The 115,116-nt window shown below is 45.0% G+C and overlaps 3 protein-coding genes and 1 long non-coding RNA gene across 10 annotated transcripts; 2 read left to right on the top strand and 2 right to left on the bottom strand.

Annotated features, from left to right (window-relative positions):
- The first annotated feature begins 13,931 nt into the window (after positions 1-13,931).
- KDELR3 (KDEL endoplasmic reticulum protein retention receptor 3) lies at positions 13,932-29,432 on the top strand. Its single transcript, XM_006118956.4, has 5 exons — positions 13,932-14,518; positions 16,376-16,476; positions 17,155-17,313; positions 18,276-18,528; positions 28,672-29,432. Exons 1-5 carry the CDS (start codon positions 14,428-14,430, stop codon positions 28,710-28,712), a joined length of 645 nt encoding a protein of 214 aa, XP_006119018.1. The 5' UTR covers positions 13,932-14,427; the 3' UTR covers positions 28,713-29,432.
- A 103-nt stretch (positions 29,433-29,535) lies between these two features.
- Positions 29,536-58,724, bottom strand: DDX17 (DEAD-box helicase 17). 2 transcript variants are annotated; one of them, XM_075936807.1, is made up of 13 exons: positions 58,418-58,724; positions 53,080-53,218; positions 48,467-48,566; positions 47,999-48,132; positions 47,408-47,473; positions 46,357-46,498; positions 40,157-40,317; positions 39,233-39,405; positions 38,804-38,914; positions 38,253-38,314; positions 37,825-37,884; positions 33,440-33,679; positions 29,536-32,639 (listed from the first exon to the last, which is right to left on the bottom strand). In XM_075936807.1, the coding sequence occupies exons 1-13, from the start codon at positions 58,459-58,461 to the stop codon at positions 32,134-32,136; spliced, it is 1,938 nt and encodes a 645-aa protein (XP_075792922.1). In that variant the 5' UTR covers positions 58,462-58,724; the 3' UTR covers positions 29,536-32,133. The 2 variants fall into 2 exon arrangements, with proteins under 2 accessions (XP_075792922.1, XP_025038363.1); XM_025182578.2 differs by lacking the exon at positions 58,418-58,724 and adding an exon at positions 56,760-56,777.
- On the top strand, positions 57,996-100,085 carry LOC102446917 (uncharacterized). Of its 3 annotated transcripts, none has more exons than XR_012906048.1 (5): positions 57,996-58,146; positions 72,104-72,276; positions 85,063-85,261; positions 94,274-94,316; positions 97,141-100,085. It is a non-coding gene; the product is annotated as an uncharacterized LOC102446917 (long non-coding RNA). The 3 variants fall into 3 exon arrangements; XR_012906047.1 differs by lacking the exon at positions 97,141-100,085 and adding an exon at positions 94,946-97,126; XR_012906049.1 differs by lacking the exon at positions 97,141-100,085 and adding an exon at positions 94,946-97,126 and having other exon boundaries at positions 58,129-58,325.
- Positions 71,660-114,391, bottom strand: DMC1 (DNA meiotic recombinase 1). 4 transcript variants are annotated; one of them, XM_025182579.2, is made up of 14 exons: positions 113,846-114,389; positions 111,009-111,095; positions 108,918-108,962; positions 106,849-106,995; positions 106,491-106,573; positions 104,763-104,815; positions 103,733-103,774; positions 99,898-99,970; positions 99,105-99,196; positions 85,298-85,371; positions 85,074-85,188; positions 84,205-84,265; positions 76,857-76,973; positions 71,660-71,854 (listed from the first exon to the last, which is right to left on the bottom strand). In XM_025182579.2, the coding sequence occupies exons 2-14, from the start codon at positions 111,063-111,065 to the stop codon at positions 71,785-71,787; spliced, it is 1,029 nt and encodes a 342-aa protein (XP_025038364.2). In that variant the 5' UTR covers positions 111,066-111,095; positions 113,846-114,389; the 3' UTR covers positions 71,660-71,784. The 4 variants fall into 4 exon arrangements, with proteins under 4 accessions (XP_025038364.2, XP_006119020.2, XP_025038365.2 ...); XM_006118958.3 differs by having other exon boundaries at positions 114,079-114,388; XM_025182580.2 differs by lacking the exon at positions 113,846-114,389 and adding an exon at positions 112,993-113,198.
- Between the last annotated feature and the right edge of the window lie 725 nt (positions 114,392-115,116).

The raw sequence follows: 115,116 nt of genomic DNA, 5'->3' as shown, positions 1-115,116 counted from the left end.
CTTCAGCATTGTTCCTCCCCAGTGTATTCCTACCTGAACTCTCAGAGGCACGGACCTTCTGGACTGTGGCTGCTTTCCTAGTGTGGTGCATCTCTTCTCTGGTAGTCTGAGAAAGCTCCCTGGCCATTAAGCATCTCTCTGGATCACCCCAGGATTACAGTTTTCAAACGAGCATAGTTATCAGTTTGCACTGCCATATTGTGGTAGACCTCCTGGGCCTCTCCACAGAGGAAGGAAGTGAGAATACTTTCACCCACTGGTCTGAGGGCCAGCCCTTACTTATGGCTGTTCTTTCAAATGCAGGGAGATGAAACCTCAACATGTACTCTGTTGTCATCATTTGTAGGTAACTGCTGGCCTTTAAGGATCACGTTTCATTGTGGCCACCTCTCAGAGCAATCAGCTTTCAAAGGTTCTCACCAGGGCCAGATTAAGCTCGTTGTAGGCCCTAGGCACTCTCATAATTGTAGGCCCTTAAATTAGACTATATAGAAATATATACAGGAGAAATGCCCTTACACCTTATACATCTAATATCACTCACTTTAATTTTCGTTCTTGGAAGTGGCACACCATGTAAGAAATTCATGGTACTTCATTCTAAAATAATAGCCATTTTGTGTATACTACAATGATACTTAGGATTCACCTGATAGTTAATTGGCTGATAAGAAGAAAAGTAAGGTGATGTTGCTGCTGCTACAACTGTAAAATCCCCAGAGCAATGCATTGCACTGCAGAGTTGATAACTTGGCAACATTGTGTCCCAAAATTGTTCAAAGTCATTTAAGAATTAACAGTACATTGGCTGATGCTGGCCATACATTTCCACCAGAAACAGCCTAGGGTTTCTGAAACACAAGTGTGAAATGCAAACACTTGTAGTAATAAGCAATCACTCCATATTTCATAAAATATTTTGCAGAAAATAAACCTTCCCAGAATTTGGATTCTGATTTCTCATTGCAGGGTAGACAATTTGGTAAAAAAGAAAATCTATGCATGCAAAGAATATTTTTTTCAGGCGACTGGCAAATGAAGAAACTATCCCAACAGAATGGCTTATTTATTCTCCCTCAACTGGTAAAGTGTATTTCTACATATTCAAACTATTCTGTGTCTGTGACTACTCCAATCAATTTATAACAGGTTTTGGTGACTGGAAAAATGAAATCACTAGAATTACTTCTCACGAGTAGAGGATCATCTTGGCGCACTGTCAACGATGCTCCAGCATCAGAAATCCACCAGAATTAACACAGAACTGGAGACGATGAAGGGAAGATCATGTAAATACTGGACTGGAGTCCTAAAGAGAATAGTTGCTGTAATAAGATTCCTTGCTGAACAAGGACTAGCCTTTCATGGGGACACTGAAGTGCATGGCTGCTCTAACAATGGAAACTACTTTGGCTGCATTGAATTTTATTCATTTCTCTCAGAACACATGCAACAACATGACAATTCAGGCAGAGGGAATACGTGTTTTATCTCGCGTCAACTATATGCAATGAATTTATTGATATATTGGGATCCAAAGTTATGGTGCAGATAATATCTGAAATCAAGAAGGCAAAGTATTATGGAATCAATATCAATTCATCCCAATATTAGTCACACCGGTCATCTTAAAGTAGTGTTCATTATATATTTAGTGATGGAAATGTCGTTGAGCGATTTCTTCTGTTCATTCCCATTGAACATGATGTAAAATTCTTATTCAATCTTTTGCAGGATATTCTAAAATTTCATGGCATTGATATTGCAAGCTGCAAGTCATAGTCATATGATACCGCCAGCAATATGAGTAAAATGCAGGACAATGTAGCACTTTAAAGACTAACAAGATGGTTTATTAGATGATGAGCTTTCGTGGGCCAGACCCACTTCCTCAGATCAAAAACCAATATGAGTGGCATTTATTCAGGGGTTCAAGCTAGGTTTCATGAAGTTAACAGTTTGACTGAATGGGTTTCATGTGCTGCCCATAGTCTGATTGTGGTTGGATCAGCTCCTGTTGAGTGTTGCCCTGCAGCAGTCAGAGTTTTGGGGGATTTTGCAGTCACTCTTTACGTTCTTCTCAGCTTCACCCCAGAGAGGGTCTAAATTAGTAAATAAAATGAAACAAAATATCTATGTTGTACAAAGCATATCAGAAAAAAGATGGTCAGCATGGAGCGATACCACCAGAGCACCTTATATTAACTATTCTGAAATTTGCCGGACTTTGATAGACAGAGCTTAAAGTGATCAACAACCACCAGCAGCTGTCCATGAGGCAAAATCACTAAGAAGCTGGATCAGTTTGAAACAGCTCCGGTGTGCGTCATTTGAAATGATATACTACAAAAGACTAATCTTGTGAATAAAGCTCTACAGGAGGCTGGCATTGAGTTGTGCACTGTTATGAATTTATATGATGGTCTTCTAGCGCACTTTCATGATACCTGTGATAAATTTCATGTGGTTGGGGCAGCTGCAAAAAATTTCACGTCATGTGATCACAATGAGACCACACAGTGCAAATGACTGAGAAAGCAATTTTTTGATGAAGTTTGTATGGATAACACAGTCTCAGATTTGAGTGCCAGGGACAAATTTCATACCCCGTGCTTCTAACCGATCATGGATAACTTATTGTTGAGTTGGTCAGACGAGGGGCAGCATATGCCACATTGATTGAAAGCTTCCGTTGATAGATCAATGTCCAGTGCTGAAGTCGCCTCTAGGGCAAGGGCATTAGTAGATATCTACCCATCAGATCTCAAACATGCATTTACAGATGAATTTGTATTGTTCTCACATACGTTTGCAGAGAAGAAATCTGTGGCAGCAATGAACAGTGCAGAAATAGCAGACAAGTTGGTGACAAGTTTTCCAAATGTCAGCATTGCTTTCAGAGTGTCTATCGCCGTCTTGGGAACAAACTCTGAACGGGAGCATTCTTTTTCAAAGTTAAAGGACTTTCTTTGGTCTACCATGGGACAGAAAGGACTATCTTCCCTTGCACTTCTTTCAGTTGAGAGTGAGCTTTTGAGAAAAATGACATTTGATGACGTAATCTGTGATTTTCCTAACAAGAAGAGTCGCAATGTAAATATTTAATTGTATGTTATACCTGCATGTTGTTTGTTGACTAACGATTTAATACAGCTGCATTTGATTGATCTTCAACATTTGGACATGTATTCTAATAAAAAATAGCAAATTATTAAGTGTGATTTAGCAGTTTTATTTTCTTATTTTGAGTCAATTATCAATTTTTTTAGGCCCTAAAGTTTTCATAGGCTCTAGGCCAGGCATGTCAAACTCAAAGCCTTCTGAGGGCCACACAAACGAAAACTGAGAGCTTTCAGGGCCACCAAAGAAAATTTACTTCTATCGGAAAGTTGTAATTATTTATTATTATAGATTATGTTTTAGGTATATTTTATCATATTATAGATTAAGTTTTAGGTATATTTTATCATATTTTATCATATTCAGGTCTTGTTTGACTATAATACAATCATCCGATGTGTAAAATTGTTATTTACATCCATGAAGACTTTGAGTTTAAGGTGCTTCAGTCCCCCCTGCTCTAACCCAATATCCCTCCCCCTCCTGCAGAGCCAGGCACCCCCAACCCCCCCACTCTAACCCTCCTCTCCCCCAGAGCCAGGCACCCCATGCCCCTGTTCTAACCCAATCCCTCTCTGCTCCCCCAGAGTCAGGCACTCTTGGCACCCCCAACCCCCCGCTCTAACCCAATCCCCTTCCCCTCCCCCAGAGTCAGGCACCCCCCACTCTAACCCAATCTCCCTCCTCCCCAAGAGCCAGGCACTCCCAGTTCCTCCCCCCTCCCCCGCTCTAACCCAATTCCCCTCCCCTTTCCCAGAGCCAGGTACCCCCAGTTCCCTCCCACACACACTCTAACCTAATGCTTGGGTCCTGAAGCTGCTGCTGCTGCCGCTGCCACCACACACTTCTCCCTCCAGGCACTGGGGCTCATGCATAGAGCAGCTGGAAGGTGAGCAGGCCTGGCATGTAGCTCAGCACCAGCAGGAGCTGCGTTTCCTTAATCCAGCGTTTCCCAATTTTATTTGGCCACGGAACCCTTTTATACTCAAAAGAATTTTGCGGAACCCCTAATAACAGTCTAATATATGGAGCTGAAAAAGTAGACCACAAATAAGTAAGGATAATAATAAACAAATGCTAAACAAGGTCATGAGATCAACATTTAGTTTAATTGCACGTATTTAAAAACAAAAATCACATTTAATGTGTACAAAAAATAAAACTCAAAAACTAATATGCATTAAATATTTTTTTTTTAAATCATAAAATGTTACTGTGATGGAATTTTCTCGCAGAACCCTTATTTTCACTTTGCGGAACCCCGGGGTTCTGTGGAACACCATTTGGGACACACTGCCTTAATCAAAGAGCTGCATGCGACTCGAGAGCCGCCGGTTGGCCACTTCTGTTATAAACAATGTAACTGGGCGGGCCGCACTAAGACAATTTATAAAGATGTAGTTGTGGGCCACAAAAAAATGTGATTGGGCTACATGTTTGACATAACTGCCCTAGGCACCGGGCCTACTGTGCATAATGGATAATGGATAATGCACTGTTGTAGGGTGGCACAATACTGTGTCGGTGGATTCATCAGCAGTTGATTTGTCACTTGTGTTTGTTCAGACTCCTGCTAAGTGGCCGTCTGGTTTCTGGTGACCTTTTATTATGCCACAGCGTCCTGCGACAGTGCCCTAACCACATGGCTCTTGCTCAGGAATGATCTACCTTGTCCCCAGGGTTCTCTGCTCTATTAAATCCCTCCTTTAACATTGTGTATGGTAGGTATCTCTTTTGCCCTATAAGCCTCAATTCCCCCCACTCCACCCCAACAAGTGGGGTTGGAATGAATCAGTCCTACTCTGGAGGCTTTCTATTTTTAACTTGGGTTTATTTACAGTTTTTAAAGGTGGGCCTCGAGGTAAGCCTGAGTCATTCTTTTTAGAAAAATTCATACATCTCCTTGTTCCACTAGAGCATTGACTTATTAATGCTGGCTTCTGCTCAGCCCTTCCCCAAACAGAAATAAACTCTGTTTCTTCTATAGGAAGGAGCATAGCCCCCCCCCCCCAGCTAGCAAAAGCCTTTTTCATGCAGCAACTTGTTTCTTCTTCCTCCTCTTCTCTGTCTCTCATTGGAAGAGAGATTTTTAAAAGGTCCCAGCAGCCCTTAATTGTATTAGGGTGTCTCTAATTTGTTTTTATAGCATATGTTTATTTTACAGGATGGGGTTGCTAGTCCCATGCCCAACCCTCCTTAGTCACCTTTTACAACATGCTTGGAAGGGTACAAAAGTCCTATTCTTACTTCCCCGTAGGGCCCCAGGAACCTTCCAAGGTAAAACAGGCAAAAGCTGGAGAGAATTAGAAAAGGTGGCACAAGACAGAGAGGCTTGGAAAGAAATTGTTGATGGCCTATGCTCTCATAGGAGCTATGGGCAAAGAAGAGGAGGAACCTCTTTTCAGATCATAAGAAAAAGGATCTTCAGCCTCCTAGAGTGGATACACCTGCCTTTCTTAGGGCTGACTTTGTCACAGTGCCCAAACTTAACACCCGGCCATCCTGATTTACATGACAGCTGAAGTCAATGGGAGCTGCATGTGCTCATCATCCCTGAGAAAAATCAGGCCTTACATGTTTTAAGTTGAGCACCCATCTTTTTGGTCTAGTCAACAGTAACCCAAGACACTCCACTGTCACACTCTGTGTTAGGAAGAAGACTCAAATCGCTGGCATTTCTCTCCCTTTGTTATTGTGCTTTCCTGCCTTGCCCTGTTCCCTACATGAAGCGGGTGTGCTCTTCCCTAACAGGGTGATGGTATTAGCCATACAAGATGAGTGAGGTAATATCTTTTACTGGACCAGCTTCTGTGAAACTTCTGTGCTTACTCAGAGCTCTTCCTCAGGTCTCTCTAATATACTGAGGCCAACAAGGCTACAACACTGCAAGCAACAAGGGGGGGTTACAGTATTGCATTCCTTGGCATATGGGTGACACGTGAGCTGACAGTTGAGGAAAGTGAGCCCATAGCCCCACCCCATCTGCCCACGGGCACCCATCCCAACTGGAACCCTGAACCATCACCTGCACACACACCGCTGCAGCCTCCGTCCTACCTGAGTGCCCCCAGCCCTGAAGCACCAGGCAAGCGTCCCAAGCACTCATTCCAACCACTTTGAGTCCTGGGCCACAGGCTGGCAGCCCAAACCCCCGGGCCATCCCCAGCCCTCCCCCCCCCCCAGCTTCAGGGAAGAGGAGCAGCCTGGGTTTGGACCATGGAGGAAGAGCATGAAACAGGAGAGGGCCTTATGCAAAGCATGGCCAGGGTCGCATTTCGCTATTTGGGGAGGCAGAGCCTGCCCTGGCCTGCAATACTTGCCACTTATACCCTGGAGAAAGAGCACCTTGCAAAGGGGGAATACCGTGTGTGGTGGGAGTGGGTAAGGAGAGAAGCTACTAGTTGCTAAAAGTGTCAACCAATCTTAGCTTTTTCCCCGGATGGGAAGGTCACATTGTCTCTGCCCAACACCCAGTCGTACCAGCTCCGTATCAGGCTGTGACAACTGGAGGATTTGTCTACACAGCTTATGACTTCTAGTTGACATTATGAAGTTATCATGACGTGCTACTAGCAAAACTGCTTTATCTTGAATGTTTTTTCCCAGCTTTGCAGAGTTCCATGGAGCAACAGCAGTTGATCCAATAAGAGAGATTACTTCACCTGCCTTGTCTCTCTGTACATGCATCCACCATATCTTCCCAGCCTGAAAAGCATGTTTCCCCCAGACTGAGAACAATAGGAAGGTACTTAACTTGGAACAATGTACTTTACAACAATAGGTATGCTAAAAAGTAGCTTCTTTCTTGGAAAAGCAGTTTTATATTATCCCTGTTGGAGGGGGGAGTGGAAAGTTACCCAAAAGAGTGTAAAAGGAATCCAGAACTTGGAAGGTGGGGGTTAAATAGAAAGTCACACAGGAACAGAAGTGAAGGAAGAGGTCAGATTAGTCCATGACAAAGAACGCAACATGGGGGAAGTATGCTTCACATTCCAGCCCAAAAGCCAGGCTCTGAACTAGGAGGCTCTAACCGTCGAGTGGGGCCTGGAGTTCTGCAAGAGGATGTGCTTAAATACAGAGTTGTCTAGGGGTATGGCTACCTGCACTGTAAGTCCAGGGTTTGAACTCAGGTTCAAGCCTCGCCCCCACATTTGTCTGTACACAAATCATGCTTACCCAGGGCTTGGACCCAGGGTCTTAGAAGTTGAGGATCTGAGCCAAGACGGGACCCAGGATTCAACCCCTATTACTTTGCAGTGTAGACACAGCCCCACACATCTGCCAATATCAGTAATAACGCCAGCATGAGATGTGGTGATCTGCTCATGAGGCTGAATCCAGACAAGGCCAAAACTACCTTAACTCGTCCACCTTCTGGCATCAGACTGTCAGCACGTACATCCCAGAGATGGGAAAGGGTGGGCAAGGGGGATAGGCCAGCATATTGGGACAGGCTCATTTCACTGGGGCAGAGGCACCCCCTAGAGTTAGCCTCTTGGCTGGATGAGGTGCCAGCCATGGAGATCAAGAGGAAAAGCGGCAGCTCCCATTTTTCACTGTTGCAAGGATTAAAAATCTCTCCCCTCTCCTTTCAGCCCTTGGGGGTTCTGGTGGTGGCTAGCTAAGGAGAACTTACCAGGGCTTTGCATCAGCTCTGCCAGCATGATGGGATTGGCTTTCAGCACAGGTGCAGCCCAAAAGAAAATGGAAGTGAATGAGCAGGGTTAAGAGAAGCCCAGCAGCCTTGCTCTGGTGGGTGTGGCAGGAAGGAGCCACACAGAGGGGACGTTTATACTGCAACAAAGGTGTGCTCTCAACTCACATTAATAACTTGGCTTAAAACGGTGGCGTAGATGTGGCTTTCAACTCCCGCCTCCACGGTGGGCTTTAATTCGAGCCGCTAACCTGAATTAAGAACACCCTTTTTTTCCCCCCAGTGTGGACATGCACTTAAAAAAAAGATAATTCTTCCCCTTCCCTCATTGCCAAATCATAGAACTGCTGAGATAAGGAAAGAGCCTGTGATGAAAAACTTCTCCAAAAAGTGACTGCCCTCACCCCTGGAGGAGGAGAAAACAAGGTCCCCAAACTAGCAAATGGGGAGAAAATAAAAGAGAATACAAAAACTCCTCAGGTTTTCATTGCCAAATCCCAGCTTCCTCTCCTCCTTGTCACCCTGGCGACATGGCTTGCAGTCACCATGGAAACGCAAGGCATGGAGAGGGAGCATCACAGTGAAAGACAGTGGCAATGTCTTGGATTATTTTGGGAGCCAGGGAGACACCTGGTGTGAGGCTTTCAAGCTTATTTAGTGGCAGGGAAGGAGGTGGGGGGAGAGGAGGTTTATTTTTAAGTGTTCCCACTTCATGTGCCAATTTTCTTTTTTAAGAGTTCCAAGTTTGGATGCCTCTTCCCCCTCCTCCAGGCCCCTCCTCCCTCACCTCCTCCCTCAGCTGTCTTGGTGGCACAGGGATCCCACAGCTGACAGTCAGAGCTCCCTTGCTCTCTTCCCAGCCTGCTCCTTTGCAGCAAGGCCCAATCAGTGACATGAACAGATGGAGAGTGGATGTGGTGTCACCTTCTAGGCATCTCCTCACTGGCTTCTGGGTGTTCTTGTTGCAACTCCAGAGGCCACGACGCCCAGTCATTGCCACATCCATGGAGTCCCTCTGACTCCATGCTGGCCCCACCTCCACAGCAGAGTCTCAGCGCCCATGATAGACAGAATTCATCATTTGGGTGAGGTACCATCACAAGCTACCACCAGATCTTGTGAAGTGAGAAGTTAACTATGCCACAGACAATCATGTTATCATTTCCCTGCTGCTTACTACAACAACACCTGGTAGGAGGAAGAGCTGTATTCAAGGAGCATCAAAGGGGGCGGACGGGAACACCCACTGCTCTTAAAAACAGCAAGACTGAGTTGGTATCAGAGAGCCAGATAAGGATAGAGGAGGGCTGGGATGAAAAATGGCATGTCTTGAGTCAGGGACAATTTATTCCTCTTGGCTTGGGTAATTTATTTATAGGCTGTACTCATCTCACTGTTGTATGAGAGTTCCCTACAAGATTCAGAGCTAGAAAATGTGCCTCTGAAGGAAGAGCTCTCCTATTAAGCTGATCTCCACTCTGAGACGGTGGAGGTAGTTGACTCCCTCTGTCTAAGGTGTCTTGGCTTTTGGAGGCAACGCAAACTTTGAACGGGTATGTGGATGTGATCAGGAGTGGTCGTAGATGAGCTGCAGGCAACTAGCGCCCTAGGCGAAAAGTGCGATTAGTGTACGATCGGCGCCCCCGCCTCCAAAGCCCTCAACGGCCGTTTATCTTGGCGTCCTAGGCAACCGCCTAGTTCGCTTGTATTGACGGGCTGCCACTGAATGTGATAGGATCGAAAGGTAGAGATATTCAAGCTCACTACGATGCCCTATAGAAGTGAGTCTCATAAATGTAGGCCTTCCTCGGAGAATGCCCTATTCCCACTGTAACACATTCAAATGTGGTTTCTGTCAGCCACAATGAACCTACAGAATATAGCAGAAGTATTGGAGAGTAGGTGGAGCGGCAGTCATTGAAAAAAAATAAACCAGGGTCTAAGGACCAGGATCTTGAACTGGGCCCAGAATCTGAAGGTCCGGTTGGGAGGAAGGCCTGTCAGCCCAAGATGGAGTACATTACATTGGGGAAACACATGCATGAATCACTGTTGTTAGTCTGCGTTGGACTGGAATAGGCAGAACGATACAGCTAGTCAGAAGCAATACAGGGCACTTTTGGCCACTACTGAGCATCTGGGAGAGGCGTGAATAGGAACAGGACCGTGAAAGCTTGAGGGGGTAGCCAAGTTAGTCTGTACAGGATAAACTTAAAACACAACAAATAGTCTGGTAGCACTTTAAAGACTAACAAAACATGTAGATGGTATCATGACCCTGAAACTGCATAATTTTTTCACCAACAGAGGTCAGCCACTTTCCATGCAGGAATCAGCTCGCCTATTCAGCCAGACCCACTGTGTTTTCCCCTTCTCACTGATATCACTTCCATCTTGCCTGAGTCAGCATGTAGCCAATTGCTTTTCACCCAGCTCCTCACAGGCACTGCCTCTGGAGGGAAGCCAGGGAGGCCAGATTGTTCATGAGGCAGAGAGCTGAGCCCTGATGGCATCTCAGTTTGTAGTGTGTTCCCACAGTTTCCCCTTGTGGCTTTGTGTTCAATGAAGAGAGATTAGCTGCTACGATTATTTATTAGTAGTAGCAGTACTATTGTTGGAACATGATTCACTGGGGTCTGTCTAAGGAGCAACCTACACTCTCCTTGTCCTGCAGATGGGGGGGCATTTAATTTTCTATGAGGGCTGCCACAGACTGTCTTAATCTCCAGCTGCGCATGGTTCTCTAACCATTGCCATCACTAGACTAGATGGTCCATCAGTTCAGAGTGTAGCCGACATGGCATATTCAGACCTAAAATCTAGCAGGAAAAGATCCATAATATCTGAAGCAGGCAGATAAAGACAGAGTCTAAAATCTCCAGAATTCTCAATGACTTTTCCTAGGAGCCAAAGGCCCAAGCCCAGATAGTAGCACGTGAGTTCACTGCTGCTGTTGGTTCCTTCTGCACAAAACAGACTGGTGTGTTTGAAGTTGCAATGCTGAGGCTGGAGCACATGGTGATGCATCATCAGAGACTGTTGCTTTGCTGGATGAAGGGAAATCTGGGCATGCTCCCTGGTGACGAGGTATATGAGTCAAAGGAGCCACACAGACACAATATAAAAGGAGAGGAAGCACATGTGAGACTCTCTCTTTCTTCCCCTGATTCTGAGACGCAAGTCTACAGCAAGTCTCTTTCCTGCCCAGCTGCCCAGCCATGACCAGCAGACAGACACTCCAGGATCTACATGCCTTGGCTCCTTCTACAACCCATATGCCTGTGTAAGTGTGTAAGTGCCTGAGGGCAGGAATGAATGTGTGTGAATGAGTGAATGAATGGAGGGGTGGGTGTGCTTGTTGGTGTGTGTGAGAGATAGATAGCTGGTTCCTGTTTAGTTTAAACCTTTGGTGGCAGCTCTATTTTTGTAGTGCATACAGTGGAGTGCTAATTCCTCAAACAATAAACCCATGCTAGTGTAACCCTGGGTGGTCTCCAGTGGGAATATTTTGGGGTAACAGCTCCATGCTCCCAGAAGGAGCATGGCCTCAGGTGGAAGGGGCTCCACCTAGCCGGTCCTCAGAGCCAGCCAGTGCAAGTGCACTGCCCAGCACTCTGGTGGCGATTCTAAAGGGGCCAGTCATCACCACCACAGTAGCAATGGCCAGGAGTCTGTGCCCCTTTATATCACTGGGCCCAGGGCCTGCTGTCTGATGACCTTCTGCCAGGCATTTAAGAGAAGCAGCATCCATGTCACCCCTGGGCACAGGTTGTGTGTGTGTGTGTGTGTGTGTGTGTGTGTGTGTGTGTGTGTGTATAAGAGATCCTCCGGAAAAGGGCTTTATTCCGGAGGATCGCGCCAGTCTAGACGCTTTTTTCCGGCTTTTCCCCAAGCCGGAAAAAAAGTGGCGGCCATGTTTATTTAAATCCCATGGGGGATATTAAAATCCCCCACGGATTTCCCTATTCCAAAGTTTGAAATTAGCATGCCTCTTCCAGAGACGGGGCCAGTGTATACGTAGCCATGGAGTGTGGAGTGCTTTATGGTTTTAAATGTCTGAATGAAAGCCCTCCTGGGTGTTACCCTCAACGTCTTGATGACCAACTATTAAACAATCACTTTTGTTTTTTAAGTTTTAGCAGTGGTTGGTCAGAGGATGTCACATGACCACTCCAACAGACCAGGTGACTTCCTATGCAAAAAGAGAATCTTTAAAAAGAATAGGAAAGTAGGAATGTAGGTCTTTTTTGGCTGGCTGGTGTGGCACACCCAAAGGCCGGAACCAGATACCCCAAGGAAAAGGAGATTTCCCTGGTTTGGAAGACTTAGCCGGGAAAGAACAGTTTTATGCTGAGTTTGTAATAAGTTTGTACTGAAGATTTAGTGTAAAAGTAGCCAAGCATTGTGTGTTATTTTGAGTTTGTAATCTACTTTGCTCTGCCTGTTCTCACTTATTACCACTTAAATCCTACTGCTTGTACTTAATAAAATCATTTTTATTTTCTTGCAAACCCAGTGTAAATAATTATCATGGCAGGTGGGGGGGATCAGTGTGTACCTCTTCCTTTCATTATTAAAGGGGGCTTACCCAAATAATTCATTTGGGGTTTTGATCCTATTTGGGGAGTGGTATCCCAGGAAGCTGGGCCCCAAACTGCATTTTCTTTGGCCTTGAAGAGATTCAGAGTCTGCATTGCTTCTGGCGGTGGTGGGGGGAGAAGGCGTGATTCTCAGCCCTGTGCCTCTACTGGGGGAGATCAGGGAGCTGGCCCAGCAAGACAGGGCAGTGAAAAGCCCCAGAGAGCAAAAAGAAGGGTGGCAGTGACCTTGTTAGCATCCCAGGAACCACCCTCAACGGGTTGTCTGTGACCTCACTCCATCACAGAAGGAACCCTCCCCCCCAAAGTAAGCCTAGCTAACTAAGAACTACAACTCTAAGAACTATTGACAACTAACTACAAGGAGAACCACTGTGAATGCCAGGGACTACGCTGCTCCAACAACCATCACAGGTGATAAGGAGGAACTGAGCAGGCAGTGGATTGGCAGGAACTTATATACACTGGCATGAAGGTGCCACTCCAGGGGGCTCCTCAACTGACTTGATAGGGACCACTAGAGGAAACACCTTCCAATGACTGTGAACACAGCATGCACAGCTCTTGGGATGGACATGAGCAAGCGCTCGAAAAAGAACAGTAGGACAGTGGAACAGATGCCCAGAGAGGCTGTGGAGGCGCCATCACTGGCCGTTTTCATTAGGAGGCTGGATCGGTCTCTGTCTTGGATGGTTCAGACACAAGTAGTCCTGCCTCTCTGCACAGCATTAGACTAGGACTATGTCTGGACAGCGGGGCTGTTTCAGGATACCAGAAGTATCTCGAAATAGCAATTCCACGTCTTTAAATGTGCCCATTATTTATTTCAAAATAACAGGCAAGTTATTCCAGTGTCCCTGTAACCCTCGTTCCACGAGGATTAAGGGACTCGTCGGAATAGCGCTTTATTTTGAAATAATCTCAAAATAAGGTACGCAATTTGCACAACGCAAATTGTATCGCTTTTTTTTAGGTCAGGGTGCAGTGCAGACACAGCCGAGGAGACCCTTGCGGTCCCTTCTAAACTCTGTGATTCGTGAGGGGAAGCAGCACCAGGGCAAGAGGGGGAATGAATCAGGAAGTTACAATGAGAAGCAACAGACAATAATCACCACACTACTAGCACCGCAGGCACGTAACACTCCACTTGCCACATTCTAAACACTCTGCCCACAGGTGACTAAAGAGACAAAACTGAGCAAAGGGGGATTCTGCATGAATGGCAAGACACTTTTCCCACCAGTGACCTCTGTCAGAGGGGGAAATAACCTGCTAATGGCACTCAGGCAAAACCCACTTCTGCAGGCCTTTAAAATTAGACAGAACAAAGCCTCAGAAACTGTACTGCAAGAAACAACTTGCCCTGTTCAGACCAGGGTAAGAACATGATGCAACCTAATGGATCTCTTCCATCTCTAAAGGTTCTAGGCCTCTGACAAGGGCTGATCATTTCCATCTGCCTTTTCCCCTTTAAGGAATTTTCGGCTTGTAACTTGAGAAGACGAAGTGGTGAAAGAGAAAGAAAAGAGCTCAGCTGAGTTTCTCCCGCCTCTTCCTCCGCCCTTCCCATGCAGACAGGAGCCACGTCACCCCATGCCTGCACTAGGACAGCTAAGCAGACTTGGGCAGGGTGGGACATTCTGGGGAACAATCCCCTACTTTGCACTGGCACACGGGAGGAAGAGGGCTGCAGGGAGATCAGAGAGTAGGTAGAAACTGTGTCTCATAGAACTGAGATTAAGTACACTAGGAGAAGGAGTGAGGGGTCCAATTCATTCTGGAGACAAAAATATTACTGGAGAAAGTTTTTATGCTAGGAAAGCAAGAGTTAACTCAGCTGCCAGGAGACAAGAACAGGGGACTTCATACTGCCAGAGAAAGAAAGTTTAATTGGGAGAGTTTAACTGATCCAGGAAAGAAAAAGGAAAAGATTCACTGTAGAGTTTTACCAGGTAGCAGAGAGACTCTCTTGGGAGAAACCAAGCGAACAACCCAACCTTCCCTGCTATTCAAAACCACACTGATTAGTTTGCCCCTGGGAAATTCTTTGGAGCAATGAATATATTCCGGATCCTGGGAGATGTCTCCCATTTGCTGGCAATGATCATATTACTGGTCAAGATCTGGAGATCCAAGTCCTGTGCTGGTGAGTTTTCTCCCCCACAATTGTGTGCATGTGTGCGGGTGCATGTTTGGGAAGGAAGGAGCCAAGTGGCTTTGGCTGTTGAACGGAAGACAATGGGGAGATGAGGTAAGGGCAGTGAGTGGGGAGACTCAAAAGCTCCCGAATTAGAAGCAGTCTCTGTGCCCTGCATAATTGGGTTCCTAGGAAGAATTAAATCTCCCTCTCTCCATCTCTTCCATGCTGCCATCTTACTACTTCTTCCCTATCTTCCTCCTTCCCCCCCTTATGTGGGTCCCAGATTAGGCCCCTTACACACATACACAGGGGCCAGCAAAGCCATCCCAGCTCGGTATTATTTCCGTTGGAAGGCGGGACAGAGATGTGGATTGAGGGGAGGATGCTGTGATGTGGCAGTGAGCGGCAAAATGCATTCGTTCCGAGCACAAGTGCTGCTTATCTTAGGGTGGCAATAACTAAGAGTTGTTGTCTCTGGGTACGGAGAACGGCAAGGAGGGGTTAGCACGCGTGCAGCTGTAAAAACCTTTCTAGGCAAAAGAAACAAAGAGAGGCTATGAGACATACCCTGCTAAAGGGCAACCGAATTGCAGGGGTGTAACATTCCAGGCAATAAAAGATTGGCCCTCCCTCCTACTCCCGGAGCTGCATCTGCAGGCCAGATGATACAGAGTAACTGTAATAATACCCTGTACCTTCTCAGCATTTCAAAGCACTTTACAAACCTTCCTGTAGCCTCAAAACCCTGCAAGGGGGGGTTAGCTTCATTTTACAAATGAGGAAACCCAGGCAGAAAGGGGTGAAGCCACTTGGCCGAGGTCACCAAGCAAGTGCATGACGGAGCTGGGAACAGAACTGAGCTGTAATGTCCTTTCCCCTGCAATAAGTGCTAGGCCATGGAAGCTAACAGGGAGCCTCCCCTTCTCCCAGCTGAGCTGCTCTCTGCAAGAAGATGACCCTGGGTACTAGGAAAGGGAACAGTTTTAGCATTAACAAGTTCTGGGCTGCTGAAAGAGGCGGAACGTAGAGTTCTAATTCCTGGAGTCTTCATTATCCTTTCACCTCCATAGCCCAGCCCCTTCATTAGTGTTCCTCAGCTTTGCCCCAAAGTTCACTGGCGGCTGAAAGCTATTATCATCTGGGTGCTGACCTCGGAGCCCACTCGCTATGGTGGCCCTGCAAGGAAACGTGCCCTATTAGAGGTGGCTTCAGGGGAATCCTGACCTGCCACTGCCCACATAAGACCTGTTCTGTCAATCTGGCAAGTTTCACCCGTGCCAAGCTCAATTAACACAACACAAGATAAATGTTTTTAAACACATTGGCTCTGTCTCTCCTCCGTAGTAATTCAGCCCCATTCTCCACTTGCACTGCTTTGATCTCACACAGGGTGGTTAGTGATGCTCTGTGTACTCCCTAGTAGGTCGGGACCAAGTGATCAGTTACTGGGCCATGCATGGCTCTGTTGAGCTCCTGCCCACTAGTTTTAGCATGACTTTAAGCAGAGAGGGAAAACATGGGTCTAGTCAAATATTAATGGCAACAGCTATTTTCTCTTTCCGTCAATTTTCATTTTAGTTCAGTGAACTCATTTGACTGTACACGTAGCTGCTTTCTTGGGTATCAGGTGGGGATCTCTCTGTCTTGTAGGATTGCCTGTCTGTCCACTTCATATAACCATTATTGTCCTACAAACACAACAACAGAACCAGATAATGAGGCTGAAGGATTTTTTTTTGTTGTGAACTGTTACTCACAAGAGAAGAGGGGGCATGTGCACATGGAGTTTTCAACAACAGTTCGCATCTCCAAACTTTTCCTCTCTCACCCATCTTATCTCCCATTCCTTCCTTTGATGTGTAGGTATCTCCGGGAAGAGCCAGATCCTTTTCGCTCTTGTCTTCACGACCCGTTATCTTGACCTGTTCACCATCTTCATCTCAGTCTATAACACCGTGATGAAGGTAACAGCAGGGAGCCATTGCAGAAGCCCTACTTCAAGCAACCCCATAGTCTCCTCATTGTAGTTAGTTGGAGGAGGTGATGGTAGACATTCACCAATTTTGGATTTTAAATGTTGGGGAGAACTTTCTACAAGGCCCCCCAAAATTACTGTTAATTTCCCTTTGGCAGGGAAGGGATAAAACTGTCCTTTATAGACACCATTCCTCCACTGACCAGAGACAAATGACAACAGTCCACTCACCATGGACACCAGCTCCAACAAGCTGATTCCATTGCCTTGTTAGTGCCTACCAAATCCAGAAGCAGGAGACTGGGTTTCAGACCTGGGTCTCCTGCACAGCAGGAGCATTAATACCAAGACCTCCTCTCAGGCCTAAAGTAGCCAGAAGACAGACCTGGTCTTCTGCATGGTAATACAGGAGCTAGAACTCCTAAGGTCATGCAGCGCAGTCACTAGAGCATCCCCAGGAGGAATAGTGACAGAGATGGGAATCAATCCTAGGTCTTCCAAGGGGCAGCCCAGAATTCTAACTTCCACCCCACCAGCGGCTTAAAAGCAGCACTTAAGCTAGGCAAGCAAGTAAGCCAGTCCCTTTTAAGTGGAGAAGACAATAGGAGGTAAAGTAAATGTCTTTCAAAAGAACTTTTTTGCTATTTCACTCTTCCCACCTCCACAGGTCATTTTCTTGGTGTGTGCCTACATCACAGTGTATATGATCTACATGAAGTTCCACAAAACATTTGACAGAGAGCATGACTCCTTTCGTCTGGAATTCCTCTTGGTCCCTGTCACGGGCTTGTCCTTTCTGGAGAACCACAGCTTTACCCCCTTAGAGGTAAGGAAATATGAAACCTGACGGGACAGGAGGAGGAAAAAGGTTGATACCCACTTAGTGGAAACCAATTGGGAGTTAGCATGATCAACAGAGCATGGAAGTAAATTTTGTGAAGATAGGGGGCCAGATTGGAATTCTTCAGAGACAGACATTTTTAAAAGCCGGCTAGTGCGAACCCCGTGCCGCGCGGCTACACGCGGCACGGGCTAGATAGTTCGAACTACGTAGCCATTCCACGAGGAGTACAGATAGTTCGGAATGGCTACGTAGTTCGAACTATCTAGCCCGTGCCGTGTGTAGCTGCGCGGCACGGGGTTCGCACTAGCCGGCTTTTTAAAATGGCGGCGCCGGCTTTATGCTAATGAAGCCCGGGAAATTCAAATCCCGGGCTTCATTAGCAAGTTCGGTATGCATACATTACCCCCCTAGTTCGAACTAGCGGGGTAGTGTAGACATACCCTGTGAGTGGTCTAAAGGTTCATTCTCCATAACTCAATTCAATTTTTGGCCTTTCAGCTAATATTACTAACAAGGAAACCAGCCCAAACCAGTGAGGATAGTGGTTTTCAGAACTGAGCCTCCCCCTTCACAGGGAAATGAAATGAGACTGGCACCTGTATTCAACAGGGCATGTCTGAATAAGCAAAGGGCCAGTGGGAACAGCTGAGTTATGTATTTAAATATCCTTCTCCCACCTGATGATCTAATGATTCAGAACCATAAAACTGGGCATTTTCAGCCTAGGCAAAGAGGGTAGCACTGTTACCCTCATCCTCCTTTCCTCATTATTTGCTATGCTTACTTGTTACTACTTATACTAAAATAAGCGATTTGGGGGCACTGACAGTTCATGCCATGCAAACAGCACAACAAGCTCTGATTCCAGAGTGAAGCCTTTGAGGGCTACTGAAATTAAGTGGCCAGTAAAGATTCTCTTCTGAATTATTTCTCACTTCCCACAGATCCTCTGGACCTTCTCCATCTACCTGGAATCAGTGGCCATCCTTCCTCAGCTCTTCATGATCAGTAAGACAGGAGAGGCAGAGACCATCACGACCCACTACCTCTTCTTCCTGGGTCTCTATCGTGCACTCTACCTTGCGAACTGGATCTGGCGCTACCACACTGAGAACTTCTATGACCAGATAGCTGTGGTTTCTGGGGTGGTACAGACCATCTTCTACTGTGATTTCTTCTATCTCTATGTCACCAAAGGTAGGTAGGGAGTTGAACTGAGGGTGAAAGCAGGAAGGGGTAAATGCTGCTTAACTCTACAAACAGGCTAGGATGGAGATGGAAGCTAGCCATGTGATCATCTGCATAAAAACATTACTCACCTAGTAACTTTAGTCCTTTGAGATGTTGCATTCATGTCCATTCCAGTTCAGGTGTGAGCATGTGCGCACGCAGTAGCTGGAAGATTTTTCTCCTAGCAGTATCCGGTCAGTTGGTCCTGGTGCCCCCAAGAATGGTGGTCAAAATAGGGCTTGCCAGTTTGTCATCCCCTCAGTTCCTTCTTGCCGGCTACTCCAACAAAGGGGTAGGTGGGTGGGTATTAGAATGGACACAAACAACATCTCAAAAGAACAACAATGATGGAAGGGTGAGTAACCGTTTTTTCCTCTTCGAGAGTTTGTGTGTGTCAATTCCAGTCAGGTGACTCCCAAGCCTAAGTCTCAGAGGTGGGGTCCGAGTTCAGGTGTTCACTTCCTGGAGCAAGGCACTACCACAGGCTGCATCATCTCTGGCCTACTGGGTAACTGCATAACATGCAGTGAAAGTATGCATGGAGGACCAGCTCATCACTCTGCCTATTTCCTGGGTGGAAACCTGCACCAGGCACACTGTTGAAGAACTTGTGCCCTAGTGGAATGTGCTGGGGGTGGGGCAGAGCAGACATCTCTGGCAGGTTATGGCACTCAGTGATCCAGGATGAAATTTTTTGAGAGAAGACTGGAAGACCTTTCATCTTGTTTGCCACAGCCACAAACCATTGACTGGACTTCCAGAAGGACTTTGTTCTTTCAGTGTACAAGGCGAATGCTCTGCAAATGTCTGAGGAGCAGAGCCTTCGCTCCCTTGCCACTTAGGAGAGAGCACCAGGATGAAGATGTTCTGGCTAATATGAAATTGGGAGACAACCTTGCAGAGGAAAGCTGGGAGTGGCCTGAGCTGAACAGTCTCCTAATCAAGCACTGTGTCTGGAGGCTCTGCTGTTAGGGCCTTGAGCTCAGGCACCTTCCTGGCTGTAGTTATCACTTCCAAAAATGCCACTTGGTACCAGACCTAGAGCAGGAAGCAAATTGCCAGAGGCTCAAAAGGCAGCCCCTTTAGTCTGCAAAAGACCAGATTGAAGTCTCAGGCCGGGAACTGGCTGTCAGATATGCAAGTATAGCCTGTCGAGACCTTTCAGGAAACGGCAGAGCACAGGGCTGGCAAAGACTCTGCACCTAGATAGGAGGTCAAAATGGTGGCTACCTGGACCCCTATGGATAACATGGACAGCCCCTGCTGCTGAAGATGGAGAAGGTGTTCCAATCTAAGCTCAATACACACAAATGGAGACAGACAGTCTTATGCCAGATTGAAAATCCCTTCCATTTGGCCAGGTAGGAAGGAGGGGAGCTCCAACAGATTCAGCCACGGAGCTTCCACAGTGTGAGGTGCAGCGATTCGAGGTTCAGGTGCTGGAGTCATCAGGTCTAGGAAGAGCGGCAAGGTGCTTGGGGCTTCACTGACATTTCCAGGAGAGATGTGTACCACTGTCGGTGGGGCCAGGCTTGAGCTCTCAATATCACCAATGCTCATACCGTCCATGTCTTTAGGGGCATCTTGTGAATGAGAGGGAGGGGTGGAAATATGTATTGGAGACGGCCTCTCCATGGGAGGAGGAATGAGTCTGCATTGGAGCCCAGGCTGTGATTCAGGAAGGAGCAGAACTGTTTGCACCTCCTGTTGCAATGTACTGTGAGCAAGTCTATTTGGGAAAAGCCCTACTGGTGGAAGATGGAGTCTGTGTGTAAGGACCACCTATGGCCATGGAACAACCTACTGAGATAGTCTGCTGACTCATTCTGTACTCCCAGGAGGTACGATGCTTGAAGGGATAGAGAATGCTCTAAAGTCCCAGCTTGAGGCACAGGGTAGAGGAGCATGTACCCTGGTTTCCTGATACAGCACATAGCTGTTAGTGTTGTCTGTCATAACTGGTACCCCTCTGCCTGCCAAGCAGGCTCAGAAAGTCTGGCATGCTAGGCAAACCGCTCTCAGGTCTGACACTGAGGTGGAGAGCGCGTTCTGCCTGAGACCAGAGGTCTGGTGTCCTGAGGTCTGTCACATGTGCTCTCCAGCCCAAGGTTGATACATCTGTCACTATCAAGATGGATGGCTGAGGAATGGTGAAGGGTATCCTTGCACACAGTACCTGCGGGCGAAACAGAGTCACACTCCTGTCCAAATTGTCCTGGGCTGGCTGATACACTGAGGCCAGCCACAGCTGGAGTGGATGGAGTCTAAGCATGACATGTTGCACTACATACATAAAAGTGGCCAAGGAGTTCCAGGCAATTCCTTGTTGCGGGAGTAGGGAACTGCTCAAGGTTCGAATAACATTGCCCAGGGCATAGAACCTTGATTCTGGGAGGTATACATACCCTGGCCTATGTCAAGTCCACTACTGCTCCAATAAATTCTATGCACTGAACCAAGGACAGTGTAGATTCCCACCCTGTTCAGGAGAAGACCCAGTTCGTCAAATCTTGTTCTTATGAAGCTGCCTTGTGCCTCCACTTGAGCTCTGGAATTGCCCCTCATCAGCCAGTCATTGAGTTACAGGAACATCCTACACAAGCAGCAGGTACCGAACACAACCATGACTGCCCCACTAGGTAAACGCTCGAGGTGCTGCTGACAGGACAAATGGGAGGACTGTGAACTGGCTGTCATGGTTGTTCACCACAAACCTGAGGTATCTGCTTTAAGACAGTGTAATGGCTGTGTAAAAAGAAGAATCCTTTAAATAGAGGGCAACATACCAGTTCCCTTGATCCAAGGAGGGATGGAGGAGGCCAAAGAAACCATCAAAACTTCAGTTTCTTCAGGAACCTGCTGAGTTTGCACAGGTCTAGGATGGGCATTTGCCTTTTGGTGTTAGAAGATACTGGGAATAGAAACCCTTACACCCTTCAGCTCCTGAGGAATCTCTTCCACTGCTCCCAGCAAGAGAAGTGAGTGCATCTCCTGTACATGGACTTCTTGTGAGAACAGTCCCAGAAGAGGGACCAGGATGGAGGGTGGAAGGGTAAGAGGGCTGAAAACTGGAGGAGGTATCTCCTTTCTATGGTGTGGCGCACCCACCAGTGGTTTGATGTGATATGGGAAAAGGCAGGGTAAAAGGGGGATAGCTGGGATGAGAAAGTAAGACGGGGTCCAAACCCTGCTGTCTCCCTGCCCTATTACTGCCCCCCACAGTTATGGGGCTGCTCCCTTGGCCTGGCTCTGCAAGCCCTTAAATATGGCCCCCTTTTGTGGAGAGCCCCTCTCTCTCCCCCTGTGGAGCAGTCATCCCTCCTTGCAAGGGGGTGCATGTGTTCAGACTGCACACAGCACTAGAACTACTAGGGAGAGCCCTGCCTGGTAGCCCTGGTGCTCACATTGGTTAGCTGCGCCTACCACCAGGGAATCCAGAAGTTGCTCATATACAAATGCTCATACCCATTTGAAGGCACAAAGCAGGGTCTTTTGTTTTGATTGGCTGTCTGTGGCAATGGAGCTGGGGTCTGCCACAACATCCTTGTAGTGTCAGAAACTGTTTTAATTAAAGGGCAAGCGGATGCGAAGTAAGAGTGCGAGAACGCCCACCACTGGCTCTGCATCCTCCACCACTGCCTCAGCATGGGGACAAATGCTACAGCAACTGCTGGAAGACTCTGCTGTCCTCTGGTGTTGGAGCCACCAAGCTGCCTTGTCACCATCTCACCTGCAGATGAGGACAATAAAGGGCAGGCGAAAAGTTCCCTTCCCTCCGCACCCAGGGGATTTTGCGGCATCCCGAGCTGCTGGGGCACTGTGATTACCACTGCGGGAGCCAGAACCACTGGAGCCAGTGTAGACAGCGCTGGTGCTAGAGGCTGTGCTCCAGATGTTGGAATCTTGGCATTGGCTATTCAATAGATTCCCCCCGCCCAACCCTCAAAGCTGGTGCGGAGGGAATATGAAGGTAGCCAACACTATCAATGTAGCTCTGGGGTGGGACCCCTGGCTCCACTCTTGACCCTGAAGAAAGGTCCAAGGGCATCCAAAAGGGCCACTGTGCCAGGGGCTGCCATTGTGCAAGCCCTGGTGCTGGATATGGCTGATAGTCCCTTCTCAACCATGACCTTCCCCTTTTACTGCTGCGGGGCGAGTAGGGACCCATCTCTGACTCCAGGAAGGATGACCACAGAGGAACAGAGCTTCATGGTACCAACAGTTTGCGTTGTAGACTAGGGGAGCAACGTAGAGCCTGGACCTGCACCCAAGCCAGGAATGGTGCTCCAGGGATGGGGACCATTGTGGCCGGTTTCTCCCTTGAGGGTGCCTTGGAAGCAGTCAGTACCAGCAACTTCTCTCATCTAGGCAGGAAGAATGGCACCATGGGATGTAGCAAGTCCTGCGCCTCCTCAAAAGTCACTGGCATAGATGGGAGGTGTGGCTCTCGACTTGTGGTCAGAGTGTGAAGCAGGTCATGACTCAAACAGCCCCCCTCACCCCAACCAGGGCAGGAGTCAATGCAACCTGTTTAAGTGGTGAGGCCAAGGAGGTCAGGCTGGCTCCTTAGACTGGGGAATTGGCCCTCTCTGGTCTCTTCTTTTGCTGCACTGGAGATTGCAACTGGTGCCTGCCTGAGGCATGGGAGCCACTCCCATGGAGTCATGGCAGTGCCAGGAGTCCTTAGTCGAATTCTTCCTTAACATCAATTCCTGTACCCATAGGGACAAGCGCTCCATACTAAGGTGGTGGTGCTCAGCCCAGGGTTTGCTGGCCCAGGGGCAGAATGCAAGAGTAAATTCTTCAGGCAGTGCTCTTTCAACATTCTGGGGTAGAACCCCTGACAGCTCCTACAACAATCTTTTTCGTGCTTCTCCTCTAAACACTTCAAACACAGTGTGTGGATCACTTCTGGGCATACACTTGTCACAACGGGTTTTGAAACCTGGAGACCACGGCATGCCATGAGAGCAATGGAGGGGGAACTTCAGCCCAAAGAAAAGTTAACTGATTAAACTAACAGTAAGCTAATTACTTGCAAGAACTCTGCCAAAGTACTTGTCAAGACAAGAGCAAGGGATGTTCCAGCTAACCATCACTGAGAAGGAACTGAGGGGGCCCTGTAGTTAGAGTCAGAAAGATGCTATTCCAAAGGACAAACAGACTGACTGATAGATACTGCTAGGGGGAAAATCTGGCTGCTGTACACACTTGCGCGCACACACCTGATTGGAATTGATATGAACAAACGCTTGAAGAACTGAGTTTAAAACAAGTAGTATTGTAGCAGACTGCATTTGTTTTCAGCCTTCTTCAGACTTTCAAGTCTTTCAATGCAACAGTTACACACAAAACTATATTTAAAACAGTGATAGAAATGTAGCCGTGTTAGTCTGGTGTAGCTGAAACAAAATACAGGACTATGTAGCACTTTAAAGACTAACAAGATGGTTTATTAGATGATTGTATCCTTTGGTATATATGGTTGTGCCAATTTTCTTCCACTATTTGATCTGAGGAAGTGGGTCTGGCCCACGAAAGCTCATCACCTAATAAACCATCTTGTTAGTCTTTAAAGTGCTACATAGTCCTGTTTTTTATATTTAAAACATTAAGTTTGCAAAGTACTGAAAAATTCAGAAATGCCAGAAGAAAGATTGCTTGTGCAACCAAATTTGACCCTTGTGCAACTGCATTGTGACAATCTTTATTACATGATTATGTGCTTTCTCTCTCCCCTCCCCTCCTCTAGACGACTTTTCCCTCAGTCCGTGCAAAACAAGACATAATGCTCATTGAAAGAGCAGCTAGTCTCTATTTTGTTTGCTTCTCTTCATACGGTGTGTGGCTCTAAGCATTATTTATTGTACATTGTCCCAATCCTGCTTGGCATACAGAATTAATGTCCTTAGGGACTTTCCAGTGGCATTCATTGCTGCAATATTTAAATGCTTCACAATTTATCTTCAGCTTTCCTGTGAGGGAGGCAAATATTATCTCCATTTCAAACATGAGGAAAATGAGGCACATCCAGGTTTAAGGTCAAAATTGTAACATGTCCACTAAAGATGGGTTCCAACAATGCTTCTGGCCTGACTTTTCAAAGGACTCTGCATTTTTACAGCATGCTGTGTTCAGAGCAAAGCTCACACTGGCTTCAGATGGAGTTTTGAATGATGCGTACATTTGCAAATTGGAACTAAAGGTCTCAAGCTGGGCTGACAATGAGAAACACAAGTGGTGGCCACCTGAAATGCCCCATAGTGACCTTCCTGCCTGATACAGGAATTCAGGCAGAAGCAGCAATAGAATCCAACTATCCAGGGTATCCAGGCCAGTGGGCAGCCTACATGGGCCCCTGGACAAGGGGAGGAGGGGGCAGCTGCAGACTCCTGGCAGAAGTGGGGATGGGGCAGCCAGCCCTTCACACTGCCTGGAGCATGGGGTGTCTCTCCCCAAGCTCTCAGCACCACACAGAGCATGTGGTGCAGCACTCCGGCAGCAATTTAAAGGGCCCCACCCTTCATTGAATCTCCAGGCCCTGGGGTAACTGCCCCCTTTGCCCTCCCTGTTGGCAGGACTAAAGGTATCACTTAACCACTTGAACCACAAAGCCGCTCTCTCTTGCTCAAGTTTCATGCCTCATTCAACATATACCTTCCACATATTGCAGCCAGCGAGGGAGGGGTCCTGCAGGCAACAGCCTTCTTCACAACCCTGGTTCCTTCTCAGAGTAGTTCCATCCTGTGCAGTGAATGAAGCAAGGGTTCTGTGGAAAAAGAGCCCCTGGATGTGATCACATAATTAAAAAAACTGTCATCTAATGCATATACACAAGGTGGTCAAATTAAAAGTTGCGGAGAGAGCTTTAATTCGGGCATTTCCTAACTTTTGAGAGCTTGACTTTGCAACCTCAGTGTGGTTTCCTAGGCTTGTGGGAGGGCAACTTCATATGGAACCTTGCTGACCCTGTCAGGGCATCAGCAAGGGAGAGACATTTAAATCCACAGCAAATTCTGCCTCATCATTTTATGAGGACAAGCCACTAGAGGGGGATGAAACACTGTCAGTGAGTTTCACAGCTAGTTGTTAAAATAGCATAGGAATGTGGAGACTCTGGAACTGTGAGTTTCACAGTCTCCTCTCCTTCCACTCCTTTTCTATTGGAGCCTCTCTGTTCCCTACTGCAGTCAGTTATGCCCTCAACTTGATTACTCCACCCTCTACATTTCAGTCTGGCTGTTTCTTCCTCTCCTCACGACTCAGGTATCTGCAGAGGAAACAAGATCACAAGGCAAGGTCTATATAAACTTCCATGTGTGTATATTATAGAATCATAGAAACCAAGGGCCGGAAGAGAGCTCAGAAGGTTTTGTGCAAGATCCTTATGTCTCTCTGGGAATGGGGTTTATGCGCAAAAAGGAAATGTCCACACGGCTTCTTTTTACACAAAAATCCCTTGCGCAAAAAAGAAATGGTAGAAAATATGGAAATGAGTCCCTCATTAGCATATTTTCTGCCAGAAAAAACTTGTAGATGTAGCCTCTTATTGCTAACATGCCCGTAGAAACCTTTCTTGTTACCCTTCACTTCCCTTGCTAGCTGCAATTCCAATTGTGCTTTCGCCTTCCTGATTACTCCACTGCATGCTCGAGCAATATATTTATACTTCTCTCTAGTCATCTGTCCAAGTTTCCACTTCTTATAAGATTCCTTTTTGTGTTTAAGCTCACCAAGGATTTTCCCGGTAAGCCAATCTGGTTGCCTACCATATTTGCTTTTCTTACTGTGCATTGGGATTACGTTGTTCCTGGGTGTGAAAAACCCACAACTTTGAGCATCACCATGATACCAACCTAACCTCAGGTGGTGATAGGGAGGCCTTCTGTTAGCACACACCTCTTCATTGAAGCACCATAGCAGCACAGCTGCATTGCTACCATGTTTTAAGAGTAACCCTGCCCTTATAAGAGAATCTCCCATGTCTCTGTGAAACAACTTCCCACAACTTCTAATTGCAAGGAAGGTCCTGCTCAACTCCTGAGGAATACCCAGTAGTCGGATCTGTAGAGAGCTTAACTGTAAAACTGTTACGAAGTCTCTACAGAGTATATGCAAACAGATTTTCAAACACCCAAAGGCAGTAAAATGTGGGTGGATTTTCATGGAAATAGCAAAAGAAAAACCATTCCTTATACAAAGACAATCAATGCTTTTGCCAATTTTCAAGTCCCTGAACCAAAGTATGGAGATGGTATAGACAATTAAACAGCTGCAATAATTTATTTTAAACATGGGCAAAACAATGCATTTTCTCTAGATCTCATTTTCAGAAATATTTTAACTGTTTTTACTGAAGCTTTCCAAAAGTCAGCAAAATGCACGGGAACCTCCAGCTTGAATGATTTGTTTTGTAAACTTCTGAAAACAGGATGCTACAGTGTCAGACATTAACCAAATGTCAGCACAAGTTCCATCTTTAATATTTGCTATCAACATACTTGTACCTTGAGTGGAGGACAGCCTCACTAGTCCAATTTCATTGACCAACTAGAGAATATGGTGGCAAACCAAAATACAAACTGATGCTGCACATTTAGAAGTAAATTGTGAAATATTTGGTCCTGTTAGCAGACACTTTTTGTAGAAGCTTCAGGGGGTAACCAAGTTAGCCTTTTTGTAGAGTTCAGGCTACAATCCCAGTAAAGCCAGTCAGTGATCCAATTTGACCCCTGACCATGTGTTGTATGGTTTTACACTAATTGAAATTAAGGATTTCAGAAATTAAGAGTGTAAGTTCACATATGATCCAGTAACTAGGAGATTAATTCATAATTAATAAGGTTAATTCAGAAACACTCATTTTCACCAAGGGTATTCCACTATTTCTAGAGCAGGGACGAGCAATAATTTGTAACGGGGGCTACTCCAAGATTCTGGAAAGTGGTCAAGGGCTGCATTTCTATGGAGGGGGTCTGGGTTGGGTGCAGAAGGGAGCTTGTGGTAGGAGACTGGGGTGCAAGAGAATGTGGAGGGATCTGGAGTTTAGATGGAGGGGGTTGTGATCTGGGGCAGGGGAACAGGGTGCAGATGATTCCGGCCTGGGGAGGGATGTAGGAGGGGGAGTGCAGGACCTGGGAGGGAGTTGTGACCTAGAAGAGGTGGAGAAAAGGATTGCAGAGGGTTTTGGTGGCGACATGGGGCAGGTAGTTGGGAGACAAGAGGGGCAGGGTGCCAGAAGCAGGCTGTGGCTAGTAGGCACTTACCTAGGCAGCTCCCAGCCAGCAACCCTGCAGGAAACTGAGGCAGGCTCCCTGCCTGTCTACAACAGTTCCAGGCTGCTCCATGTAGCTCTACTCAGGGCAGAGGAGGAAGGGTAAAGGTTTTACATGCTGCCCCTAGCAAAATTTCTCAGCTCCTATTGACCAGAAACTGGCCAATGGGAGCAGAGAAATTTTATAGGGCACCAGGGTAGCACACAAAGCCTCCTCCCTCCCTCCCATCCAGAGTTGAGAGCAGCCAGCCTTTAAAGTGGCTATAGCTGCTCTGTGCATCAAGGGTCCTGGCAGCAGGCCAGATCCAGTGGCTTGGTGGGCCTAACTGCATCTTGCCCACCTATTTTAGAGCACCCTGCCATCCCTTAAAGGCCACATTGCAGCAGCTGTTTTCAGTCCAAAGTTAAATATGAATTATTCCCTTTCAAAAGCTTACTAGTTTTGCATATATTATCCCATTAAGCCTGCACAGCTCTCCAGGACCCTTAGCGAGGATATCCAAGAATTTGGCAATAGATTGTATACTCTGGTGCTGTTCGCATATGGCACTTGGCCCAGGACCAGGCATTTGGCTTGAAGATAAGCACTCTACTGCAGTCCTAATGTATAAGAAACAAAGCCATGTTAAGAATTCTATTTGCATTTATGTGAGGCATAAAAGTGACTGACATTTCTGCCACCAATCCCCTGGACACCCCCATTCAATTAGTTGTGAGATGCCCTTTATGAGGATAATGATTTTTTAAAAAACAGGCACAAGGACTTTATTGGGGGAAGTGAAATAATGATTTCCTCAAGTTTCATTCACTGTGCTTTCTTCCTCTTTCTTGTACAGTCCTGAAGGGAAAGAAGCTAAGTCTCCCAATGCCAGTCTGAAAACAGTACCACAGAAGTTTCTGCAGATGCAGTTCGAAGATCACAGCTTTCTGCTGCTCCACATTGACAAAAATGGCTCTGCTAAGAATCTCAACTCAGCACCAGGAAGATAGTGAGACTTGAATGGCTAATAAGCTCTTGATCTGCATGGGACTTTTCCCTTAAATATCTGCTAGTGTTTCTGTTTAAGTGAATTTTGTACTGGTGAATGGTTCTGGCTAGTGACTGAAATCCTATTCTGATAGATACAGATGTCAAAGCTTTTATTCTCCCTTGTTTCCTCATTTCCAAAACTGCCTCAAGCTGGACCCCTTAAGGGATCAATCACCTCAAGGAGTGAAGTTTTGTTTCCATGGTTTATTCTACTTTTTTCCAAAAAATACAACCAGTTGTAAAACAGTTAAGGGTTTAAACAGGAACCCCAAACCACCAGTCCATTTCATACTAGGGAAACAGTGGCAGATCACTTGCTATTACTGCCATTTGTTTGCAGTGCCCTTGCAGCCATGTAATTATTCTAACATAAGCCAATATAAACTAGTAATTAAGAGGTGCAATTCCCAATATCCCAGTCTATCCCAGGTTTAAAACTGCAAAGGTTACATTGAAGTTCCTTCAGTATTGTAAATACTCAAGCATTCTGCTCTACTCAATCCCTCAGTTTCTGATGTTCTACTAAATAGCGAGCATTTTTATTAAAATGTTATTTGGTTGCTGACAGATGTGACTATTTCCTGAACTATTCTGCATTATAAAAAGGGGGGAGAGCAGGGGATTGGGGGTAAAACCATTTACATTCTAGAAACAAAAACAAATGTTCACATTTTATTGACAACAGTGTTTTTATTTATACCTACAAAAGAAAACAAGATGGTATCAAAAGGACAATTTACAAACTAAGAATAGTAACATAGCTCTTAGCATCCTGCATCTGAACATCACAATTTTATGAACTCTCTCAATTCAAGTCTTCATTAACACAACAGGAATGTGTCCAGAGACCAGCAAAGGTGTGAAACAGCACTGATCCCCCACAAAAGCCACTAACCCTTCAGTTGTTGAGAGAAATCTACATAGTAAGTTGTTTCAGGAAGTGGGACAGGAAGAGATGCCAGACTCATTTGACACTCCCACAAATGTATACAGATTGAGAACAATGCAAACATTAATAGATGTTAACGCTGTATCAACAAGGGCCCTTCAGCTGGTATATGGAACAGAACAGCAAGCACCAGGTGAGCCAGGGCAGCACATGCTACTGTGCATTCAACAATCAAGTTAACATTCAAGATAGGACATGAGAGAGACTGGACTGCAGCTGACATCAAGTTACAATAAAGCATTTCAAGACCTCAGCGTAACTGTTTTACATCTGCCCAAGTCTCTGAAGGAAGAAGTGAAAATTACAGCAGACAGCAAGGTAGTTTTGGCTTTCTAGAGATGCTTTTTAAAGCCAGCTACGCAGTATGTCCTACTCCATGCCCTTCCATGCCCACAGAAACTTACAGATGAAGAACAGCTCCACGCTTGCTTGTGGGGGAGATAAAAGACAGTCAGTCAGTGCTGGGACAGTAAAAGTTCGTTTGTGGCCATCATTTAAACACACAAGCACAAAAATTTCTTGCCAAAGTACTAGTTAATTTTTAAAATAGCCTCAACTTAAGAAAGATGGGGTATTAAGGGGACTTAGGTTTTCTCTCTGAATTGTACTGAACCTACCTGTATGCTGTGCACAAATCATATATTCATCCCACCCCTCGCTATTGCTTAAGGGGAAGATGTCTAAAGCAAGCCCTCTCTCCTGGGGCTATCAAATGTTCTTCTCTCCTACAGAAGGGTTGGGCTGCCTTTCAGGATTGAGATGCCTTTTTTGGGGACTACTACTGACTTCCCCGATATTATTTTCTATCACAATGAACTCTTGTAATGCAAGGATTTTGCCTTGCAACCCACTGAATAGCTTTGATTTCCTGCAAAGTTATCCAAACGTAAGAGCAGCCAACTTTCACTATGACTATCCCTGTATCATCTGCTCGTGGCAGTTACAAAGTAGACACACTTTACTACTTAAAGAGAAACTCCCCACACCTACCTTAGGTCTGTAGAACAAACAAGATTTAATTAAAATGTTTACTAAATTTGCATTTTTCCTAACATTTCCTAGAATGCTACCTACCTGCAACAGCTGAGCTCAAAGGGGACTGCTGGGGAAATGCCAGGGAAAGCACTAGGTAGTACAGGGTATGAAGGAAACGCAACTTTAGAATCAGGATACACTAACCAGATCTCTCTCCTCACCTCATAAAGAGGGGTTTCTATTTGCATCTACCCCCATCTCAATAAGTGTAAGTGGAAAAACTTTGCTACATTTCACTCAGCACAGTGGCATTCTGAATGTGCCCTATGACAAGAGGTGCTTTGCTTATTAAGAATATACAAACTGTAATAATAATCCTGGTCAGTGTTTCTGAGCCTTTTACTGCATAGTTTTCTCAGTGACCCCAGCAACGGGAATTTGAGGGCAGAAGTTGATATAGGTTAGTGAACCAGATTCCACCTATTCCTGCAATTTAAGCATCATAGGGAAAGAACTTCATTGGTAAATATTTCAAATAGATGTTATGTGTCAACAAAGTTCTTACACGGATTAGATCTGGGGTTTGGCACACCAAATGGAAACAGGTTTCTGGTCTCTGACACTGGGGCTTTATTCCCCTATTCCTTACCACACACCACAGAAGTTACATCAGAAGGAAGGAAACTGCAACCAGCAGCTGCAAAAGTGCCAACCAGAACAGTTTTACACTATCTTTGGAGCAACATTCAGAATGCCTCCAAACTGAGCCAAACGAGCCGAGTTTTCCTTACTAGTTTTGTTATGCCAAGTACAAGCATCAATATTCAGTTATTGAAAAAAAAAATCTCAAATCTAGAAAACAAATGAGCACTGCTCCCTTGTATTTATTACATTAAGGAAGAATGCCTCAGTTGCCCAGAATTCCCCAACCCTCAATACTTCCTGAAATTAAGTTTGCATATTATAGCACATTGCTTCCCCACCTCCCGCAGTAAATTTTCACACACAAACCTCAGACACCAAAAAGATTGGGCTGGGACCTATCTGCCTTATACCTATTTTCTTTTAAGAGAAAATTAAAAAAAAAATTGTCCCAATTTCCTCAACATGCAAGAAAAAAAATTAAAAAATTCCAGTCAATTATATATATATATATAATATATAGTTAAAAACCCACAAGATAAGCAATTGTGGACTTAGGGCCATTTTTGGTGGGCAGGAGGAATTGGGATGGTGAATTCTAAATCTAACCTGCATGAGAAAGGCATCACAGAGGGGAAAAAAGAAAGAAAAGGTTCCTTTAAATGCAAGAGGTCTAGACTGGTCACCAGCAGCCAAGTGGTCTCATTTGCGTGAAGGAGGAGGGGGTGGAGGTGGAGGTGGGTACTGATATGTAGCAGTCTGTCCCATATAGCCTATCACGTTAGTGCCTGGAGGCTGAGGAAATTGTTGTGACATTAGAGGCTGTGGCTGCTGGCCTGCCCGGCCTATGCCTGCATACTGCTGTTGGGTGGCAGTTTGAGCGGTTCTCCCAGCAGTGGCAGTGCTAGTGGCAGCATAGCCAGCAGCACTGTATTCTGCAGCAGTAGTGCCATAAGCAGCTGTGCCATAGGCAGCTGCTCCATAGCTCCCTTGGGCATAGGCATATTGGCTCTGCTGCACCCCAAAGGCGGAATTCGGACTTCCATAAGCACTGCCGTAGGTTTTGGCGGCTCCATTGGCAAAACTGTCACCACGGTCGCGGTCTCTCCGGCCATCTTTTACTCCCCGAAGCCTCCGTTCACACTCATCTTGGTACATTAGGTTAGGGTTGTTGGCTGAACTGACAGTACGGTAACGAGAACGACCTCCTGGTGGTAAATACAGCAGGGTTTAATACTGTGGAGAACTCAAATAAGAAAGGCACTGAATTCTAACAATGGTTTTAATTATTCCCTCCCTCCATAAACAGCATTTTCAATTCACAAATATTCCATTACCCCATGGCCTCTCTTTATCCAAATTGTGGATACCAAATTCAAAACCTGTATCTTGATCTACCCCAAGTTGAGAGTGTGCACAGAAACAGAAAAATACACTGAAAGAAATATAGCACTAACTTAAAAATGACTGGATCAAGTTTCATGTTTCTTTGTGGGCTGGGAGGCAGCACACCTCATGTCAGAAGGGAGAGTATATCAGACTATAGACTATGTTCAATTATGTGGGAAGCAGGACATGCCAGAAGGAACTACAACTGTTTCACTAATTTACAGAGGGCAGTTTTATGCAGAACACTGTTAATGAAGAAAGAAATCCTATGACTATGATTAAAACACTGAAGTCCCTCCTTCAGCTAGCCAGAAGGACTTGTAGTTGGGTATGTATAGAATCACAGAACACTAGAACTAGAGGTCATTGAGTCCAGTCCCCTGCCCTCATGGCAGGACAAAGCACAGTCTAGACCATACCTGATAGATATCTTATCTAATCTGCTCTTAAATATCTCCAGAGATGGAAATATTAATTATTTGGGGCATACATAGGTAGCAATAGTCTGATGTTGAGATGGTTTAATTATGAAGGTATTTTATTCTGTCTCTTTACACCTATCCTCCTTCAAGAGGGAGTATCTATCCCATCTTTTTACCCTCTTCCAGCTTTCCTTTACCTCCACCACCACCACCTCCTCCTCTGTGGTCCACAAGCTGCATCAATTTCGGATTGATGGCCTGGTTGGCTTCCTCCAACACTTTGATCAGTTCCCTGGCCTGTTTCAGGTTCCCCGGTGTGAAGAACGTGTAGGCAGTGCCCTTGTTGGTGCTACGAGCAGTGCGGCCGATGCGATGCACATAATCCTCAGAGCTGTTCGGGTAGTCGTAGTTTATCACAAACTTAACATCTTCCACATCTTGCGAAGTGCCCAGGTAGCGAAGCACAGTGAAGGGGTAGGTGGAGGGAAGGGAAGAGGAAGAGAAGGACGTGCCAACGAAAGGTGGGGAGCACGAATGCAGGTGATAGTAATAAGAGAAAAAAACAAGTTAGTAACTGAATGGAATAAAAACAAGACAGACTCATCCCAAAAGAGTAAAAGGTTTAATTTTGAGCCATGCATGGGGTCAAAGGTGAATGACCTGAAAAATAGTAAGTCTTAAAGCAGTGGTTCTCTCCGTTCAGATTCACCCTTCCCTTGTTGCATCTTTGTGCAGGGTGATAGGTTCTTTGCACAATGCCATCTGAATTTGTTAAATGACTAGTTTCTCCAAAGGAGAGGGAGACAGGATTTGGCCCAAATAAAAATGCCACCTTTGTTGTGGACACAGCAAGCTGGGGTGGAAGACGGAGAGATCTGCTGCAGGAAGGCTTTTACTCTGTTGGGAGAAGTCTATTAAAGACTAACTAATGAGATCACTTACCTTCCAATCAAGCACATGAAAATTAAAAATGAAAGGCTTTTACTTCACTATGAGTTTTAAGGGCTATAAAATATAAGCAATGACTTTCCCCTATCCTAGAATTTAAGCATCCCAGTTACACCATGGTAGTAAAATTCTGCCAACTTACTATTTAAAATATATATATGTAGCATACCACAGCTAAGACATTTTACCTCTCTTCTTAGTTATCATGAGAATGCGTTGCACTAACATTTCACCATGCTACTAAAGCCCAGTGTTAGCAATCTTGATTTTTAGTAATAGAATTTAAGACTGTCCAAGTCAAAACATCAAATGTTAGACTGAACTGGGTAGCTGAGTGCTCAAAAAGACAAAAAGCTGTACCAAATGCACAAATGCCATTAAACCTTAGGAGAAACATCAGAATAGTTTGTTCTCTTGTTGAGATATCAGATTTTGTAAATTTATGGAGTAGTAAGTAAGTAAATGTTAGTGTAACGTTTCAGTAAAAACACCTACAGTTGCAAAAATATCTATTTGCTATCATAAGCAATGTTAAAAAAAAGAATGGAATTACAATAAAAAAATGTCCTTACAGTTCATGAAAAAAAAATCTGCATTTTAAGAAGAATATTCAGAAAATATCCAAGATAAAACACAGATTTTGGTTTTTTGTTTTTTTTTAAAATAGAGAAACATTCTCTGTTTGTTACCAGACCGATGCACACTCCCTCCTCCTGTGGGAAACCGCTGCAGCCGATCCCGTCTCTTTGCCTTTTATTTTTGGCGGCCTCCTTTCGAAAACTCCGCCCTCTGACACGGGACCACTGGAGCGCGGGGAGCATGCATCAAGGGTCCATGGCAGCGAGAAGTCCCCACACACGCTCGCTCTGTGAACTGGCTTAGATGCTTCTCTGTAGCCCCATTTGGTTGTGAAGTGCCGGAGAACCTGGGTTCAGGTAAAAATTTCAGGTCCTCCAACGCTTTTTGGCCCCACCCGGGGTTAATAGGGGTGAATATCAAAAAAATGAAGATAAAAAAATTATATCCAAAGGGTCAGACTGCATCTATTGCCCAGACTTCATCAATTTCAAAGAGGGGAGATGGAGAAAATAAAAACAAGGGGTGTGTAGTGGCAAGAGGGAACTTTATGTCTGTTTCTTATTACAGCAAAGGGGTCTCCTTAGTCTTTGCTGACTCCAAAGTCCTGAATCACACCAATAAGGGGAGTGAGAAGGCAGATTTCACAGGGGGCTGCGCGAGTCTCCAACTAGGGTGCTTAATGAAAAAGTGTAAGGTAAGGGAGGGGCAAATATGATAGGTACAATCACATCTTCACAGCCAGAGTTTAACTAGAGTCTGACAAGCAGGCGGCTACATGATCCTTAGCCAATCTCATTCCGTACATCCATGAGCAGCAAAGAGTTGAATTAAGTGGATACAGGGAATCGCTTTCCTGGAAGAAAGCACCCAGAATTGTAGCTAATATCACAGACACTACTGACTTGAGTTTTTTGAGGGGAGGATGGGAGGGCCAGAAAAGGCAGGGAATGTTCTCCAGACTAAGAAGGCGGTCCTTTATGTGCACATATCTGGCTGAAGATCAGAGCAAGAACAGGATTTGGTTTCTCCAGTCTAGAATGCTCCAATGTATTTGTGCACAGTCACAATCTTCCTGCGCTTTTAGAAGATACTGTAGCTGCCTGGGACACATACCCTTTGTCAGATAACCAAAATACCCTATGGCACAGATTCTGACTGTTAACCAGGAGTGATATAAATTAGCAGACATGCTCGTCTAGAGAGCTGCTTCGATCACCAGTGTAGATATGCCCCCGACCCTGCACTGAGAATGATCTGCAGCTGTTATCAAAGCTTCTGTTAAAGAAAACAAAACAAAAGAAATTCAATGTTTTTAGTTTAACAGAGTGAAGAGTAACAAAAAAAATCAGTGCAGAGGGAGGACCTCTCTCCTGAAGATTAGCATAAAGTAGTCATTATGGGACTCAGAACTTACCTGGAAGGAGATTTTTGGAAACCAATATTCCATTGGGATGAGGGAAAGCCCTGGTGACTCAGCCAAAAAGCGCGCACCCCTGTTTAAAGTTATTACGTAGTAGCCTTCACTTCCCAGGATCTTGGAGGAAGTCGTCTAGAAGTTTGCCAGTTAAGTGACTTTATTTTAAAAAGCAGCAAACTCAGGGCCCCAAAACAAGCAGAGATGTTTAGTAACAAGAAACAGACTCTGGCACCTTTCCCCCACAGCTTGGATGAAGTGGGGGAGGAAGGGAACAGGGAGAGTGTTTTCTTAAGAGGTATCCAATTGAGTTGTTTGGGGGAACCACTTTTAGGGGGTGGGGCTATTTTAAATGTCTAGGCAAGATGCACAAAGAAGCTACCAGCACATAGCAAGCCTGTTTAAAAAAAAAAAACTGCTACTGAGAGCAGCTCTCTTTCATACAAACTAATTTCAGGCCTCAGTCCCTTCTCCCAACAGGCCCAAGTTCTAACTGCACAGGTCCAGACATGACCCTAGAGGGCAGAGACTGAAGTCCATATGATCACCCCTTAGAGGAAGTGTTGGACAATTTTTGGGGGTGGGAAAGGGTGACGGTTGTGTGAATGAAGGATGCCCAGTCTAACACTAGTTTGACAACATTTAAATGACCTTGAGATGCATAATATAGCCACCCTTTCAGAATATACAAAACGTTTCAAATAACTAAAAATCTTCTGTAAATCACAGAATTCCCTTCTAGCTTCTTCATGGATTACTTAGTTTTACATAAAATTTTACACAATGGGTCAGACCACTGAGGTACTTACTATGAAATGGCCCTCGGTTGTGGTCTGTGTCAAGTCTGAAAAGTGTAAGGTAGAAGAAAGGCCAAAATTGCTTTACAATATTTCTAAACTTACACACTGGCCCAGTGTAAGAGAAAAAGGTTAATATTTAAACAAAAAATGTTTCATAGCACACACAACTTATTTTTAAAAGGGGGTGTTTTAACTTATGCATCCAAAAAGATCATTTTCACATCAGTGAAATACACTACATAGTTCTGATCCTACATACTTCTAATCCAACACCACACTTGGACAGTATATGTTGATGGCATGTAACAGAACCTGCCTACAGCCAACAGAGCTGGAAAGACTATTTGTGAAAAAAATCTGGAGCAATGTTTTCCCAGATGTGAGCACATTTGATGGGTGAACTGTGTGTATTGTAGGGATTTTTGTATGAATCATCAATGTATTGTTAAATATTTTATGCTGAACTACTCTCCCAGATGACTTATTTCAACTTTTATATCTAATCCCCTCAGTAAATTGGGAGCAATCCAGCCCTAGCCATCCAGCCGCAAAAAGCTGGAACTGGGGAGGAAGTGGGTACAGTGGAAGGATTGGGTTGCATAATTGGACGTCTCTTCTCCCTCTTGGCGATCGATTAGTCATGCCTAGGCCTTGCTGCAGACCAAAGCCTGTTCGTTAGGAGCAGGAAGAGACTTTGAATATGAAAGAAAAAAAAGAGTAATGTTAAAAAAGGTATTTCACATGTGGGGGAAAATCACGCTTTGAATTTAAGAAAATATTTTTTTGAGTTCAAAGAAGAAAAATATGGAGCAGCAGGCAAGAGTAGCCTGTATGTACAAACCTAGCCCACGAGATGCAACATCCGTAGCGATGAGTATAGGAGCCTTTCCAGAACGGAATTCTGCAAGACAAGAATCCACTATGAAAACAGACCAGGAGTCACAAACTATGCTAAAGGCAGTGAATTTAACTTAAAGTATCTTTGCAGAATCCAAACAAGATGGGAAATGTATTGAGAGAGATTTGGGATGCACACAGACTCCATGAAATTGTGAAATCCTCTTAGCTTTGGCACAGCAGAGGGCAACCACCTCAGTATTGAAATCAACAAGTCAAAGGCTAAACAGAAAACATAGTAAGACTACAGGTAAAGCAACTAATACTGACTGATACTATGCATCTGAGACACAGAGGGAAATGTGTTTGCCTAAACCAAGCTGATGATTTTCAAAACTCCAAGTAATCAACTCTCCAAGACACTGCACTCACCATTAAGTACCCAGTCTCTTTCTGGCTGACTCTTGTCTCCATGGATACACATAGCTGGCCAGCTGCCAAATGGAAACACATGATTTGAGAGAGGTAACAAGAAGCTTCATTAATGTTGAGAAAACAGGAAAGGATTAAAATAATTAAGAAATATTCATGCACTCTTTCCCTCCTTTGTCGGTTTCCCTATTTAAAATATAAACTATTTGGGAGGGATCTGTTTCTGTACAGGCTGAAAGCACCTATTATTCTTTCAGGTACTAACTATTACTGTTTAATCCAATAAGGCCTACTATAGTGATTGCCTTTGTCCTGGCAATCTCATACACAATGCAGCATTCATTATGTCCCAAGTAGGCCAGTATGCTGTCCCTCTTACATAATGCTTCAGTGTGATGGAATCTTCCAGTAGCCCTCATATTGTACCTAGCTAAGAGGCTGAAGGGAAAGACCATTTCTAAGACTAGCAACATAAGCATTTCCTCCTCCTCTCCCACTTCTTACAGTTTAGGGATTCCTAATGGGAAACAAACTGGAAACAAGCTACTCACCCATCTCTGCGCATTCTTCGGGTGAGGTCATCACATCGTCTTTTCGTCTCAACAAAAATAATAGTTTTGTTCTCTTTCTCTGCCATGATTTCTTCCATCAGTTGAATTAGTCTAAAACAAAAGGAAGAATTAGGATATATTTACAAGAACACAGAAGAGACTTTCAACTTATCTTTTTGAAAGAATGCCTGTAACAAGCAACCACTTAGAGAAAGTTGGTTCAGAACTATTTATGAAGAGTTAAATTATCTTACCATGTAATAAAATTAGTGAATGCCTATAAGCAACTAGATAACTATAAGGGATTAAATTGGTTCATAAATTTCAGTAGCGAAAAATTATGTAGACTGATCACTTAAAAATACTTCTTTGCAATGAAGATTTTTAGCACTCCTCCCCCAAATCAGAACAGCAGGACAACGACCGTACTTATGGTCCTTCTCACTCTCCATGCATACGTCCACTATTTGCAGGATGTTGTGGTTTGCACTCAGTTCCAGGTTGCCAACATTGATTTGAACATAATCACGCAGAAAATCCTCAGCAAGCTGGCGCACTTCTTTTGGCCAAGTGGCACTCCACATCAGGGTTTGCCGATCAGGCTAAGAAAAAAGGGCGGAAAAAATGTTATTTAGATGATATATTTGAGTGAGAATTTAAAGGAAACCATGGATGTTAGACTACAACTGATTAGCTGATAAGCTAATGCTTATCAGTTAATGGTATTGATCATACTCAGCCAGCTCCTGAGGAGAAAACTTCACTGCTGCAGGGCAGCAAAGCCACCTCACCAGAAGGGCACGGGCTACCCACTCTGCTCTCAGGGAGCAAAGCCTCCTTCCTGGGAGCCAGGCCAGCAGTGGCTGGCAACTCCACTCCCAAGGAAGCTTCGGTAGGGATGTTAAAATGTGTGTATTTTTGTAAACATCTAACAGCTGAATTTTTCAGTGGTTAGACATTTACACACGAGGGGAATAGGTGGGAGCCAGTGCTTGCAAGGAGTTGGCTTTTAAGCCGGAGCCCCATGCACACCAGCTGCCACCTGCCCCTTTCCCCTTATCTGTGATATGGGAGGGAGGTCCCTACATGTAAACATGAGGGTTAAGTGATGAGCCCAGGCTCATCGATTAACTGTGTACTCAGGTACATGTTCTTATCCCTATGCTTCGATGCAGGCTCTGCAGTACAAAGCTTTATACTAAGTTTTCTACTACTGAGCCCGCAGTGTGCGTAACCAGTTAACCACTAAGAAGGTTTTTTTTTTTTTTTTTTTTTTTTAAGTGGTTACACTGTTACTCTATTACACAATTTTTAACATCCCTAAAGGAAACTATAAATCAGAGTTTCACATACCCTAATCTGGTCAACAATTTTACGAATTTGTGGTTCAAAGCCCATATCCAACATCCTATCTGCTTCATCCAGCACAAGGTATGTACATCGACGAAGGTTGGTCTTTCCTGCCTCCAAAAAGTCAATCAAGCGGCCTGGGGTGGCAATGCAGATCTCAACACCTTCAACACACAAGAGGGAGGGACATAGTTCTAGTCATAATAAACCAGATATGACAGTAAATTTGTTATAATACTTCCCTTATATATGTATACACACCTGAGACCAAGTTACTACTATTTTATTAGGAACACTAGGCATTTTTAATTTTATTAACCATTCTGAAGTTACTTTATAGTATCATTAGAACCTTGAATACAATCCAGGAGCAGATAGCCTCTCCTCAGAAATTACATGGAAGAGAAAAATAAAGACTCAGCAGCAGCAGCAAAGGTAAAATTAACCTCCACTTCCAGTTGAGCTGAATCCCCTGCATCCAAGGCTATTAATTCGAGAGCTCAGTTTGTAGAGGAATAAATGTTTAAATCCCAGCTAAATTTTCAACACTATCTAATCAGCCTTTTGGTAGTAAAGGAACCATATCCATTCAACAGCTAAAAGACAGCTCAAACCTTTCATTTTCTCAGATAGTTTTGTATAATATTGTTTAAATTAGGCAATTATTGTGGAAGAAGGGCATCTGTTTTCCTCTGCAGCATCTGCTACTAGAAATATAAGCCTAAACTGACTAATGATCAAGTATGACAAATTCCTACGTTCCTAAAAAGGAGATGACATTTCCACTTCAAAAGCTTCAGAGGGGTAGCCAAGTTAGTCTGTAACAAGAAAAACTTAAACAACAAATAGTCTAGTAGCACCTTAAAGACTAACAAAACTTGTAGATGGTGGTATGAACTTTCGTGGGCATAACCCACTTCTTCAGATGACAGAAGTATTGAAAGTCCAAATCCAAGAATAAGTAGGAAAGGGGGAGGAGGGGAAAGAAGGAAAAAAGTGGAGGAGAGAAAGAGAAAGGGAGCAGATAAGCTTCAGAAGGACAGTCGAGTTAGTTTGTAACAGGAAAAACTTAAAAAAAAATAGTCTTAAAAAAATTAATGGAGATTGCCTATTTCCTAGGACTGGAAGGGACCTTGAAAGGTCATCAAGTCCAGTCCCCTGCCTTCAGAGCAGGACCAAGTACCACCCCTGACAAATTTTTGCCCCAATCCCTAAATGGCCTTCGTGAGGATTGAACTCACAACCCTGGGTTTAGCAGGCCAATGCTCAAACCACTGAGCTATCCCTCCCCCCTAGTAGCACCTTAAAGACTAAATAGTTACAAGAAGCTGATAAGAACCATTTCCTTGGACAATTCTCGCTTAGACAACCACCTAACCTGAAAAATTCTTTTCAGTAACCACACAACATACCTCCATCATAACCACCCAGGAACCCACCCCTGCAATCAGCCCTGGTGCCAACTCTGCCCACATACCTACACAAGCAATTTCATCACTAGACCCAACCACATCAGCTACCAAATAAGAGGCTCATTTAACTGCACATCCACTAAGATCTATGCCATCAATGCCCCACTGCAATGTATATTGGTCAAACTGGACAGTTTCTACAGGAAAGAATTAACGGACACAAATCAGATAACCAAAAAGGCAACACACAAACCTGTTGGAGAACACTTTAACCTTCCTGGACACTCATTAATGGATCTCTAAGTCCCTGTTTTGTTTCAGACCAATTCCACAAACCAAATACACAGAGAAGGGTTGGAACATAATTAAAACTTGTGAATGAAGTTGTTATGCAAATGGTTTGTATCGGGATATCGGTTTGGCTCGCACATTATCAACCAAACAAACAATGGAGGTGCTAATGGTACTTGATGTCTGTGTAGCATCTGTGTTGGTTATCTTCCTTTCCAAGTGCAAACTACTGGTTCTTATCAGCCTCTTGTAACTAGTCTTTAAGGTGCTACTAGATTATTTGTTGTTTAAGTATTTCTACTTCAGTCTCACAGTTAAGTCCTTTCAACTCATAGATCTGTCCAGTAAACATTTTAGAGATGGAGGAAGGGTGTATTTTCCTCTGAGAAACTCCATATCTAGCTATCTTCCTAGCTGCCAGAGGCAGACCAAATCTTAATTCTAGACCAGGACATCAGAACATATTCCGAGAAGAACAGCTTCCAAAGCTGCAGAAAAAATACTAATATGCTTAAGGTCAGCATTCAGAATAAACATTTGTAACAGAGCCTTGAGTCTGAAGGTCAAAGCAAAGACTTAAAAGACTCACTCCTCTTAGATCCACCATATAAGAACACAGACTGATGTTAATTCATTACTCTATAGCAGTGTAAACAGCTGGCCACAAAAGAATCCCAAAAAGAGAACATAGAGCTAAAAACAAGTTTTTTCCCTTCTCTGTACTATTTGAAAATTTGTACAGTGATGAGAATCTACTTTTCAACTATTTACATAAAAAGGAGGGCAATTTGAAAGACTGAGCACCACATTCTACAGCACCTACCAATCAAATGCTATGCTCCCAGAGAAGATAATGTCTACTTTGTAGCACCTAGAAAAAATGTGACAAGGGACCACACTGTGGTTAAGAATATGGCTTTTCTGTAGCCATAGTGGAAGTCCTGTAGCCATATTGGAAGGCCTAAAGCAGCGGTGGGGAACCCTTTTTGGGTAGGGGGCTGCTAACCCACAGAAAAGTGAATCGGGGCCACACACAAGTGAGAAGCAAAAACACAAGAAAACAAACCCTCACTGACATGGCCTGACTGAGAAGGAGAAAGACAATTCCCACATTTCCCTGACACAGAGCCTAGGGCAGTGGTCTCCAAACCTTTTTACACCCAAGATCACTTTTTAAATCTCAGAACAGGAGAAGATCTACCGCCCCCCGCCCCTTCCTTGAAGCCCTGCCCTCTCTATACTCCTGTCCATCACTTGCTATCCCCAGCCCTTATACACTCTGTTAAACAGTTTATTTTTAAATTATGCAATATATAAAATTAAAATCACATGTTTATAGTTATGAAATAAATGGTCTGTTTTTAATTCATGCTATTTAAATGTCAAATGAAGCATTTACAATTATACATTTTGTTCTCTGCTATTTTGTAAATCTAAAAATCAAGTATTGATAATTGTATATTTTTTTCTTCCAATAACAAAGTCTCCGTGTGACACCTGTAACTGAACAGTATCTGCCAGTGTCTTGAAGTCTGGGTTGTAGTCTGAGATTGCTAGTCGTACACAGTCCATCAGATGGGCATCTGTGATCCTGCGCTCAGCCTGGGAAGCTTGCGCCAGCACAGCTGGAGCTAGATGCAGCCTCCCTGGGCTGAGCGCAGGGAAGCCGGGCTGGAGGGAAGAGAAGTAGCTGCCCGGCCAGCTGGCCATGGCGCTCAGCCAGGGTGCCCCCAAGCTCCACGTGGGCAGGTGCAGAGGAGAAGCCACTGATCAGCTGGAGCGAGGGACAGCCTCTTTCAGCTGAAAGCCACAGTCAGCTGGCTGGGGTGTTTCAGCCCTCCCGACCCCCCAGCTCTCACTATTCCTCACAGCTACTCACCTGTGTTGTTGCTCAGTGAGTAGCTGCTCCTCAAATGAGGAAATCTAATGTAAATGTACTGCACAGGCGCGCAGTTCAGAGGGCTCAAGAGCTACTCTTAGAGCCCCTGAGATCTACCGGTAAATCACAATCTACTGGTTGGTGACCCCGGGCCTAGGGGAACCTAAGCTAGTAAGTGTTGAGTGCTCCAGTCCAGTGCAGGAGGGCAGGAAGAGTGGGGGCTGGAACACCTCCACAAGCTCCCCAATTCGGGGGGTGGGAGGGAGGGCCCTAGGTTCCCCACCCCGGCCTAAAGCCTTCCTCTGCATCCACACTGAAGAGCGGCAGCCATTAGCGCTATAGCTTGGAGTCACTCACATTCCATCTAAAGTGCATTAAAATAGTGTCATACCAGGCTGTTAAGATTTCATCCTAATGGCAACCAATATCACCAGTTAAAGAAACACATCTTAAGATGAGTAAAGAAAACAGTTTGACGGCATTTTGTCTGGCAAGAAACTGTTTATTAATAATTGAGGTTGTGGAATTCTATGATTATGGTGCTCACATTCCTATTGTTTGTCTGTATGATCTCTGTCTGTTGTATAATTAATTTTGCTAGGTGTACATCTATTAAGGTGTTGAGGCATGATTGGTTAGGTAACTGTTACAACATGTTATGATTGGTTAGTAAAATGTTACTAAAATAATCGGTTACAGCATAGCTAAGCAGGATTCAGGTTTCACTATATAAATCTGGGCCCAAAAGGAAGTTCTTCGGGCACAACTCCAGGACACAGCTCTAACATCAGAGTTGCCAGACCTCAACCCTGTACCAACGACACGGTGCTAAAACTGGAGTCCCCCAGATGGACCATATCCTGACTGGCCATCAAGACAAGTTCATCTGTCTCATTGGGGAGTGGTGAGCACAGTATGCCTGGAGTGTGTATACTGATTTTGATAATTAATAAATAGAGATTAAGTAGAAAATTACTGTGTAAGGCTCTTTCACTGGTAAAAGATCCCACAAACCCACAGTATATGGTTATGCTTGAATCCTAGGAATGAGTGAAGGTGAGTGCCTATATTGGTAAGGTTACACCTGAGCCCTGGGAATGGGTAAGGGTGGGTGGTCCTGGAGTGAGAATTTTGTGCAGGTAACATGGAAAAAGTGTGACATGGGACCAAGCTGTGGTTCCAAGATCTCTTTACAACTTCAGATCTTTCTACCCAGGAAGTCACTGCTTCTCTAGTAGACTGCATGAAGAGTCTCATTGGTGGGACTACACCTTTGTCTTTTAGACTTCTGCTATGCATGCCTTTATCCACAGGAATACTGAAGCTTTGGAACAGGTTTTTCTCTTGACTGCAGGGTTGTGTACGAGCAATGTGGATTTCCTGAAGAAGTCTGTGCAGTTTAGATATACCTTGGCAGCCCTCCACCCATCTTGCACTCATGCCATTCTTCCACACTATGATTCTTTGGTTTGGGGCAGAATGAAATTAACCCTATACTCTTGAATCAATGAATTTGGCCTTTGGAAGACAGGATGACTGAGGTACTATTTTATCTTGGTTACCCACACAGAAGTGTTGTTTTCTGGGGAGCATGCTTAGCTCTGAACCCTCCTTGTGGAAATGATGACAATTAGAAAGGATATGTTGACCAGGCACAGGAAGAAAAGCTTCCTGGTTGCTGTGGAGGGGATTCAGCCTTCCTAAATGCTTCAAAGGACACCTTTCAGAGGCCCATGCAGACTGGCCCATCCAGAGACCCAAGGATGGCTTCAGAAGGACGAGAAACAGTAGGGCATTTATTCCCCTTGGTGTAACTATTTTTGAGGAAAAATAGGGTAGAGAAGTTAAATGCCCTAAGTTATGTCCACATTTAACATGGAACAAAAGCACAGCTGTGCCAGTATAATGTTTCAGTGTAGACAAAATGTACACCAACATCAAGAGTTCTCCCACTGGCTTAAGTAATACACCTCCCTGAGAGGCAGTAGCTTGGCTGATGGAAGAATTCTTTTGTCGACCTAACACTGCCTACACAGGAACTTAGGTCAGTTTAACTACACCATTCAGGGGGTGTAAATTTTTCCTGCACCCGAACAACAGTTTTGCAAACCTAATTTTCTAGTGTAGAGCACCTTCCAGAAATTAGGCTAATTATCTTCCACTCCTTGTTCCAATGGAAGATACCATTTAGGAAGGCAAACCTCTGAGAACAAAAACATTTGAAGGAAACTTGTATTTTAAAAAAAAGTTCCGCTACATACTAAGAAACTGAGGTTCAATCTGAGGGACAGCAGATCCTAAACACTGACGAACAGTCAATAAATCTGGTTTCTTGCCAATACACAGAGAGAAAGGAATGCCTCACTGTGAAGATTGTAGTATGGGGAGAGTGCACAGAGAAAAGGGAGGAGGGAAAAAAACAGCCATCTGAATAAGTTGTAAGACAAATATGTATAACTGGTAACTCTTGTAACGCTTATACACACACACAATCACTATGACTGGAAGTAAAATTGGAATGAATTATAGCAGAAGATGGAGGTGTGATCCTGCTTAGCACCTACCCAAAATAGGCTTAAAAATACTGTGTGAATTTTTAAACACACAAGTATACCATTTACCTCTCTCCAAGTCTCGGATCTGGGGGCCTTTAGGTGCGCCTCCATATATGCAGGTACTCTTAAGTCTGGAGCATTTTCCATAATCATCAGCCACCTGCTGGACTTGCTGGGCCAGCTCTCGAGTAGGAGCTAGTACCAAACACTAGGGAAGAAAAAAAAAATCCATCCAGGATAGCTGAGTGGCGAACACTATCTCAAGCTAAAATTGACACCTGAGCAGAGATAACTAAGGCAGAGCTGACTAAATTGCCAGCACTATTTTCCTAAACACAGCTACATGTTGGACCTTCCGGGTCCATCCCTCTCGGGTCTTACTGGTCTTGGACAAGGAAGTGTGCCAGCATCTCCACCAGAGCTTCGTGGCAGCCCCGCCATCCTACAACAGCCTCACTGCAGGTTCTGCAGCCCAGAGAGCTCTGGAACCCCACCCTCTGCTTGCCTGGCTCGCCAGCTGTGGACTCTGGTGCCCCATGGGATCCACTGCCCTGTTGGACCCACTGGCAGGCTCCGCTCCAAGCTGCTGGCAACCTTTGTCTCTGGGGCTCTCTAGTCCTGCAACATCCATGATCCTTGCCAGACCAGAGAGTCCAGGATTATAGAGGTTCAACCTGTAACATCAACCCTAGACCATACTGATAATTATCAATGAGCTTTTATTACATGGAATAGGCTACCCACACGGTTAAAATGAACAGTTCTCTATTTCCTCTCTATGGCATTGTGGTACAAAAGTTGCCTACACATTAGGGAAGTAAAATCCCATTTAATCAGTTAGCTGGTTAAAAGCAGTGTTTAATTGGTTAACCAATGGTGGTGGGGGGGGGGGGGAGAGAGCTCTGGGCACGAGCCACTCCAGTCTGTTCCAGCTGGGCTGGAGTGATACCCTGGCCTGTGATGAGCCCCGCAGGACTGGAGCGGCCATACTCCAGCCCCCCAACGGTTAACCAGAACTGGTAAACGTCATCCTTATTAATTATTCACATCCTTACTATACGATTCTGTTAATTACATATTATACATGTAAAAAGAAAGAAAACTGAGCAGCACTCACAATTGGACCATCTCCCCTCTCCAAATAAGGCTGGTGGTTAATATGAACAATTGCAGGCAACAAGTACTGAAACAGAAGAAAGTTAATGAAAATTGACAGTTTTCCATATTAGACCATGCTAATAACTATCATACTGAATCCTGGTAAGGGCGAATTTAGCTTAATGTCCTTCCTCAAGTAGCAGCAAGTACCACATGCTCTAGTGGCTGCAAAATAAAGCTTACAAACTTGGATGTCTACATTTAAATAGATTTTTTTAAAAAGAGCCTGATTTTCTGAATAAATAAGCACCTATAACCGCAACCTATGTCAGTTGGAAGTATGTGCCTATACTATCCTTTGATTTTAACTTAAGTCAACTAGTACGTGCTGTCAACGTTAAACAAAAAACATGCTTCCCTCTAAATACAGAAATACAAGGGCAGGACAGATAGACAGAAAACAGACAGTATCAGGCACACAAAGCAAACCATATGCTCATTACTAAACATTCTCACCTACAACACAGGCACAACATGCTTTCAAATGCTATCACACTGCACGTCTGAATGAAAAGAGATGCAAAGCAAGAAGAAACTATCAAACACGTACTGCCAATGTCTTCCCAGAGCCTGTCTGAGCGATGCCCACCATGTCTCTACCACTGAGGGCCAATGGGAAGCCCTGGCACTGAATTGGAGTAGGTTCCGTGAAATTCTGATCAATCAAGACATCCATGACGTACTCTACAAATTTAAAAGAAAAGAAAAAGTGAAGCACACAAACAACGTACATCTGAATAAAAGTCTGTCAGTTCAAAGACAAAGATATTGGGGAAATCTTCCTAGAACCTAGTCTGGGAGCAATTTCAAGTTTCTCATTTTATGAGTCTCAGATATGACAAGCGGGAGGATTCCTTAAAGATTTACTTTTCAAATTAAGCTCTCTAAAGCTACAGCAGATCTGAAAAAGTCTTTCAAGAACCAAACAGGTCTGTCTGATAAACAAGGTGTTTTCCCGGCACTCCTCCCTTACACCATCAGCAAAGCTGAACAGCATCATGAATAACAGAATACTCACGTGGAAAGTTAGCATGGTGGAAGGCAAACACAGGTTTGGGGCAGGCATCTGTTCCCCTAACTGTAATCTCTTTCTTTTGTCGCAGTTCTTCAACTTCATACTATTTAGGTGGGGAAAAACATCATACATAAAATGCCAGCAACATTTTAACACAATGGGTCTCAAACGTTAGCAACCCAAGGATCCCCATTTTAATTTAACTTTTTTTGCAAACTCCCCAAACACCACCCCACTCAGCCCAGGCGCCACCCCCACTCCACTCCTTTCCGCCAGGTCTCCTCTCTGCACCACCTCTTCCCTGACCGCTCTTCACCATTGCCTCCTCCTCTGAACATACCTGTCTCTGCTCCTCCCCAGTGCCTCCTGCGCTTATTCCCCCATGTTGATCAGTGGGGCCACCAGACCCTGTGGAGTATCCTCACAGATCCCAGTTCCCAGTTTGAGAAATGCACCTTTCTGATGCCAACTATTAATACATTCCACAAATGATTTAGCTGACAGGTTGAGAGGTCTGATTGTATACAGAAGCAAACTAGATTTCTACTCAGTAAGGATGGCAGGATGAAGAAGAATGGTTCCTCTCTTTCCATCAGTGCCCTTTAATGGGAGCTACATACAGAGTACTGTGCTGTAGAAGTTATGACCCAGAAATGCTGCTCAGAACCACATCTAAACATTTCCTTTCTTGTGGAAAACATTACTCAAATGTAGCAACAACAACATATCAAACATTTTTAAAGTGCGATACAAATTTATTTCAGAAAATGTCAGTACCTATTTATTATCATGAATAATATATCAGGTTAGCATAACTGAAGGATTAGAAAAAATATTTCTCCATTTCCTGTTTAATTCGCACAAAGTCAGTTTCAACTGTTTCCCTAGTATGGGGCCATCGGATGCAAGCAACTAGGTGCCTATGCTTATCAGATAGTCAAGTAGTGACTTGACTAGTCTCTCTTCCCTCTCCCCCCGTTGCCTCTAACAGAGAGACAGCAAGGCAGGGGAGCAGGCTTAAAAGCCAGTTCCAGCCTCAGCACTATCTCTGTGGCGAGCAGGGGAGGCAGAGGTGCAGCGGGGGACCGGGCATGAACTGAGAATCAGCTGATTCCCAGCTCAAACCTGGTCCCAGACGCTGTACCTCTGCTTTTTAAATGTATTAAGAGCCGCTAGGCTCTTAGTACATGTAAAAAGCAGGGACACTGGGAGCTAACCCTGCTGAGGCTCTGCAGTTTCTCTCCTTAACTAGTCGATGGAATTTCCATTGACTAGTCGATTTAGTTAAACGCAATTTAACATCCCTAATGGGCCCTAATCCAAAACATACTGAAGTCAATAGACAAACTCCCATTACAGCATATTTTGGATTAAACCTATGGTTACTTTCCCATTTCTGAGACTCCTCACAGACAGAGAAGAATATCCTGAAAACACAAACATGTGATGAGTTAAAAATTTATATCCATCTAAAAATGTGATGGTATATCTTTTTTGATTCCTTTGCATTGTGTAAGACAGACAATTCAGGAAGGATACTTTATCTTTCAGTAACTTGAGTTCAGGATTTTTTGTCCCCATTGAGGCATCATCATAGTATGTGTGCACTCCCTCAGTTCTCAACTGATGATCTGAATCAGATGTGTACCTGAGCCTACACCCATGCACTGCAAAGCCTCTCATTCCCAAGTAGGGGTGTATATGGAGGCATAGATTTACTGATGCTCCAGGTCCTTAACTACACAGACAAATACTCCACACTACTGCAAGCAGGGCAGGAGGCAAAGCACCCTTAGAAGACGACATCTCAAGGAACTCAAATTACTGAAAGGCTATCTGAAGAAGTGGGTTGTGCGCACAAAAGCTCATGATACTCTATATATACACATATATATATATTTTTTGTTAGTCTCTAAGGTGCTACAGGGACACTCTCCTTCTTCAAGTACATAGTCTTATGGGTGGTGCTCCACCACAGAAGGCTCACAGCATCCACCTATTTGCTGAACTGTTGTTTGAGGAGGTGTATCCAGGGCAGTAGCCAAAGGCTGCATCCACCTTGGACAAAGAGTAACATTAGGAGAACATTTGAACTGAGGACCAGGTTGCAGCATTGAATATGAATGTCCTTAAGAAGAGCAAAAAAGCAGACAATCCTGCTGGAGTGGAGTTGTAAGATGGAGGTGGGGATTGTACCCTGGAAGCCACAAAGCAAGCTATGATATAACCTGAAACCCATTTTGACAGTTTGAGTGGCAACTGACTGTTCTTTCATTCTGTCCAGATAGACTCGTGATGTCTAGCCCAGGGGTAGACAATTTTTGATGGGGAGGGGGCCACTCTAAGATTTTGGAAAGTGATCGAGGGTTGCATTCTTCCATGATTATTAAAAAAGATGATGCAGGGTTGGAGATGGAGCTTGGATCCAGAAGGGAGCTTGAGGTAAGGAACTGGGATGCAGGACGGTCTGGGAGGGAGTTAGAGTGAAGGAAACAGTTATGACCTGGGACACAGGATTGGGATCCAGGGGTTTGGGTTGTGACCTAGGGTTAGGAGGCGACTGTAATCTGAGTCGGGAGATTGGGGTGCAAAATGTGGGAGTAGGTATGGGCTCAGGAGTGGGTGCAGAGAGTTTGGCTTATGTGAGGTAGGATGGGGGAGCATAGGGGTGGGGTGCCAGAAGCTGGCTCTGGCTGAGAGACTTACCTGGGTGACTCCCAGCCAGCAGCTCAGTATGTTTCTCAGGCAGGAGCCAACCTCACCCCTGCATGGGCTGCAGGGGCCATGCGCATCTGTGAATAAGAGCCTGAGCCAAGGGGGAAGTGGTGCTTTGCAGGCTGCCTGTTCTTCCAACAGACAGCTCTCATTAGCCAGAAACCACCAATGGGATTTTGTTAGGGGAGGGAGCAGTGTCTGAAGCCTCTCCCACCTCCCCCCAGCTCACAGGTGAGACATGCAAATGGCCCATGAGCAGGTTTTCTGAGTGGCAGGGGTCAGGACAAGCAGGGAATCTGCCTGAGGCTCTCTGCTGTGGCCAAGACATCCTATTTTGCCCAACCCTGTGCTAGCCACATGTGGCTATTTGGACGGTTGAGCATGGCTAGTTCACTTTAACAGTTGGCTATTGCTTCAGAACTGGTTGGACACCATGGAGATAGACCAGGGATCTCAAAACATCTAAATGTGTGGTGGCAAGTAGGGATGTAAAAGATTAACCAGTTACCCAGTAAGCATTAGGCTTACAAGAATGCTTACCTGGTAACTAGTGAATTGGCCTGGCCAGAGCAGCACCCGTGTCACAGCATGGCAGGCCCAGCCAGCATGTCCTCAGCCGTAGCAGGCCTGGTCAGAGCAGTCCCAACTTGCAGTGAAGCAACTGGCAGGGGCAGGAGCTCTCAACGGTTAACCAGTTAAGTGGTATAATTCTAACTGTTTAACCAATTGATTGTTTTAATGGATTTTTACCTCTCTAGAGGCAAGTCTCTTCCTACAAGGGGTGAGATTTGGGAAAGAACACTGGTAGACTGATATCCTGTTTGGTGTTCAACCATCACAAGACCTTGAGCAGGAAATGCAGATGGGAGCATACTGTGATCCTGTTACAATAGAAGGCAGTGTATCTCAGATCCACTTACAGCTGAGACAAGAGATCTTGACAGAGAGATGAAAGAATGAGCATGTGGACAAAGGTTCGAAAGTGAACTCCCAAGCCCATTCCAAAAGCATCTATGATGAAAGGCACTGATGTTTGGGGTCCTAAAGACGAGACTGCTCCAATATTGCCAGTGGGAGCTGCCACAGTGAAGCCTCCTCCCCAGGAACCGTGTGGGCAAGAGTTACACTTTAACATTCCTAGAGTTCAATAACAAAACCCAGGTCCTTCTCGGAGATGGGTGCTGGGGTTAAATACCAACACAATGGAGTAAAGACTAGAACAAAAGCCCAGGTGATCCAAAATGGCCACTACAGTGGCACTTGCCACTGTGTTGGTGTCCAAACTGCTGGTGGAAATGCACTGGAACAGGTCTGCCATTGGGTGATATTGGTTCGAGTGTTGGTGCCAGCTTCTGCAGGAGACGTACAACTCCACCTCTGAGCCCATCTCCAAGGATTCCCTTCCAGGCAACCAGACTGGAGCAATACTGACCAGTGCCAGCAAACAGTGCCGTGAGGAAACCGACGGGGGATGCATCATCATGAGCTGTATCCGCGGGTTGGCCACAGCTGCTCTAAGCACAAGGCAGCTGGAATGGGGGTCACTGACAGACTTCAATTTGTGACACGAAGCACAAGATGTACCCAAATGTCAAGAGGGACTAACTCCACTGAGCAGAGTTCATTAATCTAACTAGCTATCTTAGCAACTGAAACGTAACTACTATGAATAAAGATACCCATGTACAATCAAAGTCCATTAAGGAGCTCACCTACATAGGAATGGACATGAGTAAGCATTCAAAGAAATCTTTCTGTGGAGTGTATATGCAAAACAATATGAGGAAAGGGAGAATATGATTAAAATACAGTTTGCACAACCTCTAGATAAGTGTTTCCTCTTTTAAAAAAAAGATACCCTTGTGCTCTGAAAATGGAAAGAACAGCAGTAGGAAACTTACAGGAGTAAGCCTGGCCACTTCTGGATGCTCCACATAAAAGTTCTTCTCAAATTTGGGCAGCTCATTCAGGTCCCACTTCTTTTTGCGTAGACGCTCCCCTGGATTACCAAATTTCTTTGGGGGCAGAGGACTACCAAACCTAGGGATACCAACATAATTTTTTTTAATCAATTTTAAAAAGGAGTTCCCAGCTCTGTCATTTGTAGATTCTTCAGATGCTTACACAGTCATCTTTAAGTTAGAACAAATATTGCTACTTGAATTACTCTGAAAATGCCCTTACAATACTTCTAGACACAAGGTCTGGGAAGGTCTTCAGGACTCTAGCTCCATTCGGTAGTCTATCACCCAATTCTCATTTCTCCAATGATAATGTTAGATACTAAAAGTATAGAAGCTATTTCACCACCTCTCTTTCACCTCATCAACATGCCCTAGTCAACATACAGATCAAGAACAGGGAAAAACTGGTATCAGTATCAGAACTTGTGCTAGGCAGATCAGAAGCCACAATTTTTACCAGAGTCAAAGCAGAAATATTTGGATGAAGGGAAAAAACTTGAATCCCATTTCTTAAACACTACTGAGAAAACGTGAAAGATATGAGTTTTTATTCTTTAACACCTGGCAAGGCTACTTAGAAATTAGTACAACTTATCTCAAGGAATACATTTCACCCTGCATTTGATTTTTACTTGATTATTTTAAAAAGTAGGGATTCATATGTAATGATTCATTATCCGATGGGGGAGGGGAGCGGTGGAGGGAGGAGAATGTTTTTTCTGGTCTACAACAGTTGCAAACTATTGAAAACTGAAGCAGATTAGCATGAAATAGTTAGCAATTATAATTTAAAATGTTCACTTAAAATACATCTTACACAGTTCTCAGAAAAACCTATTGTTTCACTATTGTGCCAGATCTCAGTAGAAGCTGCTACTTAAAATAGTGTCAGGTCAAACTTTATTTTAACTTTAGATATGATATAGAAGCTTCTGAAAAATCTTCAGACAAGAAAGAGTATTTGACGTCTTTTAAACTCAAGTTGACTAGATTCCTGCAGTATTTCCACTGAAACAAAGGAATATTATACTAATACATAGCAAATGAAACTATTTAGAAGCTATCAACAAAAAATATTTACCTTTTCTAACCCGAGAAAAAAAGTAAAATCTACTCAAGTCAAAACTAAAGTAGATGTGTTTTTATTTTAATAATCTACGGTGTTATTTGTAACACTGGCAAAAAATATGTTTTTAAATGTTAACTAATTGTCCTTTGGAAGTTATTTCCCAATACAAGCTAGAGTGACAAAGCAGAATAAGAAAAGAGGATTACACTTCTGGAAGGCAAGGTACATTTACAGTTAATCTGATGCTTTTTAAAACACCAAAGTTAAAATGCTGATTAGGCTGCAGTCAGTTTTTCCTGTATATAAATGTAGTCCTATTCGGTTTCAGATAAAATGGCTGCTTATTTTTAACATATTTAATAATATAAAACAAAGTAATTTACAACCATCCTCATTAAACAGTGATTTGAATATTTTATGACCTTAGGGCTGTCAGTGAAAGTTATTAGTTACAGAAGCATTGTCATGTTTATTGAATTCATTCTTCAGACTAAGCTAGTTTAAAGCTTGAAGGTATGAACGTGGGTAATTTAGTGCTGAGGACAACAGCACTACCGCAGATGAGTAAAAATTAAAATATATGCATGAATGTTTGCAAGTTTGAGGTCTTAGATATTTGGACAATAATATGGCTACGTCTACACTGGCACCCTTTTCCGGAAATGCTTAAAACGGAACAGTTTTTCCGTTATAAGTATTTCCGGAAAAGCGCGTCTACATTGGCAGGATGCTTTTCCGGAAAAGCACTTTTTCCGGAAAAGCGTCCGTGCCAATGTAGACATGCTTTTCCGCAAAAAAGCCCCGATCGTCATTTTCGTGATCGGGGCTTTTTTGCGGAAAAGACTACTGTGCTGCCTACACTGGCCCTTTTCCGGAACAGTTTTTCCGGAAAAGGACTTTTGCCCAAACAGGAGCAGCATAGTTTTTCCGGAAAAACAATGACGATTTTACATTAGATCATCATTGCTTTTCCGGAAAAGCAAGCGGCCAGTGTAGACAGCTCGCAGCTTATTCCGGAAAAACGGCTGCTATTCCAGAATAAGTGGCCCAGTGTAGACACAGCCTAAGGGTTTTACTGTCATCAACACACAAAACCACAATGCAGTGTCAAGAGATTCAGTTCCATGTGGCTCTGCTTACACATATATAGCTTTAGATTGGCTTTCCAAAAAGTGAGTATTTTAGCATTTAATACCCCAACACATCATATTTTGATCCTGAGGTACCTCACATTTCACATACTGATTAGGGACGTGAATGACTATCTGATAAGCAAATGCTTATCGGATAGTCGACAGGCTAGCCAACTAGTCACTCTCCCCTCTCCTTGCTGCCTATCAGAAAGAGGTGGGAGGGTGGAGGGAGAGAAAGGGGTACTTCAAAGCAGCACCACCACGTGGAGCCTGGGACCACACCCTGGGCTCTACAAGGTGCTGCCACTTTGAAATGCCGCATGCAGCCCCCAGGGTCACCGGGAGGAGTCCCCAGGCTCCACAGGGCGCTGCCACTTTGAAACGTCATGAGGAGCCTGACACCGGGCTCCCTGCAATGCTTCAAAGCTGCAGTTCTGCATGGAGCCCAGGATCAACGGGGGAGTCAACAGCTGACCTTGGGCTCCATGCAGTGCCTCCACCTTTGAAGTGTAGGGCTTTTGCTACAATTCAAAGGTGGAAGGCGCCCTATCGACTAATCAAATAGTCATTGCAAAATGCATCGACTATTTGATTAGTCAATTACTTGATATTTAACAACCCTATTACTGATATGGAACAGATTACAATTTCAATTGTAAACCTAGAGTAATTCTGCTTATTTGCATGGCATTATTTGTCCTTGTTCAGTGGTGACTGATTCACTTCACCAATAACTGAAATGCAGCTACCTCCAGAACTTAATGCTACAGCATCTTATTCAAGTGCTAAAGTAAAACTGCACCATATCAGTGTTATTAAGGTCATTAACAACTTATTCAGGACAAGACACACAAAAATCCAGATCTAAATGACTCTGCAACAAGAATTGAGTGCAACTAGAAAGTAAACATCCAACTGAAGTTTGTCTAACACAGTAAGTGGACTATCTAATTATCTTTCAAATCCCACCATACAATTTTCCATTACTGCAAGTCATAAAAAACATTGTTTTAGATCTCAGAAATAATTTTTTTAAAGTTATGATGTGCTGAATTTTTGGTATGGAACCATTCAGGAATAGAGTTTTCAATATTAGAAATACTTGTTACTGTTTCACTATCTGATACATGCACAGGCGCGCGCGCACACACACACACACACAATCCAGTTTATATTACAAAAAGTTGTGACTTTTTGTAGCAATTCATAAAGCTATGCAACAAAGCCAAATATTACTTGGAATGAGATCAGGGCCAAAGCCCATAATTTATAGCTTTCTGTGAATTAAAACTTTTTTTTGTAAGATTCATTGTCAAGTAGTTTCCCTATTCCTGACTCTGTCCTTTTCTTTTTGACAAGACTATTTTCTCCCACCTTCATTTTTCATGGATATGAAATAAGATTATTATAAATACCTTTCCTGTGGTCACTCTAAACCCTGTCATAATACATTTTGATGATGCAAGGTGAATCAACGTCAGCATAATTCTAAAGAGAACAAAGTATTGTATTTCTGTAGGTTCTACCCAAAACATGGCTTAATAAAATCTGAAAATAAAGTTTTTTAAAAGCATATTTTTACTCAAAATAGGATTATATGTAAAGGCAGGTCAAATGCTGATGCCTCAAAATCTGGATAGCGTCCCTTTAAATACCTATGTATAGTTCTGAATACCATTACTCTTCACTTAACTCTAAAAACAGCTAGGGACTAAGTCATCTGAGATTCACCAAACCATTTACCCCAAGACCTGCTTTTCACTGAACTAGAAAGCTTATAGTGGAAAAACAAAAAGGCCCTATTCTCTGCAATGTAACTGAAAGGATCTTTATATTTCAGATGGGAGTTACTTATATGTATGTCTGATGTGAATATAAAATTGAAGTGGAGCTCTTAGATTATCCAGTCTATTGGGAAAGATAATTTTAACAAAACATTGTTCAACTTCATCTTGAGAAAAGGGGAAATACATTTGAATATAGCAAACAGGCACATTTCTTGACTCAAAAATCAGTCAAAGGAGAAATAAGACAAGGAGTAAGTATATTTTATTTGCTCTCTGTCAGGACCCAATTCCTTCTCTTTAATCCCTACTAGTCTTTTCCAGGAAAAACTTGAGGTATTGCCATTTCTTAACCCCATTCTACTAAATCAAGTACTCAAATATCAATCCCGGACCATTCATATATTTTCTATTTTATGATTAAATGAGGTCTTATACTTGTTCCCCAAAATCAGAGCTCAACTGAATCCTATTTTCCTAAACTCTATTAGGCCCCATGATGAGTGATATCAAAAGAGCAAGGAACCAACTTGATAGGCACAGCAATATGGAACATCGTAGTTTGATTGCAGATTTTTCCACCCCTTACCCTGGGTACACTCATCAGGCTTAAGGGCTCTTTGCTACTACACAAAAGGCTCACGTTCACTTTTCATGTCTGTTTTCACCATCACCTTCAACAGGGGCTAGGAATACTGCAGAAATAGGCACTGTTATTTAACAACCATTTTTCTGGCCACGTTAATAGCCATGACATTCAGAAAAAGGGTCAGGACCAGTCCCCTCCACAAACTCCGTGTGCTGTCCCTGGCAAGCAGAGTCCTAAAGCAAGGCCAGCAGCTTGAGGAAGAGGGATCCTTACGGCTCAAAGTGTGACCAGTGCGGAAGAAGGAGAAGCGAAGTCAAAGGCCATGAACTCGAACCCAGTGACAGGGAAGGGGGGGGGGGGTATCCTGCCGGCCAGAGGGGAAACGGCCCCGTCCCTCTCGCGCCAGACACCGCAAGAGCAGGAACAAAGGTGCGCGGGGGCGATTCCTCCCGAGCCGGGCGGCGACCTAGGGCCCCTCACTCTCCAATCCGAAGAGCCCCCCCGCGGCCTCCCCTCGGGTCACCCGCCAGCGGCTCCTCACAGACCCGGAACCGCCTCGCCTTGGATCCAGCCGAGTCCAAGACCTTCCCAGTCCACGGCCCGAGGAGGTGACCCCCGCGGCCCAGCCCCGGGGCGTTGCCTGGCTACTTCCCCGCCGCCCCTCCCCCACACCGCGCTCCCCCCACCCCCCCGCTCTTACCCGCCGCGGTCGCGGTCCCGGCCCCGGTCTCCGAAGCCCCGCATCTTCCCGTGGGGCTGGGCGGGGGGCACAGAGGGGCGCGAGCTGGGGGTGGCGCGGAAGGGGTGGGGGGGCTCGGCCGGCGGCGGCTGTTGTGTCCCGGCGGAGTCGCCTTTGGCCGCCTCACTTCCCGAGGGAGGGGGCGGGGAGGCGAGAGACTCGGTCGGGCTCGGTTCGCGGGGCCGAGAGCGGCTCGGTTCGCCTGAGGGCCCGTCGGGCGCGGAGACAGAACAGCGTCCTCCTCCTCTGGGCTCCCGGCACAAAATGGCTGCCGCCGCCCCAGCCCGCTCCACTTACGTTAAGGGCGGCTTGAACTTTGCGCAAGCTCCGTCCCTGAATAGCCGGCGTGGGGGAGGGGTGATACGAACGTCGCTACGCCTATTCTCGAAGTCTGAGTACGTATGAGGCCGGAAAGCCGAACCTAACCACGACAATGCGCAAATTGCGTAGTACCCACGATCTGATTTGGCTTCTTGCGTTTGGAGACAACGCTGTTCCTTATTCCCGAAATTCGATTGCGCAAAATGCCACTCAAGTAACCCATTTAACGAACGGGGAGGCAAACCCTGACCAAGCGGCATATTACGTACATTATTCTACACAAGTTTCGTAGCAGTGGCTGGTTCTGAGCTGGGTTTAGCGTAGGGGAAGGAAGAGCCTTCCATTTTGCGTAAAATTCTTCAGTTGCTTCTGCTCAGCTGGCCGGCGGAGGGGGGGGGTGCAGAATTGCATGGTTCGCGTAGCGTATTGTGCTTGGAGAATAAGGTCTTTTTGCCTTTGCAGCAACTGCATGAGTGGGAGGTGGCAGCAAGCTGGAGAGACAATAATTCTGTGTGGCAAGCTGCAGAGTTGAAAAGGCCTTGGTGCAATTTAGCTCTGCTGCCTAAGAAATCCCCCCCACCCTCACCCCCAGGCTGCGTCTTGTTCAGGAAACTCACCAGGCTGACACAACATTTAAGCTCAGTGTCTGCTGGGGCAGAGAAGGGGTTGTCGTGTAAAGTGCATGTTTGTTTGCCTACACATGTCATAAAAGCGATCTTGCCGCAGTGCACAGACAGGACGAGGCCAGTAGCAGCCGCCATGATATTTACTCTCTCCTTGTTTCCAGTAAAGCAAAAAGAAAGGGGAAGGAAATTTAGCTAAATTAATGTAATTATTTACGTGAAATAATTACAGCCCCTTCAATAGGAAGGAGATTCCTTGCGATCTGGTCAAAAAACAAAAGTACAGAAGCATTGACAAGCACTATTCCACTGCCTAGAAGGTGAAGCTTGAAAGTTTCTCTTTTACTCACAGAAGCTGGTTCGATAAAAAGTATTACCTCACCCTGTCTCTCTCCGGACCAACACAGCTACAAAAACAGGGCAAACAATGCTATTTTGTGTGGTGATATATTGCGTGTTTTGAAGTATTGTTACAACTTAAAAGTTTACATGTTTTAGTGTTAATAAGGACAATATTTTAAATCCTTTCATAATCTTGTAATAATAATTGGCAAAATACTTCCTTCTCTTACATTTGTGTAACTCCACTGGAATCAATAGGCATTCATAGATTTGTAAATGAGAAATGAATTTGACTATGTATATTGTATTCCTCTGGTCCTTTTTATTCTGAAGGATACCAAAGTATTTTTATGGCCCTATTATTTTCCATGCTTCCACAAGTGGAAAGCATAAAACTCCACTGACCTGAATGCTGGGGAGCTCTGCAATGTCATTCCAATGCTATGGAAACACTGTCTGAGGGCAGGGTGCGGAGCTGCCAGGTATTTGCTTTGCAGGAGCATCACCCCCACAATATCTCAAGTGTTAGCAGCAAAAAAGAAGCCCTAAAGGGAAACCTTTGCATAATTGTTGTGCCTTACACAAGCTTTTTTGCCTCTCAAAGAAAAGGATCTGATCCATATAAATGATATCCAGGCATCACAATTCATACACCTCAAATTAGTCACCTCTGGTGAAGAAGCTACACATTCTTTAACTGCATAAATACACAGATGGGAGGTAGATAAAAATATGTCCACTTGAAACAACAGGGGAACTTCAACTATCTACTTAATTTAAATTAGAATATGGCCAGAACACTGGGATTACTACCATTACATTTTTTAAAATGGACAACAGATGCAAGCATTTTCAGTGAAGCTGTCAAATGATTAAAAAAATTGATTGTGATTAATCATGTGATTAGAAATGAATCACAATTAATCATGTGGCTAACCATGCTCTTAAACAATAATAGAATACTATATTTTTGAATATTTTGGATGTTTCCATCTTTTCAATATTTTATGTCAATTACAACACAGAATATGTAGTGTACAGTGCTCACTTTATTTTTTGTACAAATATTTACACTGTAAAAAAATAGTATTTTTCAGTTCCCCATTATAAGTACTATAATGCAATCTCTTTATCCTGAAAGTTGAAATTAAAAAAGTAGACATATACAAAAAATAACTGCATTTAAAAATAAAACAATGTGAAACTTTAGAGCCTACAAGTCCACTGAATCCTACTTCTTGTCCACTCAAACAAATGTGTTTACATTTGCAAGGGATAATGCTGCCTGCTCCATGTTTAAAATGTCACCTGAAAGGAAAAACAGTTGTTTGCATGACATGGTTGTAGCCAGCATCACAAAATATTTACATGCCTGATGTGCTAAAGATTCGTCCCTTCACACTTCAGCTCCCATTCTGAAAGCATGTTCCACACCTTCTCCCTCAGATTTTGGAAGGTACTTCTGATTCTTAAACCTTGGGTCAAGTGCTGTAGTTAGCTTTAGAACTTCTTTGTGTTTTGTCAAAATTGCAGTGAAAGTGTTCTTAAAATGAACAACATTTGCTGGGTCATCTTCCTAGACTGCTACAACATTAAATATATGGCAGAATGCAGGTACTACACAGCATGAGACATACAATTCTCCCCTAAGGAGTTCAGTCACAAATGTAATTAACATTATTTTTTAATGTGCATCATCAGCCTGGAGGCATGTTCTCTGGCATGATGGCCAAAGTATAAAGAGGTACTATTTTTTCATCATTTTACAGTTCAAATATTTGTAATTTTAAAAAAAGTAAGCACTGTACATTTTGTATTGTAATTGAAAATATAGAAAAATGTCCACAATATTTAATACATTTCAATTGGTATTCTCTTGTTTATCAATGCGATTAACTCAGAGAACTGATGGGTAGGATTCCCTGGAATACTTACATGAAGGGGAAAGGAGTCCAGGAGAGCTGGCAGTATTTTAAAGAAGCCTTATTAAAGGCACAGGAAGAAACCATCCTGATGCACAGCAAGAGAAGCAAATATGGTAGGCAACCAGATGACTAGAAAGGAGTATAAATATATTGCTCAAGAATGCAGGGGAGTTATCGGGAAGGTGAAAGTGCAACTGGAATTAGCAAGGGACGTGAAGGAAAAAAAGAAAGGTTTCTACAGGCATGTTAGCAATAAGAGGGTGATCAGAGAAGGTGTGGGGCCCTTGCTGGATGAGGGAGGTAACCTAGTGACAGATGATGTGGGAAAAGCTGAAGTACTCAATGCTTTCTTTGCCTCTGTCTTCACGGACAAGGTCAGCTCCCAGACAAATGCACTAGGCAATGCAGTATGGGAAGGAGGTGGACAGCCCTTGGTGGGGAAAGAAAAAGTTAGGAACTATTTAGAAAAGCTAAATATACACAAATCCATGGGCCCGGATTTAATGAAACCGAAGGTACTGAGGGAATTGGCAAATGTCATCGCGGAGCCTTTGGCCATTATCTTTGAAAACTCGTGGAGATCGGGAGAGATCCTGGATGATTTGAAAAAGGCAAATGTAGTGCCCATCTTTAAAAAAGGGAAGAAGGACAATCGAGGAAACTACAGACCCGTCAGGCTTACCTCAGTCCCTGGAAAAATCATGGAGGGGATCCTCAAGGAATCCATTTTGAAGCACTTGGAAGAGGGGAAAGTGATCAGGAATAGTCAACATGGATTCACAAAGGGCAAGTCGTGCCTGACCAATCTGATTAGCTTCTATGATGAGATAACTGGCTCTGTGGATATGGGAAAGTCAATGGATGTGATATACCTTGACTTTAGCAAAGCTTTTGATAAGGTCTCCCACAATATTCTTGCCAGCAAGTTAAGGGAGTATGGATTCAATACATGTACTGTAAGATGGATAGAAAGCTGGCTAGACTGTCGAGCCCAACAGGTAGTGATCAATGGCTCAATGTCAGGTTGGCGGTCGGTTTCTAGCGGAGTGCCCCGAGGATCTGTTCTAGGACCGATTTTGTTCAACATCTTTATTAATGACCTGGATGAGGGGATGGATTGCACCCTCAGCAAGTTCGCAGATGACACTAAGCTAGGGGGAGAGGTAGATACACTGGAGGACAGGGATAGAGTCCAGAGTGACCTGGACAGATTAGAGGATTGGGCCAAAAGAAATCTGATGTGGTTCAACAACGACAAGTGTAGAGTCCTGCACTTGGGACGGAAGAATCCCAAGCATTGTTACAGGCTGGGGACCGAATAGCTAAGTAGCAGTTCTGCAGAAAAGGACCTGGGGATTACAGTGGATGAGAAGCTGGATATGAGTCAACAGTGTGCCCTTGTAGCCAAGAAGGCTAATGGCATATTAGGGCGCATTAGGAGGAGCATTGCCAGCAGATTCAGAGGAGTGATTATTCCCCTTTATTCGGCTCTGGTGAGGCCACAACTGGAGTACTGTGTCCAGTTCTGGGGCGCCCACTATAGAAAGGATGTGGATGCATTGGAGAGGGTCCAGCAAAGGGCGATCAAAATGATTAGGGGGCTGGAGCACATGACCTTCGAGGAGAGACTGAGGGATTTGGGTTTGTTTAATCTGCAGAAGAGAAGAGTGAGGGGGGATTTGATAGTAGCCTTCAACCTCCTGAAGGGAGGTTCCAAAGAGGATGGAGAGAGGCTGTTCTCAGTAGTGACAGATGGCAGAACAAGGAGCAATGGTCTCAAGTTACAGTGGGGGAGGTCTAGGTTGGATATTAGGAAAAAAGTATTTCACTAGGAGGGTGGTGAAGCACTGGAATGGGTTACCTAGGGAGGTGGTGAAATCCCCATCTCTAGAGATTTTTAAATCTCGGCTTGACAAAGCCTTGGCTAGGTTGATTTAGTTGAGATTGGTCCTGCCTTGGGCAGGGGGCTGAACTTGATGACATCCTGAGGTCTCTTCCAGCTCTGTGATTCTATAAATTTGAGTTAATTATGCAAGTTAACTGTGATTAATCAACAGTCCTAATTGTAATTTATAACTATGTGTGGTATATAACGTGTGCTGTGTATATGGATAATGACATCCCAAAGCAGAAAGGCAACAGCACTAAATCTGTTCAGTGTCCCATCAATGGAAATCAGCTGTTATGATGAACCCACTGAAGGAAGCCAGAGGCTCTACCCACCTTATAAATCAGCAAGACATGTAATGGCATGCCTGTGCACAAAGAACTTTAAGGCTTTTCTGTTTGGGACAAAAGATGTACAAGCCACAATAACAATTAAAAAGGCAGCCACATCATTCCCCACTCTGTCTTAAACAGGACTATCAGTGGGATGTGTGGCCCGGAGACAACACCCCTGCTCTGGCCCATGCCCAGCACCAACTCCACCTCTTCCCCCAAGACCCTGCCGCTGCTCTGCCCCATCCCTTCTCCCAAACTCCCTCCCGCAAGCGACGCGGTCCAGGGACTAGTGGGGGAACCTGGTGCGGGCAGCAGGGGTCAGGTCTGCCCCCACACTCAGTAATGGTGGCAGGAAGAGGAACAACCCTGCCCTAGCCTGCTCTGTTCTGGCAGCTCCCAGCCACATTGCGAGGGTGACCGGATAGCAAAAGAGAAAAATCAGGACTGGGGTGAAGGTTAATAAGTGTTTATATAAGTAAAAGGCCCAAATATCAGGATTATCCTTGTAAAATTGGGACATCTGGTCACCCTACGCATTGCTCTGCTTCCTGCCGCTGCTGGCAAGTGCTGGGGCAGGCTGAACCCCTTCTGCCAGTGCCAGGTCCTCCACTAGTCTTCTGGGTCACCCTGGGCTGTCTGAGGCCCTTCAAAGCATGTGGCCCGTGTGGTTGCCCAAACCAGCTCTGACCTTCAATCCTGCTTCTTGCCACTTTAGTAATTTCTCTACAAACTGAAGCACTGAACAAAGGACTGAATGACCCATTTGTAGCCAAGGGGCATGGCCTTCTGCAATAAATGACTGAACAGACAGGCTTGATGCCCTGTGCTGGCAGGAAATGGAAAAGCCAATGGCACCACACTGGCAGTGGAAGGGCAGAGCCACCATGGGATCAGGAAGTATAAGAAGTGGGTCCTGTGCGTCAGTTGGGGCCCCGCCACTGGAAGGAGCAGATGACCTCCAGCTGTGCTCTGCCTGGGAGACTGTCTCCATTCCTCAGGAAATAGAGGGCTAGCTGCAAGTCTCCAGAGAAGGACCTTGACTATGTGGAGGCAGATGCCTGGGATCTTGGATTGCCAGATGCACCTGAAGCTGAGGACCAACTACCCAGAAGATGTTGATGAGGAACACTGGGTGCAGGTATGATCATGGGAGAGGGGTTGAGAAAGGGGAGTTAGACTACTGTCTGACCATGGGTCTCCCTGAGTTGTGGTTGGCTTGTTGCAGTGGATTCCCTGCTGACCCAGTGGCAGACTTCTCTGCTGCTGATAGCCCTGGAGGCTGGGGCATGGTGGAGTTGAGTGGGCCTGGCACTCACCCCTGCCACCCACCACTAGGGTGGCAGTTAGTGTGGCCTGTAAGCTGTGTGCTTGGGTGGCTGCTCAGGAGAGATTCAAATGTCATACAGCTGAGTAGCAGAGCACCCACCACTAGGTTTTTGTTTCTGCTGGTGGTGCACATTTGCACATGCTTCAGTGCACATAAACTGTGTTCCACAAATGGATAGAAAAGATTAGAGGGAGCATTGGTAGCAGTATTCCCCCTTGCCAGATGTTAGTGCTCAAAACCCCTGTGGTACTGCATGCTAAACTGTTGGGCCAGAGACTGCTAATTCCCTGCTTAGAATCATTTACAGAGCAGGTGTAGTAAAGGCATGCAGTCTCTTGTAGGGAGTGATAATAAGCAATGAGGCTTGGGATGCCCTTTCTTGGCTACACCAATCAAGCTTTGGATATGTTCCAGAGGGACTTTCAAGCTGTAAAACATACCCATACTCCTAATCTGATGGATCTGAAGGCTTATGTACGGATCTGATTGCTTTACCACTTAACAACTCTCTTCTTGTTCTTTCCTTTTTTCTCCCTTCTCTAATAATCCTTTAGTATCAGATACTAAAGGGTTGGCTGGCAGCATGGTATTTGGGTAATATACACAGCAATACTGACCAGCAATGTAGTGGATCTTTGGGGTTCAGAAGAAGAGAGAGTTACTCACCTTGTGCAATAATGAGGGTTCTTTGAGATGTTTGTCCCTGTGAGTGTTCCACTTTAGGTGTTAGTGCGTTCTCACGCCAGTGATTGGAGATCTTTTCTAGCAGTGCCCTGCCACACCCTGCATGTGTAGTAGTGTCCCCTCATGCCGTTAGTGTCCGTTGATTGCACATGCAGTGTGGCACCTCTGTTCCTTCTCTACCTTGGACATAAACCAAAGGAGGCGCCAAAGTAGGGGAGGAGGGAGGGTAGTAGAACACCCAAGGGGCACACATCTCAAAGAACTCTCATTACCACACAAGGTGAGTAACTCTTCCTTGAGAGCTGTCCACAAGGGAGGTTCTCCACTTTAGGTGTTTGAACAGCAGTGTCCATCTTGTGGAGGCAGGTTTTGGAGCTGTGTTCTGGAGACAGTGGAGAGGACAGTGTATCCCACTGATGTTGTTGGGATTTGACCAGATGTTAGAGTGTGCCATCTGACAAATGTGTGTTCAGAAGACCAAGATGCTGCTCTGCTGATGTCCCCAAGTAAGACATTATTAAGGAAAGCAGTGGATGATGCCACCACTCTGGTGGTGTAAGCAAGGCTAACAGGTGGCAGTTGCTTGTTATGGATAGTATAACAAGTATGGATGCAAGAGGAGATCCATTTTGATATTTGTTGCAAGGAGACAGCTTGCCCTTTCGAGTGTTCAGTGGAGATAAAAAGCCTTGTGAATTTCCTCCAGGACTTGATCCTGTCGAGGTAAAAAGTGATCGCTTGTTGGACATCGAGGGTATGTAATGCTGCTTTGATCGCATTGTTGTGCGCCTTTGAACAGAATGCAGGTAAGTGGATTGGTTCATTATTATGGAACGGTGCGAAGACTTTCAGGAGGAATTTTGGATGAGGTCTGAGTATGACCTTGGCCTTACTGAAAATTGTGTAAGAGTAAAGTCTATACCCTTGGCAGGGACAAAATATTTTCTATCTGCCCTTTTGTTTGTGGGTATTAACTACGACGGGTGTCTGCCAGGTAGTATCAGCTAGGTCAAGTATGGCTTCGTCCATGGGGAGAGCTATCTTAGATGATGTGGATGATTGTAAAATGTGGAAAAGCCTGTGTTGTTTCTCCTGTACTTCTTGGAGATCTATCTCCTGCACATTAGCCATATGTTTGAATAACTCCTGGAAGTGCTTTAGGTCACCTATAGGAGGTGTAGTTGTAGGGATGATTGCTTCACTAGGGGATAAAGATGAATTGTGGGGGGGAGGGGAGAATCTGTCATCCTCCTCAGATATTGGCTCCCCCTGCTCTGTGGTTGTTCTGGAGAGTCAGGCTCAAAGTCATGAGTCTTGCGTGGAGGAGACTTGGCAGGTCTTTTTGTGGAGGTGGAATGCAAGGGGCTCAGGGTAGTGGGTTGGGTGTGGGGGGCAGGAGTTAGGGCAGGAGGCTGGAGATGTGGGAGTTCAGGAGTCAGGGCTGGAGTTTATGAGGGGCTCAAGGCAGGGGGTTCAGGTGTATGAGGGGCACAGGATACCGGGCTGAAGTGTGGGGGGTACAGGAGTGTTAGGGCAGGCTGAGGATATGGGGGATGGGATGTATGAGGAGCTCAGGGAAGAGGGCTGGGATAAGGGGTACAGGAGTTAGGGCACAGGGTCTGGGGATTTATGGGGGGCTCAGGAGGCAGGGCAGGGGGCTGGAAAGTAGTGTATGTAGGGGGCCCTGGGACTAGGCTGCTGCATCCAGGTAGTAGTGGCTAGACAAGGGACTGGGCCAGGTTCACTGTGCCCAGATCGTGGCCTCCTCTCCTAACCCTGCCAGAGCAGTATGGGAAGTTGTCGCCAGCCTTTCCTGCAGACAGATGGGGTGCCAGACTGTGGGGCCTGCCCCAGGATTAGGGCCGGGGACAGGCCGCTGTGGCCAGATGGGAGCTGAGGCCTTGTTGTCTGGGCTGCCACGGCTGGAGCCGGGCTACCATGGCTAAAACCCAAGGTGGGCCACCACAGCCACAGCCAGACCTCTGGGGCAGGAGCCACGGCCAGAGCCCGAGATGGGCTGCTGGGGCTAAGCTGCTGTGGCAGTCCCTGGGATCCCGTAACCAAGCTGCCCCATGAGCACAGCAGCTGACGAAAGACCACGGCAGTCAGATGGAGGCCAAAGCTGGGTCACCACAGCCAGATTGAAGCAGCTGCCACCACCAGCCCCTCTCACTAACCTGGTGGAGAGTGTGCACACATCTCCTACAGTGTGCTGTCAGCTGGCCCCTTTACAAGGGCAGAGTGCCCCAGCTGGCTTTTGGTGGAGCACAGCCAGTTCTTACCAGAGTGGCACACTTGGGCTCACCACCTTACTTTCACCTCTGACTTTAACACAGGGGCAGGCAAGATATGGCCAACAGACTGGATCCAGCCTGCCTAGCCTTTGGATCTGGCCTGCCCTGCCTGCCACAGCCTGGCTGCTCCCTCCATGTGCCTCTCTGCGCTGTACTTGGTGGGAAAGGGAGAGACTTTGTGTGCTGCCCCCACTTTATTATATTGAGAATTATTGTTGTGATATTCAATAAATAAGTGCAACATTGCAACATGCAATGGGAGTAGGGGCTATATAAAACTATGTGTAGCTTGATAAAACACTGAAGCTCCAGCTTACGTAGATATAGGAGCACTGCAGTAGCATATAAAAAGTTGTGTGCAAGCTGCAGGCATGATAACGTATACTAGAAGATGCTTCAACAATCTGACCTAGTTCTTCACATGTCAAAAATTTAAAATATTTATTTCATGCTTTTTTCTGACAAAATCCCGTTGCAATACACTGCTCTTCACGCTGTGTTTTTATTCAGCATTTCACAATACATCGTTGCCTCCCCTTATTACCAAACATACTCTCCATGGGTAAGTGGCTAAAAAAAACAACGTTGACTTTCGCTGGAACAAATGAGCAAAATGTCGGGACAGGAAAAGGGCAATCACAGCCTTTTGTGACTGAAAAATCAGAAAGTGAGCTCTCAAAGATGAAATCACTCTCATCCACTGAGTTAGCAACAGCCAACAAAAAATGCAAGCATGATGAAAGTTATTTGTCTTTCAGACATTGGAAATAAAGATGCTCCTGATGCACAGTGTGTGGTGTGCAACGAAGTGCTCTTCAATAGTTCCATGATAAACTGAACACAAAGACAAAGGCATGCATTTTCCAAGTGAAAGCTTGATGCACTTTCAAATAGTAAACTTTCAGTGATGAATATCACTAATTTGGACAATGAAAAAGCAACCGAAGCAATCTACAAAGTGAGCTACCATATTGCACTTGCTGGAGAAGCACATACAATTGCAGAAAAACTCATCAAGCCTTGTACAAAAGATACTGTGATGTGTATGCTCAATGAGCAATACATTAAAAAAACTGAAAGTAGTGCTGTTGTCAAACAGTAGTGTTGCGTGTCACATTCAAGATCTTGCTGCTCACATCGAGAAAGACCTAGTTTCTCGACTGCGATTTTGTGATGTGTAATCATTGCAGCTGGATGACATGACAGGGCTTGCAATGTTACTTGTGGCTTTTCCCTAGGCTCTGCTGGGGCTGAGTAGTGGCAGTTTCCTGGAACTTCGGTTCCCACTATCTGGATCACTGGCCATTGCAGCTCTGGAGCTCTGGCTGGAGGTCCTTCCCTTTCGCTGGACCATCGCTGAGCTGCTCTCTTGCTTTTTATGCTGCCCCAGCACTTGGAGCATGCCCAGTCTGGTTGAAGGGGCAGGACTTTAACAGGATTCAAAAAAGAACTAGATAGATTAAGGGGGGTTACTCCATCAATGGCTATTAGTCAGGATGGGTAGGAATGGCATCCCTAGCCTCTGTTTCTCTGGAGGTGGGTGACAGAGGAGGGAACACATGAGGATTACGTATTGTGATCCCTCCCTCTGGGGCATCTGGTATTGGCCACTGTCGGCAGACAGGATACTGGGCTAGATGGACCTTTGGTCTGACCCAGTATGGCCGTTCTTATGTTCTTATGACTCCCTCCACCCACAGGGTTTTCACCCCTCCTGTTCTAGTGTGGGGTATGCACACCCTGTCACACTCCACTAATTAATTTTTGAAGCAATCTGATTCAAGAGTACCCAAGTGTTGCAAAACATGCATTTTGTGAGCTTCTTCCCTTCACTGGAAGATATTTTTGTGAAATTGGATTTTTGTATTATGCCTCGAAAAATACAAAAGGTAGGAACACACTTGATGCTGCACCTAATATCAGAATCAAGGTTTCCAGCATCATTCCTGATATTAAATGGATTTGCAAAGGAGAAAAAAACCCAAGTTCACTCTTCAATTAAAATATGCAAACATTTTATCTCTAGTAATGACCCTGTTATTTTGTTACTAATTTTCTGATAGTTTACTTGAAAAAAATTATAAGAAAGTTTTGGAATATTATTTTTATTTCTTTAATTCTGTTGAATTAAAAATCATGATATTTTTAGGACTCTGTAAGGGATCCGTGGCCAAAATAATTTGGGAAACCCTGATCTAGAGTTTCATGTGACTCTCAAGAACTTATGCTTTGCCAACCTTTGATCCAGACATAGCACCAAATTCTATAATCTAGTGGTGCTCAATTTTTTTCCTGTTTTGGATCACATCTTAAAAGAGAATGTCTGGAGTGGACTCTCTCCAGCTTTGTGCTAAAGGTGGTGTCCTCATAGCCACCATGGAGTCTTCTATGTTGTGTTTCACAGGATGTGTTATCACCTATTCATCTCCTGGCACTGAGTCTCTTCCTTGTATTGAAAGGTGGTTAAAAATACATTATATACTTTCCTAATATTTTCTAAGAGAGGAACTGCTGTTGATGCCACAAATTATGTGATTGAAAATGGGAAAGAGGTGTTCCACAAGATATTCTTACTTATTAAAATGCTCTTCACTCTGAAAAAGTCTGGAAAACTGTAGCTTAGAGCAAGTGCAGAAGAAGGGAGTGAGTGCACTCTGTTGCTTTGGTCAAAGGAACAAATCTTAATAACACTATGTGTCAGGCACCAGTGAGCTCCATCCCATCATCTCTCCTCAGTTGCAGGGAGGATCTCTGTAGCCTCATTCTTAGCTGAAGTAAGATGAAAAATTGAAGAATCACTTCCCCCCATGTTAAATACAATGTTTTTTTTTACAAATTTAAAATTTTATAATGTTGTGCTATATCCCATTCAATTTACTCATGCAAATTCTCACAACAAAATCAGTGAGACAACTCACAGCACCAGGCGCTTTATCAAATTAAAGGGTGGCTGTATTGCACACAAGCATAAAGAAGGAAGATGATTTAATTTATCATTTTTCAGATATAAAAAATAAATAACAGCTTTAAATGTTCCAAAATAGAAATACAGGCACTTTAAAAACAAGTAAACAATCTATCAAGATTTTAAAAAATCTTTTCAAACAACTGTCAATGAAACATTAGCAAGTTCACCTATTCTTATTTCTTTCACTGCACTTTCCCTCTATTTACTAGTTACTCCACTATTTAAAAAAAACCCTATATTTCACAGTGCTGTTCCATTCCATGCCACTGTATTCTCTTCCAGATGTGCACTTTTTTATAGTTTCTTAGGAAGGGAATATTAAACCCATGTGATACAACAACTTTGATTCTCGTGAACCATGCATAAGTCATATTTCTGTGCTTCTTAAACATCTGGCTACTTGAAAGATCTTTTTAAAATAGAACTAAGGTGACCCAGGAACTGTTAAGATTATTGAAATATGATATGTAAAAAGCTCTTCCCAGCATTCCTCTAACTGTAAACATTCCAAACTGTGTATGGAAAAATTCCAAGTAACCAAGGAGTCAGACCTTGGATACCATGGCTTCGTCTGAGATTCACAAGCTGTTTTCAAACGGAGATTTTCACCAGTTTTTCCATCTATTCTTTGGCATCCCCAATCCCTCCAGCAGTTATTGCAAATGTAGCTTCATTTTCAGGCATTTCAGGGCTGGGAAAAGAAAGAAGCAACAAAATGGCTGTTCTGTGTAAAATGTAGTCATGATACAAAACTCAGTATTTTATCAGAATAAACTAGCTAGAATACTTCAAAGCTTGGTATGGACAATTATTATAATTTACATCAGGATTTATCAAAGTTTGAAATCCACCCCATGCGCACTACTTAATTTTCTTCTAAGCATTTTAGAAATAAAAACTAGAGTGAATAGCACATAAAAATGTGTATATTTTTGTTTAGATTCCCTGTTTGGAGTGGTTACCAGTATTTTAAAATGATGTAGCAAAACCCAACAGTTCTGGCTATGGAAGCTTTCCCTCTGTACTTTCCATTTGCTACTTCACCACCTTGAATCTCTACACAGTTCTGCCAACACAACTAAGGCCTGGTCTACACTACAAAATTAGATCAAGGTAAGTTGCAAGGTAGGTGTGCCAACTTATTTGCATATGTATACACTTAAATTTATCTCCAGATGACATAAACTCCTCGTTACGGCAGTGCAGTAAAATCACCTAACCAAACAGCACAGGGCCATGATCGATTTACTGAGGTCACCGCAATGTAAGTATAGATAGGGCAGGACCTATGTCAACTCTAATAACCTCCAGCAGCTGTTCCAAGGGGCAGAAGACTGGAACCTGTGTAGTTGTGGGGGGAGGCACTGGCACTGTGGCCACCTCCACTCTTCCTCTTCCCCTAAGACTCCAGCCCCTGGCCAGGCTGCAAGCTGAAATTAGGCAGTGGTAAGAACTGCCCAGGATGGTATGGGGAGCCCCAGACCCTCCACCTGCCCTGAGCAGGGAGCCAAAATGCCAAAGCAATCATTGGCCCATGTCTCTGCTCCCCAAGACATTTTTTTTAAATTGTATCCTTTGGTATATATGGTTGTGACTATTTTCTTCCATTATTTGATCTGAGGAAGTGGGTCTGGCCCACGAAAGCTCATCATCTAATAAACCATCTTGTTAGTCTTTAAAGTGCTACATAGTCCTGTATTTTGTTACAGTTCTTAGTAGCACTCAAAGCTCCAGGCTCAGACAACACTGCAGCATGTAAGACTGTTGTGGCTTACTGTTAAAGTGTTCTTTCAAATCTGCCTCCAGTTGCATAGCTCCACACTGAACTCTTGTAATAGCTCTTGTGACTGACTGTTCAAAGTCAGCAGACAGCTTTTCCACCTCCACCCACGAAGTGGCCTTTGCCTCACAGATATTATGAAGAACCCAACAGGCAGTTATAAACATTGGGGCTATGTCTACACTGCAGGCTTCTTGCGCAAGAACTATTTTGCACAAGAGTTCTTGCGCAAAAGATCTTGTGCAAGAGTCACACTGTCATGTGCTTTTGCACAAGAGTTGTGCTTGGCAGTGTGGATGCTCTCTTGAGCAAGAAAGCTCTGATGGCCGTTTTAGCCATAGGGGTTTCTAGCGCAAGAAACCTCTGTTGCCTGTCCACACTGCCTTCTTGCGCAAGAGCTCTTGCACAAGAGGATTTATTCCTCGTAGGGAGAGGAATAACTCTTGTGCAAGAAGCCCTCTCTTCTGATGCTTTACTGTAAATTTACTTGCACAAGAACACACATGCAGTATAGACGCTCCACGAATTTTTGCGCAAGAACAGCTGTTCATGCACAAAAAGCCTGCAGTGTAGACGTAGCCTGGGATATTTTCTCACTGAGATCTAATCTAGCACAGCCAGCATCCCGCAGTCTAGTCTATCACAAGCATAATCAATTATCTTTCTGCACCTGCTGAACTGACAGTTGAATCTTTCCTTTGTGCTGTCAAGATGACCAGCATATGGCTTCATGAGTCAGGAAAACAAGAAGTGGGCTGTATCCTCCAGAATCACTGCATCATCAGGAGTAATTAGTCAGTTGGAAAAGAATGTCTCTGTTTGCAGCTTTCTGAAAAGTCCCGTGTTCTTAAACATGCAAGCATTATGCACCTTCCCTGACAAATCCACTTAAATATTTGATGAAGTATTCCCTAGGATATACCAACTCCTGCATAACCACAGAACAGTAGTGCTTTCTATTGATGAGTTCTGTAGCAAGGTGGGGCTAGGCCAAAATAGGGACATGCATGCCATCTATCATGTCACCACAATTCAGGAACTCCACTGCTGCAAATTCATCCACTGTGTCCTGTACATTATACCATCACCAACTCTGAATTGTCTTTGTCTACATCCCTCAAACTGTCCTATAGGAAATCTTCATGTTCCCAGTTGTTGCAGTATTTTCTGAGGGTCTGTAAATGCAGAAGAATTGTGCCATTCTGTATTTGCAATATTTATGAGAATAGTGCAGTGTTCTGAAGGGACCATGCTTCTTTCAGAGATCAGAGACTGACAAGTACCATAGTAGTCTGTAGAATTTTTAAAACACAGCATAAAAATGATGGGATATGGATGGCATCATAGGTGCCAACTTTGTAGTTCCTACAGGGCTGGAATATCCATGGGGAAAAAATTAGCAGGTGCTTAGCACCCACTGGCAGCCAGCTCTCTCTCAGTGCTTTTCGCTCCCTCCCAGCACTTCATGCCTGCCACAATCAGCTATTCTGCGGTGTGCAGGAGGCTTTGGAAGTGAAGAGAAGGAACATGGATGGGGACTGAGCCTGGGGCAGAGTGGGGTCAGGAAGAGTCAGGATAGGAGTGGGTGCTTGGGGAAGAGGTCAGGTAGGGCCAGGACCTGGGGCAGAGTGAGGAGGTTATACACCTGCTGGGTCCAGAGGAAGCCAGCACCTATACATGGCATTATGGGATGGAGAACATTGCATATTGGAACCTTGACCCTTAGCTTCCAGAGATTGTGGGTGAAGCATTACTATCCACAAAATATTGCAAAAATGTCCAAAATAGCATTGCACTAGCTGGCAGAACATAACGCACTGTGATACCTAGCTATGGTGCACTTCACTCTGACTTTGACAAGCACTCCTGGGGTGTGTCTAGACTACATGCCTCCTTCGACGGAGGCATGTAGATTAGCCAGATCGGAAGAGGGAAATGAAGCCGCGATTAAAATAATCGCGGCTTCATTTAAATTTAAATGGCTGCCCCGATCTGCCGATCAGCTGTTTGTCGGCAGATTGGGGCAGTCTGGACGCGATGCGCCGACAAAGAAGCCTTTCTTCATCGGCACAGGTAAGCCTCGTGAAACCAGGTTTACCTGTGCCGATGAAGAAAGGCTTCTTTGTCGGCGCATCGCGTCCAGACTGCCCCGATCTGCCGACAAACAGCTGATCGGCAGATCGGGGCAGCCATTTAAATTTAAATGAAGCCGCGATTATTTTAATCGCGGCTTCATTTCCCTCTTCCGATCTGGCTAATCTACATGCCTCCGTCGAAGGAGGCATGTAGTCTAGACACACCCCTGGTGAGTATGCGCAGCACCAACACAAGCAATCAAGTAGAGGCACGCTAACCTGGGGTGGGCAATAATTTTTGACCAGGAGCCACTTCAGAAATTTCTGAGGCCTCAGGTGGAAGGGACATGGCCAGGACACTTACATGCTTCCCCACTCACAGACCCTGAATGGTCTGGGAGCGGGGGAGTGCATGAAGTCTTTGCCCCCACTGCCCCCAGAGAGAACCGCCTGCACCCCTGGCAGTGGGAGGAGACTTTGTGAGCTCTCCCTCCCTGCCCCCAAGTCAATCAGAGCCTGGGGGAGGGGGCAGCATGCAAAGACTGCTCCTGCCCTGCAAGGGAGCACTGTGCTTAGAGTCATCTTGCAGGGCGGGATTAGACTTCACATGCTCCCACAGCCCCCAGGCCACTCAGGACTTGGGGCGAGGTCCCCCCTACCCGTCCTGCAAAGAGCATTCAGTGATTCTAAGCGCCGTGCACTCCTTGCAGGGCAGGGCGGGAGGAGACTTTGCATGCTTTCCCCTGCCCCCAGGTCCTGATTAGCCTGGGGGCAGAGGGAGCATGAAGTCTCTCACTCTCTGCCCTCCAGCGCATGGCACTTAGAGTCAACTGCCAGGGTAGACTCTAAGCACTGTGCACTTCCCCGTCTCTAGGCCCTGACCTACCCCATCCACAGTGATCTGGTTTAAATCCTGATTCTCCAAACCCCTGTAGTTCTAGTTCTAGACCTCCTCTGGGCAGAGATAGCCAATTGTACCAAATTGTAACTTTCCAATAGAGACATATGTCTACTGGCAATTCTGATGAGACTCCTCTAATTTCTTGTGACTTAGGTCACGCTCCTAAGAATTTCAGCCTAAGACAGAATTTCATCCTAGGTCACCTAATTAATTTTCTTGTGCACTGTTCTCTCAAAATGCCATTCAGAAGCAGGATTCATTTGGAACTAAGCAACCAGCTATGATGCTATATCCTGCTTCAGTAATAATGAGCTATGCCAGTGGTCCTCAACGTGGTGCCTGCAGGGGCCATGGTGACCGCCGGGCCATTTCTGTGTGCCCACCGAGTGATCAGAGCTGACCCTGCCCCCGGGCGCGCAGCACAGGGGCGGTGCCAGCCCCGGGCGCACAGCACATGGGCAGCCCTGCCCCCGGGCATGCGGTGCATGAACTGTGCCGGCCCCGGGTGCGCGGCATATGCGCATCCCCGCCTCTGGGCACACAGCACAAGAGCGGCACCGGCCCCGGGCATGCAGCGCATGGGCTGTTCCCGCTCCGGGCACATGGTGTATGGGTGTCCCCATCCCTGGGCACATGGCACAGGATTGGTGCCAGCCCCTGGCACGTGGCATATGGGCAGCCCCACCCCTGGGCATGTGGCACAGGAGAGGCGCCAGCCCCGGGAGTGCAACGCATGAGTGGCACTGGCACCGGGCACGCAGTGTATGGGTGGCCTTGCCCCCGGGCACGTGTGCGGCCCTGCCCCCAGATGCCCGGCGCGTGAGTGGCCCCGCCCCCGGGCGCCCGGCAGCCCCAACAGGTTGGGGATCACTGAGCTATGCCATCCATTGATCCTTCACCCAACAGAGCTCCAGTCCCATAAAAGAGAGGAATTTACCTGTCATATATCTTGGCAATACGCAACTCCCCTCTTCCCTTCCGCAAACTAATCCTTGTGGTTGAAGCATGAGCAAGGATGTGGCCACCAATGGGCTTCTTGGGGTCTGCCTGAAAACTAAATTAACAAAAATAATTAAGTTTATCTTGGTGAATTCTATAGACTAACAATTGTGATAAGCTGTCAGACAGGGCTTGACAGTCTCAGATGAATAAGTATCAAGAGGATTTAGCTACAGGCAGGGCCACCATTTCAGATTTTGGTGGGAGGGGGGCAACCTGTGCATGCAGTGATGGGGGGCGGGGAGTGAAAGCAAGTGAGGCAGGCTGAGGACAGCGGCTTCAGCAGTGTTACTGAGCATGCTCAGCACAAACCAAACATCAAATGGGGAGGAGGGAACCAACCCCATCTGCCCTCCCCCGACATGTATCATCTCTATACAGGGGCTATCAAGGCAGTGGAAAACTGAGTTTTTTCCCCAGACAAAAGTTGCATTGCATTGTGAATGCTCTCACTGTTTTGTCAACAAAAGATAGTTTTTGGCTACGACAAAACTTGATAGTGTGGATAAAACTTAGGCTATGTCTATATTTGCAATTGCTCAATCAATTTTTTGTTGTACTTGAGTGCTTAACAACCCCCCTTTCCAATGACAAAAGTTTTGCTGTGGCAAGTGCAACTGTGAATGCTGTTTTGTCAGCAGGAGTGCTCTCCTGCCAACAAAGCAAAAGCCACTTGTGGGGGCTAAAAGTATTTTGTCCATAAAAATGCCAACAAACAACATTCACATGCACCAGCTTTTTGCAACATTTCTGTGTTGACACAGCCTTGTTGATTAAAAAAAAAGCCATATAGTATAGACATAGACAAACTTTTGAGCTTACATAAAGGCTCTTCCTCGGGTCTGGGAAATATACTCAGGGAATCACAGCTAAATACAAATACCATAAGGACAAATACCATAAATCTAGTCTCTCTATTAAGTCCATGTTTTTTAGTGTCTAGCAAAGTTATGAATTTAATTCCCAAGCTCATCTTTTGAAAGTGTTATTCAGGTTTCCTTTTAAGAATGAGGATCAGATATGGAGTGATCACTTTGTGAAAAGCGTTCTTCACGGGTGATAGGCTATTTTTATTTTTTTAACATTCCTCTCTCTGAGTTCATTCAACGACACAGTGATTCTCTGTTTCATCCACAAAGTTATTATTAAAGCAGTTAGTGCATTGGATCAGGTACACCATATATTGTGATAAGCATCTATAGGACACATGGATCTTGAAAGATGTTTTGTGGGGGGTGTTGATCATTGGAGATATGTGTGGAGGTTTTTCATCTGTTTTTCTGGTAGTGTCTGGTGCCACTTTACGTTGGCGTTTCTTGGTCTGTGGGGAGGTTGCTTCTGAGGATGAGCTTGGAGAAGTTAGGGGGGTTGTTTGGAGGCCAAAATGGGGTTCAGTTAAGATTTCTTTCAGGATGAGGTCCATATCAGGGCTTTTGTTTAGTTGGATGATACCCTGTATGGTTTCCAGTATAAGGCAGTAAATGACAAGTAGGGGTGTGTGGTTGGAGTAGGGATGTTAAATCCCGTTTAATTAGTTAACCAGTTAATAGATTTCTTGGTATGTTTGGGGTAGTTGCAGGATCTATGAAGATAAGTATAATGATCCACGGCTTTCTTAAATATAGCTGTCTGTAGGGTTCCATTGCAAAAGCTAATTGTGGTGCCCAGCATGTTGATGCTAGTGGAGAGTGTTCCAGAGAGAGTTTAATAGGTGGTGGTTGCTGAAATTGTCATGGAAATCTGTGAGGGATTTTAAATGGTCTGTTCAGAGAATGAAAATATCATAAAAGTATCTCCAATGGATCCTTAGTTTTGTGGTGCATTTGTCTAGAAATTCTTCTTCAATGTGGCCTGTGAAGAGGCTGGTGTATACTAGTAACCATAGAGGTGCCATGGTTTTTGACAAAGTATTTATTGTTTAGTGTAAATTTGTTCTGAGTGAGGGTGTAGTGGATGAGTGTATTTTGGGGGGATATCTGAGTGGATATCTCTGGTGTTTACATTGTCTTGTAAATATTCCAGTCAAGCAGCTATGTGAGAGAAGGCAGAACAATCAGAATTGGATGAGAACAGAGAGAGTGGCAAAGGCAAAAAGAAAAAAATTGAAGCAGTAGCCTGTGAGCACTGTATATGAAGCTGGAAAAAAAGCTGGAGACAACTTTTAGGTTTGGTGTTGGCTAAGGAGGCTTGTGGCTATAAGCTAATGAAGTGCTCCATTTGTTCTTGGTTTGTCCAGCATTTGAAGAAGCAAGATTTTTGTACATTCCTTGTAAGTAAATAAGATTGCATCAAAGAAAACACCAGATGCCACCTAGAGCCTGGACTTTGATTAACTACTCAGGTCAAAAAAGGGCACTAAATTATTCACAAATTACACATATGGGTTTCTTTGAGTCTTTACATTCTATTCCTTTCACTGGCCATGCCTTGTCTGTTATGATGGCCCCTTTCATCATGAGTTGAACTTAGAAAATATATCACAAGAAATGTTGGAAATTTTGAGCAGAATTGTTGTGGAACCAGTTTAGATGCAAAGATTAAGGGTAGAATTTCTCAAAACATTCAGTGTTGGCCTAACTTTGGTCCTGTTGAAGTCCATGTGAGGAGAGTTTGGCCAATACTGAGCACTTTTAAAAATCACATATGTGTATCAAAAACACAGGTCTGGTCCATACTAGCAAATTAGGTTGATATCACTACATTATCCAGGGCTGTGAAAAATTCAGATCCCTGAGCAATGAAGAGAAATTGATGTAACCTTGGTGGAGATAGTGCTAGACTGATGGAAGAATTCTATCAGCTTAACTACAGCTTCTCTGGGAAATGGAGTGCAGCCACTCTCCGAGTTACGAACAAGTTACGGACCAATACTTGGTCCGTAACTCGAACTGTTCATAACTCGGACCCCATTGAGTTACACGCGACCGTGCTGTTCGTAAGCGCGGGTTGCATTCGTAACTCGGGGACTGCCTTTACAACTGCTCGTAAGTGCAGAGCTTTGGTTGTAAGTGCGAACGGTCGTAACTCGACCGTTCGCAACTCAGGGAGCAGCTGTACCTTATGCCAACAGGAGAACTTCTTCTGTTGGCATATGAAGTGTCTTCACTGAAGTCCCACAGCGGAGCAACTGCAGAAGTTCAGCTGCATCACTGCACTGTTTTAAGAGTAGATAAGCCTGTAGCTGGGGTGACATTTATTCGGGATTGGGGGGCAGTAGTCCCCCTCCCAGATTTGAACCCCTGGATTTCATGCTTGAAATCTACTTAAAGCTGCATGCCCTGACTCCAGAGGCAATTCTTAAATGCAACAGTTTGGACTGCTTGCAGCTTTGTCTTTGGGGCAGGGAGTTTGTTATGAAAAGGAGGGGCAGGGTGATAAAGAATGACAAAAGGATGGTTATTCATGTAATTGAAGGATCAATAGATAAGAACATAAGAATGGTCATACTGGGTCAGACTAAAGGCCCATCTACTATCCTGTCTACCCACACTGGCCAATACCAGATGCCCAAGATCATCATGAAAACATTGCCAGGTATTCCACTTAAAAGAAAAGGGGGAGTGCAGAAATGACTGTTGTGCTGCAGGGATCTATGTGCATTTGGACTTCTGTTAAACTTCTCTTAAATGTTCTTGAAAAAGGGGTAAACATTGACTAATGCAAAGCTGACTGCAAAGAGTTACAAAGGGGTCTCACAAAACTGGGTGATTAAGCAACACAAAGATAGATGGAATTCAGTGTTGATAAGTGCAAAGTAATGTACACAGTAAAATATAATCCTAACTATAAATACAAAAATGATAGGGGTCAAAAATAAGTGTTACCACTCAAGAAAGAGATCTTGGAATCCTTGTGGCTAGTTTCCTGAAAATATTTGCTCAATGTCCAATGGCAGTCTAAAAACTAAAAACTAACAGAATAATGGGAATCTTTAGGAAAGGAATAGATACGACAAAATACCATATTGCCTCTATATAAAATTATTGTATGCCCACATCTTGAATATTGTATGCAGATATATTGGATTTGGAAAAGTTACAGAAAGGGCAAAGAAATGATTGGGGTAAGGAACAGCTTCCATATGAGGAGAGATTAACAAGACTGGGACTTTTCAGCTTGGGGAGGGATAGCTCAGTGGTTTGAGCATTGGCCTGCTAAACCCAGGGTTGTGAATTCAATCCTTGTGGAGGCAATTTAGGGATTTGGGGCAAAAATTTGTCAGGGATGGTACTTGGTCCTGCTGTAAAGGCAGGGGACTGGACTCGATGACCTTTCAAGGTCCCTTCCAGTTCTAGGAGATAGGCAGTCTCCATTATTTAGCTTGGAAGAGAAATAATTAAAGGTAGAGGGATATGTTAGAGGTCTAGAAAATCATGAATGGTGTGGAAAAATAGAATAAGGAAATGTTATTCATTCCTTCACTAACATAACACAAGAAACTGACCCAATTAAATTTATAGGCACCAGATTTAAAACAAACAAAATAAATTATTCTTTTACAGTCAACTTGTGGAACTCTTTGCCGGGAGATGGTGGAAAGGCCCAAACTACAGGGTTCCAATAAGAACAAAATAAGTTGAGGGAGGATAGGTCCATCAATGGCTACTAGCCAGAATGGGCAGTGATGGTGACCTCAGCTTCTGTTTTCTAGAAGCTGGGCATGGGTGATGGGATGGATCATGATGATTGCCTCTTCTTATTTATTCTTTCTGAAATACCTGGCATTCGCCACTGTTGGAAGACAGGATACTGGGCTAGGAGGACCCAGTATGGCCATTCTGATGTTCTCATATAGAGCTGAAATGTATGTGCCCCCTTGCTGTAACCCCCTAGACCTCACTCCCCTTCCAGAGCTAAGAGAGAGCCCAGGAGTCTTGACAGGGTCTCTCTCTTCCCAGACTGAGTAACAAAGTAAGAACATACAGTAAAATTTTAAGGCTAATTAGTGTCCCTTAAGTGACTTGCCACAAGATGTCAGAATATGATAGTGTGAGAGCTGAGTGAGTCTAATATTTATTTTTCCTTTTTCTATAGGAGTTAGATACAGTGCACCTGTCAGCTAAATGCAAAGCTGTCTGCCAAAAAAAGTAGTTTTGGTGACAAAAAAACTTCCTCCCTTACAAGAGACTTTTTTCTTTTCCCCTTCCTTTACTGTCGACAAAGGCTATGTCTACACTGGTTTGAAGACAAAAGTGCTATTGACATGCAAAAGTGAAAAATGGTCAAACCAGTTTTTCTGCCTCCTATTGTTGACATTTCACGGCCATATTACTAGCACCCTGTCAACAGATAGAGCAAAGCAATGTGAGCAAGCATCCCACAGTGCAGTGTTGTGGGAAGGCAGAGCTGATCCCTGCGTTTCTTGGGATTCCCTTGTAGCTCTGTGAGCTTTTTGTGCTGAGGAATGTCAAAGCAGCACAGCAGTCTCTCTAGCTCTCCCGCTGCAGCAGCAGAACAGGAGCAGTCCAATGATTTATTCTTTGTTTGTTCCCCAAAGGAAGCAGCTCACTCAGCTGTCAGATACTTCCTGGAGCTTTGAAAGGGGAGGGGGCACATGCCTGCAGGGCAGCAGAGATTACAAAACCCTGAGTACAACCATCAGGGCAGGCATGATGGGATACCGGAGGAAGCCAATTCTATAGACCAAACAAACAGCAGAGTCCACACTGGCTCTTTGTTGACACAACTTTTAGAGACAAGGCCAACAAAATACTGCCACTTGCTATAGCAAAATTTTGTCTTTCAGAAGTAGGGCTTTTTAAGCACCTGTAAATGTCATTCAACTGGCAGTGTAGACAAAGTCTTAGGGCAGGCTCCTGGAAATGTTCCACATCCACCTTTTGTCTTACGTGAGGTGCTTCTTATTAACTCACCTATTAGTTATGTTAATTGAAGGGTGTGTTCACACTCAGTCTTAAAGTAGCTTGAGATCCATGTATGCAATACCTCTCTGCCATATCTATACTACTTCTTATGTTGACAAAACATTATATTGCTCTGGGGTGTGAAAAAAACAGCCCTGAGTGACATACATTTCACTGGCCTAACTATGCATAGTGCTCTGTAGTTTCCTACTGGTGCTCACTGAGGTGATTTTATTATGTGGACAGGAGAGCTCTCTCCCACTGGCACAGAGCAGCTACACAAGTGATCTATTAGCAGCATAACTGCATTGATACAGCTGTGCCACTGTAAGCCTGCTAGTGTAGATATAGCCTTAGCAAATCACAGCCCAGTACTAATGTAAGATGTTAAGAGGCAGGTAACTGATTAATTGTGTAATTGATACAATTTGTATCAACTACAAGATTAGTTGATATGGAAAGGTGCTCAAAAGGAGCTACCCCTGCTGTGGCTCTGTGATTTAAATGTAGTAGAAGTCAGGCATGCAGGCAGATTAGCTCCTACTACATTTAAACTGCAGAGCTGCAGTGGGAGTTGGTCCAGGACTGGCGCAAGCTGGTACAGAGCCGGGACCGTTGCGGCTCTGCATTTTAAAGAGCCATGCAGCTCTTACTACATTTAAAATGCAGAGCCACAGCAGTCCTGGACTGGCGTGGGCCGGGACTGAGCTGGGCTTGCTCAGTCCCGGCTCGCGCTCGGTCCAGCAACCCCGACCTGCAGCCAGCCCTGGCCACTTTAAACAGGGGCTGCTCCAGCAGCAGCCCCTATTCGTGGAGGCCCAGGCTGGCTGTAGTCAGAGGCTGCTCCATCAGCAGCCCTGTTCACAGTGGCCCAGGCTGGCTATGGGCAGAGGCTGCTGCCGCAAAGCAGCCTCTGTCTGTGGCAGCCAGGACTGGCCACAAACAGGGTTGTTACCAGAGCACCCTCTGTTTGTGGCCAGCCCAAGCTGCTGTGAACAGGGGCTGCTTTGCAGCAGCCTCCCCTACCCCTGCACTTCGCCCTCCTTGCTACTGCCTCTGATAAAGGCAGCAGCACAGGGCGGAGGGAGGTGGAACTGAGGAGACGATGCTGGGGGAACCAGCTTTTAAGCTGCTCCCCCCTAGCATCAGTTCCTGCCCCCCCCTTGCTGCTTCTGATGCAGAGGCAGCAAGGGAGAGGGGAGCGAGTAGTCAACTTGACTACCCGATAAGTAAAGGCTTAGGCTTATGGAGTAGTTGACTACTCAACTACTCACTTATATCACCTAGTACTAAGCCTGTGTAAAGATGCAGGATGTATTTTTACATCTGTGCTTGCCCTTTCTGAGAAAACTCCATTTCCTGCAGCTGTTAAATGTTTAATGCAAGAGAAGTTTATAAGAAATAAAAGAGCAAGTGGCTTACGTCATAGTTGCTCCTGGATCAGCAGTCATCTGATTGGTCACAAACACAGCCACGTTATATTCTTTAACAAAGAACAATACAAAGAACTATGGAAAGAAGAAGCTATCAACATATAATTCATGCATATTATCCCACCAGTGGCATATGGGAGACAGTTTCTGAATGTAAAGCACCCGAACAACAAACAACAGAACACTCCTGCCCATCGTTCTGATGGTCTGGACTACAGTAATTAGAAATGGAATTTTCAAAAGTGATCAGAGCTGGCTTAATTCTTCTTCCATTTGAATTCAGTGGAAGTAGAGTTAGGCCAACACTGAGCACCTTTGGAAAACCAATCCTTTGTTCATTGTATGGAAGGAACCTCTTCCACTCCTTTCACCAGTTGTGAAACATTCCAAAAAATGGGGGAAAATGTAACTTCCTCCTCAACCAATAATAAACCACGACAACATTCTAATATTGCTGACAGACTATTACTTTACCCCTTTGGACCTCTGTTTTTCATCCCACCATTTGGTTTTCTTGTCTATTTAGATTACATTTTTCAGGAGCAAAAACGGTTTTACTATTGGTTTGAACAGAGCTGCAATTCCCTAAATGGGTACTTCTGTGTACTACTAAAATACAAATAAGAACAATTCTGAGACACCTCAGAATATTGAAAAATCCTGGAGTCTAACTGGTCAATTTGACCTGATTTCTAACTCATCATCACATTTTTGTTTGGAGGGTGCTGTGGAGGGCAAAGGGCCAATGCCTACCACTAAATTCATTGGAGTTTCCATACAGTGATGTTGGCTACCAACAAATGTCTTTTCACAATATTTCTAATACATTTTTCACTTTTCCTGCAAGGTCACCCTTACCTTCTGAAATTTTCTGGAGCCTCGATAGCATCTGAGCAAGTTTCTGTTGCCGCTCAGCCAGCTCCCCACGTCCACTGAAATCTACACGGAAGAGTGCCATTATGGAGTCGATAATCTGAATGGTAATGACACAAAACAAATAAATGCGAGGAAAGAAAAGGAAGGAAGAAAAGTGAGGACATTGTCTGGTAAGCAGAAATGTAAATTGGCCTAAAGGCTCATACCAACAGCTTGAAGATGCCAGCTTCCTCATGGAATTTGGCTGCTACATAATCAAGCAACTCCATCTGATGTTCACCTGGTGAGTAGTAGTTGGAGAATGAAATTAAGATCAGAAGAAGCCAACATGTGAGCTAGTTTTAAGGCCAGGTTTACACTAGAAATTCCTGATATCAATTAGGAGGGTGGGAGTTTTGGCAACATTTCTGTGCTGGCAATAATCCTAATGTGGACACAGTTATAACAGCATTACATTATTTCATTCACAGAATCAGTGTAAACTATATTCGCAGAAGCAGGTTTTTGTATAATATAGGATACCAGCATAGTTATGCTGTCACAGTCCCCTAGTGTAGATGTGGCCTAACTCCTAAGCTGGAGGCAAAGGACAGTAAACTTGAGAGTGTTCATAACTTAAGCCCATATATTCCATGGTTGCAGAATTTTCCACAGAACCTGCCACATACATGGAACTGTGCATCAGAAAGCGAAGTTACTCACCTTGGTGCAGTAACTGTAATTCTTCAAGATGGTCCCTGTGGGTGCTCCACTGTAGGTGCTGGGCTTGCCCCGGCACCACATGATGGAGATTTTTGCAGCAGTCCTGCCAGACCGTGCATGTGCAGGGAGCGTTTCGTGGCTTTCGCACCCTTTCGTACAACTCAGTCCAGTCTGAGCCAGTTCCACGTACCCGCCTCAGTATCTGTAACACAAAACGGACACAGACTCCGAAGCAGGGAGGTGGGCGGGTAGTGGAGCACCCACAGGGACCATCTCAAAGAATGACAGTTACTACACCAAGGTGAGCAACTTCGCTTTCTTCTTCAAGGAGTCCCTGTGGGTGCTCCACTGTAGGTGTCTGCACAGCAGTGTCCCACTCCCCATATATGACAAAGCAGGTGGGATTTGGAGCTTATCGATTGGCCGATGAAAGAACTGCGGCTGTAACGGATTTGTCCGGCAGACATCTGTGCTGAACAGCATAATGCTCTACGAAGGTGCAGTAGGAGGCCCATATGGTTGACCTACAGATGTCTGCAAGGGGAACACCTCTAAGAAAGGCAGTGGAAATTGAAATGGCCCCAGTGGAGTGTGCTCTCGGGCGTTCGGGGAGAGGTATCCCCCGAGTACAGTAACATTGAGATATGCATGACACAATTAAGTTAGCAACTCTTTGGGCAGAAATGGGCTCCCCTTTGGAGTGTTCAATTAGGGAAAGGAGAAGTCTGTCTGTTTTTCTAAAGGGCTTAGTATGGTCAATGTAAAAGGCTAGCGCTCTACGCACATCTAACGTATGGAGAGTGGCTTCCTTAGCTGAAGCATGCGGCTTAGGGGAGAACACAGGCAATACTGTAGGTTTGTTGACATGATACTCTGAACAGACCTTAGGTATAAAGGCTGGGTGGTGTCTGAGGATGACACAGTCCCTCTGGAAGATGGTGTATGGGAGTACAGCCATCAACACCAAGAGCTCACTGACCCTATGTGCCGAGGTGATTGCAACCACCCAGTTTCTGGGTCAGGTGCTGTAGGGGTATCATAACCAGTGGTTCAAATGGTGAGGCCGTAAGGGGTCGTAGTACCAAGTCTAAGTCCCAAAGCAGAGGCGGCATGTGTAAGGGTGGGTGCAAATTTGTTAGGCCCTTGATGAATCTCTTAGGGTATGTCTACACTACCCCGCTAGTTCGAACTAGCAGGGGTAATGTAGTCATCCGCAGTTGCAAATGAAGCCCAGGATTTGAATTTCCCGGGCTTCATTTGCATGAAGCCGGCCAGCGCCATTTTTAAATGCCGGCTAGTTCGGACTCCGTGCCGCGCGGCTGCACGCAGCATGGACTAGCTAGTTCGGATTAGGCTTCTAATCCGAACTAGCTGTACGCCTCGTGGAACAGCTAGTTAGTTAGAAGCCTAATCTGAACTAGCTAGTCCGTGCCGCATGTAGCTGCGCGGCACGGAGTCCGAACTAGCCGGCATTTAAAAATGGCGCCGGCCGGCTTCATGCAAATGAAGCCCGGGAAATTCAAATCCCGGGCTTCATTTGCAACTGCGGATGACTACATTACCCCCGCTAGTTTGAACTAGCGGGGTAGTGTAGACATACCCTTAGTGAGGGGATGTGCAAATATGGAAAACTCTTCTATCAGTTGACAGAAATCCGCTATTGCCGTGAGATGTACTTTTAAAGATGGTATAGCAAGTCCCGCTTGGTGGAAGCCCATTATATAATCAAGGATGGTATGGATAGGAGTGATTATTGGGTCAATGTGACGGCTTGAGCACCAGATTGTAAATCTTGACCATTTTGCTAAGTACATGGTTCTCGTGCTACTTCGTCTGCTATGTATAAGGACGTTTCTGACCGTCGTCGGAACATAAGGTTTCACTAGCTCTCAGCCAACTAGGTATCACGCTGGGAGATGCATCATGTAAAGCTGTGGGTGGAGCAGGCGGCTGTGGTTCTGGGTGAGTAGTGCTGGAAATAGTGGCAGCTGGTAGTATGGATAACGGAATAGTTGCAACAGTAGAGGAAACTAGTGTTGCCTGGCCCATGAAGGAGCTATCAATATTACTGTGGCCTGGTCAGCCTTGATCTTTTGCAATACTTGGAATTAGAGGTATGGGGGGAAGGCATACATCAAGGGGCCACTCCAACTGATGAGGAATGCGTCGCCCAGGGAGTGGTGAACGAGACCTGCCCTGGAGCAATCCTGTTGTTGTACGTTGCGAATAGGTCTATAAGTGGCGTGCCCCATTTGTGAAAGAGGAAGCGGAGGGGTTTGTGGTGAAGCTCCCATTCGTGGTCTGACGCAAAGTTCCTGCTGAGTGAATCTGCTATTGCATTGTTTATGCCAGGTAAGTATGATGCCACAAGAGTGATGCCGTTGATGATGCACCAATTCCACAGTCGGACAGCCTCTGCACATAGGGATCACAAGCGTGCTCCACCTTGACGGTTGATGTCGAACATTGTGGGCACATTGTCAGGATTTTTACCATGGAGTTGTGAATGCGAATGCGAAAATGCTGGCAAGCATTGAAGACGGCCCTGAGCTCCAGCAGATTTATATGGAGCAGCGTCTCTTGGGGTGTCCAGCAGCCCTGCACCGACATGTCGTTCATGTGTGCGCCCCAGCCCAGGAGGGAAGCATCTGTTGTAATCTGATGACTTGGTAGTTGCTGTTGGAAAGGCACTCCGGATAGCAAATGCCTTCACACAGTCCACCAACGAAGGGACGTGATGACGTTGGGGGGGATTGTTACCATTCTGCGTACATCTGGGGTGGTGTGATTCTGCACAATGGCCAGCCAATGCTGAAATGCGCAAAAGTGTAGTCTTGCATTCGTGACCACGAAGGTATTTGCGGCCATATGCCCCATAAGCTTGAGAACCAAAAGAACCTGAATCCTGTGGTTGGATCGACAGGTATCTATTAGAGACTGTATGGCTTGGAATCTGGCTAGGAGGAGGAATGCCCTTGCCACTGTTGAATCCAACCTCGCCCCAATGAACTCTAGGTTTTGGGGGATAATGTTGATTTGTCTTTGTTTACTAGTAGTCCTAGAGAGTAGAAGGTCCGCTTGGTGATGGTCAACATCCTGGTGGTCTATGTAGACGATCAGCCCTTTATGAGGCAGTCGTCGAGGTAGGAGAATATGCTTACTCCGTTGCGCCGGAGATGTGCTGCGACCACAGAGAGCACTTTTGTGAACACTCTGGGAACTGCTGAGAGTCCGAATGGAAGGACCCTGTATTGATAGTGACTGTCGCCTACCACAAATCTGAGGAATCATCAGTGTGAAGGGTGAATTGTGATGTGAAAGTAAGCGTCCTGTAGGTTGACAGCAACAAACTAGACGTTCTGATCTAAAGCTGGAATAATTGATGTGAGGGTTACCATCTTGAAACGTTGTTTCTGCGGGAATTTGTTTAGTCGCCTGAGGTCCAAGATCAGCCTCCAACCACCTGTTTTCTTTTGAACTAGGAAATAGTGGGAATAGAACCCTTTCCCCCTGAATTCACACGGTACTGTTTCGACCGCACTGATCTGCAGCCGATGTTGAATTTCTGATCTGAGCAGATGTTCGTGAGAGGGATCCTTGAAAAGGGATGGGTTTGGGGGGATTGTAAGTGGGATGCACAGGAAGGGGCTAGAGTAGCCGGTTCTTATTATCTCTAGAACCCATCTGTCATTGGTGATGTCTGCCCAGTGGTTGTCAAACGGGCATAGGCGATGGTGGAACAGCGGGATGGTGAGGGATGGGACTGGTTGACTGCTCCCGACCAAGGAGTCAAACCTGCTGCCTGGTGTTGGGGTAGGTTTGCGGATGGCTGTTTTGGTTGCGATGTTTCGGAGGCCGCTGACGTTGGCGAGGGTTATCTAATGGCTTTTGTTGTTCTGCTGCCATGGTTGCCTCTGGTGATAGTAGTCATAACACCTCTGGAATGGCATGGCCATTTATATGGCGGAGTATACATCCCAAGAGTCCGTAGTGTGGACCTAGTGTCTTTACTGGAATGCAACAAGATGTTGGTTTTCTCTGCAAACAGATTTTCTTTTTCAAAGGGCAAGTCCTCTACCTTTGATTGCAGATCCCTAGGAACTGCTGCTGCCTGGAGGAATGAGGCTCTTCTCATGACTACTGCCGTAGCAGTGGCCCTAGCTGTGGTGTCCACCACATCCGCTGCTATTTATAACCTGGTTCTAATGGAGGCATATCCTTCCTTCACCAGCGCCTTCAGGATAGGCCTCTTAGACTCAGGCAGAGATTACATAAGGGTTGTGAATTTCGAATAGTTGTTGGTTGGATAGGTGTGGTTGGATAGGTGAGCTAAATAGTTGGCTATCTGAAGGAGGAGTGTTGCGGATGTATACACTTTCCTTCCCAAGAGATCTAGTCTCTTTGGATATGTCTACACTACCCCACTAGTTCGAACTAGCGGGGTAATGTAGGCATACCACAATTGCAAATGAAGCCCGGGATTTGAATTTCCCGGGCTTCATTTGCATAAGCGGGGCGCCACCATTTTTAAATCCCCACTCGTTCGAACCCCGTGCCGCGCGGCTACACGCGGCACGAACTAGGTAGTTCGAACTAGGCTTCCTAGTTCGAACTACCATTACTCCTCGTGGAATGAGGCTACACGCGGCACGGGGTTCGAACGAGCGGGGATTTAAAAATGGCGGCACCCCTCTTATGCAAATGAAGCCCGGGAAATTCAAATCCCGGGCTTCATTTGCAATTGCAGTATGCCTACATTACCCCGCTAGTTCGAACTAGCGGGGTAGTGTAGACATACCCTTTGAGTCCTTATCTGAGGCCTGGCTCCTGTATTGTGGAGCATGTGCTTGTTTTCGCGCCGCATCAACCACCAAGGAGTTGGGGAACGGATGCATAAACAGGAATTCTGACTCCTTGGGTGGCACAAAGTGTTTCTTGTTGGCCTTTTTATTTGTAGGTGGGACTGATGCTGGGGTTGCCCACAGTTCATTGGTGACCTCCAAAATGGCCTCATTGAGGGGAATAGCCAGTTTAGGATGTTGGGACGTCTCTAGGTTTTAGAAGAGATGGTGGGGTTTACTCTGAATCTCAGTGAGCTGGATCTCCTGAGAGAGAGCGACCCTTTTAAAAAACTCCTGGAATTGTCTGATATCATCCAGGGGCGAGATATCGCCTGGTATCACCGCCTCGTCTGGTGAGGATGATGAAGGATCTGCAGGAGACTCCTGAGGTTGAGGGGGTTGTTTGAAGCGTTGCTTCTCCTTAGTGTGGGAGGGGGGAGGCGGTGGCGAATGTGGACTATGCACCGATGGAGGTGGGTCGATAGCCAGTAATGTAAAGATGAGTCGTGCGACCTGGGCCTGATCGGTGATCTGTTAGATTGGTGATAGGCACTGTGACATAAGAATGTAAGAACATAAGAATGGCCATACTGGGTCAGACCAAAGGTCCATCTAGCCCAGTAGCCTGTCAGCTGACAGTGGCCAGCAGCAGGCGCCCCAGAGGGGGTGGACCTAAGACAATGATCAAGCAATTTGTCTCCTGCCATCCTTCTCCAGCCTCTGACAAACAGAGGCCAGGGACACTGTTTCTATCCCTTGGCTAATAGCCTTTTATGGACCTAACCTCCATGAAATTATCTAGCTTCTCTTTAAACTCTGTTATAATCCTAGCCTTCACAGCCTCCTCTGGCAAGGAGTTCCACAGGTTGACTATGTGCTGTGTAAAGAAGAAATTTCTTTTATTAGTTTTAAATCTGCTACCAATTAAATTCATTTGGTGTCCGCTAGTTCTTCTATTATGGGAACTAATAAATAACTTTTCTTTATTCACCTTCTCCACACCACTCATGATTTTATATATCTCTATCATATCCCCCCTCAGTCTCCTCTTTTCTAAGCTGAAAAGTCCCAGTCGCTTTAGCCTCTCTTCATATGGGACCCGTTACAAACCCCTAATCATTTTAGTTGCCCTTTTCTGAACCCTTTCCAAGGCAAAAATACCTTTTTTGAGGTGAGGAGACCACATCTGTACACAGTATTCAAGATGTGGGTGTACCACAGTTTTATACAGGGGCAGTAAGATATTCTGTGTCTTATTTTCTATCCCTTTCTTAATAATTCCTAACATCCTAGTTGCCTTTTTGACCGCCGCTGCACACTGTGTGGAAGTTTTCACAATGACTCTAAGATCTTTTTCCAGATTTGTCGTAGCCAAATTAGCCCCATCATACTGTACATATAGTTGGGGTTATTTTTTCTAATATGCATTACTTTATACTTATCCACATTAAATTTCATTTGCCATTTTGTTGCCCAATCACTCAGTTTGGTGAGATCTTTTTGAAGTTCTTCACAGTCTGCTTCTGTCTTGACTATCTTAAACAGTTTAGTATCATCCGCAAACTTTACCACCTCACTGCTTACCCCTTTCTCCAGATCATTTATGAATAAGTTGAACAGGATTGGTCCCAGGATTGACCCTTGGGGACACCACTAGTGACCCCTCTCCATTCTGAAAATTTACCATTTATTCCTACCCTTTGTCTTCCTGTCTTTTAACCAGTTTTCAATCCATGAAAGGACCTTCCCTCTTATCCCATGACAATGTAATTTACACAAGAGCCTTTGGTGAGGGACCTTGTCAAAGGCTTTCTGAAAATCTAAATATACTATATCTACTGGATCCCCCTTGCCTGCATGTTTGTTAACCCCTTCAAAGAATGCTAATAGATTAGTAAGACACGATTTCCCTTTACAGAAACCATGTTGACTTTTGTCCAACAAATTATGTTCTTCTACATGCCTGACAATTGTATTCTTTATTATTGTTTCGACTAATTTGCCCGGTACTGTAGTTAGACTTACCGGTCTATAATTGCCAGGATCGGCTCTAGAGCCCTTTTAAAATATTGGTGTCATGTTAGCTATCGTCCAGTCATTAGGTACGGAAGCCAATTTAAAGGATAGGTTACAAACCACAGATAATAGCTCTGCAATTTCCCACTTGAATTCTTTTAGAACCCTTGGATGAATGCCATCCGGTCCTGGTGATTTGTTAATGTTAAGTTTTTCTATGTGTTCCAAAACCTCCTCTAATGACACTTCAATCCAGGACAGTTCCTCAGATTCATCACCAATAAAGGACGGTGCAGATTTGGGAATCTCCTTATCATCGTCAGCCATGAAGACTGAAGCAAAGAAATCATTTAGTTTCTCCGCAATGGCTTTATTGTCCTTGATTGCTCCTTTTGTATCTCAATCATCTAAGGGACCCACTGTTTTTTTAGTAGGCTTCCTGCTTCTAATGTACTTAAAAAACATTTTGCTATTGCTTTTTGAGTTTTTGGCTAGCTGTTCCTCCTGAGATTGTGAATGGGTTTTACAGTAGGTCCATCTGTCATATGGGTCCCTATAATAGTATGAGGAGCGGGATGGTGAGCGGTCGTAATGATGAGACCTGCTGTAGGATCTCCTGTAGGAGTAGCTAGGAGATCGAGGAGACAATGGAGGCGAGTAGGACCTTCGGCTCAAGGGAGAGGGAGAGACGGAAAAGCAATGATGAAGAGGGTACTGACCCGATTGGTACCGGTGCTCCCTTGGCGGTGTTAAGAAAGGCGATGGCAGGCATTCCGTGGAGGGTAACCTCCTAGGTGGTGACCTCCTCGGCGACTGGGGTAGAGGAGGTGAGGAGGATTCTGGAGAAAACACCAGAGACAGGCTCCGTTGCCACTGCGGTAGCCTTTCTGGGATGTGCCCATGTCGGTGCCGATATCGGTACCGGATCGTCCGGTCTATCGGAAGGAGGTGTGGAGACCGGTGCCGTCCGCAGTGCTGGCAATATCGGTGCTGCAGTTGGTGCTGGTCTTGGGGTTGGTGCTGGTGGCGTCAGCGTGGGTCGAGCTGAACTTGCCGGTGCGGACAGTGCCAATGTAATGTGCCTAGACACTGCCGGAGCAGTGGGCCTTGGTGCTGATGGATGATTCACTATTGGCACTGAGGATCCAGATTTCGCCGCTTTAGATGGTACCAGCCGCGGTTTGGACAGGTCAGAAGTGCCAGGTTTGGAGCCAATGCTCAATTTGCCGTGCGAAGTGGCAGGCAGAGAGCAGGTCGGAGACGGCTTAGTCTTTCTGCGAGGCATGGTGGTAGAAGAGGAGGCTCTGCTTCTGTGGCTCCAGGGAGGGACGTGCAGTGGAGGCGGATCCCTGAGGCTGTAGGGCCTTATCAAAGAGAGTCATCCTGAGCCTCATTTCCCTATCACGTCTCGCTCTGGATGTGAGCTTGGAGCAATGAGGGCATTTTTGTGGGATATGGCCCTCTCCTAAACACCGAATACAGGAGGAGTGGCTGTCTGAGGCAGGCATGGCCTCTCAGCATACGTTGCATTTTTTGAATTCCGGGGAGCCGGACATTGTTGCAGTCAGAGACTAGCTGTCCATGTAAGAATAAAATCTCTCTCTCTCTTTTTTTTTTAAACAGGGAAGGAATGAACTGGGAGAAGAAACGTCAACTTATATTGAAGGTAAACAACTTTAAGATAGTAAGAACCACCAACTGGGAACTTTAAACTTGTGAGGAAAAACTCCCCCCCCCCCTTTTTTTTAAACAGTAACAGGTGAAACTCCGAAGAGGGGAAAAGGTAAGTAGAAACTAATTTTTAACAATGAACAAGCCTGAATTCCTCACAACCGAAGAGGTCCAGGGAGAAGAGCGTTGCTCTGTCTACAGCCTGAGGCAGTTAAGAGGAACTGGCTCAGACTGGACCGAGCAGCGCGAAAGGGGCGCAAAAGCCGCGAGATGCTCCCCGCGCATGCGCTGTCTGGCAGGACTACTGCTGCAAAAACTTCCGTCCTGCGGCGCCGGGGCAAGTCCAGCACCTACAGTGGAGCACCCACGGGGACTCCTCGAAGAAGAATATTTGTTTTCATTCTTGAAACATTAAGTTCCTGGTGTTTATGGTTAAAAAATACAATTTCAAATTGTAAATTAGTGCACTTGAGGGACATGAATTGCTTCATTCGTATGAAATTAAATATAAGATGATAGTGTAAATGTCAAAATTGTTTAGAATTTCACTACTAATAATTTTAGTAACAATTCTAACTAATGTGTTTACCCCGCAATCTACAACTGCCTTTCATGCATCTACAGGTTCCAACTGCTTTCTATTCAATTACCAAAACCTTCACATTCCCCAAGACAATTTCTACTATGTTTCCGGACACCATTCTGCAGAACAGTGTAAATGGAGAGACAATGTGAAATGAATTTACTCTGAAATTCATTAAAACAAGAAATATTATACTAATTGCATAATTCATTTTCATATTTAACTCAATAAAAAACTCAATTTAAAAATGTACATGACGTTGCCAAATTCAGATACCACGTTTGTGCACAAATATTATAAAACATGGAGTTCACTTAGGGTTTGTCTACACAGTAGGGTTAAATCAGATTGATTTAATAGGTGCTATATAACGCACAATATGCAAGCTGCACTAATAGCTGTATCTCCCTGTACGTTATAGGATTCATGGGGGAACCCATTTAGGTTCAAATTTTAAAATAAACCAATGTTTCCATTTTCAATGTCCCATCTTTCTTTTCTGGGAATGACTCAGAGGAGTAGCCATGTTAGTCTGTATCTGTAAAAACAATGAGGATTCTCTAAGGTGACATAGGACTCCTCGTCATTTTTTCTGGGAACGTTAGTGCAATTTTCAATTTGCTGTTGGCCAGCACAGACAACAGTGATCTGTGATGGCAAGTGGGAACCCACAGAGGCTGCTTGGGCTGTATTTCAACTCTCAAAATAGATGATGTGGCAGTAGCAGCCAGTTCTCCAGCAGCAGCGGTAGGACCTTTGGTGGCAGCTGAGGAAGCAGGACAAGGAAAAAGAGGATGACATCACACAACAAGAAGCTGTTCCTGGAGCAGCTTTACAACATGGAACATTGTTTCTGGGCTCAGAAAACCAGCATCAATTGGTGGGAAAGAATTGTTTGACAGACCTGGGATGATCTGCATTGAGAAGAGAATTTCAGGGTGGGAAAGAAGGCAACCTTTTTTAAAAATATGTGAACTAGTCCTGGAGCTGCAGTCGCAGCTAACCAACATGCAGCACTCCATTCTCACAAAGAAGCAGGTTGCTTCTTGTAGCTGGCCACCCCCACTGTTGCTATCTATAACCAGCCAATTTGATGTAGGGAGGCCTACTATTGGGGCCATTGTCATGCAGATATATGATGCTCTGAATAAGGTACTGTTGCACCAAGTTATAAAGCTTGCCAATGCTCATGAGACTATTGATGACTTTATTTATGGGGTTCCCACACTATAACGGGGCAACTGATTAGTCCCATGTACATACTATTTGTGTTTCTCCCCCCCCCCCCCCCCCGCCACTCTTCAAGGCTCAGAATTTATAAATAAATAAAAAGGGATATTCCTTTTGGAATATCTTTTGAAACTCAGCTCTGTTTATCTTCATGAATAAAGGACTGTCTGTCTCCAGGATCATTATGGACATGAAATATGGAGACTGCTCCTGTTATCTGGGGAGATCAGGTTTATCCTGTGGTATCCTGGTTAATGAAACCATTCACAGCTCATTTGGGAGGTAACTTTATTATTTTGGTAGCTTCAGAATAGCAGTGGAGCGTGCATTTGGCAGGTATTGTTTGTGGAGTAAGCTGGAAGCTGCAGAAAGATGATAGGCTTCGTGTTGTATGTGCATAATAATTTGTGAGAGTAAGAGAGAAAGCCTTAATGATAGATGGGAGACTGAGATGCAGAGACTTGCTCAGCAGTTTTAACAGCTAACAAGGTCTCCAACAGAAATGGAAACTGAAAGGACAATACTGTCAGGGATGCCTACTATTCTTACGGCAGATGGGAATGGCTGGGATGAATTGTGGGCAATACAATCTTGTTTATGGATAATGAAAGCTGACCACTATGGCAATCCTTATTTCATCTTGGATCTGTGACTCAATACTTAAGTAAAACCCTATTTTTTTAGGCATTTTCTGTGTAAAATGCGTTGATAACTCTTAATAAATAATTATTGTTATTATTATACAATCTATTACATAGCAACCAAAACCAAACCTTTAATTAAAACATAATAAAATCAAAATCCAAAGTTATTCAGTGCCATGGATGGCAGAACACAACAAGGATGAGGGAGATTCAAGTCACAGCTGAGCATATGCCTCAGTTCTGCATCTTCTTGTTCTTGGACCATATGGTGTTGAGGTTTGTGGGGAATCTGGGGGTATAGGATAGTAAACTTCTCTACATCCTCTTTAGGCTGTCCTGATTCTTTATTACTTTACATTCAGGTGCATGACTAAGAAGCTGAGAACCATAGCACACTAGAACTGGAAGGGACCTCAAGAGGTCATCGAGTCCAGTCCCCTGCCCTCATGGCCTTGTGTAAAAAGGCAAAGGGCAGACCTGCCAGATACACTGTGAAGTTATTTACCAAGGAAGTCCCCCTCTGAAGTGCTGCATGACGAGAAGGGCATTGTTGCAAACTATACTTGGGGAAACGACCATGTAGCTATCCCTCATGTCTGGACTAAAACTGAGAAACTTCTGATTTTGCTTTCTTGCTCCTACAAACATCATGAAAGTTGAGAGAAAAACCTAGTTCAGCAATGATTATTTGAAGCATTGATTATTGCCAGTCTATCTGCATTTAAGACTGTGAAAAGCCACTAAGAATTATACTGTCCCTAAGGAAAAGCTCTATCTCTGTAAGACTGTGTGCAATAGGACACTGATACTTGAGTGGGAGCTGTAGTCTTTGTACTTTTACGAGCATGCAATGTCCACATCTACCTCATGTAAAGTGAGGATACTAACCAAACTTCTTTCCCTGCAACCAGTCTCTCAATAAACTGATGATTTTCACAAAAATGAATGTTTTAATTATTTGATCTGCTGTGTTAGGGAATTTGAGTGTAGGCTAGGATTGCATCATACTGCCTGAGGCCATGCTGAGCTGGTGAATGAGACTGTGAGGAGGAAAGGCTTTTGCTTCTGTCCTCCACAGTGTGGGCTTCAAAGTGGCTGATGGTCAGGGCTTCAGCATGACACAAAGGCTTATTGTCCAGTTGGAGCAGCTTCCATTTCCATAGAATCCTAGAACTGGAAGGGACCTTGAGAAGTCACTGAGTCTAGTCCCCTGCCTTCATGGCACAGATTGTCCCTGATAGGTGCCTATCCAACCTGCTCTTAAATATCTCCAGTGATGGAGATTCCACAACCTCTCTAAGCAATTTATTCCAGTGTTTAACCATCCTGACTGTTAGGAAGTTTTTCCTATGTCCAACCTAAACCTCCCTTGCTGCAATTTAAACCCATTGCTTCTTGTCCTATCATCAGAGGCCAAGGAGAACAATTTCTCTCTCCTCCTTGTAACATACTTTTAGATACTTGAAAGCTGCTATCATGTCCCCCCTCAGTCTTCTCTTTTCTATGCTAAACAAGCTCAATTCTATCAGTTTTCCCTTTTTGAAAAAGTGCATTGAGAGAGGTCAGGCAGGGTCAGCTGGAGGAGGTTGGGGGCAGGATAAACATATGACAAAAATGACTGTTGCCATGGAATACCTGGAACAGAGACTAACAGCAGTATAGCATAATATATCTGTGGGTATGTCTAGACTGCATCCCTCAGATTAGGCAGGTCGACATTGCAAATGAGGCAGAGATTTAAATATCCCACACCTAATTTGCATAAAAATGGCCACTGTGTTTTGCTGACTCAGCACTTTGTCAGCAAAAAGCAGAAGTCTAGAGGGGGATCTGTCAAGAAAGAAAGCCTTTTTCGACAGATCCCTTATGCCTCCTTCAAGGAGGTTTACAGGACGGTTAATGTGCTATAATGAATTATGCTGTATGTATGCATTTTGAAACTGAATTAACTTAATCTGATCTAAATCTCTGTATAGACAAGTCCTTAATATTTCTGGAATTTGCTACATAGTTTACAGAATGAGGCTGACAAGTATCAGAGGGGTAGCCGTGTTAGTCTGAATCTGCAAAAGCGACGAAGAGTCCTGTGGCACCTTATAGAATGAGGCTGAGTAGCACCACTTTATCCTGAGCACAGCTACAGCAGCAGAGGACCACAATAGAAAACTGAAGCAACCAGCAGGCTTGTGACTCCCTCTATCCAGAAAAATGTGATAGTGACACTTAGAAGAAGGTCTCAGCCAATAAACTGAGAACTGCTAAAACAGCAGAATTAGGTGGGGTTGCGGGGAGGATGTTGTTTGTGCCCATTCAATGATAATCTTACTGGTATATGCACGTGCATAAAGCACGTTGTCAAGCACTGCATCATGGTCTACATTGAAGCGATCAGCAATGTCACGAAGACGATCTGGACGGCTGCGATATGTTAGAGTTAAGGATTCTCTTTATATACATCACACAAATTAATGAAAACCTGTCAAATTCAAGTTCAAAGACACAGCTTCCAGACAAGGCCTTGGCCTCTGCTGACACTGTCTACAAAAGGAACAATTAATGCTTATGGACTTGGTGATGTGTTTTGCTTTTGTAATACAGACTAACTGGAACACAGAAAGCAAACTTATTTTATGCAGCCCATCAGAAAGCTGTGAGATGGTAACAGCGGAATCACTGTTGAAACAGTAAACTGGACATGAAAAGTTTCTATCACCTAGATATTAAAAAGATGAGCATACTAAACTACACAAATAGAAATATAAAATAACATCTGTATCTTGACCCCACTCTCTACCTCCCTACATTTGGGTTGGATTATAACAAATTACCTAGGGATAAAAAACACCATGTCCAAACCACAATATGTAAATCATCTTGCTTTAGTCATTTATTATAAGAATAAACTGTTGTGGACAGCACTGACTTTGTTTTTCTTCATGATGGCCATGGGCCACATTTGATAGACAGTGCTTTACTTTTGAGCCATTTAGAGCATCTTTTCTGCTTTCTGCAACAAAATGCACTCCATCAGAAGATTATGAGGGTATTGTACTCATTTTATAAGATGCACCGATTTCCCTTTCTATCAAGCCTGCAACTTGTTTAAGTAAAAAAGATACAAAGTATTTTCGGTATCAATGAAGATAATTTTTCCTCCTGTGTACCGATCTGCTCCAGGAAGCTGTGCTGTCACTGGAATGCATCATAAAGAGAAGCTCAAAAGGAGGAAAGGGGAAAAAGCCTCTTCCTTCCCTCCAACATTCTCTGTTACCACTTTTAAGAAATGACAGATCTACCTGTTCACACACAACACACAAATGATCCAGTACAATAACCAGAGTTGCTTTTATAGCCAGGCTGACTTGCCTTCCCAGCTAGCTTAAGGAACAAAAGTAACTTTTCTCTGTGGGATGTCAGATCAGAGGGTATGTCTACACTACAACGTTAATTCGAACTAACTTAGTTCGAATTACTTAATTCGAACTAAGCTAATTCGAACTAACGGATCCAGACTAAAAAAACTAGTTCGAATTAGCGTTTTGCTAATTCCAACTAGCATGTCCACATTAAGTGGACCCTGAACCGAGCTTAAGGATGGCCGGAAGCAGTGCCGGCAGGGCATCAGAGGAGGACTTAGAGCGTGGAGATGCTGTCTCAGGCTAGCCGAGGGCTGTGCTTAAAGGGTCCCGACCCCCACCCCGGACAGACAGTTCTCAGGGGTGCCCCGCTTGCAAAGCAGTCCTGGCTTGGATTGCCCGGACTACCCACACTGGGCACATCACAGCACTCGGCCATCAGCCCAGCTGCACTTGCCGCAGGCTGCCATCTGGGGAGAGAGGGCAATTGGGGGGCTGCAGGAGAGCTTCCACCCCCAGAAGCCCGCAGAGCCAGCCCAGTCCTTGGCATCGGGGGCTCGTGCCCCATTCCTCCCTCACCTCCTTCCACTTACCCTTCCCTAGCCCCCCTTCTTATTGATATACAAAATAAAGATAACGTGTCTTCCAAAATGGAATCTGTCTTTATTGAACAAAACTGGGGGAGACTGGGAAAAGGAGGTGGGAGAGGGGAAGAGAGAGGCTGGGAGAGGGGAGGGCAACTAAAATGATCAGGGGTTGGGAACAGGTCCCATATGAAGAGAGGCTAAAGAGACTGGGACTTTTCAGCTTAGAAAAGAGGAGACGGAGGGGGGACAGGATAGAGGTCTCTAAAAGCATGAGTGGGGTGGAGAGGGAGCATACAGAAAAGTTCTTCATTAGTTCCCATAAAGAAGGACTAGAGGACACCAAAGGAAAGGAATGGGTAGCAGGCTTCAAACTAGTAACAGAAAGTTGTTCTTCACAAAGCAAAGAGTCAACCTGTGGAACTCCTTGCTGCAGGAGGCTGTGAAGGCTAGAACTAGAACAGAGTTTAAAGGGAAGTGAGATCAAGTCATGGAGGCTGGGTCCATGGAGTGGTATTAGCCAGGGGGTAGGTGTGGTGTCCCTACCCAAGGTTTGTGGAAGGCTGGAGAGGGATGGCACGAGACAAATGGCTTGGTCACTGTCTTCGGTCCATCCCCTCCAGGGTCCCTAGGGTTGGCCGCTGTCGGCAGACAGGCTACTGGGCTAGATGGACCTTTGGTCTGACCCAGGACAGACATTGTAAGCTCAGGGCTCAGGGTCGGGGGTCTCACTGGACCCCCTTGATTCTCTTGCACACCTGCTCCTGGGTGGCCAGGCTGGCAGCTCTCCTGCCCTAGACGGCCACTTTCCTGTGCCTAGTGCGGAGATCGTGGACGAGGTCCACGATGTCCGCACTAGCCCAGGCGGGTGCCCGCCTCTTGCGGTCCCGGGCAAGCTCCCGGGAGCCGCCAGCTGGGTCCCGGGAAGAGGGGGAGGGCTGGGGGATATCGGGTGGGTGGCTCGATCCGTGCCAGGTGCAGGGTCTGCTGGCTGGGTGCTGGCAGGCTTGCACCTGGCACGGGCACCGTAGCCAGCCCGTGCCCCTTTAAGGGGTCCAGGGCTGGGAGGGGGGCAGAAGAGTTTCCCTGGTGTTGGCCAGAGTGGCCACCAGGGAAACCTGGGGAGGGCTAGCCTCCCACTAGTTCGAATTAAGGGGCTACACACCCCTTAATTCGAACTAGCTAGTTCGAACTAGGCTTAATCCTCGTAAAATGAGGTTTTCCTAGTTCGAAATAAGCACTCCGTTAGTTTGAATTAAATTCGAACTAACGGAGCGCTAGTGTAGCGCCTATGAAAGTTAGTTCGAACTAACTTTGTAGTGTAGACATACCCAGACTTAACCAAAACTTTATGCTATTGAACACCAACACTTATTTTGCATCTAAATTTGCATAATTTTGTATTAAAAATAAATACTTAATGATAACAACTAGCAACAATTAAAGAAAAACACCGTGGTCTTCTGGCTAAGATCAACGATCATGATATACTAGGGCTTTTCGATCTAATGACTATGCTTTTACCAAGCCTTAATTGGACATATATTTTTTTAGGCAGATGAACAGAGGGCTACTGTTTATCAGTGTCGAGGGGTGACAGGCTCTTGGAGGCCCCTCCAACTTATTCTCTTCAAGTGAATGACCTAGCAGCTACCCAGTCTATTTACAGAATGGCCCAAAAGGCCTCAGTTAATATGCTGGACTCTCTCTTCAGGGTATTATAGGCCAGCGGCCTCAATAACTATGTCCACCCCCTATATTCAGGATATTACAACCCAGAGTCCTCATTCCATAAGTCTACCCCTGTATTCAGGGTATTACAGCTCAGTGGCCTCGGTCAATAAATCTGCCTCTATATTCAGGGTATTACAGCCCAGCAGCCTCAATCACTATATCACAGGAAAAGCTCCCCCAGGTGAAGGTATCTAAGGAGGTGGTAGGGGGACCCGGGCCCTCCCTCTCCACTGGGTCCCAACCCTGGGCCCTGTTGGCAGTGGCACGGATAACTGCTTGCGCAGCGGGGAATCCTGTTGCAACACATTGAACACTTGGGGAGCAATTCGCAGCCCTGGACTACTTCCTACCAGATCTTGACAGATGTCCTCTATGTACTCTCACTTCAGTCCTGAAGCTTTTCTGATAGCACCTCTCAGCCCGGCTACCGCTGCATGGTCTGGCTGTGCTTCCCCCTGCCACCCCCGGAGCTCCCTCAGTGCCTCCTTCCCCTGCAGCACTCATCCCTGACTGAATTGCTCTAAAGCAGGGATGGGATTTGGCCTGCCAAGCAGGTTGATCCAGCCCGTAGAGGCCCTGCCACTTCCCCACCCGCAGGCCAATTAGTGCCTGGGGGTAGGGGAGCTCACAAAACTTCCTCCTGCCCTCCTCTGCCCGCAAGCCTTGACTGGCCTGGGGGTGGAGGTGATACGCAAAGTTTCCTCTGCCCTCTCCCCCACCCTGTGAGGAGCGCGCAGCACTTCAAATGTTATGTGCACCTTTCAGTGCAAGAGGAGGCTTCACGTGCTCCCCCCGCCTGCAGGCTAATCAGGACCTGGAGAGCAGGGGAGCAGTGTGAAGTTTAACCAGTTAACTGATTAACTGGGATTTTACATCCCTTTTTTGAATGAATTCAAAGAGGATATAAATACTATCAATAAAGTTCTGAAATATAGAATAATGGCAAAGAAACAGATGTAAACACTTTCAATTCATACACATCTGAATTAATAGAAACAATACTCACTGAAGTCTACTTCCCAACATTTACAGAAGTAACAGAACATGGCATATTTCCACTTCCCTAAGGCAGTATATTTCTTTCTCATGTATCCAAGAAAGGAGCTTATCTTTATGTATATGTAGCTAAGCTATGTACAGGCCAATCTTAGCTCTTAAATGCTGTTTGATAGCTTGGTAGAGTGTTTCTTTTAGAGAGCAAACACTGACAATGTCATAGAACGCGTTATTAATCAGATTAAAGAGGGATATAACTGTCAATATTAAGACTTTGTACCTACCACAAAGGGTGTGGGCAAGCTGCGTTTTACCGGTTCTGAATTCTTTTAGTGAGAAAAAACAAGGGAAAAGTTTTTTCAGTTTGTCAAACACATGTGTTGTTTCAATAAGAATACATTCTCATTTATAAAACCTCGATCACCTGTACTGCTATCTATCTTTCAACTCCCGGATCATAAATATGTTGTACAGTGCAAACTGTATGTATGAACTGCAGGGCTTAGAAGTGCTGCACTGTGAGAGGTGTCATGCTTGACAATGTTAAAATGAGTTCACTTCCACTTGTCCATGGTAACTGCATTCAGTTGGAAGTTAAATATACTATTACCATTTTTTTGACCTAACCATATAGCCAGAGTTCAGGATCATATGAGTTGTGGTAGATGCCAGGAGTCAGGTGTTTCTTTTGATGAAATCCCATGTATTTTCAAAGGCCGTACAAAGTCCTGTTTTCTTGAATACAGCCGGAATCAAACAATAAGAGACAGTGTCTTTACTCACAGTTCAAAGTCCCTTTTCCAGTCAGCACTTAGCCCAACAGTTTTCTCATTTTTCCTCAAGGCCATGTTCCCTGTTCTTGTTCTGACACTGCAGTCAGAGATTTTAAGCTTCACCAACTAGCCCCTCAAGTACATATTCAAGGTCTCAGGCCAGCTTTTTATTCAAGCTAGCTAGCTAGATGAAACAAGCTTGTATATGTCTACATTTGCTGTAGTCATGCTTCTGATTGCAGGGCCAACATATCCTGTGGCCCTAGCTTTTCTCTCCTGCTCAACATCTATTTCTGTGAGTCTATGAAAATAATCTCATCTTTATTAGTCAGAGGGGTAACTATGTTAGTTTGTTTCAGCAAAAGCAACAAGGATCCCTGTGGCACCTTAAAGACTAACATTTATTTGGGCATAAGCTTCCATGGGTTTCCTTTCAAGGATTTGATAGAAAAAAATGTAGCTTGCTTTAAAACCTAAACATCTGCTGCAGCTCTTTACTGGTAATCCACTCAATAAAATCCATATAATATGGTTCACTCACCTCCAAAGGCCTCTGTGATTGCCATGCTCTCAATCCCACCACCTAATAGTTTACTAAAGGGAGAAAAAGAATTAAAAATATTGAAATGCCCAGTCAAAGAGTAATGTCAAAATGTCATCTTTGCCACTGTAAGAAAAGCTCTTCTCATTCAAAAGGCCCTGCACTTAACTCACAATGTGATATGGTGCAGGGACATAAGATGATTCCTGGTATACGGATAGTTAAATCTGTGTCAGCTTCCCCTTTCATAGGTGCTCATGAGAAAATCTACAAGAGTGGCCATTTGGGAGATAGAAGAGAGAAAATCTTTTTGGGGAAAATATGTCTACACTCTACGGTGTCCCTTCAGGAGCCTCCTGCTTGCTGTGCAGGGCAGGGAAGGAAGAGGAAGGTGCTGATGTCAAGGTACTTCCTCTCCCACTTTGTATCCTAATTCCACAGAGCAGAGAGGAGACACAACAGGACTTGGGAGGGAGTTTGCTGGCTGCTTTTGGGAGTGGTGCAGGGCCAAGGCAAGGGCGAGCCTGCTTTAGCTCCACTGCACCACCAACCAGGAGCCACCTGAGGTAAACAGTGCCCAGCTGGAGCCCACATCCCAAAATCCTACCCCAATCATAAACCCCCTCTGACACTCCTACCACCTCTGCATCCAAATGCCCTCCCAGAGCCTGCACCTAGAAACACCCCCCCCCCCCGACACTCCAACTGCCTGCAGCTCAGAGCCCCTCTCACACGCCAAATCCCTTAATCCAAGGCCAGAGCCTGTATCCCAACCTTCTGTCTCAGCCTCATGAAAGGGAGGGAGAGAGGATGGAATGAGCAGGGGCAGGGCCTCATAGAAAGGGCACAAAGGAGGCAGGGCAAGGAAATTTGGGTTTCAGGTAGATCTTGGGTTGCACTTAGGTTCAAAAAGTGATCTCAAGCATAAAAAAGTTGGAGACCCCTGGTGTAAGGAGTGCTGCCCTGTGCAGTCAGTTATTCTACTATGTGCTATGAAACAGAGTGTAAAGACACCCATCTTCTCTTTGTCACCCAGAAGATGGTTTACAAACTGGGGGTGCCTGAAGAAGCAGTCATTTGTAACTAAGACAATACCTGCAATGTAACTATGCCTAGCAACTGTGCAGCACACACAAAGAAGGAAAGCCTCCTTGTGCACGTGCATCCAAGAACCAAACAATTTGCTCCTACGTTTTGAAGAAGAGTCAAAGAGTCCTTTCTAATTCAGATAAGGATTTTGCTGCTGAATCATTTCACCATATTGCACATATACAGTGTCTCTTCCGGGAAAGTGAATGATCTTGGGGAATTTTTTCAGGTTTTCCTGCATAAACCTCAAGCAAAATAAATAGAGTAAGCTAGTACTTTTATTATCTGAAATTAGATTCGAGGGGCATGTTATTGACATGAAACTATCGTATGTGAGCTTGATTAGCATACAAAAAGGTTGAGTCTACACAGGCAAATTTAGCTTCTACAATTCACCATCATTGCAGTACCACTGGCGGAGACTGTAGTGTAAGCAGGAATCAGTCTTTTTACCAGTGTCACCCAGCATTACTCTGAGCAGGCTTAAATTACTCATTTCCACTTGCTTTTTTCTGAGTGCACCCACTATGTTCTAACTGTAAATTTGTCTCTAATAGTGCTTTGTGGCCAGTTGGAGAAAAGGAATATGATTACTCTAAAAATCCGGGGAAGGCAGAAGTTAAACAGGGATAAACTTACTCAAATTCCTGGCTTCCAGTGGTAATATGGAACACCATCTTCCGTTTCTCGCTGTACTCAAAGGCAGTCAAAAATCCCGGCTCCTAGGGGAATACCAAAATAAAATATTCAGTTAGGTCTGATACTTAGGGAGAATGTGATATCCTCAGCCAAAATCCATTTCTTCTCATTGATGTCTCATCTGTCAAGGGCCATCATACTTGTCAGTCTGCTACTATTGATTATAAAGTAATATTTATGACTTCAGACTAATCAACACAATCATTTGTAATCATGATTGTTCTAATGCTTGCAATGGGAAATGCTGCAGAGTATTTTGGGAGGGGGCACTTATAAGCTGAAAATGTGATTTCCTTACAATTAGCTTATTGGCTGCTTCTTTGATCTTGTCCACTTTGGCTTCAGAAAGCCCTTTCACATTGCACAGTGCACGCCTTGTTGTCATCTGGATCCCTTTGACAGTACAAATTCCTACAGACTTCAGCTTTTTAATATCAGCCACATTCTGTGAAGAAAATTCACATTCTGTGATCACTAGTTCATGAAATGCTATGACTGGAAGGTGAAGAAAGCTTTTGAAGCCCATTATATTGTACATTCACCTCTATCTTTCTTTTTACTAAGAAATAGTTTTGACTGCTTTGTGGTTTCTAAATGTTCTATGTATGTCCAGATAAGAATATACTTGCATGTTGTCAAAGGTTAGAGAGTCTCCTGAGTGGGAATGGACTCACTGTGTTTCTGAATATAATGGGTGTTCCATGAGTTCAAGGGAAATGTATTGAAACAGAGGCAATGCAGCATGTTTCTTATATGAAAATATTAGCAGACGCTTTACTGGACACTGCTTCAAACTATCACCTCAAGATAAATCCCTTCTTTGGGTAAAAACTATGAACTTGGATGTGGCATCCAATTATACACAGGATCTGTCTGCAGATGACACGAGGGAGAATAATGGATAACCTAATTGCTTCCATTGAGAAGTTTCTGTCTTCTCTTTGGGCTTAGCTTGTGCATAGTATGGTGAAAGAATGAGTGAAGAAAAGCCAGCCATGAAGGGGTATAATAAACACTCACATATAAATCAAAAAACAGGACTGCAAAAAACAGCTGCACCAGGCTAACACGGTTACATTTCTACCACTATTCTACATATAAATCAAATTATTTTTTCCAGTTTGAGAGAAGCCTACTGGTGTAGTTTACTCAGGAATTTTAACCAGCAAGAAAACTGCTTCCAATTTCACCAGCCAGCCAGAACTTCTCCCATTTCACCACAATTCTGAGAACAGCATAACAAAGCCACGTGGGCTGTGTCTACACTGCACCCCTTTTATGGAAAAGGGATGCAGATGAGACAAGTCGGAACTGCAAATGAAACGGGGATTTAAATTTTCGCCGCTTCATTTGTATAAACATGGCTGCCGCTTTTTTTCGGCTCGGGGCTTTGCCAGAAAAAAGCGCCAGTCTAGACGGGGATCTTTCGGAAAATAAAGCCTTTTCTGAAAGGTCCCTTATTCCTGATTTTAAAGAGGAATAAGGGACCTTTTGGAAAAGGCTTTGTTTTCCGAAAGATCCCCGTCTAGACTGGCGCTTTTTTCCGGCAAAGCCCCGAGCCAGATAAAAGCAGCAGCCATGTTTATACAAATGCAGTGGGGAAAATTTAAATCCCTGCTTCATTTGCAATTCTGACTTGTCTCATCAGCATCCCTTTTCCAGAAAAGGGGTGCAGTGTAGACACAGCCGTGTAGTATATGTAGGGGTTACAGAAGACTTTGGAGTAATTATAGATAGGTATTGGCTAGTGCAGAAACAATCTATGCCAGATTTTTTTTAAAAATCCAAAGATGAAAACAAAACCTCACCACCCAATTGCTCTTTGTTAAGCACTTAAATAAGTGGCCACGTTTTCAAGAGTTGCTGGCTGGTAAGCACTTTTGAAAATTTGGCTCTTAATATGTAAACTATCAAAAGACAAAACGTGCCCAGTCCTGCTGTGTCTCTTAGGTCTTGTCTATACTTAAAAGTTAGGTTGACATAATTATGGCACTCACTCAGGGTATGAAAAATTAACACCCAAGCATCATAGTTGACCCAACATAATGGCCAGTATTAATGCAGCTGTGTTGACAGGAAAATCCGTAGGTTCATGTAGCTACCTCACTCGTGGACATGGAGAGGCTACATTAATGGAATAACCCCTTCTGTCACTGCAGAAAGCACGTACACGACAATGGTACGGCAAGATTACTACAGTGTTGTAACTGTGCTGCCATAGTGCTCATAATATAGACATATTCTTACTTTGAAGTTGTTATGGGGAGAAATATTCTTATGCACATCACAATGGATCAGCGGTTTTTAGAAACATTCCTAAATAACATCCCATGCAGAATTGTCTACATATTTATTACTTATACTTACAATTCCATGTTTCTGTAACAAGTCAATATCCTGAAATAAGGATTCCTAAAGGAGACAAGGGGAAAGACGATTCTTGGTCATTTTTCCCCCACCACTTGTATCTCCCTTTGTTACCCATCTAATTTAATATGCAGCAGTTTTAAATTCTTAAACCTGGACTGCTTTTCATAACAGTACATATCCTACTACTACCTACAAATATAGGCACAAAAAAGAAAGAACCAAAAGGATTTCAGCATTTCTTCTTGTCATACTCTGTAACTATCTGGAAAAACACAGCCAGCAATCATATAGAAACTCTAACAAAGCAGTATCATGATTCTTTTTCTTCTGACTCTCTACTATAGTGCTTCTCAAATTTTTCATATTGGAAACCCCTTATTCAAAGTCAATGTTTGTGATCTCCCTACTTTTACTCTAAAAGTAAAACTTGTATTGATTACAGGCAGTCCCCGGGTTACGTACAAGATAGGGACTGTAGGTTTGTTCTTAAGTTGAATTTGTATGTAAGTCGGAACTGGTGTCCAGATTCAGCCGCTGTTGAAACTGACCAGCAGCGGCTGAATCGGACATGCCTGGGGCAGAGCAGCTGGGGTGCTGCTGGGTTGGTCCCGCAGCGCCGCTCTTCAGCACTACTGGACCAACCCAGCAGCACCCCAGCTGCTCTGCCCTAGGTGTTCCCAAGTCAGCTGCTGCTGAAACTGACCAGTGGCTGACTACAGGAAGCCCGAGGCAGAGCTGCTCTGCCCCGGACTTCCTGGAATCAGCCACTGATCAGTTTCAACAGCGGCTGAATCTGGACACCTGGGACAGAGCAGCTGGGGTGCTGCCGAGTAGGTCCCCGCAACGCCGCACCTCGGCGCTGTGGGGACCAACCTGGCAGCCCCCCAGCTCCTCTACCCCAGGCATCGTCGAGAAAAGCTTGGTCTGTTGGAGGGGGGCGCACTAGCTGCGCCCCCCCCCCTCCCAGCAGACCAGGGAGACGCGGAGTGGCTTTTTTCGCCGCAGAGGACACAGGCGGTGGGACCGCAGCGCGTCTCGGTGGTCCCACCACCCACGTCCTCCGCGGCGCGAAAAGCCGCTCTGTGTCTCCCTGGTCTGCTGGGGGGGGGGCGCTAGCTCCGCGTCTCCCTGGTCTGCTGGGGGGAAGTGCCCCCCGCGCCGCCGGAGGCGGCGACAGTGGAGGAGGCACCCCACACTAGCGGGAGCCCCGCCCGCCCGTTCGTATCTAGGGGTCCGATTTAAGTCGGACTGACGTAACCTGGGGACTGCCTGTATAACAATAAGCTTAATCTAGGAATGTTAATGAGTAGTCAACTACTCGACTACCCAATAAGCATTAGCTTATTGGGTAATCAAGTGGAGTACCTGACTACTCGCTTCCCCCTGCCCGCCCCCGCTGCCTCTATATGAAAGGCAGAAAGAGGGGGAAGAGGAGATGGTGCTGGGGGGAGCTGTCTTAAAAGCCAGTTCTCCTCAGCACCGTCTCTGCGGTGCAGTCTGCAGGCAGCGGGATAGGGATAGGGGAGACTGCTCCAGCAGCAGCCCCTAGCTGTGGGGTCACTGGGCCACCCCCATGGACGGGGTTGTTGCTGCTAAGCCCACTGTTCCCGGTGGGCCGGGTTGGCCACACGCAGGCGCTGCTCTGATAGCAACCCTTGTCAGGCCGTGGTGAACAGGCTGCTGGACTTGGCACGAGCCAGGACCAAGCATTCCTGGCTTGTGCTGGTCTGGGATGCTGCGCCTCTGCATTTTAAATGTAGTAAGAGCCTGATGGCTCCAGGAGCTACTCCCACTATAGCTCTGCAGAGTGGTCTTTATCAACTAATCGTGTGTTTGATACAAATTGTATTGACTATACGATTAACCAGATAACTACAATTTAACATCCTTAAAGCCTACATAATGCACTTGCATGTTTCAAAAGTTTGATCTTGAAGGATAAGGAGAAGCAGGGGAGTAAGATTTTCTTTACTTTAGATTGTACGTGTAATCAATTTTACCAACCTGCAACCCTCCAATTGTCTTTCATGAGCCCCAACTAAAGAAACACAGTTCTTCTATAAAAAGAATTCCACAATCCATAAATACCTCATCATCCTGGTACCCTAGTTCTTCTTGCACCACTTGATCCTCCATGGCTTTCATTGTGAAAGAGCAGGCAATGACCTGTTAGTACTGAAAAAGGTAAGCAAACATCCCATCAGGGTAGAAATAATTATAAAGTATTCTTAATAGGGCCCAGTAGTGTAGTGGAATCTTAACATGCTGCCACTTAAGAATCCAAATTCAGATTCTAAACTTTGTCCTTCACTACAGGTGTCAGCAGGGGCTAGGTGTGTTGTAGAGGTGCTTAGCTCCCCACTAAAGGAGGAGGAAGAATCTTGTTTTGCTCTCAGAAGACCTACTATGCCCAAATTTCCCTTTCTGTTTCCCTTTCTGGAGGAAGGAGTGATGTGACCCGGTGAGTCTTGCTGGTTAGAGAAGATGGGAAAAAATAAGGGAAAAAAAACCTGGTGTAATTTTAGAGGTAGTTCTTTGGAAGTAAAAATAAAATGGAGTAACTTATCTTACTTTCTAATAAAATATTAAAATGAGTTGTAAATTAATTTTTCCCAAAACATCTCCATATGGTACCACAATGAACTTCTTTCCTATGGACAAATGAAACTATCCTCTCATCACACCTGAACAGGGATGAAAATGTAGTCATCTGTATACATTTTCCTTTAACATACTACTAACAAACGGTAAAGTGTTTCCTGAAGTAACATTAATTAGACCTTTGTCTTCAGATACTAGAAGAAGAAAAACATAATGTAAAAGGCAAAGGACATGTTAAAAACCCCTCTCTGCACTTTCTAAAAATAAATCCCTTCCCTGTCTTGAAATGCGTTGCATGTTAAAGCCAGTCTCCTCTGCCTTTAACAACTGCATTTTTACATCAAAGGCTAAGAATGGGACACTTCCAGTCCATTTCATTAGCCTAATTAGCACCAGTCCTACAATTGACCAGTACTTTTTTGGTTTTTTTTGTTATATATCTTGGTTTATGTTATTTCTACTCCAGCTCATTTGAAGAAGCTCATGATTCTATAGTTAGTCTCTAGGGCTATGTCTACACTCACGGCTTCTTGTGTGAGTAATATGCAAATGAGGCTAAGCGTGGAATATCGCTGAGCCTCATTTGCATACCTAATGAGCCACCATTTTTTTCAGAAGAGGCTCTTGCGCAAGAAGGAGCGTCTACACTGCACCTTCTTGCGCAAGGCCGTTCTTCCTAAAAAGTAACAGGTGTAACGGCATTGTGCCAGAAGGTTTTTCTTGCGCAAGAAGGTGCAGTGTAGATGCTCCTTCTTGCGCAAGAGCCTCTTCTGAAAAAAAGGTGGCTCATTAGGTATGCAAATGAGGCTCAGCGATATTCCACGCTTAGCCTCATTTGCATATTACTCACACAAGAAGCCGCGAGTGTAGACATAGCCTAAGGGTATGTCTACACAATGGCACTATTTTGGAATAATGTCCATTATCCCAAACTAGCGTTCTGCATGTCTTAACAGCATGCCTGCTATCTGGAAATTCATTTGAAATAATGTGTTTCTTATTCCAGCTTCCTATAAACCTTATTGCATAAGGATTAACGAAGATACAGGCATAGCAATTTATTTTTAAATTAGTGCTGTGTAGACAGCACCAAATTTCAAAATAAGCTATTTTGAAATAAGCTACACAATTTGCATAGCTCAAATTGTGTAGCTTATTTCAAGATACATGTTACTGTGTAGACATATCCTAAAGTACCACAGGTCTACTTGTTTTTGAAATGCACTGCATTACTTGCATTCAAAAGGGCAAGGTGACTACTCCCCTTTGGATACATAGCAATGCAAAATTGGCAGAGTAAGAAGAGCCATAACTGTATCTTTCTGCTGGCCAGCAAGGAATGTAGGGGGAATTATAATGCACCCTGTTCAGAAGTGAAGAAGTAGAAACACTGCCCTTTTCTTTCAGTGCTTCTGCTATAGTAATGTGGTTCTGCCCCCCAGCCACCTTGGAGTTATACCCAAAAACTTACACAGACCAACTCCAAAAATCAGGCACAAAGGCACCCAGAAGACGAACTGATCTTGAAGAATGTTTTGTCCTTACAATAGTGATAGAAATGTAGCTGTGTTAGTCTGGTGTAGCTGAAACAAAATACAGGACTATGTAGCACTTTAAAGACTAACAAGATGGTTTATTAGATGATGAGCTTTCGTGGGCCAGACCCACTTCCTCAGATCAAATAGTGGAAGAAAATAGTCACAACCATATATACCAAAGGATACAATTAAAAAAAATGAACACATATGAAAAGGACAAATCAAATTTCAGAACCCTCTTCTGTTCTGAAATTTGATTTGTCCTTTTCATATGTGTTCATTTTTTTTAATTGTATCCTTTGATATATATGGTTGTGACTATTTTCTTCCACTATTTGATCTAAGGAAGTGGGTCTGGCCCACGAAAGCTCATCATCTAATAAACCATCTTGTTAGTCTTTAAAGTGCTACATAGTCCTGTATTTTGTTTTTACAAGTGTGGCATGCATTATTGTTCCCTGGCACACTGAGATAAGGGCCCCAAGCACACAGAGCAATATGGAGCAAGGTGTGAGGATGGGAAATGAAGGTTGAGAGAGAACGTGGGGTTGGGAGAGGAGGGGTGGGAGTGTCTTGACAAGGGAAAAGTGTGAATCTTTTCTGTTGTGCTCCAGTCTTAACCAGAGTAATTGCCCCTTTATATTTAGTTCCACACCTCCAGGATAATAAATCCTACGTGTTGTCAGGGAACACCTGCAGCACAGCAACCGCGCCATTACAGCGAGGGTGAAATACAGCCGCTTCCTATGTTAGGAGCAGGTTTCCCCGTTGCTGTATTTAATCCACCTCTCCAGGAGGCAGGCGCTATGTGGATGGAAAAATTAGCTGTCAGTACAGCGGGGGCCAGGTTAACCTAACTAGACCAGGCCCCCTTGCTAGGCCGATCTCCTGTTCAAGCCCAGGGGCCGTAGCGCTATTTCTCTGTGTGGGGCACGCGGGCTCTGGCCAGGCGCAGCGAGGTCGGGCTGGATCCGACGCTAGCTGAACTGGCCGCTCTCTGCCTCGCAGTCTCAGATCACCTGCCCCGCCCGGCCGTTACTGGCGGTTCGTTGCAGACGGGCCGGGGATAAACGCGTCTCCCTTTCCCGCCAAAAGTGGCTGAGGCGAAGGTCTGCGATTGCCCGGGAGCGCGCGCACCCGGAGTTCAGTCTCTGACACGACAACGCTGCCTCGCGCACGCGCAGTGGTCACCGACAGCGGCGACGTCCACAGCTGTTTACGAAGGGACCCTACCACCGGGAAGAAAGAGGTTGGATTCTACCACTGGGGAAGAGGGGAAGGCAGGGAGCCGGGAGAACGCTGGTCTGTTTGAGGGCCTGGGTTAAAATACACCCGCCCGGCCGGATGCTGCTCACGAATGGAACGATCCGTGTACAGCGGCCCTGACAGAGTTTCAAGCTATGAATCGGTATCCGGTGTCGGACCTCCCCCCCCCCTTCCACAGCCCAGAATGGTAGAGTCGGGCGGGAGGGACAGAGACTGACTGAAGCGTTCTCAGTGGTCTCCAATCTTTTTACACCCAAGATCTGCCCCGCCCCTTCCCCGAGGCCCCGCCCTCTCCATCACTTGCTGTCCCCGGCCCTGACTGGCTCTCGCTGGGTTGAGAGCAGCTGCTGGCCCTGGGGTGGGAAGGAGGCACCAGGCAGGTGAAAGTGGCTAGTTAGCAGGGGGCACACCCCCCAGAGACTGCCCCACCCCCAAGCCACCCTTTAGTGTGGGTGGGATCTTTATCCCCCCCCCCCAATTTGTACAGGAACATTGCTTGCTTTTCTTCCAGGGAAAGTATACAGTTTGCTGCTCTCCTCACTCTGGCTAGGAAACACAAGAGGCAGATGAACCTAGACCTAGCTCAGCCAGGGGAAATGCACCCATCCCTCGGCTGTGCCCGCTGGAGCTGCAGCAGCCCTAGAGAGGCGCTTCTTGTCTGACCCCAAGCTACTGTGCTGAGAGAAGACTGGGGTAGTTCTCTCTCCCCAGTTCAACCTGCATATTGAACCCCTCATCCATCATCCCACCATATTATTTTTCAAAAAACAAATTAATTGAGTTAAGGACCC

The sequence above is a fragment of the Pelodiscus sinensis genome, chromosome 1, assembly GCF_049634645.1.
Source record: "Pelodiscus sinensis isolate JC-2024 chromosome 1, ASM4963464v1, whole genome shotgun sequence".
Taxonomy (NCBI): Eukaryota; Metazoa; Chordata; order Testudines; family Trionychidae; genus Pelodiscus; species Pelodiscus sinensis.
The sequence above is the reverse complement of the archived record's forward strand: the minus strand, read 5'-3'. Positions and strand labels throughout refer to the sequence as shown.

What these genes read in the sequence shown, in the direction of transcription:
- KDELR3 (XM_006118956.4), top strand. Translation starts at nt 14,428, where the DNA reads ATGAATATATTCCGGATCCTGGGAGATGTCTCCCATTTGCTGGCAATG. An exon ending in TCTATAACACCGTGATGAAG is followed by an intron (nt 16,477 to 17,154) that starts GTAACAGCAGGG and finishes CCACCTCCACAG; the next exon opens with GTCATTTTCTTGGTGTGTGC. An exon ending in CTATCTCTATGTCACCAAAG is followed by an intron (nt 18,529 to 28,671) that starts GTAGGTAGGGAG and finishes TTTCTTGTACAG; the next exon opens with TCCTGAAGGGAAAGAAGCTA.
- DDX17 (XM_075936807.1), bottom strand. Translation starts at nt 58,461, where the DNA reads ATGCGGGGCTTCGGAGACCGGGGCCGGGACCGCGACCGCGGCGG. An exon ending in TGTTGCATCTCGTGGGCTAG is followed by an intron (nt 33,680 to 37,824) that starts GTTTGTACATAC and finishes GCACTTCGCAAG; the next exon opens with ATGTGGAAGATGTTAAGTTT. An exon ending in AGGAGGTGGTGGTGGTGGAG is followed by an intron (nt 32,640 to 33,439) that starts GTAAAGGAAAGC and finishes ATTTACCACCAG; the next exon opens with GAGGTCGTTCTCGTTACCGT.
- DMC1 (XM_025182579.2), bottom strand. Translation starts at nt 111,065, where the DNA reads ATGAAAGCCATGGAGGATCAAGTGGTGCAAGAAGAACTAGGGTACCAG. An exon ending in TGTTACAGAAACATGGAATT is followed by an intron (nt 106,996 to 108,917) that starts GTAAGTATAAGT and finishes TTTTCTTCACAG; the next exon opens with AATGTGGCTGATATTAAAAA. An exon ending in ATTGCCAAGATATATGACAG is followed by an intron (nt 71,855 to 76,856) that starts GTAAATTCCTCT and finishes TTCTTTTCCCAG; the next exon opens with CCCTGAAATGCCTGAAAATG.